Below are 144,179 nucleotides of genomic sequence, written 5' to 3' on the forward strand. Positions count from 1 at the left end.
TCTAAACACAAAACAGATAGAGAGGGAAATTTTGCCTCTATCCAGTACCACTTAGTGACATTATCCATCTGCTTGGAAAAGGGCTCCATATAGAGAATGCAGCAATGGAATGGATTAGCAAAAGAAGATGCTGTCCTAAAGATATATGAGTCTTGTACAAGCATCCTCATGTCAATATGTCCTGATTTTCTCTTCTACTGCAGAATGCATCTACCTCATGTCCCAAGCCTTTCCTGAATATTCCCAGGATCTTAAGAGACTTTGTGGGGAGCAAGCAGTAAGGTGAAAGTGCAGAATTCCCTTTGTAGAACAGTTATTAATGCAATGGATATAGCATTATGCGTGCAGACTTACCTTTATATTTCTATTTTTTAATTAGCAAGCTCCATATGTTATATTTAATCATCTTACCAATGGGTTTTATGTTGAAGTGTATATTCATTGTACTGAAATAATGAACACACACATACACACACATGCAATTTAGTCTCCAGATTCCTCCTCCTCTCTCATCTATTAAACAAATCACAGCTTTGCATTAATGTCATGACCCTTGCCTGAGGTTCTCGCATTATCTCAAGAGCTTCTTACAACTTAGATGGTCACTCATTGTAAGATGACCTTATGGCAAGTAATGTAGCTTATAATAACCAATCTCAAAGGAGACCAATGTGTGCAGCTCTCTGCATTTTCTACTAAATATCCTTTGAAGTCTGTCTTTCCAAAATGCAAAGATTCTCTTTTTTTTCAGGGTGAAATGCAATGTTTGAAACAAATAATGCTTTAATGCCTTATTTAGTGGAAGGTAGAGGAAAGATAAATGTCAACTATTTCTATTCAAAGGAGAAATCTGTGAAATGAAACAGACACTGTGTGAACCCTGAATAGCAGTTGTTTTTTGTTTCTATTTGGTAGAGAAAAGATGCTAAGTGATAACACAGTTATAGGGTTTCTTTGGCTTTTTTTTAAGCAACAATTATTTTAAAGAATTATTCCTTTTTTAAACAGTTTACTTATTTATTTATTTGATCATCCATTTGTTGTATTTATTTCCTAGTCTTTTCTCTAGGAGCTCCAAGTGACATACATGAGAATGTCCCCTAATTTTGCCCTTTACAACAACAGGCCTCTGACTGAGCTCTGCGGTTGAATGGATACTTGAACCAGAGGTTTTCTGGTCCAAGTTGTAACCTTAACCATGATGCTACCTTAGGTTTTTTTTAAAGATGCCAGTAGTGGGAATCAAGAGCACATTGCTCAATAAATGTATATTTTAAGCGCTGTGGTTGAAATTCATTGTGTGTCCTTCACAAACGCCACAAATATAGGAATCCCACAAATGGTCTGGTACAATCTTTACTTTTTCCTTTTTGTCCACTGATTTAACATTGTGTTGAATAAACAAAGTTTCAGATCTTCATAATAAGACTTTTCCTTTACAATGCTTCACACAGAAGAGACCAAAGACTCTGGGGTAGAGATATATCAGCACTTGATGAAATAACCCACACCTGGTTCCCTGGTGAGAGAGACCTCTGAATCTAGGTGTCAACTTGAGGGAGAAAAAGTCCAAAAATGTCTGTTGGATTTGGGGGTGGTTTGGGATAGCAACACTTGATAAAGCTGTCTATCCATTAGGACAGTCAAGTGATTAATGCAGATCTGACTCAATTCATTGTGTAGTTTTGACTTAATCCAGTACGTCTGCAAAAAACCAAAAAAACAGTATAGCTTTAAAGCAGTACTGGCAAGGAAAAAGACTCTTTCTTCTTATATTATAGCAACTGCCTTCTGATAAGAAATAGTCCCTCCTTTGTGAAAGTGAAAGTGTCTTTAATTAAGACGGGACATGTTATCTTCTGGCAAACAGCAGTAATATTGAGTCCACAGCTTCTTAAATGGAATTAGACAAAGTATCATTTGCAAAAAAAAAAAAAAGTATCTTGACTGAGAACTAGAAGCAAGACAAAGTGTCATGGAGTTGCAAGTGAGATGGAAAGCTTTAAAATAAAAAGGAAGACTGCTGAACGAATGAACTCCATTGTTAGTGAAACCAGCTTACACGTGTGAGCGTGGGTGTTTCTGAAAGACTTCTTGCACTGGAAGTCTCACAGATAGGATAACACAAAATTACACAGGCACAGGAGAATAACAGATGAAAAGCATCTGTGATTGCAATTTTCTTCCATCATGCCCTCCAAACATTTAAGCAAGCCTCATAGAAAGCCTTCAAGGGCCACAAGTGACTTACAGAATACTCCATAAGATAGTCTTTTTTTCCTCTGCCATTTAATTACACTCAAAAATATATTATCATCCCCATTAGAGGAAAGGAATCCTGCATTCCCAATTTCAGTTTTGGTTCTGAGGTTTATTTATTTATTTTTTTCCTATGGCATGAAAACATACATCACAAGACCAAAGAAAAAATAATTAATAAATTAAAGACACGATTACTCCAATGTCTAAGTAATTGAATGATGCTTGTATAACAAAATATAATGATATGGCTATGCTAGGACAACGGATATAGCTACTTGTATTAGAATTCACATTGAATGCAAGAGAAAAATATCTGTGGAACATTTTAAAATGGCTGAAGCAAAGTTGGGAAAAATCACAAAACCACTCAAAACAGTGGAGGGGAATAACAGCAAAAACGCCGGGTCTACAGATGCGATGACATGCAGGGAAGAATGTTGGTATGATAGGACATCATTATGGGAGGGAATGTCAACAACAACAATAAAAAACCCTGTGTCAGGGACTTAAAACTACAGATGTCAACAAGAAAAAAAAAATGCCTCCAAATACTGTGAACAAAAACCAGATTAGAAATCTCCACTGCAAAGCAGCATTAAAATCCACACCGTTTTATTCAAACTAGTTCAACTTTCCTGTTGCAACCCATTGTGCTTGAGGAATGACAATACTGGATATAGCCAATGGATATATTGTTTTAAAAAAATTACAAACAGAACAATCCAAATAGAAAAAAATATTTACTATACAAATGACCAGCAGCACCATAGTCACAGGATAGAAATAAGGTAATTAATTCTCATACAGCAGAAAGCATGATGGCAAAAATCATAATCCTTCAGATGGTATCAGCAAAACGTTTTAATTTGTGTTATATTGTACCTTATGTTAGCTGAGAGTTATTAGATTGTGGTGGAGTATAAAATGATAGAAGATGGACGGACAGACAGACAGACAGACAGACAGACAGACAGACAGATAGATAGATAGATAGATAGATAGATAGATAGATAGATAGATAGATAGATAGATGCAAGTGAACAGGGAGTTCCTAAAGCCAAAGTTGCCACTGCTGAAAATGTGCATCTGATATATCCATTATGATATATATGGATATATATCACTGACAGATAATAGGGTTAAATTTAGAAGCTACTGATTCTTAAATCTGAATGAGAGTTTGCTAGGTTAACAAATATCAGATCTTTAACAAGATTTTCTTAAGATCTGATTTCAGGGCCATCTGACCTGTAATAAACTGAAACATGGACACATATAATTTAACTGTAATCAGTTACAGTTGTTGTTGGTGTTAATATTCTGATTTATTTACATTTGGGAAGATGACAGAAGAGAATTTATATTAATGTTGAAGCTTTACCTACAACAAAGATTTGTTTAGAAGCTATCTTGAAAAGTAAGAAGTAAGCAAATGCAGCCACCATGTTGAAATGGTTTAAATGGATATGATCCTTAGATTTTATGAACAAACTGACATTGCTTATTACTGAGCCAGAATAATAACAAGAAAGAACGGAGGTTCTAGAAATTAGAGGCTTTTTCTTATGCGATAGACTGACAAGAGATAACAAAACTGTTTACTCAGTTGCTGTATTTCCAATGTTGTAATGAAATCTTTATTTTGTAAATAAACAAGTATTTAATAGAAAGGAAAAACATAATTCCTTTGTTTTATTTTTATCTTGCTCTTCTTTCAGAAGAAATTCAGAGAGGTACACAGAAGCTGGACAATGATCTTAACCCGCTCTCCCCCTCCCAACTATTCAATAAAACAGTTAACAATAAAACTATTGGCCATTAAACCAGACAATAAAATCAATAGAAATTGAATAAAGAGCTATTGAACAATTAAAGGAAAAATCATTTGAAAGGCAGCCTGGTTCTGGTGAAGTTATGATGCCCAGACTTGGGGTGGGGTGGGTGGTGGGGATGCAGAAGAAACTGAATACAGCTGCTTTAGAAACAAATGCAGAGTGACTGCCAAGGGTGGGGATGGGATTAACATTACAGAATAGCCAAAGCACATGTCACTGAAGCTCAGGATCACAGTGCTAGCATTAAATGAACAGACATAATCCTTAGAACAAGGTCAGTGTTTGCTTTCTAATCACCAAAACACTGATACTGTTGAGTCTGCTTCAGCACTACTACTATTGTTAGTTCAGCTCTGGACTTCAAAGTCCCCTTTTTCTCAAAAGATACTCTTGCCTTCCTTTTAATTCCCTCCAGTTCACAAACCAAGGACCATTTCTAATCCCTACTTTGATCTGAATTTTAGAGATACCAGAACGCTGCTCCCAAAGGCAGCCTGTCACAGACCATGGGTAGAAAATGTTTCTTGAACTTGATGTGCAAGTGCATGTCCTGCCCTCTCATCATCAGAGGATAACTTTTGAAGTGGTTTTCTTTTGCAGTTACCATCCTCTTGATGCACTCAAGGATCAGATCTGGGCCTTCAGACAGAGGAAATGATCGTTTAACAGAGAGCAAAAGAGCTCATTCTGGCAAGGAGGGGTCAGCCTTACCAGGTAGGCCAGACCAAAACACAACCAGATGAGCTAATTCTACTTTATTGTAAGGCTACATTAACAGTATCCTGCAAGTCTGAAAGTTAAATCCTCCCCTCACACCGTCTCCTTTACACCCCAAGAAACGAGGGAGGGTCTGTTCTGAGCCTCTTGCCCCACCCACTATCTAGCTGCAGGCTATGCTGTCTCTTACCTGACTGTTCCCTTGGCAATGTCTCTTGGCCCAGTCTCCCAAGGTCATTCCCACATACCATGATAGCGGGGGCATTCACTAGAAGTTCTCTAAGATTTGTGGAGCTCAAGCAAGCAAAATTTTGTAAAATGGGAAGATTTGCTTTTTTAAAAAATATTGATATTAATTTTGAGTTCATGAATTAGGTCACTCAATTGGCAGAATATATATGCCAGCAACTGAGACAGTGTTGTGTGATACTTTAATGGTTCCTACTGTAACAGTTTGGGAGTAAGAGAGGGATGTGCATTTATTATGAAACAAATGCCTGAGTACATAATACATATGAAGAAGGATCTTCTTCATTTCCCACTCTTCACTTATTCTAGGAGGCAGGGACATTACCTTTACCTAGGAATAGCAGCATCTAGAGGCAGTGATGTCCTTTTCTCCCAGAATGCCTAATTTGGTGACACTGAAAGTGGAGGAATGGAGGTTATCATTTTGGGGGCAGCAGTTGCAATTCTCTCCCCAATGGCAGATTCTGGGATCACCCCAGAACAGATTGTGAGGAGGCAAAGGAGGCTAAGAATAGGAGGAAGTAATCACTCCACTGTGGTGTCACTGTGAAAACAGTTGTGTCCAAAGAGTTACCCAGTCAGATGGCACTGTGAAAGAGTAGTCTCAGCCTGCCCCTTGCCAAATTCATGAGGAAGAGGAGGAGGAGGAGGAGGAGGAGGAGGAGGAGGAGGAGGAGGAGAAGAAGAAGAAGAAGAAGAAGAAGAAGAAGAAGAAGAAGAAGAAGAAGAAGAAGAAGAAGAAGAAGCAGAAGAAGTAGTAGAAGAAGAAGAAGAAGAAGAAGAAGAAGAAGAAGAAGAAGAAGAAGAAGAAGAAGAAGTCCCAAAGCTCATAGCATATAAGTACCTCCATGCTCAGAAGGAGAAAAAGAACAGAGCAGTGAGCTATGGAAGGAAGATAGCTGTTTGAGGTGTGACTATGTGTAGGCAAGGCAGAAGCAGACAAGCTGTAATTAACAATTCAGCAGTCCAAAAGCCTCAAGTTCCAGGAAAAGCTGACCAATCTTTTATTAGTCAGAGTCCATTAAAAGTAGTGACAGCTGCCAGGGCCAGAAAATGGAGGAGCTGGAAGAAGGCCATGTAGAATCCATGAGGGGTAGGAACAAGGGGAAGAAGAGAGCCACAAAAGAAGTTCTTGATTCACACAGAACAGATTTCCCATAGAGGCCATTTAGAGGAGAGTGAAAGCTGAAAGGCAGGGATGACACTTTCTCAAAAGCGGGAGGCGAGGGGGCTGCTATTCTATTGTAAGTCACCAACCTTGGACCTAGACATTGAAGGAAGAAGCTGGAAGAAGCAAACCAAGTAACTTCCAGGAAAATGGAAGGAGAAAGGAGAGGCAGAGAAGGGATAGGAGGAGTTGTACAACAATGTAAAAGTCAAGAAAGCATTACCCAGAAATAAATAATCAAGGAGGAATGAGAAGGGGGTGGGGATTAAGGAATTGAGTTAGAATAAGATAGAAACAAACCCTTAGAATTAAAGAGGGACACAAATAATGATAGAATCAGGAAACTGCATGTGAACATCCAGTGTATCTTGTATACCTGTATATTTGACCAGTAAAGCTCTTTTGGAATAAATGTCTGATCTCCTGCCTAGCTGCCCTCATCCCTTGTAAAAAGGAATCTACAGCAGGTTCCTTATCCCTTTAATGTAAAACCAATTAAATTTCCCTTCTGGTTGTGGCACTAACCCAGGGAGGATATGATCTGTGGATCTCATCACAGTTTCTGATCTCGTTACTTTTAAATTTTATCTATTCTTCTTTTCAGACCATCCACTTGCTGACAAAATGAATATACATTATGCACAAGTTATGGAGCTTATATGGTGTGTTTATTTGTATAACTGTAATGCTTGAGGAAGGCTAATATGAATACAAAATGTGCCTTCTGAGATTGAAACAAATTAGATACCATGGACTCAAGACATAAACTGGTTACACTGCACTGGCCATACCGTGAATGCAAGGCAGCGTATAACAAAGGTGCCTTTTATTCTCATTTTACCCAGATTTCAACCTGATAGTTACTTCAGAGAAAGATGAGGATTTCAACTTCCCCATGCTCAGTTTTAAATCTTAGGGGGATGGGCAATTAATCTGCCAATTTCATTGGCAGAGTTTCTTGTTTTCCCAAACAATTTTTTTTTTTTTTTGGCTGTGCTATTTAGGTATTCCGCAGAAAAAACTTGCATGAATAGTTGGATGCTTGGTGATATATACATTTCATGCTAGATGCATTTCTATATGCCCTCTCCCCCAATGCACACTTTTCCCATGCTTTTCAAAGGAAAACATGTGCAAATGTGTACTTTTCTTTATTGTGGCCAATTTTTTGAACAGCAAACTACATCTACACCTTCTGAAGGTATAAGTCTTGGGAGAACAGAATCTTTATTGTGGTCAATGACCAGTCCATAATAAAAAAATGATATTATAAACAGATTGCATATATGTAGGGAAGTGTTAATCATAAAACTAACTATGCATGTTGAATAGGTGGCCATGACTTTTAGATATAGCATAGCAAAATTTGGCTGCACTTAATGGGACAGAACCACAGTTAGGATGACTGGGAAATTTATTTAAGTGTGGGGTTATCAACTGTAAACGTGTATCATCATAAAATGGGTAATATAATAAAATGTGACTTACAATTTCATTAGCCCTTCCACTGCACGGACAAAACCTTAACCAAATTGGAATGTCCTTGTATCTTCCTTTAAAAAGTATTTTAAGGGTATTCTTATATGTCCCAGTTTCTCCTACTTGGCCAGATTAAAAGCAATAAATTGGACTAAGAATTCCGATGGATCCTCATCCATCCTTAGTTTTAATTGATGAGCCAACTATTCTGCCTTTTAACCATTATTTAGTAAAACATTGTAGCTTCTATTGCACAATAATCCTGTACTCATGACTGAGAGATATAGTATTTATTGATATAAATCTTTTCTGCTTGTGGTTTAGGACAGGAATTTGCAACCTTCTTAGGCTGAGGACTATCCCTGACCAATGAGGGATGTGCTAAGGGTGTATATTCCCAAAAAATAGCTGGAGCCAGAATTTTTTTTTAAAAAAAATATGATTCTCCATATGATAATTTTGCAATGACTTCCCACTTCTCTCATATGAAAAAAATTAAAGTTCTATACCAAATTCTTGAGGTACCGTGGTAGTTATAATTAAGGTTTGCGGGTTTATAAGCCCCTGGAGCCTCTGGCTATGTAACTCTGCCTTAAACACAAGGGACTGAGTCTGTCTTTTAGTCAATTCCTTGCATTAAAGAATTTGTGTTCATCTATATCTCAATCTTTTGCTAACTTTAGCTGACTAGCTCAGGGCAGCTATTTCCCAAACATTATGAAACCTTTCCCTCTTTCCAAGTAGAAATTAAAAATTAGACTAAATTGTATCTTCTCACACATCCATCTCATATGATCCTACCAAAGTTAATTTTGCAAATAAAATTCATTTGTGCAAGCATGTCCAGGTGGCATAATTTATTTTCTGTGGCAGAAGTTAGGTTACTGATTTGTGCTCTTTTTAATTTAGCATTTTAGAGCCCAGGAATTTAGTCTTCATTTCCTAAACAAATGGGAACCAGTGAAAAAAAAAAGAAAATGTAGGCTGCATTACATTTTGAAGCCAGCATGAATTAGTGGAAAACACACTGAAATACAGTTCACAGTTTTATAGTTTACAGTACTTAATCTAATTTTCTTTTCCCCATTATACTCTTTGGAGAAAGCATATATTTTTATACCTCTGCTTCCAAACCGGTGCATTTCCATTTCTAATGCCACGTTTAAATGCAGAAGCATATCAATAATTGGAGGACATTACCTTCTAGTCTGGCACTGCCTAAAATGCCTCCAAGTCAGTTATCATAATGTACAGATGTATTTCCTCAACTGCATTTTTTTTCATTAAAAAAAGAACCGAGTGCAATAGTACAAAGGTATAACAAAATAAAGAATGAATGAGGATAGATGAGGAAATAGCCATGAAGAAGAAAAACAGGAGACTTACTTGGTCTCAGTTATGCAACTGATGTTTACCTTTTCAATGTATGCATCATTTTGCATGGGGAAAACAGTAATTAAAATATAATGAATCACTGTTCAGGAATCGTAAACACAATAACTTCTCCAATTTGATACCCTCCAGATGCATTAGGGCTGTTAGTTGGAGAAGATCACCAAATTGGGGCATGCCAGGCAAGAAAGTGAGCTTTACACAAATGACAACTGTAGACAGAAGCATACTGCCCTAGAGAGCTGATTAGATGAGCCTAAAAGCATAGAAATTGATTGCTACAGTGTTGAATCCTCCTAATGTTAAGAATTTGGATGTAAAACTAAATGAGTGGACTTGTTAAGCCAGTGTAGCTTAACTTAATCTACGCTGGACTTACCACAAAAGGATGAAGATAAATAACACATTCTTGCGGACCATTCTCAGCAATTAAGAAGAAAATGGGGATACGTGTAGAAGGATAGTTGAGTGGGTGGAACCAAGAGAATGATTTGATTGGGTGAGTGGGACCTAGCATTCCAGGTTTTTGGACTCACCACCCTTTCTGTACAAAATATAGTAAAGTTGTATGTCCATACAAAAACAAAATTATGTATTTTTCATACTGCAGGCTATGTAATTAGATGATGCTTAATATTTGTACATTTGGAAAACTCTAAAAGCAGAACTAAATGTAACAAAAAGATAACCTCAACATTTTCCTCTTCTTTCTGCATGTGTCTCTCTGTGTCATTTCATGTTACTTACCTCACATCCTTATCCTCTGGTAGACCTACCTATGATTCAAAACTGGGATGGCAAAATGCAGGTGATATATCAGAATGTTCATCTGCATTGGATAAAGTCATTGGATATATATTAAAGGAAAATGAGCTGTTTTGGATGCATTTGATCTTCCTCTGAAATGAAATGGTTGTATTAGTCCTGAAGCTTTAGGTCTGTTTTGGAGTATTTGTGAAAGCTCCAAGATACAATTTCTAAGCATTCCTAATTTCAGTTACGTGAAGGCATGTGCTGAAGCAATGCCAAGCAAGGGCAAGATAGGCTGCACCTTTATAAACATTTTACGTTCAACAAGAATCCTACTGCTCCAAGACTCCCTGCCCTAGCCATTATATGGATACAATTTCTCCCCTTTTGATCATCACACTAAGGGACACTTTTGGAGCAGACCTCTATTTGCATAGACAGGAGATCATGCACTTCAGCTCTATTCCTCACCACTGAACAAGTCCACCCACTTTGCCTTCCACCAACCACAAGAAGGCTCCCAGCAGCCATTCTGTTGTGTGCTCTGCCATGTCTATATCTGTGGGAAATCCTGGGTAATTCAGGATTCTCTTTCAGGGGAAGAAGTTCAATGTACATAGTGTACTGTCATCTATATGTGACCATTGGGGGCTTGACTGTCAGAGGTGTGAGAAATCAAGAGCTATTGTAATGGTATGTGGGAAAGACCTTAGGAGACTGGGCCAAGAGACGCTGCCAAGGGAATGGTCAGATAAGAGACAGCATAGCCTGCAACTTGATAGGCAAGAGGTTCAGAAGGGACCCTCCCTAGTTTTCTGGGCTATAAAGGAGATGGGAAAGAATTGTACTTTCAGACTTGCAAAATTCTGTCAATGTAGCTTTACAAAAAACTAGAATTAGCTCATCTGGTTGTGATTCCTATCTCATTTATCCCACAAGAATGACAGCTATCCCACACAGCTCTGCAGTCTCCTCATGAATGTTACTATGCATTGAGATTAATTTTGGAGACTTAATGTCCTCAGAAAGTTATGGAGGGAGAACTTGAAATATATCCCATTTTTCAGTGGTACCACCCAAATTCTTTTGATTTTTTTGCAGTTCTTCCATATCTACAATGTTTATTTTCCTTTTGTCCTTTCAGAACATTTTCACTACTTTTCTTTGGTAATTTTTTCCTTTGGCATTTTTAAGCAACAGATTATTGTTCCTCTCCAAGCTTAGAGCTCAGGAAGGCACACTGAATTATGCTGTCAGTAAAACTGTAAATTATTACAAAAGATATAACCTCTTCTTCTCTAGTTATCAGCCCAATGGATACCCTTATAACTCTTGGGTTCTTTAATACTTTCATGTACGTTATTGTCAGGCTGATTGGCAGCAACAAAGATATAACAACAAAACAAAGATAAATCACAAGAAACAGAAATGAAAGGAGATAATGCAAATACAATGGGGAATATGAAGGGTCAGGGACTAAGAATAGATGTGATAAATATGATCAATTGAATATCAATGAGTCTCAAATAATATTTCATTGTTGCTTACACTTACATAGTTACACCTGAATGAAGTAATTTACTTACCACTGAAGGTCATTTTCTCCTGAAAGATGTGATAAAATGCTCTGATTACAGGAAATTTCTATGCAGGGACAGGAAGCCAATCCCTGTAGAAATTAAAGAATGTGGAGGCATCAGCAATTCCATGTCTAAGGAGCTGCAAGAAAGCTGTCTGAACAGAAAGAGCTCCCTGGGGATGGGCATCACTCCAGATCACTAACTCCCTTATCCTCCTCCTCCTCCTCCTCCTCCTTCTCCCCCTCCTCCATGTTTTCCCACTGGTGCAGGGTCCACTTTTCAGATCAGCTAATGCCATTTCATGCAATTGAACCCAGCAATCGGGTCCAACTGGGAGATCTTCATGTCCATGTCAATTGTGTCCTGCCACCTTTGCTTTGGTTTTCTATGCAGGCATTTGCCATATGTATTAAAGTGGTAGGCAATGCAGATGATGTATGGGGTGCTGCTTGTAGGATGTGGCCATGCCACTGTAGGTGTTTTTCCTGCATTTTTTCAGTGCTATCTGCTGCCAGACTATATTGTTGCTGACCTGGTTGAGAAGGGAGACGCCTAATGACCAATAGAGCATACACATCTCCATGGCTTTTAGAGGGCTTTCAGCACTTTTGGTGGTTGGCCAGCACTCAGCACCATACAGTGCTACTGGGCAAATCTTCATTCTATTCACTTTCCATTTTAAGTGAATTGGCATGTGCCTATCACAGAGCACTCCAGTAATCTCCTTCACCCCAGCCATGTTGCATTCACCCTCGCACACACTTCCCCATTAACACCACCATTACTTTGCAGATGAGATCCTAAGTAATGGAAGGAGTTTGTCTTCACTATATCTTCATCACTGACCTGGATGGTAGAGGTGCTCAGGCTGGTTTTTAGATACTCACTTCTTGATATTGAGGCACAAACCAAAGTGGCTAAGATGGTTCTTCCATGTCTGGATACAGCACTGCAGTTCTTCCCAGGTGGTAGCTTGCAAGCAGGACATCATCAGCATAGAGCAAGGCCCAGGGGACACTGTGATGCAGATCTCACATGATGGTAACCATGATGAGAATGAACAGCAATGGCGATAATGCTGAGCCTTGTTGCATGCCAACTTTCACAGGAAAGCTGTCACAAAGGCCAACAACGCATCTCACTTGGCACCTGGTGTTAATGTAGAGCATCTGGATCCATTTTATGAGTAGCTCAGGTCTACCATATCTGAGGAATATTGTCGAGATGGTCTGGATGGATAAGGCATGGTGGTCCAAAATTGCCTATACCTGCCACCAATGCATAAACTGGATTTACTTCTTTGTTTATGGCACTAGGAGCCTTTCCTCACTTGCATCTAAATGTGGGCCAGACATGCCTCAACATCATTTTCCTACAATGTGCTCATGATCTGATCCCACCCTATATTTGAAGTAGCGTTAAGACATGTACATGTTAAAATGGCAAGTCCCTCCCCCAACCTTTATTTCAAAATGGTTTTGCCATGAATACAATCTGATTGTATTCAGATTGTACTTTGCTGACCATTCTGTCAGTGGCACAGTCACTAAAGTAATCTTTGATGTTATGTTCAGTCTGGCATCTCTATGCGACTTTAGTCTATTGTGGACATAGTCCCTTCCCTCCAGACCCTGGGCAGTGTCCTCCAGAGCTCTTCTACTCTAGGCAGCAGGATAGTTTGGTACTTTCAAATCAGGGTCTTTCCTTGTACCTGCCAGATCTTTTTCCTCATCCCCAGTTCAAAGACTTATATTGGTCTGAACCATAGTTGACCCATGGTAGTGGTGGGGGACAGGCTACACAATGAAGTGAAAAGGAGAGAGTCAGTCCTCCCTGTTGCTTCATGGCACAACTCTCCCTGTGCCTGCCAGTATTGTTTGGCCCATTTTTGAGCACAGAGTTAGCAAGCACTAAATCCATGTCCAAAAGGAATTAACTATCAGTGAAAATCAGCTAAGTGTGAGGTTCCCAGTCAATGCACATGTGCATGCACTTGTTTAAAACCAGAACAAGTTTTGATAGAAGGTAAATCTGCTGATGTCATCTGTCAAAAGTTACTTCTTCCTCAACCCCAGCCCACATTAAGGAAAGTGATTGGTGGATGTTTTCCTGCTGTTTGGGGATGTTTTGCAGGGAGACGTGGGGAAAAAAGCTAGTGGAATTCACTATTCCTTATCCTTAAGGTGCTGTGTACACTGTAAGTGAGGACAGTACCATTTGCCACCACCATTTTCCATCTGTTGCTTCTGATAAAAAGTGATTAGCTTCCAGCATGTGAAATGCAACATCTCCAGTTGCAAGCATGAGTGCACAAAACAAGAGAAAAGCCATCTTAAGAGAAGCTGATTTAAGGGAAGGAAAGATGTTTGCCCTGTCTATCTCCCCCCCCCCCCCCGATTTGGTGAACAAAACTGTCTTCAAAACGAAACTCAGATTTCAGGAATTATGCAAGAGTAAACAATTTAATCCTTCTCATTAGAAATATGATGAGTAATTCCCCCACATCTTATTTCCAATGACACAGATTTATTTAATGAAGCTGTAAATTGTTTTCATTGTCTTATCTGATATATAGATTAAAATTTATAAAAATAAATCATATATTTATTTCTTGTCCAACCCTAACCTCAATGAAATCAATGAAATATTTATTTTATTCACTGAGGAGGCGGGTTGCAAAGATTCATTCTTAGGGGCTGTGTGGCCGTGTTCTGGAAGTTTTGTTTCCTAACGTTTTGCCAGCACCTGTGACCTGCATCTTCAGAGTGCAGGAGCACAGACAGGAGCAGAATCTGTTTTTTTTAGGCAGGGTTTTTTCTTCTATTGAATTGCTAACAAGGGGCTGCTGGGGGTGATTAGCAAGTTCACCAGCAGCCCCTTGTTAGCAATTCAATAGAAGAAAAAACCCTGCCTAATCCCCAGGAAGATACACACAGATTTTGACACCAAAACAAGCAGCCACTCAGTAACCCAAGCCCCCCCCACCCCCCAAGTCCCCCCTTCCCCCCCCCTCAGATCTCTATAAATACCCACAAAAGGGCCACATCACCCTGGGCACAGAGAGAACTGCTCCTGTCTGTGCTCCTGCACTCTGAAGATGCCGGTCACAGGTGCTGGCGAAACGTTAGGAAACAAAACTTCCAGAACACGGCCACACAGCCCGGAAGACCCACACCAGCCATCGTATGCCGGCTGTGAAAGCCTTCGACAATACATTCATTCTTAGCATTTTAGGGCATTGTGGAATTGCAAAGTTTGAAAAATCCTGCTGTAAGTCAACTCTTGAAAGGGAGGTAATAAATGGAAGATGATAGATGATATAGATGAGAGAGAGAGAGAGAGAGAGAGAGAGATGGCACAGTTTTCTTCAGCACACATTGCTACACAAGGTTATTCCAGGTATGGTCTGAGCTAATGTAGATAATTTCAGATGACTCAACCAAATGATCGCAACCAAAAACTACAGGAGAACTCCAGAAAGTCTTTTTGTCTCTCAGAGACAGTATTCTAAGGCTTGTTGTATTTTGTAAGGATGAATAGTTTATCTCAATCATGCCAGCAACTGTATATTTCATGAATTGAAACAAAAGCATGAGGGTGAATGAAGGTTAACATTAATTTTCCTGAGCTCTTGCTTTCTTGCCTCAATGGCTGTTTGAAATGTACTATATGAAGCTAGTTTGTACATTTATATAGCTATTAGCTCCCAGAAGAGAGAAAGAAGGAAGGAAGGGAGAGGAACTAGAGGCTGTGAGTGGAAAATTGCCTGGGAAGAATGGACAAAAGAAAGAAATGTCATAGAGCTAGTCCTGGGACTCATCTAAGTCAGCTAAACAATCAAAAATTGAGGATCTCCTATTCTGCAGAGAAACTGTAAGTAGATCAGTTCCTGTTTCTACTTCAAATAGATATGAGGCACTTGAATGGGATCTCCAAACAGAAGTGGAAAAACAACCATTATCTGAGTGCTCAAGTTAGAGGATCTAATGGAAAACCTGGTTTTGCCGTCAAGCCTGGGGCCCTGATAGTATGGGTGAGCTCATTCCTTGGTCATGGTTGTGTTAAATGAGTGTTCTCGGCTGCTATGTTATTTTATGTTATTTTATGTTATTTTATGTAATTTCTGTTGTTTTTAATTTTTTTTTAATTCTGTTTTTAACTGTTAGCCACCCAGGGTCATCCATATGAGATGGGCAGCCATGTAAATCAAATAAATAAGTAAGTAAGTAAGTCTAATTGAGATATCTAATTTCCCCTCAGTTTCCCTTCATACCTTTTCAGCTCTCCCTGCTAGTTCACCTGTTATTCCCAAAGAAGACATGAACACATAGAGACGGGACTGGAAGAGGCTATTTCATTGGGATGGCTCAACTGAATTCATGGCTAAAGAATGCCCTCTAACAGCACAAACTGTAGTATCACTGTTTGAGTAAGTAAGTCCTTTCTAAGTAAGAACTAGGACTTATTGAGAAGTGATTCTGAATTATTTGCAAAAAAAACTCTGTGCTTTAATTGAAGCCCAAGTGATTGGGAAAAGTGATTCCCATTCTTTGGAAAGAGGGCTGAACAATTTCAAGCTAATAAAACCATGGAAGTTGATAGCGGTGTTCAGTCTGAACACTCTTCCCCTGCTATGGAGATAAACAGTGGCATTTCTGTTCATCATAAAGCTTCCTCGGTTATAAAATAAGTTACCCCATCAAATGTTACTTATTCTCTGCAAATAATTCAGGTGCCTCAAACAAACCTTACCTTGTTATTTTTCAGATCATCCCTGAGTCTTCCACGATGGACTAGAGAATGATTTGCTCAGTTCTGTCCCTCCCAGACCATGTAATGTTCCAAATAATATGCCTGTTGCAAACAGTTCTTCCTCATGTTTGTCATTGATAGAACAAGGTCTTGGGAGTCAGCCCAATATGTAGAGCAAGGCCAGCATTATGCTGTTGAAGCCATCCTTCTCAGTGCCAGTGGCATGTGGCCCAAGGTTGTTCTACGTTTACAGATGGACTTGGTCTCCTTAGATGCTAGAACGTGGTATTGTTTTCTTAACTTCTGCTTAAAACTAATTTTCTTTTCTATGGGTTTGGTCCCCTTGGTGCTTCAAGAGCATTTTAAGTCAATCTGGCTAAAAAGAAAGCTGTTAACAAGCTCTACTCCCTATGACTCTCATTAGGGAGCCTTCACCTACTAGGCTTGGAAAGTGCCAGAAGTTTCCTAAAGCAGCATATCTGGGATGTTGATTTTCAAATGAAGCAAAGCCTGGTCTCTTACTTTACAACTCATGGGATTTTTTTCAAATCTGTATGTGCCAGCTTCCTACCTTTCTTCTATTACTGTTTTGAAGCTTCAGGGGACCTTTACTCTGGCCAGGCTGGATTCATTGCCCCCTGCTCTTTTTGGAATGTTACAAAAGCATCCTCTTTATCCCAACATATAAGTCCTGGTGAGGATGGCTCAGAAGACTCTTTGAGCCATATGCTTCTTTTCTGCTCTCTTTATTTTTATTTATTTATATATCACATTTATATCAACTCTGGGTAACGTACAACAATTAAATAAAATAACAAATAGATCAAACAATCATTATAAAAGATAAAAAAGTGATTATTAACATATGACATCAAAAGTTTAAAAATATTAAATTTTAAAATATACAAACCCCACAGAGAAAGCAGATAAATTACAGTAGAGCCATCTAAGAATGCCTCCGGTTCCCAAAGACCCCCAGTATCTCACGGTTGCTTGACCTTGTTGGCGCCTCTGCTGAGATAACAGTAGCACCTGGCTTGGCTTCCTCCCCCTTCTCTCCTGACTTTGATGGCAAGAACAAGCAAGCGGGCCTCCAATTAACAATTATAACATTTAACCCTATCAACTATGCCTCACTAGTCTACATTCAATTAAGCTTTGATTTCTAGCTTGCGCAGATCCTGACACCCAGGCCTGATGACACAACCAGGTCTTGAGGGACTTCCTAAATGACAGCAGGGAAGTGTCAGAGTCTGCACACTCAATCCCAAAATTCAGTAAATCCTCTGGAGACGAAAAGTTCCATCAGAGATTTCTTTATTCAGGAGAAGCATACAGCATCATAGTTTGTTGAGTCTGATTCAACATAGCAAAGCCTTGTCTTTTTAAGCCCAACTTCCCCCCCTTCTAGGTTTCTATTCCCGCTTGCAGCTCTTCGTGCCTTGCTCCGGTTCTCACACCTCCTGGCCTTGGATGTCTGGTTCAAGATAGAGATAACGGCACCCGGCCTCCTCTTTCCCCCCCTTTTTATGGCAGGTCAAGCAAACGGTTAGAATAACATTCCCAACATTTCACTATTGATCTATGGTTAGCAATAAAAGCAAAAGTATGGTTAGTAATAAAAGCAAAGTAAAATAATTGAAGTTTCTGGTTTGCGTAGATCCTGACATGCCGCCCTCCAACAGAACGAATGTTCCTACATTCGGAAGAAAATCTGAAAAAGAAGATAGAAATATTACAATGATCATTAACATGGTTACTTAGGCTTGTCAGGGTATTTTGAGTGAAAACAAGCAAGTAGTTTAGGGGCTTTAACATTAATACTGTCTACCCATTCGTGATGGGTTTTGGGAAAATGTTTCCATTGAATCAAGTACTGGAGTTTGCCTTTATGTTTTCTAGAGTCCAAAATGTCTTTTACTTTGAAGTGACTTTGTCCTTCAATCATGATGGGTGTTGGTGGAGTTGTTTCGGGATGCCAAGTTTCAGATTGCTTGAATGTTTTTAGTAAATTTGCATGGAAAACAGGATGAATGTTTCTATAATGTTTTGGCAATGATAATTTAAATGCCACAGGGTTTATAACTTTCTCAATTGGGAAAGGTCCCACATATTTTGGAGCAAGTTTTTTAGATGGTTGGGAAGATTTTAAATTCTTTGTAGAAAGCCAGACTAGGTCGCCTACCTTCCAAGGGGGGTTTGCAGTGCGTTTTCTATCGGCGAATTTTTTATGCTGGCTTTTTGCTTTTTTTAGAGATTTCCCAATTAATGGCCACAGATTTGTAATGTTATTTATCCATTGGTCTGTTGAGAGTTCAGGGAGGTTTTTAAGTGGTAATTCTGGGAAAGGCGGGAAGTCCTGGCCAGAGGCTATTTTGTATGGTGTAAATCCAGTGCTTTGATGCACTGTGTTGTTATAAGCTACTTCAGCGAAAGGAAGGAGTTCAGACCAATCATCCTGCTGATGATTAGTGAAGCATCTTAAATATTGTTCCAATAAAGAGTTAATTTTCTCCGTAGATCCGTCCGTCTTCGGATGAAAACTGGAACTCAAAGCTTGAGTAGATCCAAGTAATGTAAGAAATTCCCTCCAAAATTTGGAGGTGAACTGTGGGCCGCGATCTGAAATCACCCGCTTGGGGGCGCCATGGAGGCAGTAGACATGTGCAATGAACAGTTTAGCTAATTTTTTAGCATTTGGAATTGATGAACATGGAACAAAATGTGCTTGTTTAGAAAACAGATCCACGACAACCCAAATCACTGTGTTGTGATTACTTAGAGGTAAATCCACAATAAAGTCCATAGAAACTTCCTCCCAAGGTTTTTTTGGAGATGCCACAGATTGAAGAAGGCCGAGAGGTTTCCCCCCTCTTTTCTTTGACATTGCACATACAGGACAGGTAGAAACATAGTCGGAAATGTCCTTTCTCATGATTGGCCACCAAAATTGTCTGCGCAAGAGGTGTAAGGTTTTTATAAATCCAAAATGCCCCGAGGTTTTATCATCATGTCCCCTTTCTAGGATTTGTTTACGAAATGAAAGTGGAACATAAAGCTTGTCTCCCATCCACCAAGCTTGGTCTTCATGGGTTAGAGTATTTTTATTATTCTGGAACCATTCATCAGAATCTAAAGCAGCATTTATCTTTTGGAGCAGTTCGTTGGTAGGTTTTTGTTTTTGAAGTTTTGCTTGAGATCTGGTTAGGGCCACTGAGCCAGGTTCTGTTTGAGGTGGTGCTTTAAGGATTACCGGGGCAACCACCTGTTCCCTTTGGCTGTTATGCTGAGGCAACCTTGACAATGCATCAGCTAAAAATTTTTTTCCTCCCGGTATGAATTTTAAAGTGAAGTTAAAGCGACTGAAGAATTGGGCCCAGCGTACTTGTTTAGGAGATAACTTCCTTGGAGTTGTGAGAGATTCCAAATTCTTGTGGTCTGTCCACACCTCAAAAGGCTGGGCTCCCCCCTCAAGGAGATGCCTCCAGGTCATAAGGGCCCAGCGTACTGCAAAAGTCTCCTTTTCCCAAACAAGCCACCTTCTTTCTGTCTCAGTAAATTTGCGAGAAATATAAGCACAGGGTTTGAGTACACCCTCTTCATCTTTTTGAAGCAAAACAACGTCCGAGGCATCGGCCTGTATCACAAATGGCTTGTCAGGGTCTGGGTGTTTCAAAATGGGCTCTGCTGTAAATAAAGCTTTCAGAGCCTCAAATGCTTTTTGGCACTCCTCTGTCCATGTTACCGGGGCCCCGGGTTTTTGAGCTTTCGCTACGACTTTGCCTTTTGTTTTTAGTAAATCTGTTAATGGCAAAGCCACTTGTGCAAAGTTTGGAATGAATTGGCGATAAAAATTAGCAAAGCCCAAAAAACTTTGTAATTGCCTCTGAGTTTTAGGTGGTTGGTGGGGCTATCAGCGATTCCTCTAGCCCTTCTTCTTCACCCTCCCCTTCTATGCCCGGGCTTTGGTACAGACCTGAACGATGGACGAGTTCGCTCATCCTCATCAGCTCCCTCTTGATCAAGGTGTTTTCCGATTGCAGGATCTGCACGCAATCTTCTAGGGTCCCCCTCCGGGTGGATTCGGTTCTCCCTGTCGTCAGGGCCCAGCGCTTATCAGGGGCCATGTCTAGGAATGACATCTCCCCAGTCAGCTCTTCCATGCTCCACAACTTAGTTTTGCGCCGGTCAGGTTTCCGTGGCGGCGGGAGAGTCGGGTAGGCGCTGGTCAGGGATTCCTCCCCCTCGGATCCACCTACGGCCCCGGCCACGGGGCATTCCTCCTCCATTTCCACAGCCGCGGTCGGCTTTTCGAGGGATTTCTCCATGGTGGTAGGTTCCCCGGTAAATCCCTCGTAAAGTGGAGTGAGACTCAACAAAATGTCAGAGTCTGCACACTCAATCCCAAAATTCAGTAAATCCTCTGGAGACGAAAAGTTCCATCAGAGATTTCTTTATTCAGGAGAAGCATACAGCATCATAGTTTGTTGAGTCTGATTCAACATAGCAAAGCCTTGTCTTTTTAAGCCCAACTTCCCCCCCTTCTAGGTTTCTATTCCCGCTTGCAGCTCTTCGTGCCTTGCTCCGGTTCTCACACCTCCTGGCCTTGGATGTCTGGTTCAAGATAGAGATAACGGCACCTGGCCTCCTCTTTCCCCCCCTTTTTATGGCAGGTCAAGCAAACGGTTAGAATAACATTCCCAACATTTCACTATTGATCTATGGTTAGCAATAAAAGCAAAAGTATGGTTAGTAATAAAAGCAAAGTAAAATAATTGAAGTTTCTGGTTTGTATAGATCCTGACAGGAAGAGGCGAGCCTCACTTCAGGAGGGAGAATGTTCCACAAGGAAGGAGCCAAGGCAGAGAAGGGCTACCTCCTAGGACCCACCAAATGCAAGTCCCTGGACAATGGAACACATAGTCTACCTTCCCTGCAAGATCTAATGGGACAGGCTGATGTGACTGGTGACAGGCAGTCCTCAGATAATCCAGCCCCATACCATGAAGGGCTTTAAATGTCAAAACCAGCACCCTGAATTGGACTCAGAAGCAAACTGGCAACAAATGCAGCTCGCAAAGCAGAGGTGTAATATGTGCTCTTCTAGGAGCACATATAACTGCCCACAGTGCTGCATTCTGTAGCAGATGAAGCTTCTGGATAGTCTTCAAGGGCAGCCCCATGTAGAGTGCATTACAGTTGTCCAATCTAGAGGTGACTAGGACATGCGTGACTGTGAGCAGAGCTTCACAATCCAGAAAGGGGTGTAATTGGCACACAACACAAAGCTGTACAAAGGCCCTCCTAGCCACGACTGCCACCTGCTCTTTGAGCAGGAGCTGTGAGCCTAGGAGGTCCCCCAAATTGTGCACTGGGTCTGTCCAGGGCAGTGCCGCCCCATCCAGCACCAAAGTTGGCATAGTTCCAGAACCAGTAGGACCCCGAACCCAAAGCCACTCAGTCTTGCCAGGGTTCAGTGGAAGCCTGTTGTTCCTCATCCAGACCCTCACAGCCTCCAGGCACCAGGATAAGGCATGAACAGCATCACTTAATTTGCCAGGGGCAGAGATGTATAGTTGGGTATCATCAGCATACTGATAATACCTCACCCCATGGCGACAGATGAGCTCACCCAGTGGTCTCATGTAGATATTAAATAAGAGAGGGGAGAGCATCGAACCCTGTGGCACCCCACATTGTAGGGGCCAAGGGTGGGACCTCTCCTCCCCAATCATTTCCTTTACAAGGAAATCCCAGAAGATTTTCATCCGTGGCATCCTGATGAGCTTCCCAGGGGACAGCATGAGATTTCTCTGTCTTATATGCACAAAGATGGAAAGATTCAGCATTATCCACCATGGAAGAATGGTTGGTGAAATTGACAGAACTTGCTGAGATGGACAAATTGACTTCTTTCATTAGAGAAAGGTCATTACTGAAATTCATCAATGACTGGAAACCCCCTTATGGACTTTTTGCATAAGAAAGAAAATGATTTTATGTCTTATGGTTTTGATGATTAGAAATTAGGTTATAAAAAGAAGGGCATTATGATGTAATTTTAGAAAGAGAGGTTTGATTAGAATTGTATGTATAACTGCCAAAAGGAAGAGCAGAAGCCACTTCTTTTTTTATATATACATATACGTATACACATTTTTTCTCATGTTTTCTGCTCTTTTATTTTCTTTTTTCTGTCTCGTTTTCTGTCTCTCCTTTCCTTTCCTTTCCTTTCCTTTCCTTTCCTTTCCTTTCCTTTCCTTTCCTTTCCTTTCCTTTCCTTTCCTTTCCTTTCCTTTCCTTTCCTTTCCTTTCCTTTCCTTTTCACATTTACTTTACTATTTTTAAAATGTATTTCTTATTATGTCTATAAAATCTATAAAAAAATATGGCCAGGTTTCAGATATATCCTCTAGGACTGCTCAGTTTTGTGCCTCTGTATGTCATACATCTTTTGTTGTGACTGAAAATTTGAAGTAATTTATACTTTCTGCTTTTCTTCTATATATACATCCATTTGTATACTTATAGTACATATACTTGTTTTATTCTATTTGACTTCTGGCCTTATGGCCATAATAATGAGATTGATTGAGGCTTTTTATTTTAAGGGTATTGCTTAAGTCAGTAAGATCAGAACACATATATTATATAAAATAAACCCTAGTATTTATTTTAATCAAATCTGATTTGAAATGAATTAGTCTCAGTAACTAAAGCCAAACCCAGCTGAGCTCATATACTGCAAAAATAAATTGCATTGTTATATAAAAATTAGCTTGAAATTCATTCTGTCTTTCAGGAATTTAAGCCACATTTTGTCCCAAACACCTGTGAATGCGTAATCCAAATCAAGACTACAGGCTCCAATAATTTAACAGAGCTGTGAATTTTCAACAAATGCCATTAACCTTGATGGGGCTGACATAATGTTTCAGAACTGCCACTATTAATTGGAGGGACTCCACTCCGTAGTTCAATGTATGTGCTAAGTATTACAATCAGAACAGCAACAATAAGAAACCTCTGTTTATTTAAGTAAATGTAAACCTGGATCAATGCAATAGTTGGAACATGAAACTTGTAGATGTATACAACTACTTTCTCACATCCATGATTACTTTAGATTCAGTTCAGTTTTCCTGAAGATCAGACATCCTTCACAAAATCATATGGTCTGCAAAGGAGAAGGGTCAGCAGTAAGTCCTAATTTCCATTTCCAGCAACTTCAGTTAAAAAGCATCTTGTTTAGAAAGCTCCAACTCCCTCTTCACATTTTATGCAGAACTACAGCTAGACCTAGTAGATGATAGTCTAGATCAGTGTTTCTCAAATTTGACAACTTTAAGATGTGTGGATTTCAACTCCCAGAATTCCCCAGCCAGGATACTGAGAAACACTGTTCTAGATAGATGTAATTGCAACACTAGTGGTTTTATAGTAAGAGCAAAAAAAAAAAAAAAAGCTTCTTTTTGGTTCTCACATCCCTCATCAGAGTTAGGTTCCAAAGAATGAGATCTTTGACCTACACCAAGGAACTTTAATACTCTTGTCCAAAACCTCTGTCTATTTAGGAGTGAGTTCTACTGAGGTCAGTTAAACACATACGGTATACAACTTCAGTGATTTTGTGTTAGGACAGCAGGATCCTCTTCCCCTTTCCCAGGATATTCTTCAAGAATGGGCACCCTGAAGTTTCAAGTCCCATATATAGTAGTCGCAGAGCCCCTTTTCTTCCTCAACCCACCATTTTTATTTTTATTTTATTTTTCTGCCCATTTTAGATGGAAAATCAGATAAAATGAGAGCATTAGCTTCTGGCAGACTTAATATAACTGTAGAAATTAGCATCCTCAATGAAAATTCAATCCTTGGGTCTCATTATATCATTGTAGTTCTTGGTTGATGAAACCAACAATAACAGCAACAACAAATTTGCAGGGCAGACAATTCTTCTTGAAAGCCATATTTTGTCTAGAAAAAAGCCACTAGACAGGAGACCTATTCAACGATATTTTAAAATCAGCTGGAAATCATACAAAGAGCCTTGAATACCCAGTTATAAGGCAACTCAATAATGTGTGAAACTGGGGAAGAAAAATTTACTGCCAGAACACATTTTCAAAGGTTTGCTTGTTAGAAAAGTCTTTGGAGAAGGTAGTCAAACATACAAGCCAGTTTTCACTTCCTATAAATACCTATTGCAGTCAACCATTTTGTTACCTATAGACTCAGTCACCCATATAATCATTTTCGGACATTACAAAATCCACAGAAGTTAAAATTTATGGCAGGGATTATTCTCCTTTTCTTTTCAGGGGCTAAATTATCCATATTTATGGAATGATGATAAATCTGCCACCTCGGCTATAGTGATTGTTACTGAATACATTGATGCATTATTATTATTGCATCATATGAGGTGCAGTAAGGTCTCACAATTTCCGTTTCACACTATACACTTACAAATTATCCTTTTGCTTGGTGCCAAACTATAATCTTATACTCCAGTGCTCTCACCTGCTGAGAAGCAAAGCTTCCTGGAAGTATATTCAAAATACCTTAAGGGCTTAAACAAAGTAGCAGCAACTAGTTTCTCAGTAGTAACAACCATGTTCTCAGTAGTAGGCTTTAGTAGTTATAGTAGTTTAGTAGTATAAACCCCCAAAACTCCATGGTTTATACAGCATTTTTTAAAATTAGAGGATTATTTTCAATATCTTGATTCAGATAACACACTTGTTACTAAAAGTATCAATCTAAACAATTTGCTGAAGATGAAAGATTTCTCAGCTATAGGCCAAGCATCTTAAAATATCCTGATGGCTGCAAAGAAACTATAATTTCCGGGGGGGGGGGGGGCGGGAGTTGATTTGCAGCAATGAAGTCGTAGTGGTGGGTAAGGGTATTAGCGGCATCACAAATCCATTTTGCCCATGGCAACATCGATATTTTCAAAGAAAGAATGGGATAAATTGTCTTGTGGAATGTCCCAGGTTCAACTCTTGACCCCTATATTTAAAAAGATAGAAGAAAGAATGGCTAGATGTCTGTAAATGACCACAGGGCTGTGTAAGAGAAGGCAGTCTGAACTAGATGAGTGAATCCATAACCTCACTTGGCAAAAGCAGCCTCATATGTCCAAAATAAGTTTTTGTAAAAACAAAACATGCCTACCAAACATTCTGTTACAGATTCAGCTGAGCTAGTTAACACAATTTTGAAAAACAGCAATGACTGCTTGCCAAACAAAATGGACCCCATAACTAAGTCAGAAAGGAAATATGTTCCGGCTGAGGATATTGAGCATCTTAAGGAAAGAGTGAATAGTCTTGAATCTGGATTTATATGCCCAAAATGCTATTATACTGCAAACAGCTATATATACACCTCCTTTAGCTGCAGATTCTTTGCTGATTCACAGCCACAGATGTACAATAGGCATGAGTGCAGGCACTGGCAATACTGTAAGTGAGAAATCTATGAGCATAAATGCAGTTTCACTGCATACGTTTAAATGAAATTCTTCTCTGCACATTCACAGACACACACAAACACAAATATGCAATCATATCACATATACCCCATCCCGACTCCCACACACAGGTTATCAGTTAGGTCAAAGACACATCTTATATTAAATACATGGGTGCCAGGAAAAATGATACCAAGAGGTTGAATTATTCCTCCCAAATTCATAATGTTTGGTGTTTCCTTGTGTATGGTCCACGTTGGTTGCACTTGGCAGGGGATGAAGGACATGGAAGCACACACAGAGCTATGGCATTCTGTTACAAGAAATCTGTTGCAGTGAATGGGAAGACATTTTATTCCACAAGTTTTAAACACAACAGAGTTAAATGAAAACTCAAATTTGATCTATCAGTCAAATCTGACCTGTCATTCTAGGAGGGTTGGCAGCAATGGGCTGGGGTACAGATGGGAAAGAGATAAGGAACCTGACATTTCTGGAGTTTCTCTAGTCCTCGGAGCATTTTTTCAAGAGCATGTGTTTACCTAAGACCCAAAGACTATCACTGAGAAGGGCAAGATGGGAGTGAAACTCGCAGAGACAAAGGCAGGGTTCCAGACCGTGGTTGATTCATGTGCGTGGGACTTCCCAAAATCATTTAGACACTGACCCAAAGCCAATGGGAGGGACAGTATTCTCCTAAATCCACCTAAAATGAAAGAACTACTCCACTAAGAGCTGGATCAAAGAGAAATGCATGCTGGACTGTTTCTGCTCTGGGGCAATATGACATTTAAAAAGACAACCATCTGTGTGAATTGCACGAACTCCTAAGTCATCAGGCCAGTAATAAAGCCAAATCAAGCATCATCCAAGTTTATTGAGGATGCTGTCCCAGGTGGGACTGTGTGGCCAGCTGCTGATACCTAGGAGAGACACAGGAAGATACATTTCAGGGAGCATGAGGTGCTACTCAAGGAGAATTCATTGGTACAAGCTATAAGAGATTTCTGGATGCAGAACGAGTTGACATACTGTATATTGCAAATCAAAGTTTTATGTCAAATATTCCATACTGCATCTGAATATTCCAAATATGGAATAACTTTAAATGATGTTCATATTTCAGCTCTAGAACATTAAATTGAATGCTAATTATATTTTTCCGATAACTCTTGTATATAATTAGGGTAGAGAAAAAGGGACCCTTACATTGATTATCTTCTACATCTGATAAAGCCCCTCCTCTATTTTGTCCACTATTGCTTTTAAGAAAGTTGCTCTAATTTCTGGAGAGTGTCACAGTGCCAATTAGTGTCCCCTTAGTGTCTTTCATACTCTGGGATGTGATCCAGAAAAACATTCTGTTTTATGAGATTTACTTGGCTGGCCTGGTAAAAGAGCTGGAAGGAAAGATAACAAGAATGCAAACATTTTGCTAGTATAAAGAAATGTTGGGGCCTGCCTGCTGAGAAAATATTTGAGATTAATATAAAACTCTCACGCCTGGACAATATTCATAAATAACAGAATGGAGCCAGAAAACTGGAAGAGGCTTAAATGTGGTTTATCACATTTGGAAAGAAGGTGCGCTGAGGAACCTACTGAGATCTGTTGCTTTTTCCTCCTGAATATCTTTCCTTAATCATCATAATAAAATGAAGCTTTTTTATGTTCATTTGAAATATCATGCTTGATTCCAGTGATTCATAACACATTTAGCAAGGCCAATGCTAAATGGCTTGCTGAATTCCTGTGGGCAAATAGCTGTCACAAATCTGAAATCTGAAATTTCTATTCCTTATGGCCCCAAATTCAGTTACCTTCCAGTTACTGTAGAAATTTTAGATGGTCAACCATAGCAAGGCTTAAATCAGGAGGGGTAGATGACATCATAGAACTATATAGGAGGGCCAATGGAAAGATAATATGGTGATACATAGAACATAGATAACAAACACATCGGCCAAGAAAAGGAATGGTTGAGATTAATATACTTTATTTCACATGGTTAAAGTTTCATGTTGTCTTTAAAAATTAGGCTGAATAATTTCTCATGTTTAAATATGTTTTTGTTGTTTCCTTGTTCCTCTTTTTTCCTTTGTGGCTTTCCCCTTTTTCCTTCTTTTCTCCCTATCCATTTTGATTTATTTTGATATATTAAAGCAAAAAAGAAAGAAAAAGATGAATAAGCATATATTTAAGGGACATTAACTCACCATAAGATCCAAAGGACAGGATTGGTTGCAATAATTAATTCATGAAATGATGGCTAAGTTTCAAAATTTGGCTTTTGTTACTGTGGTACTAATATTAAAAATGATTTTAAAAAAAGTATTTATTTTATTTCAGTCCTAGACCAGCATAAAACTAATAACATCACTCTAAAATAGAAGTAAAAATAGAGAATCAGGTTGATAGAATAAAGTAAAGTAGAAATAAAATTGTTAATGTAAAATTACAAAGTACAGGGTTTAAAACCTGGGAGAGACTTATAAAATTACAATCCATTTTACAATCAATACTCTGAATGCTGTAGATAACTAAAACAGATAACTGTAAAAGGACAGAAGAAGTACTAGGAGTCGTAAAACGCGAGGAGAATGTAAAGCTATGCTATTATGACAGTTATGATCCAACCTACTACAAAAAAGAAATAGCAAAATAAAACATAGAATGGTATGTGCATATTTAAAAGAAAAAAAAAATGAAGTTAGCTCTTGATGATTCTGACCAAAATCTGTCCAGTCCAGCATCACATTTTATGCTGTGGCCTCTAGCCAGGTGGCAGCCGAGCCTAAAGAAAGCCAACACACTCAGTGATAAAAAAAAATCAGTAGCCTAATCCTCAATATATTTGCCAGTTTCTCTTAAGCAATCTCCTAATTGGTAGTCATTACCATTAAGGCTGCACAAAGCTTTGAAAAGGTGATGATGAAAAGAGACCTGATTGAAATCTGCCCGAGTCGAATCTTTGAACTGACTTGAGACTTTAGACTGAATTGGAAGCCTTCAAATCACCACATCGTTTTGGAGAGAATTATATCAGTGATTTGATGGAATTCAATTGAATGTCTACCTTTGCAGGTAGCAAGCAGCATTGCAGTGTTCCTCCGATATATAGACAAAGCTGATGAGAGGCTGAGTCATGTCATGGGCTGTCTGAATGCTGACATGAGCCATCGGCCCATAAGTTTTATCACTTCCATAAATCGTGTCAGTCGGGGCCCGTAAGGAGTGTTGCTCTGCTATTTATGTCACTTTCTTCTGAATCTGTTTAGGAATGAGAGAAGGAGATTGAAAAAGACCCTCTCATTTACTCTGTTGCTCTTTTTTGATCTGGTTTGTCCTTGTGTGATCCTCTACCTTTGTCCAAATAAGTAGCCTTTCATTCATATCTTCCTCAGCTTTCACTCTTTTGGTTTGATGAGATCTTGTGAGTGCCCTCTTCAGCTAGGGGCTTCCCTCATGAAAACATTCTAGGTCCAAATGGAAAGCTTTTTTTGTCTGAGGGAGCCATTGGCTGCAGTAGAGTAGCTACTTTAGCAAGGGTATCAAGAGATAGTGGAGCCATTCTTCAGAAAGAGAACATACAGGCGGGCTGCCCTCTGTGTATATGAGAGTTATACCTCCAGTCAGCAACGATGGGGTGTGGTGTTCATCTCAATGCCATGGAATAGATTTCACCACTTTATAAATCTGTGTGTGACCTTGTGAGATAATAATAAAAAAGTGGAATTTATGTCATGATATCACAGCACACGTTTCATCATTTTGGTGTTGTTTCAGATGACATTTGTAATATTTATTGATGAGGTGGTCATGGATGTGTATGAATGCCCTGCCTTTCATTGTCCAATTATCTGCAGCCATTTTAAATCTCCTTACTTCAGTTAAATCCCAAGGGAAAATATCATGAGAGGACTCTTCACCCTGGGCTGTTTCAGACTGGGAAGTATGAGTACTCAGGGAGATGTGCAACAAAAGAACAGAAATGCCAGCAGTTACGCGACCTCCAAAAATAAAGCAAGCTGAAAAGCAAGCAGTCATTTTGGGAATGGTAAGACTATCCCAACCCCATTCTACAGCATTTGATTTTAAGATCAAATTATAAATATGCCCATGGGCCAAGAAGGTTGGAGATGACTAATATGAATCTTTAGATGCGTAGAATTCTGGTGTCTCTCAATGAATGCTTCTACTAATGTACAATCTTCTAATCTGCAGGTTAGAAGCAGTTTCTGCTTTTTAATGTTGAATGTTCCAAAGCATATCTGAGCTGCTACATATCATTCAGCCCACAATGATGATGCAGGAACATGTGTGACAGCTTTTAAGAGAGCCCTAAAGACTAATTCTACAAAAGGCTAGCTCACTGAAGCAGTCAAATCGAAATTTATTGCTGTCATACTAGACTACTTCTCAGTCTACCAGCACCAAGACACCTAGGGAGCTGTATCTGAAAAGACAGTTCCATATGAGAGTTTCATTAGGGTTTAGATTCCTCAGTAGAATTGGAAAAAGGGCAAAATAAATGGCAAAAGGAAGATGAAAAACATGCAAAGCGACTTTTTCAGATGGCAAATGTTTAGGTAAAAATCTGTAGGTAAGAAGAGAGGAACTTCTCTCATTGCAAAAACTTTGAAAACTCACAAAGAATAATATTAAGAATTAATCCGTGACTAAATGTTCACATATATATTTTCTTGATGTAAGTATCAGTGCATTTAACTGTACCTAACAATTAAGCCAGTGTTTCTTAACCTTGGCAACTTTAAGATGGGTGGATTTCAACTCCCAGAATTCCCCAGCCAGCATGGGCTGTTAAAGTAGCCAAGATTAAGAAACACTGGATTCAGACTTAGTATTAAATCTGTTGTGCTGCATTTTGGTTGCATTTAATTTATTTAGTTCTTAAATGCATTTTTATGGCAGTACAATCAAAAGGACTCTTGGCAGCTTACATAGCACAGAAAACAATTTCAAACATCCATGGTAAAAAGATAAACATCCAATAAACTACACAAGAAAGGTCCCTTTGCTTATTTTTTAGAAGCAAGGAAGCTGTGTTGCTCCATGAAGCACCTAGCAGGGAGTGGTTTTTCATCAAAGGAAAGTACTCTGTAAATATTTCTATGGCTGTACTATAAAGCATCAGATATACTGTTGTTGTATATAAGCTGATTAGTTCACATCCAGTGCCAGTACTACTCCAAGGTAATTGATAATCCTGTAAAGGAATTTAGAGATGACCTTGGGGAAGGTATGAGCCATTTAGGGAGAAAGAAGGAACACACCATTAGGGAGAGACTTGGACAAGAGATGACACAATCTGGAGATAGAAGGAAGTGCAGGAAACTCAAAATAACCCCAGTCTGATTTTGTTTAGTATAAGATGAAATGGAGAGAAATTTAGATGGGCTTTCAAGATACTGTTAACATACCTTACAATAATAAAGTAGAGAAAGCCAGTTTGGTGTAGTACTTAAGGCATCAGGCTAGAAACCGGGAAACCATGAGTTCTAGTCCTGCCTGAGGCACAAATCTAGCTGGATGACTTTGGGCCAGTCACTCTCTCTCAGTACTAGGAAGGTGGCAAGGGCAAACCACTTGGAAATCTTGCCAAGAAAACGACAAGGACTTGTCCAAGCAGTTGATGGGAGTCAAGACTGACTCGAAGGCACCAAAACAAACAAACAAACAAATATTGAAGCAGCAGTCCCTGAATCCCTGCAGAGTCTGTTTCTTGACCTGGCCTACCTCAAAAAGCTGACCAATACATTGATTAATACATTAGAACCATAATCTCATTGTTCCAATTCATGTCTTCCATATATCTTGGCTAAAACTCTTAGAGAGGGAGAAGATGCTTCATTTGCTATATTCTGTGCAAGTATTGTCCTTACCCTTTAACTTGTTCGCACCTAGTAAGAAACATCAGAGTTCCTTTCTCCAGTGTAGAATCAGATTTGACATTTATTTAATCATTCTAATTTTAATTTCTTCAAAGGTCTCTGGTTATTCTAACTTGTTTAAGAGGACAACAAAAAGGTTGACACTAATTAGATCATACAGGGAAAAAAATCAAACAGATGGGCAAATCTAAAAGTCCTAGCCCTGAAAGATAATAGTGTGGGTACCAGGTGAGTAAAGGGGTGATTAGAATTTTGATTTTGGAAAGTTACAAATGAACTAAGGGCCCAGATGGATTTGAAATAAGATTTTGGAATTAATTGTAAGAATCCTTCCTATGGGAAAATGCTTTTGAATTCACTTTAAAAAAACATGATGGGATGAGACTTTGAAGATTGGACACTAGAGAGAACAGAAGGAACTAAATATTACAATTAAAGGAAAAGAACATTTAAATTTGACTTACTAATACAGTATGAAGCAAAATATTTCAACATTGGACATATTGAAGGATATTTATGAACAGTGAACCCAGAAGTTAATTTTAAGAGTGTCTGCCTCCATAGATAGACTGTGTTTCAAGAACATTATGAAAGAGGAACAAGTTTTACCTGACAAGATTGAGACTGATCCATTTTTAAAGTGAATTTAAAAAATGTCAGACTGCAAGAATGATATGGAAAAAGAGGCTACACCGGACATATAAACAAAACTGGCTGATGTTTTCATAATTAAAAGGGATATACAAATAACAAACCAAGAGAGTGATCTGAATAATTATCCTATATTGGATTTACAAAACAGTTTTGAAAGCTTTGAAGAATTTTGTGAGAAGGGACCAAGAAAAAATGAGAAGAAATCAAGTTCTAGGACATTATTTGAAGGGACTAAAGATTAAAATTGTTAAAAGTAAAAGGAAGGAATCCAAGGTTGGTTGGTTTGATCAAGGTTAAAATAGATATGTTATTATCTCTGGTAACCTTTAATGGACTTTTGCTGATATCAGGACTGAAATGATGAGGCTTTAAGGATTTGCTTATAGATAAGAGATGGGATATGGGAAGAAGAGATCATTTGTTGTATTTTGAGAGAAGATGATAATTTACTAAAATTGTTTATACTTGTGATGAAGGGGGAAGTCATTTATATTTTTCTTTTCTTTTTCTTTATATATTCTTATTGTTTCTACTTTTTCTATTTCTATCCTGCACTTTCTATTTTTCTTTTTATTCTTTTCTTTTTTTAGTTTGTATTAGTTTTTATCTTTTTAATTGTAACTTTTCATAAAATTACTATTAAAAAAACCCAAACTATCTTCACCTTAAAATGCCATAGAATCTCTCTAATGCAGCCTGAATCAATTCAGAATATAACTAAATCTGATGCACATAAAATGCTCATCATTAAACCTTTTCTAGCCTTTTCTCAATATTATACAAAATGAGCTACATAGCATACCCCCATCTGCAAAATTACATATAACTTTACTTACTTAACTCCTCAAATAAGTGCTTAATCCCTTCCAAATGACTGCACTTTAGAGTTTTCTTCAGTGAGTACATTCTCTTTAATCCAAACCATCGTAAACATGGACATTTTGCAAGAGACCTCAAAGGGGCTGCTATGCATAAGAAATAGACAAGTTTTATGTGTTTGTTCTAGCAACTTTGCTTGAATGCCCATTTATTTAATCTCTGTCATTTGTCATAAGTGCCCTGCCACAGTGAATGATATCATCTGTTCTGACTGATCCCAGCTGAGAAGAAACACAAAACTAGAATAACTCCAAAATGTTTATATATCTTATAAATTAACAGCAAAAAAAAAGAAAAGAAAAAAAGCCAAATACCTAATCTACTGTAACAATTTCAAAAGCCAGCTCTATTGGTTGTTAAGAAAAGACAGATTAGATAGAAATAGACTTTGCTTTAAATTCAGGCGCTTCATACAATTAATACTACAGAAATCTATATACAAACATCACAGGCTATTGTGGGGCTAGAATAGAAAGGGCAATGGAGGTCCAAGAAGGGTAGCATAAAGTGCCCCATGGGGTGCCCTTAAAGCACATTATTAGAGCTGAAAAGAAATTTCTCAGAAGATACTTTCCAGTGGAAATCTGCTTTCTCTTTTTTTTCACATTCTAGAGAAAGAACATCATCTTTCAGAATTTTCTCTGAGTATTCCCCAGAAGGTGTGGGTGGTAGTTCCCATTCTCCCATCTCACCCTGAATGCTTTACACTAATGCTAGATTCAGGATTCTGTAGACAGAGATGCTGTAGAGATGAGATGCTGCACCAGTCTAAGTCGCATGGAAGGTCATTGGCAACATGAGCACCACCTAGTTGTCCAGGGTTGAGGAGATAGACTTGTAGCTCTTCTGGCTTGAGATGACATAGCTTCTGGTTCTTCTGCATGCTCATTTGTTGAACTACTTCAGGAATTTCTTTGCAAACAGCTGGTTGAAGCAAGGACCCCCCCCCCCCCATGGGTTCTCTCTCCTTGCTCCTTGATGCTATGTAGCAAAGAAGAAAAGTGACAATGGGTGATCTGAATGAGGATCACAGGTCTTCTTGCAAAGCAGCCAATGCCTCACAAGGCACTGTTGCATTCAGCTGGCCCCTAAAATGGATTGTGTTTTAAAGCCATAGCGATAACATTTACTCCAAACAATTTGATGTCCTTAAAATGTATATTAAATGATAGATCCTTGGAGCTGGAAGGGCACAAATCCAATTAAGGCATAACAATCAAACACTTGTAAACATGTAATGTCCTTTGGGGTGGCAGGGAGACCTTTCCATTTCTATTATGGTAGGACCCAGGTTCTTTGGTAGAAGTTGGGGAATATAGAGGTTGAAAACCAAAAGAGTCAGAAGTCTGCTCATATAACAATGTGGTTATTGTGACAGGAGAGAGAGAGAGAGAGAGAGAGAGAGAGGCATCAAAGAACAGAAGAAGCATTAGTTCTGTTACTCCTAAAGATGAGCCTTACTTCCTAGAAACTGTTGAAGAATTCCTTCTTCCTACAGGGGAATTCCTTTGTCCACAAATAAATAGCTCTGGGAAGATAAATGTTTGACATCCTGTACTCTGGTGGCCATTGTCACCAGAGTACAGCAATAACTGCTATTGATTACATCTCCAGGAGTTTAACAAGGACGTAATGTACCTCCATACTTTTGGAAGGCAGAATCTTCCAACCGTTTGTGGTAGCATGGAGTCCTTGTTGCTCTCTGCGCTTGGTTGTTTGCTTGTGGATGTTTCACTGCCCAACTAAGTAACATCATCAGTGTGAGTGAGTGTGGGGTTGCTCCCTGCCTATATACAGTGGGTTGCCCTGCCAGTGATGGAGGGGGTGTGGTTTCTCCTTGGTAGTTCCTTGATTAGGGTATTGTTTTCTGCCTGATTGTTTGGTGTTAATCCCTACTGATGGCTGATTTGTCTGAATGCCAAGCTTCCAGGAATTCTAGGAATTCCCTAGCATTTTTGGATTTGGCTTGGTCTAAGATTTGGTAGTGATGGAAATTTTCATCATCATCATCATCATCATCTCTCATGGGAGAACTTTCAGATCAGTTCATGGTATTAATTACAATGCAATTTAATCACATTGTTACACTTGTACTTCCCCATTTGTGTCCCAATTTCCATTCAGTGAATAAAGAGAAGAGGAAAGACATTTTGCCTAACATTTTTCAGGGCCTCAGCATTAGTATTTTCTAAATATTGGAATGCGGCTGACACTCTAAGGAAAATTCTCAGAAGATTTCAGAAAATAAATTTCCAGAGAATTTCAGCCCTGCTATAGCGTAATGCCTTTAGGATCTCTTTGTCAGTATGACTACATCTTCTAAGCCACGTTCCTGGTGTGTGAGGGAGAGGTTCCATCAGGAGGAAGAAAGCAAGGGAAGCTAATGTTGCGTTGCACTGAAGGGGCTATAAACCAATGACATTTAAAAGTCATATGCATAAATTGTTGAAACGTGATATTCACAGTAAACCATTAATAGTGCATGAAGCAGGTGTTCCTAACGCATTCTCCAGGATGGAGTAGAGACATGAGTCCCCTAAAAAGAAACTTTTAATCAGCTGTTATCCAAAGGAGTCTGTTGATTATGTACAAGAGAAAATCCATGTATCCCAGAATTTGTGATGTAGTTTGCAACTCAAAATATACATTAAATTGCAAATAGTAAGAGAATGCCTTCTCTGGTGGAAAAAAAATGCTTGCAAACACTGTTTGGACACAGCTGGAAAGGTATGTGTACAAAACTGTATAGACCAGGAGACAGGAGTGTGAAAACAGCACAGATAGTCATATTTTTTTTCCTTGCCATATAGAAAGTAGTAAAGAAATTGTAGTCTGTTGAGAAAGTCAGAGGCAATAGAACTGCTTGTTCTATGACAGTTAAATACAAGTAGATGAAAGCTATCTCAATTAATTGTTACAGTGATGGACTGGAATTCAGGAAACTAAATGGAACCATTGGAATATGGTTTATTCTCAGGCCATACAATAGGGCAGAAATGAGATTACTATATCCCTTTGGCAAATTTACCCAGAATTGCTGTTTGAACCATTATTGAAAACTAATCTCCTTATCTGCTTGCTCCATTTTTCTCTGTGAGAAAACTGGAGTTTAAACTCATTGAAACCAAACTGATTGGGGAAATATACATCACAGCACAAACCGTGTCAAAGCTTCTTCAGCAAGTGGTGCCATTACATTCCCCTGTGTCTATTTTCAAACTTTTCAAATCCTCCATGGCTGAATGAAGGAGCCAGCAGTGGGAGAATATTATTAGAAATTGGAATTCAACAATTGCTTATCTCAGCTCTACAGATTTTTAATCTGTACAGATTGGTCTGAATCTTTTTGGTTTATATGTTTTGACCAGTTTTCTAATGTTTTTAAAGTCAGAATGGACCTCCTCTCTGGTATTTTCTCAAGGTGAAAACATGTATAGAATTTGAATGTCTGTCTCACTAAGCCCATTGTCTTTTAAAGATGAATTTCTCAGTGGAAAGGAATTAGACTCCAGAAAAGTCGGAGTTGTGTTATAATACTTGGCAATGGTTACTGAAACAGTTAGCTGACATGAACAAACCCTTTTAAGCCTTTAGAGAAACTGAACAATAAGACATATTTCCTCATTTGCAAGGTGTAGGGTGTTACACAATGTTTTATTTTATTTATTTCCATTTAGAGATTTAAAACCTGCCATTTGACAAGTTCCCAGGGTAGCTTACTACTGACTTAAAAAAGAAAGAAAAACTTTTTTTTAAAAGAAACTCTTTTCCTAAATATAAAACCCTTTGTCCAAAATAAAAGGAATATCAAAGCAAATAAAGGTAATTCACAAATCTAAAATAGAGTTGGAAAGGAAAGGAAAGGAAAGGAAAGGAAAGGAAAGGAAAGGAAAGGAAAGGAAAGGAAAGGAAAGGAAAGGAAAGGAAAGGAAAGGAAAGGAAAGGAAAGGAAAGGAAAGGAAAGTATAAGGAGGTCATCCTGAATTCATTCTGTATCATGGTTCCAGAGTAAAAGATGCTTGTACATATCTTAGTTTCGCCAATTGTTTCAAGAGAGGCAACAAATTCATATGCATATCTCTTTGTTTCCATAAGATTGTTGTCTCTGCTGAAAAAAGTTCTATACATGCCTCTTCAAACATTACTATTCAGTGCATGGAGAACTTCTAAAAAATAGAGGTGTGTTCCAGTCATAAGATTAGACTTGGAACATGATTGAATGATTTGACCTATTCACCTCTAAGCAGTTTTGGAAGCTGCTCAATCCAATTGTGCAGAAAATCCAAATTTTAGTTTGGAAATTCAAAGCTTTTGGCTCTTCCACTGGTTATCTTTGACATCAACAAGTGACTATAAAACGTTCTCTCTGTTTTTGGTTTGACTGTAGATGAAATTTGTATACAGAGTAGCTCCTTGATGAGGAATGAGGCCTAAGTGCAAAGAGTTTGCACTATTAATTAATTAATTAAAAGTGGGTGCAAAATGCAGAATTAGATATTTGCAGATAGGTTTGCCTCTTTAGAGAGAGAAAGCATGCTGAGTTTCAGTTTAATATGTTCCCAAATGTAATCATGTATATTTATGCAACCGAAACAAGCACTGACAATTTGCCTGTGTGCAGCTAAGCCATATCTGCTTATACACTGCAGTGTGCGTCTATATTGTTGACATGTTTTGACCATCTTTTGAGAAGTTGTTATTTTGATGACACTGGAATATGAACCAGGAAGTATATAAAAAGAAAAGAATTAGAATACTTGGTCCTGAATAATTTTAAAGCACATGTACACAGACCCACTCAAATTCACCCTTCTGTGCTCAGATGCAACTCCTGTAGTGTCATTGTTTATATGAACAATTCCTGTATAGTAGAAAATTACACTTGAACTCTGCTATACTGTAATCCTATTTTATCTCTATGCAATAAAGATTGCTAGAGGGAGAATGATAACTATTATCAGTCTGATGACAATAGATGTGCCTAGAAGCTGCAGTTTGGATCATGACCCTATTGTGTAAGAACACCAAGAAGGAATAAATCCACTAAATAGAGTGAGTTCCACCAAATATGTTTTAAAGGAATGCATAGTAAACAGCAAAATAAATGTGAGAGTTTCTTTGACAACTATACAGATTCAGCTTATGAAGGGTATATGAGAAAATATGCAGTACAACAAATATTTGGGGGAGGTAGTTTAAACTACACCAGCAAGGATTCTACCTAGCATCCTTAAAGCTCTTGGATACGGAGATTCATTTTGCCATGAATGGATCAGACTATTTGGAGGTAACATTTAGACACTGGCAGGGGAAACAAGGAAGACAAGTGACAACATTGCAATGCAAGTACAAAATGTTGTGGTGTTACGACATTCATTTCCTTATTTTTGGCATCATTGTCATTAGGAACAGAAGCTTATCACAGAAGACTAATGTAAATTCATAACAGTAGCCTCAATAACTCATATGTTTCAATAGCATGAATGGGGTAATTTCCAATTCACTCAGACCACTCATTTCTTTCACCTCCTGTCCCTGCCCTCCCTGGCCATTCCACACACACTCCCATTGCACTCCCTCCAAACTGACTGCAATGAAGCAGTACAAGAAACTTACTTAAAATACACTAAGTGCAGTTCTCCTATGGCTACTTCCTCACCTACCAAATCAATTTCTCATTCCATTGTTGTGTGCCTCATTGCTTTCCCCCACTACAAATGTTTTACAATAGCAGTTTGAGATTGCATGCAGTATGTTCTCCTTTGATCTATGACTCTCATTCAATGATTGCTTATTTATTTATTAAATTTATACCCAGCCTTTCCATAAAAATGACACTCAGCAGTAAGAGCTAATTAAATAATAATCATAGATGGTCAGTAAAATAAACAATGTGGCAGTTAGAACTTTATCCCCACCAAAACTCCATTATAAGTACCCATAAATGATAAAATACAGGGAGGGAGGGAGGGAGGGAGGGAGGGAGGGAGGGCTTCTGGCCTTGAAAAGTAATTAATACTTTACAAATTTAGGTATTTATTTATGAATCATATTTATATGGCTGCCCATCTCACAGAATGTGACTCTGGGTAGTGTACAAAAAAACTATAAAATAACAGTATTAAAACAGAATGCCACTAAAACATTGATGTTATTATTTAAAAAGGCTAAGCGAGAGCGTTAGATATTATGAACAGTGGAGCCACCTCAAGAGATCACCATTCCCTTGACCCCCAGGCTGGTTGACACACCTATGTTTGGCGGGATTTCTGGAAGAATGGGAGGGAAGGGACCAATCTCACCTCAGAAAGGATGACATTTCACAGACTGGGTATCACGGCAGAAAAGGCCCATCTCCTGGGTCCTACCAGATGTAACTCCTTAGTAGACAGGGCCCATAGCATACCTCTTATGCCAAAGCTGATAAGACAGACAGATGTAATTGAGAAGAGGTAGTCGCTCAAATACATAATTCTTGCCTTCTTTTAGAGACAGCTAACAATACTTTACTAACAAACCTTTTAAGCTAATTCTACTGTCTCAATGTTTGCAAATTTTCAGTAGGGATAGGGGAGATGAAAGTACTTCAATTATGTCAGGTCAGGTGACCTCCAATTCTCCATTTTGAGAGAGATATACATCGATCCTCTCAATTATACCTAATTCAAGCATTCACTCCATATGTGATTAGAAACATGTGGAGAGCCCTTTATTGTCTGCTGCATTCCCATCAACTGGCTCCATCGTCCACCCCACTCACATAAGCTCATTGCATGTGTAGCTGTGTTCTGATTAGGTGGAGAACCAGCACATGCTAGAAGTTAAAAGACCAGAGTAAGAATAATCTATTTATATTCCCTGTCAGAGACAGATTTTTGATTTGCAAATTTCTGGTGTGTGTGATGTATGTATGTAGGTATACAAGAATGGACCCGGCATGGACAGATTGTTGTTTAACTTACTTTAAATTGTTTTTGAGATATCTGAAACAGGTTGTCTCTCTTTTTAACATTTAAAAGGTTTTGTACAATTATTATAGCAACAAGCACTTTTAAAAATCCTTGTATTTATTTCGGCACTTCCTGGAATTGCTATGCGATTAAGTAGTATTGTGAGATCACTTAGCTATTCCAGGAAGTACTGGGGTAGAAGTTTATACAATGAGCCTGGTAATACAGGCCTGGGTCCGTCCCCCCCACTGGGTTAAGAAAAAGATAAACGAGACCACTTAACCAACTTGTAAAGCTTGGACAGTATAGTGGTATTGCAGAAGATAATCGTAACGATGAATAGATTTAAGTTGTGTGCCCCAATTTTCCTTGTGTTTTCCTATATAAAATGGCTTCTCTTCTGTTCCTTCTGCACAGAATGGCCAGTTGAAGCCTTAGCTTTCCAAAAAGTACACAAACTCTATAAGCTTCCCCCTTTTACCACTTAATTGGTCATGCAGTTTAGCTCAAGAGCGTTATCTCCTTTCTTTAGAGATGCTTTGCCAATCACTCCAGTTTGGATTGCTTAGACATTTCACTAAATAATAATAATAATAATAATAATAATAATAATAATAATAATAATAATAATAGAAATGTAATGAGCAGGTTGGATTATTCTTTCATATTTGGTGGCAATGCTGTAAAGCTCAACAATTTTGGAAAATGATTCACACTAGAATAAAGCAAACCTTAAAAGGTGAATTCCTGCTTCAACCTATGATACTCCTATTAAACTTTACCAAACCACACATCTGTTCAAAGTATATTAAACTAGCTTTATTTATAAAATTGCTGCAATGATATTTTATGTTTCATATTGGAAAGGTCATCTGATCCTTTTAATGGAAGAATAACTAACCAAGTAGTTGGGGTATGCTTTGATGTCTAAAATAACTTTTATCTTAAAAGTAAATCTGACACAGTTTTCAGTTCAAACTGGAAACCATTCTTAGACCGTAACTAATACATAGATTGGCACCATAACCAAAATTTGGGCTTATCTATGCATAACATTTTTATGAGATACTTAAATCAGAATAGATTCTTAGTGATATGGACTAAATGTATTGCAAGTTTAATTGTATTTGATGATTTATATTGTGTTAAGCATGGTCCTTGATGTTCATTTTTAGCTTGAATTTAGCAGTGATTCTTAAACTTTTAATATGATATGATATGAACAATTACAACCAGTTCAGTGTAGCGTTAAAGATATTGGACTAGAAATTGGGAGACCTTGAGTTCTAGTCCTGCCTTGGCCACAAAGCCAGCTGAGTGACTGTGGGCCAGTCACTCCTTCTTAGCCCTAGAAAGGAGGCAGTAGGAAACCATTCCAAAAAAAAAATGCCAAGAAAACTACAGGGACTTGTTCATGTAACTGTCAGGGATCAAGACTCACTTGAAGGCAATATGTGTTTTTACCTGTGTGTGTGTATAAAACTACTGACAATCAATTAATGATATATTAGAAAGCCATAATTTCCATGAAATTTTAAAATTCCTGATTTATTCATTTGTGTTATATTTTTATTTTTTTCCACATTCCCTTTATACTTGCTCATTTTTTTTTTTTAAGTATCCACTAATAAGAAAACAAAACCGAAAAAAAAAAAAAAACTTTGCCAAGAGAAGGCACCTGACAGAGAAGACAGGATGGTTGAGCTGGTACTAACTCATACAAACTTTTGGTAACTACTGGGGAAGAAGTAGAAACACCACATATTCCTTAAACTCGTGGAGAAGGAAGGATAGATAGTTGTATGCCAAGGAGGTTTCTTAGCTGAAATAACATTATTCAAATGTTTGGATTTCATCCAAGATACCAATAAGATATACCAGCAGAATCATCCCCAAATGTTGTATTAATTTACGCCCCTTATATTTTGTAAACAGAACCAGTTTGGTGTAGTGGTTAAGAAAACTGGCTAGAAACCAGGGGACTGTGAGTTCTAGTCCCGCCTTAGGCACAAAGCCAGCTGGGTGACCTTGGGCCAGTCACTCTCTTTCAGCCCTGGGAAGGACACAATGGCAAGCCACTTCCAAAAGACCTTGCCAGAAAAACTACAGGGACTTGTCCAGGCAGTTCTCCTCTGATGAATGTTACTGTGTCTTGTTTTATTGCTTTCCTGTGGATATTTTCTCTCTGTATTATGTTTTGCAGTTGAACTTATTCTGCTACCCTTTCAGCTTTTATCTCATTTGTGTGTATTAATTACTTCTGATTCCATGAACCTCCTACACACACGTAGAGCAACAATAAATACAACATCAGATTTCTTTTCTGGGGCAGCTGGAAAGTCAACCAAACTTGTTCTGTTTTGGATCCATCCTTCTACGGGTCTGCTGGAAGCAACAATTCTAAGTTGTCTCTCACTAGGATTCATCTTAACCCCAACCTGCTGTGGAATTCTTTCTTCCAACACATAAAGGATAATAGAGCCGATGCATTTTAAGTGCAGTCTTAAGTCACTCTAAAACTCTGAGGTTTCCCTTCCACTGTCTCTGGTGATTCACAGTTCCCGGTTTATTCGGGCTGTAGTTATTCTCTGTGTATTTGTGTACTTCTGCCTGGCTACATGTTTACCTGGGCCACATTTGGAAACTCACAGCCAGGCTGAGCAGAGACACATGCCTCTCTAATTGCTAAGGCAGCAGGTAAACAGTGCCAAAGTGGCAAAGGCAGTGCATTCAAATACAGACAGTATGCCTGCATCTAATAAGCACAGCGGGGGAACAATTGGATTTGAAAGGGAAATTAAATGGGTTGACCCGAGTGCAGAGGCATTTATTGTTCAGCTCGAAATTTTCCGTGCCACAATTATGGCAATGCTTTCTTGTAAACCACCAGTATGAAGGCACACTAGAATTGTGATTGAGCATCAATTAAAGCAGGGAAGTCACAGTAGGAAATACAAACATTTTTTAGAAAGTCAAACTCAATCAACTTGTACCTTCAAGCTGTTAAATTTTGTTTGCTTTTAATCACTTGTTTTTTTCTCCTAGCATGATGCTGGTTTGAAATCTAACTTATCAATCCTAATGCTTGGTGAGAGCACAAAGCAGACAAATTATACGAAGATCACAAAGGCAGATAAATTAATCTAGTCTTGTGTGACCCCAGATAAAATAACCACCCGATAAGAATATTGTTTTTACTATTAGTGGAATTCAGATAGATAGACAGGCAGACAGGCAGCTCTTTAACCTACTTTCTGACTAACTCCATCTAACAGATTCAAAGCAAGTATTAGATACATTTGGCATTAAAATATATTCTATATATATTTTAAAATTTCCTGGAAGTGTTTAGAGAAAAAAGCAAAAGCTTCAAAAAAGAGATGAATTTTGTGGCCACCCCTGCTAATCTCATTTCCAAGGAAGAGCAAAATTCAGTGATAACTTACTTTTGCACATAATCATTCACCCATTCCCATTACAAATAATTCACAGGAAAATCCACACTGATTTGCACTCAGTTTAGCTGTCATAGCTGATACACAACATGGATGCATCTTTCTCTAATATGTGCATAATTGCAATGTTGTATGCAAATTCTGAACTGAAAAATATTATGAAACAAATGCTAATGAGCTTCTGGTTGTTTTTGCTGGATGGATACTGTTTGGATACATATCATATCTCAGGAAAAGAAATCCATGGCAGGGTTCTTTGATATACCTACTTCTCACTTAGTGTGTATTAACATCTGTGGTGGTCCTCAAAATCAGTATAGTAGTAACAGCAATCATACTAGTAAAGGTTTTATCACAATCATAACAATATATCCTCTTTATAATGAGGCAGACTTCTGGAGAACAAACAATACAGTAGCTTCAAGTGACAAAGCTATCACAAGACTGTTATCAGCATCAGCTTCTTTAAGCAGCTGAAAGGGCCCCAACCAGTAGGTAGGTGGCACTAAGCACCACGATCCCTGTATCCCCACCATGTCAATTACTTGTGATAAATTAGAACTGAGTGGATAATATGTGGTTTTGAATCTCTTTCTTTACTACCCCATGGAAACTCCTTCAGTCACAATTGCTGAAAACTGATGTTGAGGCAGGAAACATAGAAACCTTTCAGGGTAAATCTTAAAATGGACTGGGAGGGAGGGAACTTCCCCCAAATCCAGAAAACTGAAAAGTTCCACCTCATCTGTTTACATCAACCCTCTCACTGTCACCAGAAGGTAGGTTCTGGGGAAGCGAACTCATTAATGTAAAAGGAAACACAGCAAAGGGTATTTTTTACTACTTACTTCAAGCCATATGAGCAACTTGATCTTGTGTAATTGGAGTTGATATGGAAAAGTAAAAGAGAGAGAGAGAGAAAGAGGGACAGAGAAGGGGGAAGAGAGATCAGGCAAGCCAGGAGGGCATGGAATTAATTCTTTTCAGCATTTCCTTGTCCATACCCTAGTTTCCAAACTATCAGGCTGATGCTGTTGATTTCCATTGCCGCTAAATGCTCCATGAAGCCACTGGATGAAGGAGAGGTGGGATATGTCCAAACACAAGCATTTATATAAACCTATAAACAAATAAGCACACACACACACACACACACACACACTTAGAAAAATGGTATAATAGATCTATGTACATAATAGTAGGAATATTTGGGGCATTGAAGCCATTGAATGAAAAGGATATGTTTCCTGTCTTTAATGTGATTGTCACAGATTTGCCCTGTAAGCTTCCCAGGACATCAACCCATATCTCAAAACAGAATGCAGATCGTTCAGATCAAAACCAAACCAAAACAAATGGTCCCAGTGATGAGCCCATGTATGTGAATGCAGGACAAAAGGGTGTCACAGGTAATTATAAAGATGCATCGGGTCCTTGGTTACTTTTGACAAAGCCGTTTCAGTGATTTATGGCAGGTGCTTGTTTATAAACCTATTTCTGCTGAGACACGGCCTTGCTCATTCATCATGCTGCCCGTTTCTCATTATTAGATCAACGTCACTTAAACCAAACTGAAACACAGAACTTTGCAACCTGAACACACCCGTGAATGGCTTCTATCTTATGCCTGTTTACTTATTGATTTGTTTGTTTTGCTTGACCTGGGGAAGCAAGGCTTTGTTTGACCCTAGTACAGTGCCCCCATCAATAATTCAACAAGCACAAAGCAAAGGAGTCAGTATGTTGGAGGTCACCTACCAGCAGACAACACTGACTTCAACATTGATTTCTGTTTATTGTCAATGTCTTGTCGTTTTGCTCCTAGAGTTGTAGTGGGTCCCTGATGGCATTACCAGATAGTTCTTTTTCAATTCACAGGCTAAAATCCAATCTATGATTCCTTACCTCGCCCACTATTTGGGGAAAAAGAGACTGCACTGTGACAAATTATAATAAGACCTTGTTTTATAAAATAAAGATTTAGATTGACATTCTCATTCTGGTTCTAAAAGCTATTGTATCTTTATGTTCTCTTTCAGTGCCCATGTTGTCTTCTTGTTATCTGAGCAGTGGTGTTGGGGAATCAGCCAGAATCTAAATTTTAATTTATTATTATATTCTTCATCTCAGGGAAGAGGGAATTTATGGTCTTCCAGATGTTACTAAATTACAACTCCCTGCAGTCCATCCAGTCTGGTCAACAGTGAGGGATGCTTGGAATTGCAGTTCTATGACATCTGGAAGCCCAGAAATTCTCAATCCCTGCTTTAGAGACTCCTGATACAGAGTGATAATAGCTAGTAGATGAGTAGACCAGGGAGTCTGAGGTTCGAATCCCTTCACATTCTTGACATGTACTATTTCTTCTCTTTGCCAACCATGCAGGGATTTTGAGAAGAGCTGTGAAGTACTGCAGTGAGTAAAGAGTTATGATCTGAAGAAAAAGCAGACATTTGCTTCCCTGAAACAGTCTGGAAACAAAAATGTCTTTTTGATAGTTGTTCCAATGAAGTGGCTCCTTGTAGTTAGAGGTTATAGGAGGTATATTTTATACTAAAAATAGCTCATTATTTTAGTTAGATTAAAAAGTGTGCTTTCTAACTGGAAGCCAGAGAATACTCCAACTCTCTTATACAATGAGGATAAATTAAAATGGAGAAGTACTATTTCACAAGAGAGCAAGGTAAAACTACAGTTACTTTCTAGATAATTCTTCCATGATGTATTTGATGCACTTCTGGTAAAGTAGTCCTACACATCTTGAACACAAATATTTATTGTGGTATTGAACCCCACTGACTTCTATGATCAGTACTAAAGAAAGTTATGGTAAAACAAACAGTGTTATTAGCAATATGGGGATTAAATGAGGGAAAACCAGACTATAATCTCAACCAAATTCTGAAATGCTCAAGCACTGTTAGTCAAATCATTATTCCTCAGTGGATCCTGCCTTATAAGATTGGAAGGATATTTCATGGCACTTCAAATCTCTTGAAAATGTCAGTATGTGCTGTGTGCATGGCAGTATCCGTATACCTGAAATCAAATCCAAATTGGTATACAGCTCTATATGCTGCGCACTATATGAGATATTTAAGACCTTCTTTTTCACACACACAGATGTGATCACTCTACTACATCAGCCTGGTTTGGCCTTTGACTTACTAAACTGAAGACTAACCAGCCATGTTGTAGTTAGGTAACAAAAGAAATGTATGGAGTCTTCTCTTTAAGGTGTGGTGCGGAAAGGCATCTTTGCCTCATTCATGGACCCCACAACAGAGGAATCAAGACACTTGGTAGCATTCTCTATCTGAAGAGCTACCAGAAGACAAATCTGCTCCACGGGCTATTCAACTGGATAGCTGGATCAGCATCAAGGGGTGGACAGAGGGGACGTAGGTTACCACCTCCATGCAGTGTTCCCATTGAAGAATGCAAGGAAAAACAAATTGGAATGAATTCTCATCCCTTTGCTTCATATTCCTCATCTAAAAGCACAAGACGTTTTCTGTTTCATAGATCTTAATTGTTACTGTGCATCACATGCATAATTAACTTACATTTGCAAGACAGCATGCAATTAAGTCAATGTTTTTTCACAGATTCTTTAAGAGTATCGGAAAACTTTCTGCATTTTCAAAAATACAGGGAACTAGGAGTACGCAGCTAGCCCTTGCACTGTTCATAAAAAATAAATATATATATAATTTATTTTTTATTTTTTAAAATAAAAATCAAATAAAAAAGACCCTTGAATTCATGGATTGAAGACCATCAGTCGGCATAAGGGCAAAGCTACGTCTAAAACTGCCAGTTTTTCCATTGCTTACAACTGTTTCTGTTTTAGGCCAGTTGGTTAATCTGGGCAGAAGCTTCAGCTACCAAGCACCGATGAGAAATGTAGGTTACAATCCTATGAACAGATTCCTCAGAGGAACTTCATTTCAGTACATCAGGATTTACTTTACTGTAAAGATGCACACTGTTAGATGCTCATCCAAGTTGGATACATCAGGACTCTTCCTTTCTAAAAGGGCAAAACTCCCACTAGTTACATGTTTGACAAGGGAAAAATACTTGAGGGGTAAAATTAGCTGAAAATCAAAATAACTGGATATCTTCTTCTTTTTTTTTTTTAAAGTGTTTCTGCCCATAGTCGCTGCACTTTCCCTCAGTCTGGTGCCCTTCTGGTGTGTTGGATTTCAACTCCTAAAGCCACGGTGGCTGGGATTTCTGGGAATTAGTTAATATATCTGGAGGGGATCCACTTGGAGAAGGAGGATTTGAGAAAAGTCCTTCCCAACATGTTTGAAGTGCAGTTCCCCATTCAACCAGGGATATTTATGTAGAAATCTGCTTTGAAATATGTGCAATATTTACATTATATTATATTTTGACATTATCTAATCTCAATATACCAATATATTAGTATATTACTAATATATTAATATATTTTGAGTCTTGTCTTTCCTCTAAGGAGATGAAAGCAGCATATGTAATCCTTCCTTTCTTTTCATTTGTATTTTAAAAATTGGTGTGCAGCACTTCAAAACAGTTGCTTCCCCAAGATCATTTACTGCAGATTAAATTCACACGCACACACACATAAACTTACACACTCATACACACACACACACACACACACATATATATATATAAACAGTGAATCAAACAGTCTGAATGGATTAAATTAACAAGTCGTGCATCAACAAGATTTAGAATTTGAGCAGATTAATAGATTAAAAGGCTTGGGAAACTTAAAAGAAGAGGTGTTTGGTGCTGGAGAGATAATACAGTTGGAGCTAGGCTGGTTTCACTGCAAAAGGCATTCAGAGCCAGAAGACTATTAATAAGAAAATCCATTTTGGGACAGTTCCTCACCACACCATAAGAGTTGGAGGCATCTAGAACAAGGAGGTTCTTAGGGAACACACAGAAATATACAAGGCAAAGCATTCCTACAGATACTGTGCTCTTGAGTAAGAAGGAGTTTATTGGTTAATACCAACACTTTGGAATGAGATATGAAGTTGTTATTTCTTCCCCTCATTACTTTCTCACAATATTCCTTTGAAATAGGGTAGGCCTGATCCAAACTCATTCAGTGAGCTATACATCTGGGGCAATGAGCATACTGGCTGTTCCATACTAGACTTCAATTCAGCTTTGTGGCTTAGTATGTTGTCAAACCTGCCATTTGGGATTTATGAAGACAGGGGTAACCATGGGGGGAAGGGTTGATTAAAAAACTGCAGCCGTAACTGAGCAATCAAGTTCTTCCCCTTTTTTATGCATGTCATGGCCACTGTCTTTACATTTCTGAGCCCCCTTGCTAATGCCAAGGTTTCCGTGATATCTTACTGGGTTACTAGTCCCAGTTTCTATAAACTCCAATGATAGTCTGTTATTTTTGGATAATATGACAAGCTATGAAGCTAAGTCAGACATAATGGGTAAGGAAGTTAAAGTGGAGGTACATGCTTTTAACCAATAATTTAACTTAGCGTGTTGTGTGAACTCCTATTAATTTCAATGCTCCAATTGAGTAATATTCTGAAAATCTCCATTAAAAAAACTAACACCAAATTTCCAACAGTTTGGTTATCATTAATTCCTCTATACTTTACAATCAGCACTTGCATTTTAAACATTAACTAAATCATTCTAACACTACCTATGATTTTTTTTCCCTATAAAATAAATATTTTGCACAAGCTATGCTATTTCATTTTATTAGTGTTTAAAATATTTTATTGCATGTTTCATTTGCCAAGCTTTTGCTTTATATATTGCCTTGCTAAAAAGGCAAAAAACAATATATGACTCTCTCCCTGCCCCCCTGCCCAAGTTCCTCTAATAAAAATGTGGAAGGAGAGGAGAAGGCCATACTGTTTCTATGTGGGAATTTTATTTCTTCCAAAAAACCAATGAATATGCATAACTTATTCATTTGAAAAATAAATTAAGTGAATTGTCTAAGTAATATGATCAAATATACCCAAAGACATTGATTTTGCTAGGATGTGCAAATAATATATAACTCTCCATAACACCACGAGTCCCATTTGGAGCTCTGTCTTAAGTAAAGATATACTGTTTATTTCAATGGACAGTGGCCTTGTACATAGAAAACAGTCTGCACTGCAGTGCTCCATCCCCCACTGATATAAAACAGTCAGAGTTATTGATGGGGGACAGAGTTTCTGCACTTGCAGCATAACTGAATTAGAACAACTAGATATATTTTTGCTGGTGTTAAGTGCACAGTCTCAAGTTATAATAAAGATAAAAACTAAAAGCACAGGCACAAGCTCAAATCCAGACTTAATCATACAGTCTTTAGAATATACTCAATGACTGGATTTATGTGTTGTGCTAATCCACATTTTTAATTTTCTATTTTTAATTTTTTTTTATTTGAATGTATTCATTGCCCAACTCCAATGGACAGTGGTGTGTCGAATCAGCCATAACCATCTTGGGCTGTAACCAAGGTTCACAACCATCTTGGGCTGTAACCAAATCACAGTGACTAGGTTTAACCATTACATTAAGCCAAAGAAACCAAGAAGAATAACAGAACACATTACACTTAGCACAGTTGCCCCATAATAAGATCTTTTATGATAATAATTATAAATTAAAGAATAATGAAGTCATAATTACATTTAGCTCAGAATAATAAACTCATGTTTTATATATTTGGAGGTAACTCCCAGATGGACTTTCATTCTGGTAAGTATCTACAGCAGAGTTTTTCAAACTCTATTCTGCTGAAGAATGGGGTCCCGTGAGAGGCTAAGGGGGTAAAAATTACTTGACTACAACCAATTTGTCTGTCACTAGAATTTGCTTCTTGATCAGGGATTTCAAGAGGTATCTATATTATCTGTATCTGTTTCTATATCTGTTTCTATATCTGTATATCTATATCTATCACACACTAACCAGTTCCATGGCCTGAACCCCCTGCTCTGTAATATGTTATTGTTGCTCTTCATCTTCCTATATTTGTCAGTTGTCTGGATCCTATCATTTGAATGTGAATTCAAAGTGTTACTAGCACATACCCCACGGCCTCCATTTAAGAAATCTATATTCTCCATACATGCCATGGAGGGGGCAAAAATGTCAGGGCAAGTGACAAAATGTGTATTGTGACATCATGACAAACCTCCATGCCTTACATATGAGTATGCTACTTTACAACACAAGCACGAAAAGGCAGAATTTGCATCATTCACTTACAACATCACAGCACATGTTTCATTTTATTGGGGTCATCATGGTTAGGAGTAGATGCTTGTGGATAATTTGAGCAGCTGAAAGAGTAGATTGTCAAGGGAGTGGATTTTTATTTATGTTACTAACGGATGTGTATATGCAAATTTGTGTGTGCTTTTCTGAATGTTGCGAACCATTAAATTATATCTATGTAAGAAATAAAAAGGAATAATTTTAGTGGTAGATATTTAATTTATATTTTCTTTATGCTAGACATTCTCTGGAGCACAACTCAAATGCCACTGTGATCCTTAGACTGAGCAAAGTTATAAATCCCCAATCTTTAAAATTGCAGTCTTAATCATATTTGGACCATGATAAAAACAAACAAACACAATTGCTAAAGATGGTTTTATTCAGTTTGCCTGAATATATAGGAAGATCTAGCTCGAAACTACACTTAGCTTGATGGTATCTCTTTCCTTTTACATACTCTAGGAACATCAAACTGATGTTGGTCAACATCAACATCAGATCCCCTTGAACAGTGATCAGTACCATCAGATTCCAGGAGTTAGAAGCTTTTATTTTAAAACTCTCACAATACCCTGGAGTGATGTTATGTGGGACCTACCTGGGATTTTAAACTTAGGGAATGTCAGGAAATGTGTAGTTCTGTATTGATAGTGGTGATCCCTGCTTGGTTCTCATTAGGGAAATGCTACTCCTACAGTTTAGCAGAGCATTGCTGGAGGAGCATTATACTCCAAGGCATTTCAAGATGGAGCTTACTTTACTAGCAGTGATAGTTTTCTGTGAGGGAGAAAATGCTGAGGATAACAAACCACAATTCATAAGATATCTGGGGCAGCCACCTACAGGTTTGCCTGGATGATGTGCTTAACTGGACCATGTAGGGTGTTAGCATGCTGTGTGACTGTGTAACTGACTTGGACAATTAAGCAATTGTGCAAAACAGAAACTCCATCTCTGTTTTAGTTGTTAGCATATGCACATACCCCATGGACACATACACATGGCCAGACAAGAGGGATGAAGAGGGACTGAGAAGTGTTGATCTTGATCAAGCCCCTGCAATTTTTAATTTTTGTTTGTTTGTTTGTTTTGCTTTGGCTGAAAAGCTGGAAAAAAAATGGGGACAGTTAACCTTCAGCCTTCTTTGTGGTGACTGGGAGGAATTTGGGTGCTCTGCAGTTAGCTGAGTTACTAGAGATCATGCAGTGGTAGCGCATGTAGGTGAAGTAGTTAAACACAGGAGCAATTAACTGGGTCAGCAGCATCTCATAAAGTGTTATAGCACTTTTACCAGTTATACATTATGATGTAGACTTGACTAATATGCAATCTGTGTTAGGGGCAGGAAAAACATAGAGTCTTGTAGCCCTTAAGAAGTGCTATAAGAAATATAACAGCGTTTGTGGAGTATAATCCACTTCATCAAATTCAAAAAGTGTCAATCTGAGAAAAATTACAGGTCATCTACAAGATATACACAGATTATATGTAACCAAACATGGGTAGGAGAAATAAAAAGACAGGATAGAGAGACATGAAATGAAGTGACTTTGATATGTATGACACTAAACGTTCTGATTAGTACATACATTGTGAGAAGAATTATTTTTCTGTGCTTAACCCATGGGTAATACTACTGAACCCTTTTGTGAGTTCCCACCCAGCTGTTTTATGATTTCTGACCATATTAACTGTTATGTCTTTATTTGATTCTCAAAATCTTCCAGAGTTGCATAAAACATTTGGCAATTCTCCTGCCATTATCATCTACGAGGAAAATTGGATGACTTTGCCAATAGCTGCATGAAAGATAAATGTGTTGCCATCAGGAGGGCTGCAGATTGATGGTGTTCAGCAGAAGGTTGTGGTGAGTGATCACTGATTTCTGGCATGATGGAGTCTAGACCAAGCATCTTTTATCTGTTACTCAAAATATACAAACCAGGTAACCTGCTGTTTCTGGAATCAGCACTCTTACAGAGTGCACGGTCTCATGGACCTCATTCTTATATCAAACACTATTAAGAAAATTCCTGTTGTCATACTGACATACCGTCTCACACAGAGAAAACATTATGTTAACCGCCATGAACACTGAGATCCTTTACACCAGGACCAAGCATTCTATGGTGCACGGGCCACAGATATACTGGGTTTTTTTGGTCCCCAGATTCCCTAAGATCACGGAAATCTGGGAGCATAAACCAGACAACAGCATTGGACTTTTTCCCTGTTTGTCAGCAAAGAAAGGTATGCTAAGGATCCAATAGGCTTAAAGTATTTATTTTAGCTTAAACCCACCCAAAACAATTTAAAAGGGTTGAACGTTCTGGTCTGGCCTTTTAAAGTGTCATCATCACTTCATTGCTATGTTCCCTACAGCCCTTAGTTGAGAAAGTATTGATTAAAAAGTGTGTCCTCCTACCGTGAAAATAGCTGTCATCCCTAGTTTTATTTCAGCATTTTTCCTCGACCCTCCCTTGATATACAAGCCATCAGGAATATAATCCCTAATGCTGCTATAGCATATCTAGCCATACTTATGTGATATGTACATTCACCAAGACCTGTTAGAAACTATGCTTATTATCCAGGGAAGTGCAAAACGAAGTTGAAATATATGCTATTTATTTATTTATTTATTTATTTATTTATTTATTTATTTATTCATTTATTTATTCATTCATTCATTCATTCATTCATTCATTCATTCATTCATTCAATTTGTAAGGCCAGCCATCTCCCAAAAGTGACCCTGGGTAGTGTACAAGGGTTAAACCACAACAGCAGTAGTTAACAAAACCAAACACCCAAGGCCATAAACACAATCAAATTCATAAGAATAACATAATCACATTAACCAGCAGAATTCGCCTAACCTCATGCCCAAATGCCTGGGGGAATGTATCCATATGTATATGGATGGAGAAATGTACAGAATTTTGTCTTCAGTTACATATTATGTGTCCATTCTCCACAAGGGATAGTGACTATACACATTAAACTTTAGCCATTCAGCATTCATTGCTTGTATGAATATGTATGCACAGGCTGATGAAAAACATAAAATGTGTGATTAAAAAAAAAGGGGGGGGGTTTTCTAATCTTCCTTCTAGAATGTATCCAGGTTGTAGAACAATAACAGGGAAATTTATGCTTACACGATTTTACTATTTGTAATCCAGGTTCCTGTCAGGTGTTTAAATTGGTTCTTTAAATATATAACTTTTGCTGTTCCTTAACTGTGACAGCAGGATATCTAACTATGTTTGCCCTGTATATAAGGAAAGAAACAATATGTTGCTGGGGTAGGAAAGGGAAACATTTTGATGGGCCATTAATTATCATGGTTTGGTTCAGATATCTTGCTAAAAGGATTCTGGTTCTCTGTTTGCCGTAAAACCTGCAAGCTGTATTCAGTGGTCAATGTGGATGGGCAGAAAAATGGGGAAGAAAGAGGCCAAAGATGGAGACTATTAAATTCCAGATTTTCATTTCCTCCTCCTTCAGTGGGCAAGTGTGATGGAGAAATTGTTCTGTTAGTTTCAGAACTCTTGTCTGGGAAGTTGTAGGGTTCTATCATGGCACCTTTACATGGTGTGGAAATATATTTGAAAAGAAATGGCTTTCCATCCTCAGTCATTCTTGCCTTGTGAATATGATTGTATTGAGGGAATATAAACACATTGTGGAATCAAGTCTATATACTGTGCACAATTATGTGAACCAAGAGTTGTTGTCCTTCTGCAACAACTCAAATGAGTAACAGCACTGTTCTCCTTGGCCTTCTATTTCTTACATCTTGTGAGTTTGTGGTAATACTTTATTATTGTCACAATTTATTAATTACATCCAACTTATTCCACTTCCTACTTCCATTTCTATGCTCTTAGCTTTCAGGGCTCCCCCCCCCCCCCCAGTTTGACTGGAGAGCTGCTGATTTCTTCTTTATTTGTCTTCTGAAGTCACACTTGTCTCTTATACTGCTCTCATCAAGTGAAAGGAAGCAAAAAATACTACTCCTCTGAGTATTTTGAATCGGAGACTTCCCAGGCTCCAACAACCTGTCATTATTCTCTAAGTATCTCCAGAGCCTCAACAGTCGAGCTCTTAAAGGTGGCAGACAACTGGAGAACAAACTTCTGTTTTCATTCTTTGCACTGCCCTGCCCAAATCAGAGAGTAAAGAAAGGGAGGGAGGGAAAACTTACTGATGCTATTTGCTCCTGGTGGAGGAGTTGGGGAAGGCGTGAGGGAAGTGACAGAAGAATGGGGAGATTTGGGGAAAAGTTGGAGAAGAAGGAAAATGCAGGTGGGTTAGAGTAACGGAACAAAATGAAAAGGGGAAACCCAAAACGAAAGAGAAAAAAATGAGGAGACATTGAGGTGGGAACACTGTGGAGGGCAACGAAAGAACATGTGAAAAAAAGAAATCAGAGTACATGTGTGCCTTTTATGTGTGTGTTAGAGTTTGTGCTGGTAAGGTAATCAAGCTACAGCTAGAAAAGTGACTGGGATATGAGGAGATGTGTGGAGGTATGAACAGTTTGATCCTGAATAAGAGAATAACTGGGTTCAAAAGCAAAGCTTGTGTTTTGGGGTTCATCTCGCCACTTCTGCCCTGTAGTCAATCTCTTGGACAAGTTATTTTTCTTTTAGTCTTACCAATTCTTATTAATAGGTGTTTTGTTATGGACCATGCCTGTCATAGCAACCATTTTATAAATTGATAGTTTCTTATATGGGCCCTTTTGTTATTAAAGCCATAACACTTTCCCCAAGCTCCATATATGACCTTTAAATTACAAATTTATGAGACTCTCCAGACTCTAATCCATTGTGTTATACTTACACCTGTATTGTTGGATCTAAGCACACCATGGTTTCAGGTGTGATGCTAAGTGCAATTTTTTGAACTAAGGGCATTAAAGCATTTAACTACATGGGGTAATAATGGAGTTTCCCCTGCATGTTTTTTCCCCTCAAGTGTGCCCCAAATCTGCTCAAGTGGCTGATGCAGCCACCTGGAACAGGTAGGGGAAGGAAGACACTGATTCACCAGTATCAATTCTGCTGGCAAACTGACCTAGTTGGATACAACCCAGCATTACTTTTCAAGAATACACATGACAGAAATAGGTGATCCTGTCCCTCTGCTGCAAATTCAATTCACTTCTTACCTTATATTTATTTTTAATGCTTATAAAGTTTTCATTATATGAAAAAAAGAGAAGAGGTGTGGGGGAATCACCTCACATCTATATTACTCCAATATGCTCTGCATGAGCTACTCTTGAAAAGTGTTCAGAAACCATGGTTAATAGAAAGTGTGACACTCACCCTGTTGTCTGGTATGCATTTTATAGATTGAATAAGGCATGTTTTGAAGGTGCTACAAAGCTCTAAACGGCTGGGGGACATGTATCTAAAAACATTTTCTCACCCATGAACTTGCTTGAATTAAACATCTGAAACCCTATGACATCACCGATATCTACAGAGGTGAAATTGGTAAGTACTTGATACAGAAGCTGTGGTTGCATACCATTGGTGTAACATCCTATGCCCACTTGTGTCAGAGCCCTCATTATTGGCCTTTTGAGGGTTTATAGACATTACATGAGAGACAGAAACACAGTGCTTTATCCTTTGCAACTTCCCCAGATAGTCTCTGGCTCCCCAATTAATTCAATGAACTCTTACCTGATTTTGGAGTGAAAAAGTTGACACCTGACGAGGTTTAATAGCAAGAATACTGAAATCCCATGAGATTGGTCGTCATATGAGACCGCCATTTATAAAATGATTTTTAAAGTTTATTTTTGGCACCCACAGTATCACAGGATGACACCTGGCACCTGAATACTTGCTGACCTCTGGACCACACTTTTAATAATAAAAGTCATGTTTGACTATATTGGTGTGCATGTAAATGAAAATATTGCATTTTATTCTATGTATGCTTTACATTTCCGTAAGCAGTCACTGATTGTACAGGTTGTTGAAACTGTATCACATTTATAGAATAAAATAGATCACATTAGAAACTATAGCAGCATTCCTACACAATAAATGCATGAGGAAAGAATGTTCTCTATGATTATATTATTTTGTAATCATTCTTCAGTATGATGCATTTATTGTTCCTTCAGGGCCAAAAAAGAATGTGTTTGATTTTTCTATTTGTTGTGACTATGTGCTTGCTTCATAAAATATAATATTAGAGATCTTGGACCAATACCCAGTATACAAAGAGCAGACTAAGTTTATTGTGTACAGTTCAGTATTCTCTGATTTCAGTATTATACAGTAGTTATGAATTCACTGTATTTCTAATAAGAAGAAAGGAAGCCAGATCAACCACTCTTAATTAAATCTTCTCATAAAACAAGAAAGACTAGCTTGCTTCACAGTACTAGATGAGAATTTAACAATAGAACTGCTAATTTTCCATGATTTATAAGTCCTCTGTGATGTGTAAGTTCTGTTCCAAGAATTCAAAGCAGGGTTTATCTGGATCCATGGATGGATGAACTATTTATTCTGTCCAATTTTATATGAATTTATTGTATTTACATCTCTCAAATTTATAGGAGAAACAGAACTCATTTACACGAAAGACACAAAAATGCTTTATGTTAAGGAAAAATGCTTGGGAACTTCTGTATGTTTATAAAGACTTCACCAAAATGTGAAGATGAAGACAAATGCCCTGAAATTTTATATAACTTTTAATGCAAATGTTATGCAATGCTTTGGAAACTCATTAAATTGAGAACATAGATGAAATCAGATATGGCATTTTTGGAAAAGATGATGATGAGCATTTCATAATAGAATCTGGTTACATCCAAAAGGTTTTTGGCATATTTTTCATCTATTCAAGGGCGAGGACAGTTTTAGAAGGCCTTCTGCCTCTATGTTTCATCTTCACCATCAACAGATTTCAACGCTTCAGTTCTGAGATATCCTTCCATGAATTTGGATACTGCTGCAGCTTCTTTCCAATCTTTTACATCACAGTTCTGTTTGGTTAATATTCTTAGTGGGACTATATAGGAAACATGGTGAGATCAGAATGCAAGATAACAATGGCATTCTTTCATCGATAGAACTACTTACATGAAAAAGCTCCTCTAAACTTCCATACTCTTCAGGCTGAATTCTCAGCTATTCTACAATTGTCAGCTTTCACATGAAGATTTCTCAGGCTTTATAAGATCATTCTGAAACATTACTTTTTTGGGGGGAGGGGGCAGGTTTGAACTGAGTCTGTCATAATGTTCCTTCTGCCCAAAAGGAATAATACATCACTGTTCACAATGTATTCCCATGAAAAGAATAGCAAGGCAAGTAGAGGACGCCACTGAAATGTTCATTTTCTTTTGACTGCTTGAAGGCATTTAGGGGCTATTCAAAAAGGTGAAATATGTTTCTAATAAAGAGTATAATTTTGTTGTTTTTAAAATAAATTAGTAAATACAGTTTAGTAATGGTAATTCCACTACTTTGCTTGGAGATCAGAATCCCAGAAGGGAAAACTTCTACAGGCTGCCTTTGCCATATTCATTTATTTATTTTATGGCACATTTAGTTGCTTTCCATTATTAAAAAGTATTTCAAAGTGGGATTAAAATGCATAATACACACAATAAAACCATCTAACATTTCCATTTAAAAAGGAGTAGGCAATAGGATAGTAATAAGAACAGCAACAGAAATTCAGCCAAAGAGCTGGGAAAAGAAATATATTTCCAGCTATCACTTGGAGTCCCACCAGCCACATCTGAATAGGTAGAATTGCACAACTAGGGTGTCACCACTGATGAGGTCATATCATGACTTGTTGCCCTGTGAGTCATATTCTCAGATAGGACCAAGAAAATGGCCTTTTCTGATTGATTTAAACCACAAAGTTGGCTAGTACTGGAGGAGGAGCTGTTTTAAATGTTTGGGTCCTACGTAACTTAGGAACAGAAAGAAACTTTTTGGTGGTTGAGGACTTTAAATGGTTTTGATTAAATTTTTGGTGTCCAAGGAATGTATGGAAGGGACGTCAGTTAATATGATGCCCCACATTTCTAGTAACTACCTCCTTCTTTCATATTCCAAAGTATAACAGTGGCTAATTTGTAATAAATCCTGGGGAGGTCTGACCTAAGGCTTTTATGGGATACCTATGTCCTTGGGGCCTCACATTATGCATCTCTGATCTAAATAATTAATTTCCACCAAAAGCTTTTGTACTTGAGGGACTACCACCCTCTCTATCATCTAAGAACTTCTGGTGCATCATAAGGAGCTGCCTTAGGTTGGGCCTAACTATTTATCCATCTAGTCAAGTATTGTTTATGCTCACTGGCAATAAGTCTCCAGAAGAGTCTTTCACAGCACCCAGTACCTGATTGTTTAATGGACATCCTAGGAACTGAAGCAAAGATTAACCCCTGAGTTATAGGGTCTTCCTGACAAACTTCTGCTCCAGCATTTGGTGAGCAACAATGGGCAGTTCAGAACTTTGTGCCAGTCTGCAAGGTAGCCTGTCCAAAATCACATTGATTCTGGAGTATGAACTGGGAAAAAATGGAGCTCTGCCCTCCTGTATAATCTCTTAATTGTACCTATAACTTTGTTATGAATATTTGCAGCAATGTTATACCTTGTTTAGGGGATGAAGCACACCAAATTATTGCAGGTGTTTCTAAATTTCAGTCTTTTGACTGTAGCAAATTTTTATCAGACTAGTTTGTGTTCTCACATTTCTACTAATTAGTTGCCAGGGAAATTTGACTAAGCCCCATTTTCCCCATACTTGATCTCTTTGGTGACATTGACTAATACACTCATTTCCATTTTTCTGGCATACATGTATACACTCACACACACACAGACACATACACACATTATTAGCAGGATGAAAATGTGGAATGCTGCTTGTAAGGACACAGGAATGGAAGAAGACAGAGCCATAATTTTCAGTTTCACACACACACAAATACAGGCTGCTTAATAAACAATTTGCAAGAAGATTAAATAAATGAAGGAAAAGGACTATGTAAACATTAATTTAATTGAAAATTATGTCTTTAAACAAAATTATAGATTAGAATATCTCTATATTACACATATAAAACATTATGTATTATATCAATATGACATAAATATATTATTACAACTTATAGTATATTATTATAATTAAATATGTAAGTATAAACATAGCTCATTTGCTTATTTTTTAGCACACTGAAAACTATTTTCCTCTTTTCTTTGTCTTTGCCTTTTCTTGTCATTATCAGAAGGACAAATTTTTATTGTAAATAGAATAAGCAAACCAGGTTAATTTAAGTTTAAGGAATAAGGTAATAAAGCAGCAACAACTGGTAATGTGCTAATATAAGGTTGACTTGTTCCCAGTAGTTGAGATCTCTTTCTTCATCTGTGTAGATTGGACTGCACCCAATATTGTCTGAGTGGACTTTCTCTCTCCAGATGAGGCTCTTCTTTGCTTTCCTCCCCTTCTACTTCCCTCTTAATTTCTAAATGTACTCTTAAGGACTTCAATTCTTCTAGAACAGATATTTGGATTACAAAGGGAAATTGTTCTATTGGTGGCCATTATTGCAGTGACAGGTAGATTCAGATTGTATTGATTCCATTTTCCTTGGATCCGGTATTCCTTTTGTTTATTTTTATTGGGGAAGTGCAAATGTTAATTCCTTGTGGTAGAGTGCCTGAGTGTGCAATAAGGTATGGTGTTCTTGTGAATAATGAAATAAAGCAAACCTATATTAGGGTTACCCTGTATACATAAATATCATTAAGTTCACTATAGGTAAGTCTCAGATAGGCATAGAATACTCAGGTAGGCAGAGAACCATAGTTTAAGTTTATATGTATAATCCATAATGTTCTTATGATCTTCTCTGTGTCTTTTGTGCCTGTGAGCCTCCTTGAATCCAAATGTCCTAGCCAATCTCCTTTAAGAAAGAATGGTGTGAAGGACTCTCTCTACTAATCTAAAAGGGACAGTTACTTAGGTAAGGGTACATGGGAACTTCATGGCTGAGCATGAAGACTGATAACCTGTGGCCTATGAGATAATTAGGACCAAAATTCCTCTCATGCCAGTTAGGTTGGATAATTTTGAAGGAAAATGGGAATTATTATCTAAAACATTTGCCTACTACATACTATATTCTACTCCAGGTGGTGTGGAAACATAACAAGATGTAAAATGTTAAATGGTACCAATGTAGAATTTGCTGCTGGGGCAGGCGGGTGGGTGGGGGGGGCAGCCGTTTTAGAACAGAGATTTCCTTAGGTTTAGATAGGTCTAGGATTAGATTCCCTCCTGATCTGCTGTAATCCCAAATTATATAAATTCACAGCTGCTGAATATGATTAAAACAAAAAGCCTGCAGGTTAAATGCAAAGAACTTTGTATCTCATTCCGCCATTACAGAAAGGAATATATGTTATCATGAGAGTTATGGTGAACTATGAAAGTCAATATGGAAAAGGGATTAAGTGGAGAAGTAAAATGTTGGGCTTTTCATGCCATAGACAGAATATTTTATCTCTCTCTGTGCCTTTTTTTGTCGTTTGTTTGTTTTTGTCTGGCGGAACAATTCTTATAAACATTTTTAATATCCTTTTCATTTTCAGACAGTGAATTTTCCAAACAGCTCTACTAGCAATTGAAAGTAAGTAAAACAGAAAAGATATCCCTTCTGTATTCTTCTGAATATAGCAGAATTATTTAACGAAGCTATTCGGTCTCAGCAAGATACTGCTGCCCCAGATCTCAGTTCTTCAGTCAGCTTCTCTGAAAACAGTCTTTCAGACTGGTTTTAAACCATCTAATATCACTGAAAGACTTCCATTTATTTTACTGTATGTTGGTCTGCAAGTTTTCTTACTGAAGATCCTGGGAATATTGTCCAATGCCAAAAAAATATAATATGGAAACACAAACAGAAACTGCCAAATAGAAATGACATAGTCGACGTATATCCTTTATACGACAGGCGAGGTTTGGGATCTGCTTCTTATTTGTGCTGTTCCTTTTAAACATTTTTACCACACTGGAAGTGGGGCCGAAGTATTTAATCACACTGCATCTCATAGCCACACAAGACAAGCAGGAAAGGTGTGAACTTGTTGTACCCTTTTATAGCTCTTCTTCATAAAAGAAAAAAGTGCCTTTATGATGTACAGTTCTATAGAGCAGGCTCTGGTAATAAACTTGAAGAGGAAACAAGCTAACCATTTTTTTATTGATTGATTACATTTTTCACTTGCCCTGTCCTTAGAAGCTCAGAGCAAACAATGTTCAAAACAAAATATAAACATGAAAAGACAGAATTATCTTGAAAGAGCGCATCATTTCGACCTACTTTTTATATTCTCCACCTGCAAACTAAAAAAACGAAAACAGAATTATCTTAAAAGAGCATATCATTTCCACCTGCTCTTCGATATTCATGCATTGGTCTACACAAACAAAGTTTGGGGGTTGGTTCCTCCAGTTGGGCTCTCTTGAGATTTTTAGAGCAGCTTTTCTCCATCTGGTATCCTACAGATGTTTTGGAGTGGAACTATCATTGGCTTCAGCCGGTACAGTTGAGTATAATGAGAATTGCAAAGCAAAGGATTTGGAGGGCATCACATTGTAGAAGGCTGTTCTCGATGAGCTTTGAGGAATGTCATTCAGAATGTTTCTCTTCCTTTTTGACAAAGTAACTTCTGGGAAACACATATACAACACACATGCGTACTTATGTGTGGGAGGAAATTTCTGAGACTGAGTTGATGAAAAGGAAAGCTGACCATTGCAGAGGACTTTTGAGTTTATAATTTTTCTGTGGACTCTTTTTTTGGATGTGGGGGGGAGTCATCTTACATTCAGGGCCATTTTCCTTTTGAATCTATATAGTCATTGTGGAATCCAGTTGATATTTACCAAAACATTTACTGCTGATATTCTGCTTTTTTTTGGCAGGAAAAGTTAGAAGAACAGTGACGATGGGCAGTTTTCAACTTGGGAATAAAGGTGTGACAAATAATTTCTTTAAACATGATTTTCAGGGATCCAATTTCATTTTCAGTGGGCTGAGATAATTTCTTCCTTTCCTCAATGACAGCTTGGTTGCTTTCTTTCTCTTTCCTGAGTGATTACACTCCCTTAAGGGTCGCTCTATGGATAATGTCATAACACTATTTAATGAATCAAATTTGACTAGATAATGACATCACTTTGGACAACTGAGAGTGAGAGGAAATGAGTAATGCTGGAAAAAAAAATCTAAGCTATTCTGATATTCAGCTTTAGCCTAGTTCTTTGTGGGATAACTTAAGTAAGGCCTCATGACACACGAGGCTCCTGGGTAAAATCATAGGCGGTCAAAATAATGTTTTTTCTCTCCCCTTTTGAGAACTCTCTTTGACAGCATAATGAAATTCCTGTGGGACCATTTATTCTTCACACTTTGAGGGCTTCTTGTCTCCTGGTGCACTACTGGAAATACATTTTATACAAGTATGAGTTTTATACCTTTTACTGTTCATAACACCTGTGTTTTGCTATAATAGCTGCTCTTTTCTTTTCTTTTTTTCCTTTTTTTGATAAATTAATGTCATTTGTTAAGTAATTATTCTTCAAAGCTGCTTTTAAAATTAATAAAATGATTTTACACTTACAGTTACTCATAATTTCTTTGGCTTTTTTCTGTTTCTAAAGAGCCCTTTCCAACTGGCTTGATTAATCTGAAAAAGCTTTAATGCATGTGGCTCCAAAGGCGTTTACCCTCCATACCCCTATTAAGAGGAGAAGTAGATCAGAGAAAGTACTCATGCAGTTCATATCCTGTGACAGACAGCTGATCGGGGCTTGTGAGTAGAATCCTTATTTCTGCAATGGTTAGGCCTGTCTTCAGAACAGAAGCGGGGAAGAAGAATTGCTTTTAACAGTAATCCAACTCTAAACCCTATAGGGACTGTGGCCGTTGATGTACCAGAAAGTTAATTCCTAGTAACACACTGTTTTTAGTTTAGTTACTACATCAGTAGCCTTACCTGAACCTCACTGGTACTGCCCTGAAATATGTCTATAAAAGGATTTTTTTTTTTTTTCCAGAGATGCTGACCGTATTTTTGCTGGGTTTGTGAGTGTGGATGTCTTCAATCTCAAGATATATGAAGAAGTTTAGATGGTATTGCAAAGGAGCTCTCAAAGATATGTGTTTCTATAACATCTAGACATATATATTGTAGTTAGCATATGACAATGTCTTGTGAATGTTTCCAGAAAATATAATTGCAGGGTTTGGATTTTTCAATCTCTTAATTACAGCTGCTGAAGAAAATAACAACTAAAATATCTTTGACAGTACTTATGGATGATTTAACATGAAAGTCTTCTGAATTAATTTCAGCCAGTAGTAGGGATGGACAAATCTATAAATGAAATTTTAACCAAGCTTCTCATCTTTTCCATCCAGAAATTCATTCATTCCATTTCTGCATCAATTTGTGATTAAAAGAAAAAAAATCCTCTGCTTGAGAATTTGTACCCATTTTGTTTCATATTTCTTATATGCATTATGCATAAACATATTTTATAAATAATAATAATAATATTAATAATTCATTAAACATGTATGCCACCAACTCTCAACAACTTAGACTGGCTCACAACAAACAAAGAAATTACAATAAAATCAATAAAAAATAAAAAATAAAAATAAAATAAATTTATTTTTATTTCTCTCATAAAGTATCATTTTGTATATGATGTTCACTAACATTTACATCTCTGTATGTACATAACTCTAACATATGTGCTTATGAACAACTTTTTGATACGAAACCTTACTAAATGAGCATTTTATTTTATTTATTATTTTATTTCAGGCTATTGTTTTTCCCAACCCAACTCAAAAAAATCTGGTGGATTACATGCTACAATTTTAAGCAACAATAGAAATAGATATATATACACACACATATACGCATACACACACACACACACATGCATACACACACACACACATACCCCATAGGAGCAATAAATCAACCCTAAATCAACATTAATACTAAGTCAACAAATCAATAATCAATCAGTTACTGAAAGACCCAATAGCCATAATTTTGTATATTGCACTGAAATTATTTCCATGAAATCTTTGTGAATGAAATATATATTAGATTAGTTCAGACTGAATGTTTTCTAATTCTTCTAGACTGAAAGAGCAGCAGAGTTTGGCAAGGGAGCTCACCTGACTAAAGGGAAGAAGTAAAAGAGAGAGAAAGAACCAAGGAGAAGGGGAGACTGCTAACCATTAGTGGGTTATGACTGACGATTGATTGTTTCCTGAAGGGCTATTTTGTAGAAGATGGGGACAGATGTGTTCAAAGTTGTTTTAGAAGACAGGAACAATGAGATTAAATTACGAGGATGCAGATTTTGGTTGGGCATCAAGAAAGCATTCATAATAGGAAGAGCTGTTCAACAATGGAACAGGGCTCCTTAAGAGTTGGTAAAATCTTCTCTGTGGAAAGGAGTTTAACCAGGGACTTTAACCAGAGCCTTTAACCCATCTGTCAGGGATGCATCAGTAGTGGGTTCCTGCACCAAGCAATGGGCTGGAGTCAACAAGTTTCCTTTCAATCTATAATTCTATGTTTCCCTGAGTAGATTTGATTAAAGAGTGCCTCCTTCATACATATAACTCCCATAATCTCTGACCACTGGCCATATTGATGAGTTCACAAGAATTCAGATTCTCCATCTCTAAACTTGGAAGTGTTTATAGTTTTGAGATGTAGCAAATGCCCAATTCTCTCTAGCTAGATTTAGCAAACAAATGGATTATCAATTGAACCAACCCAGAGTTCTCACTCAAGTCACAAATGACCAGGCTCAAATTATGCTACTTTGGACAGATTATGTGAGGCCCCAGTGCTGGGAAAGATGGAAGGAAAAAGAAGAAGAGGATGACTAGCAGCAAGGTGGATGGACTCAGTTACAGTGGCAAATATTGCACAGTTGGAAGACCTGAAGGACCAGATTAGGGACAGTTCGTCATGGATAAAATCTATCTATGTGGTTGCTAGGAGCTGAAAACATCTTGGTGGCACATAATCAATCAATCAATCAATCAATCAATCAATCAATCAATCAGTTTTAGCATATAGCAAAAGCCAAGATATTGACACAACCTCTTGCCAACTCATTTGCTTCACTTTGTAATTTACCCTACTGTGTATCTTTTCTGTATTGCCATTGTTCATGGGAGCACAACTTGTTTTTGAGGCTAAAGGCCATAATTGTTCTTTGAATGCTGGAAGCTGCACCTGAAAAAAAGTTGGTGGGTCAAGGTTGATCAGTAGGTGGGGCCAGGCAAAAGCAAATTTTAATTTAATTTGACATCAAATTAATACAATGTGATTACTTCCCATGCACTTAATTATTTTCTGCCTAATTACAAAGTGCAGTTTGATGGCAAATTTTGGAAAGTGTTTACATGCACCCCTGGGGCCTCAAAGCATACCTCCACTGGTCAAAACCCTAGAGATGGGCAGCATGAGAGGTGATCACGCCATTTTCTTTATAGTGCTGGTGCAAAAGCCAACAGCCCTGAACAATGCAGTCTTAAAGCTCCCTGCATTTGAATCATTTTGTGTAGTGGACTGAGCAGGTAAAAACTAGAATTGCTTTACCGCTGCTAATATTGCATAGAATAAAGGAAATTACTGGTCCGTAACCCACTCATCTGCATTAGTGAGGTTGTCTCTGGAAACAATCAAAATAAAATCAGACAGCTTTTCTTTTTGCTCAAGCTGGTACAGAGCTCTGTAATTGCACTGTTTGAATGGTTTGGTTTCAATTAAATTGTAAAAAAATATAGCATTAAGTAATCTGCCATTTACTGTCCTTGAGTGAATACAGCTTACGCAATCTGGACTAACACCCCATTAGTGGTCTTCTTTGTACAGAGCCTCAGTGATTAAATCATTGTATGTATTATTAGGCAATATCCGGTGAGCATTCTCATCATGACTATTAGAAACCTTGATGGGATTTTAAACAATTAGAAGCATCAACAGATTTTATGGATAGTTAAGATTTCTAAAGCCAGAAATGGTTTTCAAATAGGTTAAAAATGCTTGTAATGTCACTATATTTTCCCCCTAATGTTCCACTTCCTCCTTGGTTCATTAGCACTGATACCAATTACACCCACTTTGAGTCATTAGATTTCAGTTTCCACAGCCTTGTCTTCCCACCACTGCCCATTAATCTAAGCTTATACAATCTTCCCAGCCTACAGCTTCCTTCTATCTCCTTCCCCCGCAGGGAAAATCCTTTTCAATAACCACTTTTCAAGTTGACATGTGAAACTGTTCATCGTTGTGGAAAATCTCCTCTTGTTACTGCGGATTCGGTTTTCAAAAATGGTGGAGGCAGTTTCAAAGAACTGTGAGATTCCTCACCAATATCTGTTTTAAAATATCTTCCTATCCCTACCGCAGACAAGGAGAGGAGGGAGAGGAGGAAAAAAATCCCCTCCCACCTCCCCCACTCCAGATATGCTGAGATTACAACTCCAAGAATCCATACCTATTACAACAATGCTGGCCAGGGAAATCGAGAAATGTCATTTCAGCACAGCTGAATCATGACATATTAGTGAAGGTTATCTCAGAATACTGGACTGGTCTGCGTTGACATACATTTAGGACAATGCTAGCTTTCGATTTGGATTTGGGTTCCATGATGCCACAGGCAGCACATCCTTCAGGGAGAAGATAAAGCATGCAGATGTTATTGAATTCTTTACATGCTGCAAGAGCAAAGAGAAAAGTTAACAACATCAGGGCATGGCCATGGAACTGTAGTGTCCAAAGATCCTGCCCACTGATCCAAGCCTTAGGATTAGAGAAATTGTAGCCTTCCAAATGTTGCAATCTAGGTCTCATCAGGACTGATCAGCATAACTAATGATTATGGATTATGGGAGCTCTCATTCATTTACATTCATTAGTCTACACCACATGATGCTGTGGTTATATAATCCATGGTTCTTAAAGACTCCCTTTTTGTGAGATGGGTGGTATCTAAATTTGAAATATAAATAAATAAATAAATAATCAATCAATCAGTCAATCAATCAACCAATCAATCTATGGTTTCCTGGTGCATTTTGTTTTATTGTTCCTTGAAGACTTTGGGATATGTCATAGTGAAAACCCAGATGATGGCTGGCCTAGAATAGCACCTAGTAAGTGGTCCTTGAAGTGATATGACGGGTAGCTTTGGTCTGTGAGTTTTTTTCTCCCACTCAGTTTGTAGAGATCGAGACTATGTCGTGGCCAACCCGTATAGAGTGTGCCATGGAATCAGCTTGCAAATTCTGAACAGTGACATAGTACAGTTCTGTGGATGTAGTATTGCTTCAGGTTACAGGTGGGGAAGCTATTTGTAAATGCAATTGCTCTCCTATTTACAAGATTCTCAAAGAGCAATCAACACATTGGTAATCATGTTTTTCTTCATCCTCCTGAACTTCACATGGAACAGAAAAATCATGTACTGTCTAACATCGGTGACATTGCCCTGGCGCCAAGTGCCACACTGTCTGCTGATTGAAATGGGCTTATCCCTATCGTCTCATCTTAAAGCGGATATTGAGAAGGTGCCCAGTTGCTCCATACTGCCAAGGTAGCTAGATGGCAAAGTGACAAGCTTCCCTTGCATAATCCATGCTGCCAATTGAATTAGCACCCCTTTCACTATAAAAATGCACTGCTGGGATAGTCTCTGCTGAACTCCCTCTCTAGATGCATTAAACCTGCCAACTATACCACATTAATACATTTTAAATCAATCTGAATCACTTTGTAAGCACCCTACATAGATAGCTACAACACGGAGGACAAAAGGAAAAAAGGTGCTATGATTTGCATGCCAAATATACTAACTGTGCTCAGCATGTCATCTGGCAACTGGGGAGAATGGGTTAGGTGAGTGTGGCTTTAAGAAATGCTTTAAGAGGCACAATATGAATGTTGGGAGCAAATGGTGGATTCAGTCACATAAGAACATTGTTAATAAAATGGCTGCTCTGGTGGGCATTGCTAGTCACAAAACTTCGTTTTTCAGAAGGCAAATCAACCCTCCAGAAGCTTTCTACTATCTTAAGGACACTTTTGTGGGGCCTTCAGGCATCTTTGTAAGTACATATTAATATTAAAACTGGTGCTCTATTTAGCTTACATTATAAGTCTTTTTTAAAGGCCAGGAGGTTGAGGAAGCCTGGTCTGAGTTTTGTCCACCTCTGCCTCCTGTTAGCTGTTGGTGGCTTCTAACTGCAAGACAGGCCTTCATCTACTGTACATTTCCTAACAGGCTAGTATATCATTCCAAAAGATCAAAGAATATAGCACTGCACATGCAATTATGTAATTGTTATTGAAATGATATAATAATATTGGAGGAGAAATTGTTTCAGCCTGGAACAGAGGGCTTTGGCTGAAATTGGAGCAATTAATTTCAAAGCTTTTCATTCAGGACTGATAATCTCTGTTCCTGTGTTCAGCTAATTTGCGATCCATCTCACTGGTAGACTACCAAAGAAAGGTAGATTTAATGCTGGCAAATAGTAATTTGTTGCCAAGTGACAGAATGAGCTTCCCTCGTTTTTATAGATACTCTTCACTCTCCTTTACAGTCCTTAGCACTGTGAAAGTCTTAATAAAGTAAGTAGTCTCAGTAAATTGAATAAATGCTAAAAGAAAAGAAAGGTATGTCACTTTGGAGGTTCATCAGTTTAGACTTCAAGCAGTTTAGCACATGCAGTAGTCAGTGGCAGGAGTCAAGAATAATATTCCAGAGGGAAAAGCCAGTTTCAATTAATATCAAAAAATATTCTGTTGGGTGACATGAATGGGTGGTAGGGAAAAGGAAAAGAGAATAAACAAGAGTAAAAAGTAAAATGACTGCAGGAACAGAGATGATCAGTCCTGAATGAAAAGCTTTAGATGACAGTAATCTTCCAACAGAAGGAGCAGAAAAGGGAGATGCATGGAAGCTGCTTGGAAGAGAGTAAAAATAATTATAGTAACGAGTGCCACAGAAGTGTGGAGATACATTAATGGAAGTATTAAAAATGATGCTTGATTGAATGATGAAGTGAAAGAGACTGTGAATGTGAATTTGGATGGATGGATGGATGGATGGATGGATGGATGGATGGATGGATGGATGGAGATAGATAGATAGATAGATAGATAGATAGATAGATAGATAGATAGATAGATAGATAGATGATCATTGCCAAGGTATTAGAATAAGAGTAAAAAATAAAAGTTGTGGAATAATTTGGGATGAAACCAAAATGAAGGAATGCTGAAAGTATTTTAGATATTACTATAGAAATGGTGGTAAAATGCAGAAGCATGGAGCTAAAAAGATACTAAAACTGTTGGTACCAAAGGGAGGGGGAATGATGAAAAGAAAGACATAAATGCTGTGAGAGTGTTGAAAAACAGTCAGGCTGCAGAAGCAGATGGTATAATTGGAGAAAACTCAAAATATCAATGTGGTTTGCTTAGGAACTGTACAACTTATTTAACATTAACATGTGTGAAAACTGCATCTGTGCTTAACAATGGGAAGAATGATGTTATTGTTCCCCTATTGAAAGAGAAAAAATGTTAAACGCAATGTTGGCTGAGAACCCAAACGATCTGCAGTGAATGTTAGATGGTATGATAGTTTAGAAAACATGGATCTGACCATTAATTCTGTTTGATAGGGAGAAATGGAGTGAATGACTGCAAGCTATCAATAAATGGTGACAAACTAGAGCAACTTATATAGACTACTTCCTAAATTTGGGAAGATGAAGAAAATATAAGAGGTACAAATACTGACAGAAATGTAATGGGCAGTATGCAATCTGTTATTTTTTATTCTTACTCATTTATTTATTTATGCAATTTCTATAGCCGTGCATCTCAATCCAAGTGACTCTGGGTGGTGGTTATAAAGAAGCAAAATTTGTCACTTGGGTATATAGAAACTGGGTATGTTAGGAGAAACATAAAGGTTCAGTGTAGTGAGAATGGAATACTTAAGAAGTACTGTATGTGTGGCAAAATAATGAAGTGATAGGGATAAGGTGAATGGATGCTAAATGAGTCAGTACTGAATACAAAAGGGAGAGATCAGGGTGAAAGAAGTACATGGAGATGGTTTGGTTACATAGGCCAAAATAAAAATCAGCTTTGCAATTACACACATACACATTATATTCTGTGAAAGTAATTGAACCCTCGTTCCCTGGCTGTTTACATGTTCCTCTCAGATGTCTCTTGGTGACATTTGGATGGCATTTTTCAGTTTCTGTTAAGTTTAGAGGGGGAAGAGGACACTATCACTAGGGTAGGTGTATTCTGTTATACAATTCCCCATCACGCTGATGTCTGCCTTGTAGCCTACATTTGCCAGGATAAAAAAATTCAATAGGAGAATTTCCTTCATGATGCTTCCCCATGGGATTGAATGAAATGTGGGAAGCCAGGGAGACTGCAGATCACTGGATAGATGATTATACAAGGAAAGACTACATACACGCCACCCATGAAAATCTCTCCTGTGGAATAATTTCTAAATCAAATTATTTTTCCTCAAATTGAGTGGAAACTACTAGAAAAATATACAGATGTAATTTTGGACTGGGACTAATTTATAGGGATCTGCACATCTTAAGACCCCCACTTCACAATGAGATGATAGGACGTCTTCATTCCTACCCCTCTGTTCATCTGCTGTACTCTGGAACAACAACATAATAAGAAAGAAAGAATAATGCATACACTTGGAGCTCCAAAATCTAGGAAGAAGTTCAGTGGAAGAAAACTTTGGAATCATCCTAGCACCCTGTAATGTGGGGACTGTTAATTGTTTCTCATTAACAAAATGACTTGCCTATCATTTTTGCACTACAATATTAAACCTTTCATTTGTATCATAAAGCTTGTGGTAATGTCTTTCCATCATCTTGTTTCAATGACAAAAATGAACTACAAGAGGAAATACATTTTCTGTGTCTTGGGAAGGGAAAATGAGAAGCTTTACTGTTCCATTAGAATGGCAGATACATTAGTATATTTAGAGGGGAACGATCCAAGGGCATTTCTTATAAGGCAATTCTAAATAACTAGCCATTTCATCTCCCTTTCTAAAGCTAGTTTAAAATGCACCTGAGGTTAATCCTGGTACTCTGACAGTTTCCAGATCTATTTGGTCATCAGAATGCTGACCACATTTACAGGTTTGCAGGTCTACAGAGCTCACAGAGAATTGCCAACTACTTCGAGTGACAGTTGAGGAGGAGGAGGAGACTGTGAGCCAATATTGTTAGTCAGTAACTGAATGTCTCGTCAAGATCCCTCAGATCCATACCTTCTCTGCTAGCATTTCCCTGTTTCTGTGCATATCAAGACTCCCAATGCTGATACCAGCAACTCTGAATTTGGACCCCTTCTCTTAACCATGCCAGCATGCTGCTACGATGGAATCCCAAGACATGAGAAATGGGGCAAACCCAGTGAGATAATAGACCATGCCTTTGACTATACATGGCTTATGTATAAAGCCATTTCTAAAGAAGAATCCACTACCTTGAAACAACATTTCCCTAGCCAGTGAGACAATACCACGGGAACAAGGATGTATTACACTTCATTACAATTGCAACATCATGTGATGAGCAGGGAGCTCATCTCACTTAAGTACTGGAATAACACTGTTTTACAGATCATACCCTTGGCAGAAAGAATGAAAACTAACATAGTCTAATGTTCTAGCTGTAAATTTAACCAAGCCTGCAAATTTGACCTCAACATATTGCCATATTTGTCACTTGCACATTCATGTGTGTTTGGTGCAAAAATACAGGTTAGAAGTGAATATTGAAACTTTGTTAAAAGTGACATTTAAAGTACATTATGGGATGCAATCTGCCCAGAGGAAATACTGAGGCAGTTTAAGAAAAGACTATTATGCTTTAAAAAGAGTTCTTTTTCAGTCGATGGAGTAATTCCTGTGAATTGGTCAATTCAGATTGGGTCAAACTTTTTATTTGCATGAGGGAAAGTCCTCATTGCAGCCTCTTTCATTCAATTGTTTTCCTCTTGATTTTTCAGTTTCTTAATGGGGTTAAATTAGTTTTCAGTTAGTTTTCCAACGAACAAAACAGTTTCAGGTGAAACAAGCCCTCACACCAATCCCACAGGATTTATTTAAGCTACCTGAATGAAGATGCACTTGATTTAGTCAAAATCAAACAATGAAAGACTCCATCTGCTTCTTATATTGGCCCCACGTATCTTCTTCCAACCCATCAATTGTTAATTAAAACTATACTAACAAATGGAAACAGACTGAGCATGTTTGTGAAAAGGAATTTAAAAAGGATGTGAATTGACCTAACGGGTGATATGGGAAGCAATAATGTACAGTGTAATCAACATGTAAAATGTGTATATCTAGGCTTAAAACAAAACAACAAACCACAACTGCATTAAAATGAGTGGGTGAGTTAGGCTCTCCAAAGTCTGCTGGCATATTTTTGGAGGTTGACGCCTGTGTGTGTCTACTTTAGAGCAGGGATCTGACCTGAGCAATGACTAGTGTAGCAGGCTTGATAGTTATAATAGGAGATACAGCTTACTTACAGGAAATAATTACAGGGCAAGCACAGTGTGGGACCTAGCTGGAGAAGAGTGAAAAGTGTGTGTGTGCTGTGTGCATGTGTGGCTGGTAGAAGGTAGAAGGAAGTGACCTCGGATTAGCCATCTCTAATGAAGAGCAAGGAGAGTGATAGATAAAGAGGAGATACAGAGTAAACCCTTAACTCTCTATCTATACTGTTTTGTCAGTAGGTCATGAGATGTTGAAGAGACAGTGCCATTAGATTTGGACCCCCAACATACACAACTCCCAGAATCTCTCCCCATTAGCAGTGTTGGCTAAAGTAAGTGGGAGCTGTAGTTTAGCAGGACCTGGAGGGCCACAGTTCCCCATCCCTGTCTTAAAATAGCAAGGCAATGTATCAAATTTCCGGGAAAGCAAAACAGTCCATACCAATGTCCTATACATTTGGATATGATCTGGCTTTGTTTTGGAAATGCATTCATCATCCACACCCTGTCCCCCAAATAATATTCTGAAGAAAGTCTTGTCTAGACTCTTTGACTTATTGCTGATCTGACTAATTAGAGGAAATGCTGGAATACTAAACAAATGAAATATGGACATTTACTGTCTGAGTTTCAGTACTGAAATGGTGAATAAAAAATGAGTTTGAAACGGGAGAGCTCACATGCCTACTGAAATTGAACTCAGTCATGGCAGAGCCTTTTTCTACCCTGGCATACCTCTTCTGCTCAAACCTGTGGAAGCTACATGCCAGAAATCATTTTTAAAATGCAGTATGATGCTTATGTTGTGACACCTCTGCACTGTAAGGCCTCAGACCATTCTGCCTTAGTGGAACCATTATAAAACTGGCCTGGGAAGCTGGTTCCTTTTTTTTTTTTTTAATAATAACTTTATTAAACATTACAATTAAAAAGATTTTTAAAAAGTGTCCAGGAAAAAAAATCCCATGCAAAAGAGTGAGATTCCAATGAGCATATTTATCTCAATATCCATAATCTGCACAAGTACTTGGGGAATATTTTTATGGTGTGGAAAAAAAATCTAGACTATTCCATGCAATTTGAAGAGTATATTCAAAGCAACTCAAAGTTTGAAGGTATGGAGAAAAACCACTTTTATTGGAATGTTGGGAACAATGTTGGTCATAAGTCTTAAAGCAGTAAACATCATACAGTTTTGAAATTACCACACTTGCCTGAAGTGGAAAATTGTCTGGCCCACTTCTCTGCCTGGGTTACCAGCACTTCACTGCTTCTAGGCACCAGAGAGAAAAGAAGCTTCATAAACCTCACTGGAAGTTTTCCAATGGGGGCTGGAGAGTGGCCTGCAAGAGATGGTTTAAGTGTTTCCTACAGGGAGTAGGGGGTTGGACTAGATGGCCTAAAAAGATCCATCCAACTTGAAATATGAAATCCTAACAGAGGACAGTATGAACTTCCTGAAAAAAAATATGAATTACTTGTATATGTGTGTGCGCGCATGCATAATAGTACCAGAATACAATCCAGTCTGAGAGAAATGAGTGGGTATAATGATAATGGTTTACCTAGCATGAAAGAAGCCCAGAAGTACAGTATATGGAAAATATTCTAAGATACAGAAGTTCTTTCATGGTCATTTCTTCTGTGCTTTTAATTGGAATAAAACATCTTCAAACACACAAGCCAGAAAGAGCGTGCAAATGCAAACCTAGCAAAACTGTCAAATTTCCAGAAAGAGCACCATGGAGAAAGGAGAATTTAACAAGGAGATTTGCCCTTGGGGAATGATTAGGAGCCATTAAAATAATGCATCACTTGAAATATTTGAAGGAGAGCAGTGACTGAATTACAAAGGAGGGGGGAAAAAACCCTAAATAAATAGAGTAATGGGGGGGAAATCCACTAAAGCAAACACTCCTCATCTCCTCAAGTTGCCCTTTCCAGGGCAGGACTTGGAATCATCCCAGTAGGTTTGATGGCATTCCCATAACATAAAATACAATCAAGAAATAAATTGGAGCTTGCCATGAAGTATCTTCTGCATGCATGTGTGCCTAGCTGGTGCCTCAGCAGCCTATATGTCAATCTGCTCCAAAAGTGGCAAGAGAGGGAAAATTAGTCTGTCAACTTTGACAGGCATCAGCTACAGTTTTCATGCACAGTGGGGGAAGGAAAAGCAAGAAAATGACAGGAAACGCAACTTGCTCTGCACATGCATAATATGTTCCCCCCCCCTCCCTAATTAAAACTTGCCTCCCATTAGTCTAAAGTGAGCTCTTCACATATGTAGCTGTAAACTGACCTTCCTTTCTTAGAGCAGCAGCATACAATATTTACTAATAAAATAGATTTCTTTTCCCACCTTGAGATTAACGTAAGATTTCATTTGATTACACCATTATGCCATAAATAATTACACGTAGTTAGCGCCGCCTGAATATTTATGGGCATTCTCACCTCACCTTACTACCAACACACAGATAAATACACAAATGAAGCACAGACAGGGGATTAGCAAGCAAATAGATGCAATGCAGGGTTGATCGAGCATACTAAGCAGCAGTGCGATGCACTGTCACCCTTGTCTGGCCAATTTCATCTCAACTGGGAGTATCAGGTTACTTTTAAAAATCTTTTTGGGAATCATAGCAAACTGCACTATACCCATCGAAGCAGCAGGAGCTGTCTGAAATTTAGCTTTCCATTTCCTAGTCTCAAGATTTGCTTGAGGTCAGGCTCAAGGAAAAAAGCTTGAAAATAGAACAAACTAGGTCACAATGAAGTTTTCATAAAAGGAAGGGTGCTCCTATGCTGAGAAGCCTACATAGGAAGCGTTGGTGTTTCACATGGCTCTTTCCAGACCATTTTACAAACCCATGAAGGTTCAGTGTGGTTAAGTCCAGTCCCACTTTTGCCCTCCAGATGTTCCTTGGAAACTGCTGGGCCCAGAGAAGGGAGGAAATGAGGAGAAGCATTGCTACAGCAGCATTTTTCACTCCTTCAGCTTTCTCTCTGGCCTTGATTAATCTCACAATGTCATCTATTTTGGCTGCCAAGTTCATTTGTTTCTAACTCTGCTTGGTTTATTGGAAACCCTAGCAAAGCTCTTATTTTCCTTCTGGTCTCTGCATTTCTCCAGAACCTGTAGGAAGTCCATTATCCATCAATGGGATCTCTTGTCTCATTCTGCTTCTTGGCTCCAGGACCAAAGTTAAGTCTGTAGGAATGGCTCTGCTTCATCTCAGTGAGGTGATTTGTGCCAAGGAGCTCATGCTACTTATCTTATCAAAGTGAAGCAATGATACAATTTGCCTTGTTCAGATGGTTTAAACGGCTTCAAGATCCCCTCCAGCACTTCCCCCAGCAGGTGGAAGAGGCTTCTGCTCAGAATATACAGTACCCCTTTTGGACCCTCACATATGTCATAAAGTACCACATTGAGGCAAAGTGTACTCATGCTTTTCCTATCTCTGCTAATTTATGGTTAGATTCAGGGATGACACAGATCCCAAGCAGCATGCACACACATCAATATCAGTGGGAAAGTGCTATTCTTGCAAAACTGTGTTGTCTTTATTACAAAAGAAAGACTACCTATTGCTTTCCTGTTTACACTCAGATTTTTCTATTGTATCCATGCTATCTCTATAGGCTATTTTAATTTTCTAAACTTTATTCTATTTTCCTAATTTATCTCTGTTTCAGTATTGATCTTCCAGGGTGGGGTGGGGCTTTGAGTCAGTGTTGACTCCTGGTGATTGCCTGGACAAGTCCCTGCAGTTTTGTTGACAAGGTTTTTCATAAGTGGTTTGCCCTTGCCTTCTTCATCCCACAGCTGAGAGAGAGAGTGACTGGCCCAAGGTCACCCAGCTGGCTTTGTGCCTAAAGTGGGACTAGAACTCATCGTTCCCCATTTTCTGGCCTTTAACCACTACAGCAAAGTGGCTCTCAATCTTCCTATAGCTTTCTTTAAGTAACCAACTGTCTTTATTTTTATGCTTGGTTGGTCTCTACTGTCATCTGATTCAGTTGGACTTGACCATCCTGGTATCAGGAACAACTGCTGTTGTTGCTTGACAACATCATTAGTAGACCTCTTCTAATGTCAGCAGTGATCACATCTGGCTTAGGGTCTGTAGTAATAGACTTTAGCATTGGCTCTTCTCACTTTGCCTATTTAGGACACTTGGTGGATCTGACCCTTTCATACTTGTGCTCTCTTTGGTCCTCTCTGGCTTAACCCTTTCTGGTATGCTCTGGTTTGAGTTTTTATTTCGTACCTCTGGTCATTGCTGCTGCCGAGCTTTTTGGCCCTGATGCTTCTCTCCTAGTCTCTTAGGATCCAAATATTTTGCTTCCTCCTTATCTTCTGTCTTTCTCCTGCTATGCTCCTTCAAGCTCTGCTGCCCCCTCCCACCCCCCGGGACAGCTACACTATAAGGATAAGTCAGTCACTGTAATTCTGACTACTGATAAGAAAACATCAAACTTTACAAGTGTGCAATGTTCAGTATGGCATCCCATCAATGCTAATGATAAGGAATCCCTCCCAAGTGGGGGAGCAAAACATTTAGAAAGTTTTTATTTTTAAGTTGGAGTAGGACATTTTCTGTATGGGTTCCACATAAATATTTATTGCAGTACAACACTGGAAGATATACTGCTCAAAATAGCTATGATTAATATCCTTTAAAGAGACTACCACCTCTGTTGTGTTTATTCTATTCTGCCAGAAAATGAAGCAACGGTAGGCATCTTGATGTGTCTCCATTATAGCCTATGGACAAATCTTTTGTTGGTTTGTTTTTGTTTTGTTTTAACAAATATAAAAATTCTATCTATCTATCTATCTATCTATCTATCTATCTGTCTGTCTGTCTGTCTGTCTGTCTGTCTGTCTGTCCGTCCGTCCGTCCGTCCGTCCATCCATCCATCCATCCATCCATCCATCCATCCATCCATCCATCCATCCATCTATCTATCTATCTATCTATCTATCTATCTATCTATCTATCTATCTATCTATCTATCTATCTATCTACCTATCTATCTTTGCACAGAAATGCTACTAACCCTTTTGCATTTGATAGCTGTGAGTCTGATACAACTATCGATTCTTGTATCTCTAACGCCCTTCCCTCTTCTCACGTACTGTATATATTGTTAGCTGAACACAGTATGGGGCAGAACGTATATTGAAAGAAGCATCACACCTGGACTAGATACCATATAGACTGCAAATATTGGGTAATGATGATCTAGAGTGTGGTAAATTTCTCTTACTTATTTGAAGTACTTTGACACTGTACATAATGTGGATTTATCCTAGTGCCTCATTTAATTTTAGAAAGCGAGGCCAGAAAGGCAACTGGAATTACAGGCACCCTACCCTAGCTGAAAAATATTTGTTCCCTCATTGGCCAACATATCCACACCTCTTATTTATCACTGCATCACTGGCATCATCAAGATCATTGTTTCCAACTTTCATGCCTGCATTCTTGAAAGATCTCTTCTCAAACTTGTTTCTGTATAATTCAGACGATGCTTGTGAAATGCAGAGCCAGATGTCAGATGAACGCTGCTGTCAAAAAAAGAAAAGAAAGAAAAAGAAAAAAAGCGTAGCATTCTTTTTTAAAAGTAAAATGTAAAACTGCTCAGCAAGATCCATTGCAATTTCTGCAAGCAGGCTGCTCTTTCCACCAAAGAGAAAATTGTCATATTGCCCCTGGGCTGTTTTCCAAGACCAGATGGATTCTGCCTTGAGGGAATGGAAGAACCTGCCACTAGAGAACTTGGCCCCTCCCTCCTGGCTGCTTGAAAGGCCAGGTCAGATGCTTCTCTTTTCCCCAAACAGTTCTCGCTCTGTCATCACCCATTTCCATACTGGCACTCAGAAATCCAGATGGGCGGTCTGGGAAGACAGAGGCTTTTACTACCCGGTACTTTCAACTTACTGTGTTGTGTCAGGATTGCATCCTCCACAATGAGTCAAGCTCTTTTGCTTCCCCCATGTTGACAGGGATGGATACCTGAAAGACAGCAAGAAGTCTTACCCAGTAATTCCAGCAAGCAGGACCCAGAAGCCCCACAAATGTGTCCCCACTGCCCAGCAAACTAGGTATCCACTCGGATATGCTTCAGCCTGAAAGAGGTCATTGCACAGTGCTCATTAATGTGAAATTGGAGTAGGATAGATCTGTATTTGGGGGGAAAAAAAGAATTCACAGTAATGAGATAGAAGGATCCTCCAATAAACAAGGATAAAAGAAACCTAAATGAAGTAAACAATGAGGTAATGGCTGCTATTTTGTGAATAGGAAACTCCATGTATTAACAAACTTTCCTTAGATGATTGTTTATTACCATTATTTTTACTCTTTCTTCTAAATCAACAACACTGTCAAGATGACTTACACTCATATGTGTGGTGGCTGGGAGGGTGTATACATGCACACACACATACATCCACCCACCCACCTACAACAACAGCAACACACACACACAGAATCTTTCCCACAGGATAGTTGATAGTCATGGCTCTGTCCAGGAGTGCTGGAGAAAAATACAGATAACCTGGTTTTGGGGATAGTCATCCCATGCATTCCTGTCTCTTGTTTTATGGAGTCTAGATGATTAAAATTCACATGTTGTGATGCCAAGATCAATAATTACACAAGGCAGCAATGGTTCTTATATACTGTACAATAGTGATAATCTTGATTTTAATCTCCTTACCAACCCACAGCTACAGGTAGCTATAGCTTCTGGATACATTTCTAAGGAAGCTTAAGACCAAGGATATTAACTAGATCCAGAGGGTAATTGCTCATAGAGTGAAAGCTAACGTTGTATGAAATGGGCACCTTTGTCTCTACATGCCACTTGTGGTCTAAAGGCAATGCATCTTACCACAGTGAGATCCTTCAAACCAGGGAAACACTGTATTGCACCTCAATGCTGCACAAAAGTGTGCAGAAGCCACTTTGATGAGCAGGTGAAATTGTGTGGGCATTCTGCTTTACTAGATAGACACAGAGTACCACAATGCTTCACAGAACAACCCTGAAGGATGCTTGGGTCAAAATAGGGTTTTTACGTATGTTTTATTAGTAGTTGCTTATTTTCTACTTTGCTTTTTGTATCTTTATTCTTGTGTGATTTCTGTTTAAATAATCTGTCAAAGCTTATGCAATAAAAATGTTGAAAACATTTAAAAAGGCTTTCTGTTATCACAACCACTTCTTGCAACCCCCCAATGATGACATATTTGGGATTTCTCAAAAGAAGCTTTCCCTAGTGCTAGCTGAAGAAGTCTGCAATATGAAGTCTTTATTATTTATTCTTTTTTGCATACATAGGATTTGACCAAAACCTGTTCAGGCATTTAATTCTTATTTCCAAGACTGGAACCAATTTTTCCCTCTTTTTTTAAAATACCCTTTCCTTCAGAAAAAACTTTTCTATTAAGGCAACTGTTCATTTATTTTTCCCTGCTGCATGAAAAGTGTATTTATTTTTGATTTAACCCAAGACTGTTCATCAAAATCCAATCTCTTTTACTGGGGAACTTGTGGGAAACTTGTGACTCTCCACATTTTGCAGAACTACAGCCCCCAGCATCCCCAACTCATGACAAGAGAAGCAAGAGCTCACAGGCACCCCAAGTCACCCTTTCTCTCTCTCTCTCTCTCTCTCTCTCTCTCTCTCTCTCTCTATATATATATATATATATATATATATTCACACACACACACACCATATATTATCTTTAATCACAATGTATGTTTAGCAAAAACAGCACATCTCTTGTAGGATAGTGGCTGGATAGCGTAGCAGTTAGAACACCGCCTTTGATCCAGGAGACCGGGGTTCAAATCCCGGCTGGTACCTACCTTACCAGTAGGGGTCCTTAGGCAAAGACCCCCTAACGCTTCACCTGCCCACCTCAAAATATGAGAGTGACACGAACTAAGATAAGAGAGTCATGCCGGCTCGGACGTCGCCCGGATTAACAAGGTCCGCGTCAGATGTTGGGGAACCAGGACAATCTGATGTTAAGTGGGCTACTGGAACAAACCATACATGGACGAGACAAGAGAACTTGGAATTGATGGAATGCTACTACAACAGCAGACCTAATGAGAGGGGATATATGAAACGTATGAGGGAGCTATGGATTGACGGAAGGCCTACACCCACTCTAACTGAGAAACAACTAGTTACCCAGCGCTTCAACATAGTGAAGCAGAAGCTGCTCTCACAACTTGAGATAGACCAACTCCACATTCCAACCCGGACTCAAGCAGACCTAGAAGAACAAGCAGATGTTCAGCCAACACCTGAAACTGAAATGTCACTGCCACCCCTTCCATTACAGAGCACAGCAGCTGATATGAGGCATAAGATCATGGGTAAACTAGCTACAGTCAACCCTCAAGTCTGATTACCAAGGCTCAGTGGAAAAGTACCATCAGACAGTATGCTAGAAGATGCCAACAGAGCCCTCCAGACAATCCCTACTTCCACCATAACTGAAACCAATGAATTGGTATATGCTACAGCCCCTGTAATCCTGGAAATGCTTGGCTACACAATCAAGAAGAACAGCAATACATACCCACCCTGGAAAATGAGATTGGAGGCTAAGATCAAGGCAACTCGGAGAGAAGTCAGTCAGCTGATGGAACTACAGAAGCATGTGGAGTTTAGGGATAAGACTCGGCTACTGAAAAAATATATCGGCCTGACCCCATCTGAAGCCCTAGAGACTGCTAAACAAAGGCTCACAGCACTGGCTGCCAGGCTAAGGAGATACACTAGAGAAGCATAAATGCCCTCTTCTCCAAAGAACCTTCCAAGGTGTACTCCCAACTGCAGTGCAACCACACAGTAACAGCTGAGCCACCAGCAGCGGAAACTGAACAGTACTGGAAGAACATATGGGAGAAAGAGAAGACACATAACACCAGTGCAAAGTGGCTGCAGGACCTGAAAGCAGACCACAGCAATCTCCCAGGACAAGAACCAGTCACCTTCACAGTAGCAGACATCCAACAGCGGGTCAAGAACATGAAAAGCTGGACAGCACCTGGATATGATCCACACCTACTGGCTAAAGAAACTAACAGCAGTGCATGAACGCCTAGCAGCACAGATGAACCAACTCCTAGCAGCAGGCTCCCACCCAGACTGGCTAACACAAGGAAGGACAGTGCTGATCATGAAAGACCCTCACAAAGGAACAGCACCATCCAACTACCGGCCAATAACCTGCCTCCCCACAACATGGAAAGTTCTATCAGGCATCCTAGCTGCCAAGCTACAAGGCCATATGGGTCAGTACATGAGCATAGCTCAGAAGGGCATTGGGAACAACACCAGAGGCTCAAAACACCAGATACTCATAGATAGGGCAGTCGCCCGAGACTAAAGGGCAGTCGCCCGCAGACCAATCTGAGCACAGCCTGGATTGACTACAGGAAAGCCTACGACTCAATGCCACACACATGGATCTGTGAATGCCTGGCACTATACAAAGTCAACAGGACACTAAGGACCTTCCTCAAGAACTCAATGGGACTGTGGAAGACAACATTGGAAGTGAACTTAAGACAGCTTGCACAAGTGGCCATCAAGTGCGGCATATACCAAGGTGATGCACTGTCCCCACTGCTGTTCTGCATAGGCTTAAACCCCCTCAGCCAGATAATCGCAAGATCTGGATATGGGTACAAGTTCAAGAGTGGAATCACCATCAGCCACCTCCTCTACATGGATGACATCAAGCTGTATGCTAAGAGTGAACAAGACATTGACTCACTGATCCACCTGACACGGATCTACAGCGAGGACATTGGGATGTCATTCGGACTGGAGAAGTATGGCAGGATGATAGTAAAGAGAGGGAAGGCAGTTAAGACCGATGGAGTGGAACTACCAGTGGGCCACATAACAGACATAGAGACCAGCTATAAATACCTTGGTGTCCCACAGTCACACGGGAACCATGAGGAGGAGGCAAGGAAGACAGCAACATCCAAGTACCACCAAAGGATAAGACAGGTCCTGAAGAGCCAGCTCAATGGGAAGAACAAGATCCATGCCATCAACATGTATGCCCTGCCAGTCATCAGATACCCTGCCGGTATAGTGAGCTGGCCAAAGGAAGACATGGAGGCTGCCGATGTGAAGACCTGGAAGCTCCTCACAATGTACGGAGGTTTCCACCCCAAGTCCAACACCCAGAGATTGTACACCAGCTGCAAAGAGGGCAGGTGGGGTCTGATGAGTGTCAAAGCCACTGTCCTGGATGAAACCCGGAGTATCCAGGAGTACATCAGTAAGATGGCACCCAAAGATGAGCTGCTGAGAGAATGCCTCAGGCAACAGCAGACAAGGCAGGAGGTTCAAGCAGAGGAAGTGCCATGGCAAGACAAACCCCTGCATGGGATGTACCATCGACAGATAGCTGAGGTGGCTGACATTGGGAAATCTTATCAGTGGCCGGAAAGGGCCGGACTAAAAGACAGCACTGAGGCACTGATCATACCAGCACAAGAACAGGCACTAAGCACCAGATCCGTAGAAGCAGGGTCTACCACACTAGACAGAACCCAAGGTTCAGATTGTGCAAAGAGGCCTCCGAGACAGTCCAACACATAGTGGCAGGGTGTAAGATGCAGGCAGGAACAGCATACACTGAACGGCACAACCAAGTAGCTGGCATTGTGTACAGGAACATCTGCACAGCATATGGGCTAGATCCCCCCAAGTCCAGATGGGAGTTTCCACAGAAGGTTGTGGAGAATAACAGGGCTAAGATCCTGTGGGACTTCCAGATCCAGACGGACAGGCAGGTACTGGCCAATCAGCCAGACATCGTGGTAGTAGACAAAGACCAGAAGACAGCGGTAGTGATAGATGTAGCAGTGCCAAGTGACAGCAACATCAGGAAGAAGGAGCATGAGAAGCTGGAGAAGTACCAGGGCCTGAAGGAGGAAATAGAGAGGATGTGGAAAGTAAAGGCCAAAGTGGTCCCAGTGGTGGTAGGACCACTTGGGGCCGTGACTCCTAAGCTGGGAGAATGGCTCCAACAGATCCCAGGAACAACATCAGAGCTCTCTGTGCAGAAGAGTGCAGTGCTAGGAACAGCTAAGATACGGCACAGAACCCTCAAATTCCCAGGCCTCTGGTAGAGGACCCGAGATTGAGGAAGACACGTACCACCCGTAGGGGTGAAAGGGGAATTTTTTATTCACACACACACACCATATATTATCTTTAATCACAATGTATGTTTAGCAAAAACAGCACATCTCTTGTAGGAGACAAATGTTTCTATCTCATTGTCATATTTCATTCACTTCTGTATCTGGATGACTCAAGGATATGGCGAAAGATTTAAGGCACTTTTTCCTATTCATGCTTGATAGAAAAACAGCTTAAAAAGTTTCCAAGGATAGTCTCAAGGGTAGGAAGCTAAAGGCAAATAAATAAATAAATAAACATGACAGGGGGAAATATTGTGATTTTTGAATACTTAATGTTGCCATTATTGTTTCACTATTCTCCTATCAATATTTTAGAAGAGAGGGGAAAGGAAAATTATAGCAGAGTGTTGCCCTTGGAGGCAGAAAAACTAAAGGTCAGGCTATTCAGCCAAATTGTTTTATGAGGAATAACAGCTCAAAGGCCTATGGACAGGCCAAAGGGACAGTCAAGTGTATCTTGAATCTGCATCAGTCCATTTTCATCAGCTTTGTGAACTGAGAGAGGCAATGAATTAGTTTTGACGTCGATTTCTCACTCCCCCCTCTCCACACACACACTTTTTATCTTCACAAAAATGTCATTAGAAAATGAGGGGGCCCAAAATCACCCATTAAACTTTGTGGCCATAGAGGGTCCCCTGACTCTAGTCCAATGGTCCATAGACTGGTTGTCCCTCCTGAGGAACATCATAGAGATTCATCTACTTGCCCTAATCCATATAGCAGGTTGGATATGTATCCATTGGCCACAGGGACAAAATCCCTAAATCCTCCCCCTTAACTCTGAACTGCTGAACCCCTTCATTCTTAGTCAAACTGAAATGAATCCAAGATCTACATAGAAAGTAAACATTGCAAACACATAGCTAATGTAGGGACTTTTGCCTTGCTAACAAGTAGTTTCATGGCTAAAACTTACCTGTTGCTATGATAAAATAAGAGGGTGATATGGGAAACCCTGAACCCTGGGGCTCTTCTGGTTTTGTCTGATCGGACCAGTCTTGAGGTTTACCCCTACTAAGCAGGAGCTATCATATATACTTCTTATGGCTTGAAGAAAAAGAGATGTACCTTTGTTAATGTATGTTTGCAAAATGTCTGTCTCTAGAAGCTGCCTTGAACTGAGCCAAAGCTTTAGTCTAGCAAGCTCAATATTTTCTAAGCAGATTTGCAGGATCTGTCCAGCATTTCAGACAGGAGCACTTGCTAGTCGTATCAGAAACTGAGCATCAGAATTTCTCCACACAATGTGTAGCTATGACTGAGCTACAGCCCTTCCCCATTTTAATGCCAATAACTCCTTGCTTTCTCCAGTGAGCAATATCTGTTCTCTCATTCTCTTGTGCATCTGGAGAAAATTAATGGCCTGTGGGTGGTCATCAGTTCCTTTGCCAAAAATCTGTTGAATGCAAGTAATGGATGATGTCTCATCCATATCTCTTATCCCCTACCCAAATGGCAATTAGGCCCATTTCCTCACTGGAAGCTGTAATCCTTTATTTATTTGGCACTAAAATGATTAGCTCTTTTAAAGAATTGCAAGATGGTTTAATCAATACAAATGCTGTTTATATCGTCCCAATAATGATCCATTATCTCTTCTAATCAGATTCTGGAGTGCCCTCAGAGTATGAAGGCATTTTAGGAAAAATAAATAAATAAATAAAATAAGCATCATATCTTCCATAATGGGGGCACTGAAAGGCTGAAGAGTTCTCTCTCTCTCTCTCTCTCTCTCTCTCTCTCTTTCTTAGTAGTAATATTGACCACATTATCTTGCTGTTCTGGAAAATGACAGCAGGAGGATGGGGGTGGGGGTGGGGAGGAGGATTACAGGAGTGTATATGGGAGAGGTTTCTCTGAAATTACAGTTTAAAGCCAAAAAACACAATACCTGTTCAATATACAGCTAAACATTTGTAAAAAAAAATATTAAGAAAAAGAAGCAGTGACTTTTTCGAAGAATCCTGTAGTGCTCACAGCAGATATGGAAGCCATTTGCTCAGTCAGACCGTGTCAGGGTAGCGTAGCAGAGGAACGTTCCACCTTTCCACACAGGGAAGTGGCATGAAAGTGAAGGTGAGGGATGCTGAAGCCAATACTGGGCACTGTCAGTTTCTTTTCAGAAACCAGTTGGACTTCCTTGGGAGAGAATTGTACAGTAAGAAGGCTATCTCACGTCTTGGTGCCCTCTGAGGCTGAGAAATGAAAACCTGATCATCAGAACTCGCAGTCTGCTGACATCAGCATGGCAAATCAACACCGGTTCTCTGGCTTGATGTAACTTCCTTTGAAGTCCATGATCCTTTTTTTCTCTGCGGTTGCTTTGACCGTTGATGATTTCATCTACTTCGGCGGCCATCCTTGTCACCCACTAAGCTAATCATAGCCACTCGTGTGGATTATGGTGTCCTCATAAGTACTTGACCCCTTGCTACTTTCAGAATGTGAAACAAACAACAAAACACAGACCATCTTTTAAAGGGTCTGTGCATTTCATTGGTTAAGTTCTATTTGAATTAATACATTTTCTATGGCTCTGTGTGACATAGGACATATTAAAAATTGGATTTGTTATGACGCCGAGATTAAGTTACAGAATCTGTGGTTTTATTTGAGCTGAAACCCACGGTGTGATATCATATTAGTGAAAATATTGTGTAAAAATGTATGACAACAAGGCCCATTGCTCGCAGAAATAGAAATTTGCACACCAAACTATTTATATATTTTAAAATACATATGATTTTTTCTGTGTACTTTTTTTTTAAAGCTGCAACTTGACAACAACATGGGATGAAATGGGTTTTGGAAAACTGGAAAAGACTGGAAAAGGCAGCATTTGAGAGACACTAAGCCTTCCCAATTCCTTCCAGACCTGCAGCCTGGTAAACTGCAGGTAGTGTGAAAACATTCTGTTTCTGCTACCAGACTGCTAACCTTTGGATCAGATGGGCTGTATTTTATTTTGTGAGTTGCCTGTTGCATAGTGAGTGTCAAGTCCACAATGTCCAAAACCCAATTCAGAAGCATTCTCACGCAACCAGGCTTGGTTCAGAAAAATACTTCTTTATTATGTGGTACATGTACCTTGCAAACAGAACATTGCTAAAACTAAAGCCTTGGGTAAACTTCCCTCTATTTATCCCCCCTCCCCTTATTGCCTGGTCTCTTTCCTTCCTCCCCCTCCTACCTGAGCTCCTTCCTGGCTCTTTGGGGCCCAGCTGCCTTGCTGGCAATCAGGCCAGTCTAAATTGCCCATATATGGTTAAGCACCATCCCAGCACCCTTTACTACTCCTATTACAACCTTTAACTGCAACCCCCCCCCGCTTAGTTACAATTGGCAGAAACAAATCAATCCAATTCCCATCGAATGCAATACAATGTAAAACAACAACAGTTGGGTGATGCAGGTTCTGACAGTGAGGCAGGACAGAGAGAAGACCAAAACCTTTTCTCTGTGCATCAACTGATTAATAAACATAGCCCTAAAAGATGAGTCACTGGTTCCAATCATGCCTATTCTCACTTTTCCCAACAAATTTTATGAACTCCCAGCCTTCAAGAGATGAAGCAGATGATGCTCTTTCACAGTAGAATATTTACGTCTGGTATTGGGACATACATATCTTGTATACATTGTTGTTGTTTAGTCGTTAAGTCGTGTCCGACTCTTCGTGACCCCATGAACCATATTGCGCCAGGCCTTCCTGTCCTTCACTGCCTCCCTGAGTTTGCTCAGTTTCATGCTCATTGCTTCAGTGATGCTATCTAACCATCTCATCCTCTGCCGTCCTCTTCTCCTTTTGCCTTCAATCTTTCCCAGCATCAGGGTCTTCTCCAAAAAGATCTCTCTTCGCATTAGGTGGCCAAAATATCTGAGCTTGAGCTTCATTAGGTATAGATTAAACATTGATTTCCATTATGTTGAGAAGATAAGACAAGCATTAAATACATGTCTGAAAAGTTTATGGCAACCTCTCCTTATGCTGGCTTGCAAATAATCAGCATTTGTCAAGAGCTAGTGATGGCATGGTGTAACTTGTATGTCAGCTTATTATAAGAACCCCAGGCTCAAAAGATTTCCCAATACTACTTCTCATCTCAGTGAATCTTATGACACATATTGCTTCCCTGTTTCCTATCAATTTGATCCTGTGTGGTAAATAGAAAATTTTGCTGTCTGAATTTGACTCCACTTAGAGGATGGATAAATGTGCTAATATTTGGCTTCAGTTGCTTTTACCTATAATTTGGTCCTCTTTCTGCATTAATTGGCATATTATCTCCCAAAATTCATCTCCAGTTGTTTTTTAAAGATGCATTCTGATAGACAATGGGAAGAAAAAAATAAACTTTGACCTAGTGAAAATAAATAAATAAATAAATAAATAAATAAATAAATACAAATGATGTTAAGATTAATCTGTCAAAACTGATTGTGGCAGCTGTCCGAAAAACATGAAATATAAGGAAGTGATTATCGTGCTTTTCTCCAAAAGGGGCAGATCTGGTTAAGACAAGCTACCTTGAGATTGGGTTGGATCTTTGTTTTCAGTGATAGATCAGTATGGATCTGTTTGGCTTTACCTGGAGGTTCTACCAGCCATGAAGAAATGTCTCTGATGAACACAGTACTTGTCATGTATTCCAGAGACTTTCCAACACTTCACTGCTGTCCAGTGTGGCAGGGGTCAGAGGAAGAAATCATCCAGTATGGTTCCGTACTTCAGAGATGGGTGAAATTCACAGTCTTCAGGCTGAGGGCAGCCCTGTGCAACTTCAAAAGTTTTACTGGGTGGAAAAGGCAGCCTGCTATTCTTTTGTAAAGGTTAAGAAGAACGGCTAAAAGTGGCTAACTTTCTGTTGCTAACAGCAGCTGGAGCACAGGGATTTCCTTTTCTGGGAAGAGATAACCTAGTTCAGCCACTGAAAAGACTGCAAATGGAGGCCTCATGTAGTCATCCTGAAGGTTTGGATATTGAGGAGTCAGACTCTTAGGGATCCTGCAGGTTCTCATTTGACCAGGTTTCTTCCTAGCAAAAGACATTAGGCAAATAAAAGCAAAACTGTGTGAATGAAGATCATACCTTTGGACAACATCAACAACAGGATGGTCAGATTCATAAGATTTTTGTTTACCTTAGGTTTACCACAGCCTAGCCAATCTGGTGATATGCTTGGTTTACACTTCCTGGAATTTCCAGCCACTATGTATCAATGTAGAGATTAAAAATCTATTTTCAAGGACACAATAGTTAGATTTAAATTATTTATTATGATTATTTATTGAGAAATAATAATATTATTATTTATTGAGAAATAATATTTATTGAGAAATAGGGTTACTATATACACCTGTGCAGTCTTGTATCCTCCTCTTGCCTTACCTTATCTTATATAAAATATAAAAACCAAAAAGAAAACAAATATATACCACATTTAAATCAATAGCCCTGGGGATCTATGAATAGGTTGGCTCATCAATCATTTGTAGAAATTATTATTCTATTGACAAAGATTTGTAATGGCTTGGGGAATCACAGATAATTAGGAGGTCTGGATAATTAGGGATGCAGATTAGGGAATACTAGATCAAATGTGGAAGATAGTGTCATCAGATCATTTGTTCCAGAAAACAAAAGCCGTAAAATATATAAATGGTCTTCAAGGTATTCTAATTCTAACAGATTTATTCAGCAGTAAGCCTCATTGATTTTAATGGATTTACATCTTCCTTGATATGGAAATTTGGGGTCACATCATTCAGTTGCTCACTGAAAGTGATATAAAACAAACTTAAGCTTATGCTATATGTAAAGGTAGTCATTTTTTAAATAATTTGTGCATATTGGAGCAAAAATGTTACCAAGTGAATCCATGGAAAATAAAGATATCTGCAAAAATCTTGTTAATACAGTGGTATAGCCCTTAACTGCTTATGTCTCTCTCTCTCTCTGTGTATTGGGCCTCAAGCACTAACTCATGTTAATATCTTAATATCACTTGCTTTGTGCAGTTTCTTTCGGTAATACAGAAGGAAGAAGGAAAAATAAAGTCTGAATTGTACCTAAATTGGAGGTGAATTTGCAGATTGGTGGAGCCGGAGATTGCCATAGGCCACAAAATTTGTATTGCCATTTAGGAGTGACCTGTACCCTACAGTTAATACAGGATTGCCTTTAACCGGTCTGGTTTGCGCTTGGCTGTTGTTTCCTTTTCTGTTTGACAAATAGCAGGCATTGCAAGTGTCAGCCCTTCAGGATGGATCAGGTAGAAAATCATGCTGCATGTGGAGTGAGAGATATGGTCTTTTTGCTACAATTCTTTAATGGTACATCTGTACACAGAACACACCAGAGTTGCCATTGACCGGGGGGAAATGCTCTTACTGGTGTTTATAGAAACTTCTTTTCCTGGACATACAACAGTTTTGATGGTGTCTCTCCATCCACATTTCACATCATGTGTTTTAATTCCAGGGGAAAGAGACTATCAGAACCTGAGATGGATGCAACTATCAGGTTAAATTTCTCTATTTTTCTCTCTATTTTTCTAATTTATTTCATTTGATCCTGCTTCTACCTCATTGTGATATATCTGTCTGTACGTGCTTGTGTGTGATATACAAACATACAGAACACCTCTTGGGCATGATATCAGCATGTCTCTTTATATAGTCTTTTCCTAGTACACATATTTTTGCAAGCGATTTTCAGGGACTCTTCAGGGACTTTCAGACTTGCAAGATTGATATCAGCCTTAATAGGTAGACCAGACAGGAAACACAACCAGATAAGCTAATTCTACTTTATTGTAAAGTTACATGAACAGAATCTTGCAAATCTGAAAGTACAATTCTTCTGCCGTCTCCTTTACAGCCCAAGAAACTCTTTCTCTGCTCATTAGCCAGCTGCAGGCTATGCCCTCTCTTATCTGACCATTCCCTGGGCAGCATCTCTTTGCCCTGTCTTTCCCACATACCATTACACCCTGGGAGGTTGATTGAGGTACTGGTTTTTTAGTTTTATGGTCTCTGTAGTTTTATTGTTGTTGTGAGCCACCCAGAGTTGTTTCAAGATGGGCACCATACAAATTTTTAAAATAAAATAAATAATATAAAGCATTTAGCTTTCACTAGTCTGCAAAAATTTAGTATGCATATTCAGTTGACAAATCTCTATTGGAAAATATAGAGCCAAAGAAATCTCTTCCCCTTCCTTAGTCACAAATATTATTCTTGAAATGGGAGACAAGGCACCGTTGTGGTCATGCAGACCCAGAGAAAATTGTGGCGTGATGGATCTACAAATCATGATGTTACTTGATGAACTTGGAATAACTTTGACCGCTATTTAAAGTAACTTAGGGGTATAAAAGCAGACTTCATTTGGTCTTCTTCCCATCCACAACAATACTGCAGAATAAAGGAACTGCCACTCAGAAAAAAAGACCAGACCAGTTTCTTTCCTTAACCATGTAGGTTTTTTTTTTTAAAAAAAAACATTACATCAGATAACAATCTACTTTCCATTAAATCCTCACCAGCAAGCTTTATATCTAGGGTGTTATTAAAAGGCACTCTGAATTTTATGCTTCACACTCAAACAGTCAAAAGCCTGAATAATGTAATACTGTTGGGGGTGGGGAGGAGAAAAACTGTATAAAGAATAAACATTAATTCCAGATTAAAATCAGCGGGCTCTGGGCAAACTGTTTTGCAACACAAGAGAAAGAGAGAATGAGAAAACCTTTGTTCTCTAGTTTACAAAAATGAGAAAGTTTTCTAATACTTTTGCTGTTTGCCCAAAACTTGGGTTATAGAAATAATATAGAAATTAAAAATCAAGCTTTGGAAAACGGTGAATTTCCTTCTCCTGTAGTAGCTAATGGATCTCTTTCAGTTCTTCATGATGATGATGGTGCAGCTATCCTTCCCACAATGCAATGGGGCAGGAGGCAGAGCGTTCAAGCCCTCACATCTTGTGGTAGAGAAGGAAGATTCTCTACCACAAGCACCAGTTTTCCCCAAAAGGCTAGTCAGTCACATTCACCCTGGAAAATAAACAACATCACTGTAGACCAAACCAAGCCCTGTAAATATTTGGGAATTATATTTCAATCCTCTGAGGCCTAGAGCAAACTGTGAAAATCTGTCATTGATCAGGCCTATAAGTCTTTTCATGGAACCCCTCATTTTGCAGGTAGCAAATGCAGTAATGATGTACTCACTGCCATGGACATCTGTAAAACCAAAATAATTAGCCTTTTGCTTTATGGTTCTCAGATGTGCTCTTAGAGTCAGATCCATGGAAGCCGACCCATCTAAGATTTTAAGATCTATAGCCTCTCCAACTTTTTGTTGCCATTTGAATCAGGACTTGTGTCTTTAGAAGTCCAAATGACACCTTGTTATCTTAGATTTGTGGCAAAACTATGTTTCTTTCTCTCTTTCTTTTGGCTTCTGCAGTTCTTCTGGACAGCTTCCAATCATCTTGGAAAAAAAGGCATTGAATTAGGTCTTTGACACTGTGGCCTTTCAGTCCAATGTTTGGTTTCATTAGGGTCCAAGGGAGCAATTGTGAAATTGGAGCAATGTGTCCTCAAGACCCATCTTCATAGTGAGTGGAGCACAGTCTCCCCTATTTGGGGGGTAGTCTGTGTGGAAGACCATTCGTTTCAGCTAACTAAGTGAACATCTCACATGTGCTGCACTGGTGAGCTTTCTCCCTGATGAGATTTAATACTGTGCCATCTAGGCTTCAAAGAAGGGAGATATAACAACATCTGAACAAAAGATCAAATATACCCCTGCCACTTAGGGGATATTGAATCTATCACTCATGTTTGATTGTGCTGCCCATTTTATACAGCTTGGTGCTCAGATTTAATAACCCCCTTGCTACTAAACTGTTCTGGCTGCTCAGATGAGGAGAAAACTGGATTCCTTTTGGCTAAATTATCTTCCGAAATTTCTTGTAAGGTAGCCAACTTTTCTACAATTACCATTGCTAATGTTTAGATACTATAATAACAGAATATTAATTAATGACATAGATTTATACTTTCCACACCATTGATAGGATTAATTAGCCTTTTAACTTTCATGTTTCCTTCTCTTGTTTTTAATCTCTGCATTGTTTCATTGGTATGCGTATTCTTCCTTGATGACTGGTTTTTTGCCTTTGTCCACAACATCTGACAAGCTAGTAGTGGTTAAAGCATCAGGCTAGAAACTGGGAGAGCATGAATTCGAGTCCTGTCTTAGGCACAAAGCCAGCAGGATGACCTTGGGCCAGACACCCTCTCTCAGCTCTAGGAAAGAGGCAATGGCAAATCACTTCTGAAATCTTGCCAAGAAAACTGCAGGGCCTAGTCCAGGCAGTCACTAGGAGTCAACACAAATTTGAAGGCACAAATCTCTCTCTTCTTTTTTTCTTTCCAGAACATCTATAAATGTTTCTTTCAGAACCCATCAAACAGGAATAATTACAATAGCCACTGGGACTACAGTTTTATCTTTACCTTGATTCTTATGGCAGTCAGATTTTAGTCTTATTTGCATGAAATGACGGAGGACAGAAATAACTAAGAAATAGTCAAGGCTAAAGTCTGAATGGCTAAACTCGTTATATGTATGTATATCTCTCAGATGCGCCCCACTTCTGCCTTCCTTTAGAAAAGTGGTTAGGGCCTGTTTCTTTCCCCATGTATTTGGGTCCAGTTGAATGGGGTCCCCTTTTGGTTTTTAACAGTCCTGTTAGGTTTGTCATTTGATATACTGGGGTATTTTTTAATAATGTAAGGTTATGTTTTTGCTCGTGTTTACTTCTGTTGTACATTGCCCAGAGTCAAATTGATTGAGCTGGGCAGCCTTATAAATATGCAAAATAAATAATAAATATCTGCATTTTATTTTGAAAACATTTATTTTAAGGTACAAGTATAATGTAAATACCTTACAGTTAATCTTATTATATATATTTTAAAAATCCCAACAGTCCTATAGTTATTAGTGAATTCCTATATTAAATGGGAATTGGACTAGAGCACCTACAAACCCTTTGATACTACAGGTAGTCCTCGACTTACAACCATTTATTTAGAGACCATTCAAAGTTACGATGGCACTGAAAAATGTGACTTACAACCAGTAATAACTGGACCACTTAATGACAAATTTTCCAGTCCCTATTGTGGTCGTAAGTCAAGGACTACTTGTATAACGTTGTTCTGAAATATTTAAAGATCATATGAAGGACTGCATGAAATTCATATTTTGAAGAAAAATGCAAGGAGTACAATTCAGTCACTGCTGAATTTTAAATGTAAGCGTGACTGAAAGGATAATGGTCATACAGGGACAACAATCACTTTATTTATTAGTGATTACAATTATTAAAATAGTTGTCCTGGATCTGCCTGTTATTTTGTGAGTTGGGAGGGGAAGCTTGTATACCATTTAGAAGAGAATAATAACAATAATGATAACAACAATAATCTGGAGAAAATCACAAAATATAAAGACCTGCAAATAGAAGTAGAATAACGATGGCAAAAGAAAGCAAAGCCAATAGCTATAAGCACCTTAGGTGCAATCCCAAAATATCTGGAGCACCACTTGAAGACCATCAGCATTGACAAAAACACCATCAGTCAATTGCAAAAAGCAGCTTTACTTGGAACAACTTATACCCTGCAATGATACCTTGAACACCATCAAACAACAACATCTATCTATCCCAGTTTCTTGGGAAGGACTTGATAAGATGGTTAAAAATGCCAAATCCAGTCTAAACATCTGGCTGATTGTGCAACCAACAACAACAATGATGACAACAAAAATGCCACATTTGTTCTCTTTGGAGACTGAGCTTTGAAATCTAAAGGATTTCTTCTGTCAGTGTTTTTCTTTTTGAATAACAATACTTCCTCTCTCTTAATCAGTTCTGACACTTTAAGTGTTTTCAAGACATTCTACTCAATGTTTTCCCTTTTCAATTTCCTTCTGTTTAGCTTGTTATTTCTATATCCTTTAGAGGTTAACTCGTTAATATTTGTCTGTTCTGAGAGTATATAGCTTTTCCAATTGTCTACTAGAGATCTTTTTCCTATCTCTCTGGTATTTAGCAAATTTTGTCTCTGGTGGCAGAATATCTGAGTTTTTCATGCCAAAAATAGAAAAGATTTGTAGTAGACCACAGATACCTTCAACTTGCCCAATGAAAGACTCCAAAATAATAATTAATAAATACCCCAAATTGCTAATTAATTACCTGGTCCTAGCTCTCTCAAGATCTTTTTTTACACTTGAAGTTACTTCGGTGATAATGCTTACCTATGTAACTTGATTACTCAAATAGTTTCCATCAAATTAATTCATATATATGAATGGTTATTAGGGTGGTTTGCATTACCTTTCCTAGGCACCCATGAAAAAGAGATCACAAAGGGTAGAAGGCACAAGGGATAGAAGGCACTGCCAATTTTGATTTTGTAATCACCACAACAAAAATGTGTATTGTGAACCTAAGGAGAACCCAGAAAACATACATATTTACCTGTGTGCAGCCTCTTGGACATACTTTCATAGCCTAGATGTTGGACTGTGAATAACAACAACTTCAAGAACTTCTAACTACACCTCTGGATCTGACCCTGCTTTCTGTTAATACAGGACCTAGGTAAATCTACTTCATAAATCAGTGTTGCAATATTCCATGAAGGGGCAATAATTGAACATTTAAAGCAATTTAAGGCATTGAGGCACATTATTACTTATCATTCTCCTCTGGAATCTGAGTACCAGTGAAGGAGAAGGGAGGATTCTGGAGAAGAGCTCTTCCATGTCAGCTTTCCTGCTTTATGAACAAATCCCTTTGCACATCTTCATAGATGTCTCAAGGGCAAGAGGACAGAGAGGTTCTCAAAGTGACAATTCTCTGGAGGAGGGGGAACCATTTATCTTAATCAGGCCTAATCAGGAAATGCAAGACAAGCTAAACCGATTCCACTTTACAATGTCCTTTTTGAAGTGGTTCATCAGGAGAAGTAATTTAATTTTGAAGGATCAGGAGCTGGGCTAGATAGAGTAAGTGTGTCCTGAAGTATTTATTAAAATCAAGTTCTTCTTTAAAAAGTTATTTAAGTAAACCACAATGTGTTGTTTCTTTTCTTTCTTGCTAACCTGCGAATCACACACATTTAAAAGTTCAATAGTCTTATATCATTGAGTCTTACTTCTAAGCAAGATTTTGTATAGTGTATATTCTGCCACATGCATACGCACACACAAATATGTATCAAGGGGTGGCAGGATGGGGACAAACAAACAGGATGTGACACACTTGCCAAGTTGTCTAGTTTCTCTCATTTTACATCATTGATTATCTATAATTTATTACATTACTCTGTGAAGCCTGCAGGCAGACAATAGATGAGCTTTTGGAGTTCAGTGACAGAGCTTCTGTTTTATATACAGAAGGTCCTAGTTGAGACCCAGGAACTCCCAACAGGGGTAGAAGAAACCTGCTTGAGTCCTATGCTGCCAAATACTGAGCTAAATGATCCAGGGGTCTAATGTGGCATACTGTATTCTTCCTTCCCACTGTGCTTCTCAGCACTACTTTGCCCTCATGACTGAATACTGTAGCATCAAGGAGCTATTTTACTTGTTTTCTCTGCCACATAGAAAGCTTTCATGCTTCATTGTTCTCATCCGTTGAACTTCGCGGTGGTAGAAGAACCTTTCCAATTTACTGTAGAGCAGAGGTGAGCACTCTGTAGCCCATGTGAAATTTACCAGCACCATATTTGCAACTCCCTTAGCACCCTCAGAGTGGGCAGGATTGAAATGTTTGCATTTTGAGGATGGATGGGTGGGGATTTTAAGAAAAAGATGGATGTTTTAGGCCTCAGCAATCTTTAAGACTCCCATTTCTCTCCTTAAATTGTTGCCGCTTCAAACATGGGGAAAAAAAAACATGCTGAAAATTCTGACCCCATCCTCTCCAGCAATATCATGGCTGCACAAGTCTTGTCCTCTCACAGGCCAAAAGGACAACAACAATAGCAATAGCAATTGCCATAAAAAGATTTCCCGTGCTTGTTGTAGGGTTGGATGGGATCCTAGTGGCAAAAACAATCCTTAAGCATTCAGCTCTTATACCTGTTAAAGCTTTAAAGGTAATGACCAGCACTTTAAATTGCAGGTGGAAAATGAACTATGCAACTGGTGTAAATGGTACAGAATCAGACTGCATTTCGCTTTCCCTAAAATGTTTAAAAGTAACGTTCTATCTGACTACCATGTTACCACTTATCCCTCTCAGTTTAAGAGAAAGAAGATGCAAAGGAGAATTGCACTCTGTCTTAGAAGATATGGGGTAGCACACAAGGCAAGGGGTCAGGAGATAGATGAGACATATACTAGGATGAGGCCCAGAAGCTCTGCAAGTGCATAAAGAAGAAGAACCACTCTAGCACTTGAAGTTCCCATCCATTGCCCCATTACTTGAAATATGTCAGAGGAAGGTAACCCTTGGCTCCTTGCCTTGTTTTACTTATTTCTCCATAATGACACTTCACCAGTCCCCTGGTCTACTGCTCAAATGCTAGTAGCCATGTTATTTCTTAGCTTTGGTGTTATTGATTTTACCATACTATAAGGTTGGGATTTGAAAGACCACATGCTTCATCTAGCTTTAGTGATGTTCAGAGTTTGCAATTACAATAACCACACTAGCCTCTTCAGGTGATGCTGAACCTGAACGTGGTGTGTTCAGGTGTGAACATGGTAGATATGAGTAAGAAGTTCCTGTTTCCAATTTTGTCACAAAAACTAACCATGTATCCATCATTCACAGCTTCCTCTATCAAACAGGACTTCAGCAGGAGATCTATGTTCACACCGGCTTCCACACGGTTAATCCCAGCATCTAATAAAGCAGCTTACTTGGTTATACAAAGTTTTTTTTTTTAGTCACATTCAAGTGAGCTCAGATCAAAGGCCATTACCCATTTCCCTGCTCAGTATGAAAGATTGAAAATATTAGCAAGGCTAGAAGGGAAGCAAGCATTCCTGGTCCTACTATGTTAATGTGTCGTTTTTGTAAAGCCTGAACTAGGCTTAAATGCTGCTCACTTCTGCAGATGTCTTAGCTACACAGAAATAATATCTGTTAACTTGTATTTCTTTTTTTTTCTTTTTTTTCCTACCTCCTCCAGACAAACTCCTCATTTTTCTCCACTTACTAAAACTGCTGGAAAGAAGCATTTTAGAAACTTGTTCGGCACAAGGTGTAGCTGAGAAGCCATAAATATGCGGGCTCCTAATGGTTCTGGGTGAGGGAAATATGCTCTGCAAACATATTTAGGAATACCACTGGGATCAGAAAAGCAGTCAGGTACAAACTGTTACTCTTTTAAAAATAGATTTAATGAGAATGTTCCTAAAATCCAGTGCAGCGCAGGGTCCTGTTTTGTCCTCTGCTCTTACAGATGTTCTTCTTGAAGCAAAGATGCTATAACTGTAGAAAAAGAAAATGATGCCACTCACTTTTTAGAACAGAAAAGAAAATAGAACAAGCAGTTAGGTGCACTAAAACATTACTCAGCAGCACCACGGTTGACTTGTGCTGATGTGCAAACAGGACAATGTACAATATTTATATATCTTGCTATTTTGACATAAACACATTCTCCCTAGTTAAAAACAAACAAACAAACAAAAAACACAAATTGCACTGATAAGCTACGAAACTAAAACATGAGGTGAAATATCTGAATATTTACTCTCATAATAGTAGCCTCCTTTCTCCATGGGGTCAGTGACATTTGGTAGAAAGTGGGCTCATCAAAACTCAGCAACATAATTTACCTAGATGAAGCAAGGTGCTTATATTGCTGTAAAGATTTCCAGGTGACAAACAAATATCTATGGCATTTAAAATAGTTAAGGTACAATCCTGTGCTTGGCTAGATGGTGACACCTAGTTGGACTTCACTGATTCTAAGTTAATCAGGGTTCAACCTGATTATTAAGTATGCCTGTATAGATGCATGCATTTCAGGTGCTCTTGTGCCATTTGAATCCACCACATAGAAGCAATTTTCAAAGGAAAAAAATATAATAAAATCATCAGGTATAACCAACATTGAAATATATCACATATTTAAGCAATATCATGACAAATCACAATAATCACAGGCATAATAATAATGCCATCATTCATCCTTCTGCTCACTCCTCAGTCCTAAATACTCTTTCAAGAACCCTTGGAGCTTGCCAAGAAAATCTCAAAGGCTGTAATAAGAAATTATGTCAGGAGGAAAAATTGTTGTAGGAGAACAGATTCCCTCCCCTCTTCTACCCTCTCCGGTATGAGCCAAGCAGGATTTATAAAGCAATGCTTGCTTTGCCATGAACAAGCCCCCTGCCCCTGAACCTACATAAGGTTCTTTATTAACAGAATTTCCTACATTGAATTTCTTGTTCCACTGAAAGTGGCCTGGTTTGCTGGAATTCCATGTGCCTGGTCCACTACACCTCCCTTCAAAACCAGTATGCCCCAGAGAAAGCTGTTCAGGAGGTGAGCACATTCCAAGGCATCTCCAGTTGAATGGTTAGGAAAGATCTCCTGTGAAACCTGGACAGCCAGTGGTAGTCTCCAGAATGGGGCTGGATGGACAAATAATCTGGCCTGATAGAAGGCAGTTTCCCATCTTCCAGCACAGTCTCTGAGCAGAAGAAGGAAAAGCATATCATCTATGGTGTATACCCTAAACATGACCAGAAAATTTTTCCTTGCTCCCTTGGAAGTAGAAGTCTCTGAGATTACAGTGAAACTCACCTCAGGTTACTATGAATTCTGCTGTATACAAGAAGATAAACTGTATTTATTGATACTGCTCCAATGTTGCTTAACATTATCTTTACTATGCCTCTTTTATAGCCAGAATTGAGAAGACAGCAACAGACAGCAAATGCCGCCTCTGCCAAGAAGCTGAAGAAACAGTGGACCACCTAGTCAGCTGCTGCAAGAAGATTGCACAGACTGACTACAAACAATGGCATGGCAATGTAGCAACAATGGTGCATTGGAATATCTTCAAGAAATACTATTTGCCTGCAAGCAAAAACTGGTGGGACCACAAAACAAAGTAATAGAAAATGAAGAAGCTGAAGTGCTCTGGGACTTTAGAATTCAAACAGACAAGCACCTGCCACACAACACCCCAGACATAACAAGTGTTCATAAGAAAGACAAACAAGTCTGGATAGTGGACATTGCAATACCTGGAGACAGCAGAATAGAAGAGAAAGAACTGGAGAAAATCACAAAATATAATGACCTGCAAATAGAACAACTATGGCAAAAAGAAAGCAAAGATAGTACCAATAGTTATAGGTGCCTTAGATGCCATCCCAAAACATCTGGAGCACCACTTGAAGTCCATCAGTATTGACAAAATCACCATCAGTCAATTGCAAAAGGCAGCTTTACTTGGAACAGCTTATTTCCTGCAATGATATCTCTAACGCCATCAAACAACACCTGCCTATCCCAGGTCCTTGGGAAGGACTTGATAGGTGGATAAAAATGCCAAATCCAGTCTAAACATCTGGCTACTGTGCGACCAACCATAACAACAACAACAACAACACAGATCTTTCTGAGTTCATTGGCAACGAGCATAGCATGTCCCCAGGCTAAGCTGGCACAGGTTGGGTCAGCGTTTGGCTGGGCAACTGCACGTGAATGCTATGTGCTATAGATTCCCTACAAATACTGCAAATATTAAAACAACAATAACAACCCTGCAGATACTCCAGTTCAAACAACTCAATAGGTGGATAATAATACCAAATCCAGTCTAAACATCTGGCTGACATAGCAATAACAACATTTTTATCAGCATATATTTTTGGATCAGCTGTAAGACACAGACACCAAGCTCAATTTGTTTGCCTCCAATTATTCTAACTGCGGGTCCAAATATACTATGGTCTCCCTGTGTCATCCAGTAGCAATCATGTTACCAAGCCAGCTTTTCCTCTGAAGCTATTAAACCTCTCTCATAAATCTGCGCTTGAAAAATCTATATGAAGCCAGGAAAGATCAACGACTATTTAAAGACTTAAACTAGAAAGGAAGTGTACATAGGACCTCAGGGACAGAGTTATATGGTGAACAGAGTATGGGGCATGTCTCAGTTTGAATCTTTGCTCAGCTGTGAAGCACTTCTTGGGATACAAAGCAACTCAGTCTTTCTCCTCTACTGTCCTGGAAGAACTATAGGATTGCATTTAATTTACATGGCAGCAGATTCCAGATTCAATACCCACTATTCTAGGTAAAAAAGGGAACTACACCACTGGAAACTCTAGGGAGCTGTGATCAGTATGTGAAAATACAGACAATTTTGCCTGGGCTTAACATATTAAAATTGAAGTTCTAGTAATAGATCTATTTTTTGGAAAGCAATTTCCCCATACAAACATACACACGCCTCACTATTGACGTATTTTTGTGCACAATTTTCTTTAATGTTCATGTCAATTGGAGAAGTTAATTGCAAAATCCAGAGATATGTGAATTTCCAAAGATAGCTGAACGCTGGTTCGAATATTGGTTTCTAAGAGTGAAATTAAATACATCTGCATTAAAATACGATCCCTACTCCCCCCAAATTCTCCTCTACTATGTGTTTTGTGTGTCTGTGTGTATATATATTTAAAAGTAGGTAAGGTGATAATGAAGAATCAGATTATACTGCAATTGCACAGATTCTTGTTGGCAGTGCTACAGTATGACAAGATCTTAACATCAGAAATGCCCAGCTTAAAATGATCAAAGCATCTTAACCATAACAGGCTAACTGTTGTTAAGGAATGCACAATGTATTGATTATATAGGATGAGCAGAAAGATAGAATTTCATGAACATATGAAAATAAATTATCAAACCAAGCTTACTCTCAGAGGCACAAGCTATTATTGTCATCACTGGATTCAAAAGTATGTTCTATCCAGTTAAACCCTTCTATATACCATTAATTAATAATACAGAAATATCGTTTAACTCCATTACTAAAATCAATAGACATAACATGTTTACATTTGGCAGGACCATACCTATTTTGTGACCCAACTAAGCAATATCCTACCATACCTATTCTACAGTATATACAAATGTGACTAATAAATAAACAGACAAACAAACAAACAAACAAATAAATAAATAAATATCCAAGATTCAGTGAGAGGTCTGAGTCTGGGAATAAAACTAAGATCTCCAATTAAGTCTATAGCTGTATATATTCCACATATGTTCAAAATAAATATGTCTGCTGACATAAGGAAGAGGGAAATGGAGTAGGGAAATTTATATTGTGCATGAACCAGGAAAGACTTTGTTGAAAAAAATGACTGGTAGTCTGAATGTAGATCCTGACCTTTTGTTTTTTGAGAATTACAAAGCCAATAGCCCCTGGCATTAAGCCAAGATTGCACAGCCATGGCAGGAAAAGCTAGATCAAAGCCTGGAGGGTGGAATGGTTCGTGGATCCCTTTGGGAAAATTGCTGCTGTATTCTGATGGGTGGGAAGATAAATGCAGGCAAACTCAAAATAGTCTGCAGAATAGCTGACATAGCCTAATGAATAATGGGCAACAATAACTTGCCAGAAGTTTTGCTAGATTTTGCTAGGTTTCAGACAACACTACTAGTTTCTCTCTTTCTCTCTCTTTCTGTCTCTTTTTTAGGAGGAAGAAATTGTATGAATTAGGACTTCACACAACTGGAAAATGGCTCTGATTCAGATGTTCTTTCATGTGCATAATGGAAAAGAATAGTGCCAACTTCCTCCTTCACAATACAAGAAGATATAACTATGGCAAGTGCATGCCTATGGCACTATTGATTTCTCATAAAGTTAGCTATCCAAAATCACGTATACTTTAACAGGCAGTTGAGATTCTAAGGTAGATTCAACAAAACTGGACTATGCGGATCAATGGATAGATTAAGTATTAGAGAGCTTCCTATATTTGTGGGTTTTTAAATTTATTTATACAATGTATGTGGTTGTACATCTCCCAAAAGTGACTCTGTGTGGTGTACAAGAGTTAAAAACAACAGTTCAACAATGACCATAATGCCTGAGGTCACAAACCCAAACCTAACTCATAAAAAGACAACATTAACCATCAGAGCTCACCTGATCATTTGTAAAGAGTATAGGGTATGATCTTGACCGAGAGAAGGAAAATCCATTACCAAGGAAACAAACAGATGAATGTGGCTTAAGCCCACACAGAGAGAGAAATTTGCAAAAATATCTCAGTTAGGCACCCCCCTAATTCTCAAGGGGAAGCACAGTCAGACTTGCAAGATTATATAAAGCTCTGGCACTTTGCTAAGCAGCCATGAGCAAAAGCAGAACCACAGCTTACATACCTTTGGCCTACTACATTCCAAATACTTGATCTAGTCTACCTTGTAGGGCAGTCAGCATCTGGCCCAGACATCTGGAGGAACAGCTAGGTCTTTAATGTCTAACATGCTAACAGGGTGGGGCCATGAAGGGATGTTGTTATATAAAATATATGGACACCTAGGAATAGTACACACCTCCCTTTATATGAACTCTCAGACTAGAGAGGTACAGCAGTTATTTTATCATGCTCTCATGTTGGTAGTTTCACGCCTCTACCCCGGGGGATTGGGGAGGACTATTTCAGTATATATGCCTGTGGTTGTTACACTTGATTTGATCACCAGGAAGCAGTGTGTGACCAGTTGCATCCTTATTGCAAGACAGTCTGTGTGCTTATTTGTCCACCTATCTCCCTTCCTACCAACCTAGACTACCAAGGCCATTATAGCTCATAGAGCTAAGGGTATTATTTGAAGCACAATGGCCTATTATCAGCTCTTCAAGATAGACCAGATTAGGAAGCCAGAGTTATGAATGCTAATGCTACTTTTGTTATATGGTTACAGTAATAGAATCTAGCAAGTCTGATTGCCCCTTTTTCATCATGAGAACAAGGGAGGGTCATGTCTAAGATGCTTTCTCAAATTACATTTCTGCCCCAGACTCAGATTTCATTTATCTGACCATTGCTTTGGTTGTGGCTCTTCCTCCTGTCCCTCAAGGTTATTCCTATTTTCCATTACATCTATGTCTATAATTCCAGGTAGAGGCGTTTGACCAAAATAAGATCTCTGCTAACTATAATGGCTATGCGTGCCTTCTCAGTGCAGGATCTGATAACACAAGTTAGACAGATGGCTACCTAGTCTCTGTTGGGAGAACTCCAGGGAAAGGAAACATACCATTTCTGAGTCAGCCTATTCCAATGGTTGACAGAACTGTCAGGAAATGCCTCCTAATATCTAATCTGAAGCTCCTTTGCTGTAATTCAGCCCACTGATTCTGGTCTTGCCCTACTCTTCCATCCCCTGAGGATGCAGAACAAGCAACAGCAAGAGGGCAGATGTCACTTTAGCTCTTGTCCTGAATGGTGACATTCTGAGTGTAGTAAGGTCAGGACTGGGCTCAGCACTAGCCACGCTGTTTTCTGATTTTGTAAGAAATAGTTCAGTTTCCCAAATTAAATTCCAGGTAAAACCAAGATGGGCTGCAGGTTGGAAAGATGTCAATTTATCACTAATTTAACAAGAGCAAACAAGCCATTCTTGCCAGAATTTTATTTTATTTTATTTTATTTTATTTTATTTTATTTTATTTTATTTTATTTTATTTTATTTTATTTTATTTTATTTCATTTCATTTCATTTCATTTCATTTCATTTCATTTCATTTCATTATTTTATTTTACTGTGCTACACTTTGCTTCACTTTGCTTGTCTTTTGACAACTGTTAACAACTATTTGCTTTTGTGTCTGATCTCTTCCTTTACCTCCATTTCTCTTTGATTGTTTTTTTTTAACTTTGAAGAGAAACATCTGAAAAATCAAAGTACTATCCTACAGCATTTGACAACTCACTTGTGAGTCCCCAGAAATAATACATTACAGAATAGCTTCCTAACTTCCTCAGCCATCTATACAATCACAGAGAAACTTGTTATTTAAACAGTTAAATACAGGGTAATGGAGTGAGACCAAAAAAAAAAAAAAAATTCCTCCACCATTTTTTCAATTGCCACTTCAAGAACTCATTGCAGCAGTTATCTATATTACTGAAACACTATGGTTACTGGTGAGATATGCCCTACAATTTTAAGAAGCATTTTACTGGAGCTTTATTGGAAACTGTTCTGAATGCATCATTGGTTTATGGCTGGGGTGGCTTGCAGTGAGAATGCAAAAGTTGACTTCAGATAATTGGCTGATTTTGTTTTGTTTATCCCAAATGGGAAATTCAGCCCCAGCAACTGTTTCTTGGCACTTACTGTCCCTTTAGGATTGCTAAGTTTCTGAATCAGTTTCCTTTTCTCAGAATCTCTTTATCAGTGAAGTTCTTAAGGAATTTTAGATTCTGGACCTATGGTGTTACAGGGAAGGAGATGTTCTTTAGACTGTAATGTCTATTACTTTACCAATTTAAAAATGCAGTGACCCTCCCCCCCCCCAATTATCCTCATTCTACTTAAGGTATATCCATGTAACTTTGGCTCAAAGATGCCTCACTAACCATTGTTTAAGGCCGTGTCCTCATGATGCAGCTTTCTTTCATCCCCAGCTCATGACTGAGGCCCCTTAACTTTGATGTTTTCTGATCCAGTGTGAAAGTCATGTTTTCCATCTTTTCCTGACATAAGCCTCATTAATTAATTAATTAATTAATTAATTCATTCATTCATTCATTCATTCATTCATTCATTCATTCATTCATTCATTTTATAGGGCTACATGACTTTGGGTGGCTAACAATACTTAACCAGATAAAACAATATCACAAAAACATAACTAACATATATAGCAGATGGCGGGGGAGGGGGAACCCAAACCAACAACAAGTAACATAGCCATGATACAGCCTCCACCACACATCCAAGGCCCGAGACTTAATGACAAAAGCAGGTCTTCAAGGCCTTATGGAAAGCTAGGAGGGTTGGGGCAAGTCTAATCTCTTGGGGAATGATGTTCCAAAAGGCAAGCCCCACATGGGAGAGGCTCTCTTCCTGGATCCCGCCAGATGACACTCCCTAACAGATGAGACCCAGAGCATGCCTCTCCTGCTGGTGTAATAGGCAGTAGGAATAACCTTGAACAATAGGAAGAAGAGCCTCAACCAAGGCAATGGTCAGATAAATGCAGTCTGAGTCTGGGACAAAAATGCAATTTGAGAAAGTGTCTGAGTTAGTCTTCCCTAATTCTCATACACACACACACACAGAGAGAGACAGAGACAGAGACAGAGACAGAGACAGAGACAGAGACAGAGACAGAGACAGAGACAGAGACAGAGAGAGAGATAGAATTTTTCAAGGTAGTAAAATATACAAAAGAAACAAGAACAAAGATAGAGAATAAGAGATAGAGAAACAAGAAAGAAATTAAAGAAAAAAAGAAGGGAAAAAAATACAATTGTGCCTTCTGCCCTTCTTTCTATTGAGTAATTATCATCCTAAACTTTTCCCCAACCTCTTTGTCTCCTTTTTAATCCCCAAATCCTGAAATCATTGATTTGGGGTTTTTTCTTCTTCTTCTTTCAGCAAAAAGTCCATATAAGGTTTCCAGTCTTTTAAAAAAAATCTTTATCATTTTTTTTCTCTGACCAAACTGGTCAGCTTCACCATTTCTGCAAGTTCAACTAATTTTATAATTCAGTCTTCCACTGTAGGCATTTCATTGCTTTTCCAACTTTTTCCATACAATAATCGTGCTGCAGACCTTTCCTAATTCCCTAATTCTCATGAAGATAAAGAGAGGGAGGATCATGTCTGAGATGCTTTCCCAAATTACATTTCTGCCCTGAATTCAGATTTCATTTATCTTCCTGTTGCCTTGGTTGTGGCTCTCCCTCCTGTTCCTCAAAGTTATTCCTACTTCCCATTGCAGCTGGATTTAACAGGACGGGTAGGTACAGCTGGGGAGAGATGGTCCCGCAATTAGCCCGGGCTTGCTGTATGTACGCTGTATAATGCTTTGGCAGTGACCATGGTGATGGAGAAGCAACGGCTGGGATCAGGTTAGCTCCTATTTGGCTGCTTTCAGCAGGTGGGGTAGTGGGAATAGTGCAAGTTCCTTGAACCACCCTACTGAGCAATCCATCTACTGGAGCCTTTTTTCTACACAGGTTGACACCTCTTCAGCCTGTACCACTCTGCAGAGTGACCTGCCTGCCATCTCATGCCCAGCACATGGATCAACTGTAGTGCCTAATCTGCAAGGGTGGGGTAACTGGGCCTTGCCTCTCTCACTTTACTCCTATGGATCAGGTGCAATAGGAGACATGCATGGTGGGTGAACTTTACCAGGAATCCCCCTTGTGCCTAATCCATGGGGATGAGGTGACAGAGACTGCCCAATAAAGCTCAGTGACGGCAGCCTCCTCTCCCCATCCCTTTGGATCAGGCACTCTGAGTGGGATACATCATTACAACTTTTACAACTTTCCACCAACTTCCTTGTCTTTGGGCTCCTCCTCAGCCTTCCCTAACCCAGTATCTTCCAGATGTTTGGAGGCTACATTTCTCAAAATTCCTAATTGGTACAGGAATTTTGAGTGAGAATCCTAGGAATTGCAGTCCCAAGAAATGTGGTGAGCATCAGATAATGGAAATCTGTCTAGGGTATGTTGAGAACAGATGCAAGTTTATCATCATGTCTAGCCTGGCCCTTAATCACTCATGAACCATTTGGAACATTTTTTGTCAATCTGTATTTATTAATTAGACAAGTGCCTAGCGCTGTTTTTAGATGACAAAGAACTTGTGAGGACAAATTGCTATTATATTTGTGTGTGTGTGTGTGTGGTGTTAATATGAAACTAAGTTTTTACTGGCACTATCATGAAGCAGAGTTTGTCCCCCACAGAACATTTCTTCTCCCCCACCCCCCTTTATTCTTTCCACACATTAATGAAATCTCAAGGAAAGGAATTCCTCCTATTGGGGTTTTTCAGATGGAGAAATGTGGACAGCCAGAATAGCTTCAGAGTAGCAGAAAGTTGGGTAACAGAAGGCAACAAAGTTGGGTAACAGAAGGCAACAGAAGGTAACAGTAACAATAACATTAAAGTAAGCTAAAAAAAAAAAAAAAGACCCACAAGAGATATTTGAAAGCAATTCTCTAGTATCCTGTAAATAGCTGAAGCCTTTTTATAGGGAAAAAGACTTCTGAGAACCTTCACAGCAAAGCAAATCATCTGTCTAAGGCAGTGTTTCTCAACCTTGGTAACTTTCAGATGGGTGGACTTCAATTCCCAGAATTCCCCAGCCAGCATGGCTGGCTGGGGAATTCTGGGAGTTGAAGTCCACCCATCTGAAAGTTGCCAAGGTTGAGAAACACTGGTCTAAGGCATCTGATGTTGGGTGTCATGAAAGGACAGAAAATTGCTGCTTAACTTTTCAGGACAGTATTTTTGCTACCAGATGATGGGGAGCGGGTGCTTAAGGGCCTAAGATAGCTATATACATGTGGCTAGTTCTGGTTACTTCACACCCTTGCTTGAGTTGGAGTGGTGGGGAAAGTCATGGCTTCTGTGGCTATTCTGCCTTAGGTTACAAAATGTCTTGATCTAGACCTGGGGCAGAGACTAGTCTGGTAACATTATTCAGTTAACATGCCAGCCAAGAAAGTTCCCAACATTCTCAACCTTCAAATGAATGTTTATTAGCTATTTATTTGTAAAATGTAGATATCTCCCTGCAGCCTGATTTTGTTATTAAGATATTCTTCAGTTGGATGTGAGTGCTTAAGTTTTCAAAAGGTTGAGGCAGAAAACCATAAATCAGAATCCTATTTCTGAGGAAAAGGCGATGAATGAGCCCTTCCGGCTGGTTGAAGAATCCAGCTGGAAGCTGCATGCTTCTACTTGTCCCCAAATAATTAATGCTTTCAAATAAAATATGTTTCAGAATTTAAAAAGGTATGCAGGGACACAGATTACTTCTGAGTTCGCTCTCTAGAAGTTCACCTTGTCTGGAACAAGCCACCTTTTATGAGGCTACATCCTTTGCATCATATAATGACTTCAGTGGTATCTTGTAGATGTAGATGTAGATATCTCCCTGCAGGCTGATTTTGTTATTAAGATATTCTTCAGTTGGATGTGAGTGCTTAAGTTTTCAAAAGGTTGAGGCAGAAAACCATAAATCAGAATCCTATTTCTGAGGAAAAGGCGATGAATGAGGGTACAAAATGGAGTTTTGTCCCTGAGAATCATCTTGTAGGAACATTCAGATAGGTAGGATAGTAACCACTGCAGAACAATGTCTCTAGTCTCTAGCATGTACAGCTTGCCTTTCCTAGAACTATGAATCTCTGCAGTGGGCTGGGGATGAGACAGCCTATTGGAATATGTCTTCTTTAGTTACATGAGTTTTAGTGCATGACATGATCCAATCAATGCCTGCCAAAGGAAAAATGCTTGATTGGGTTCCCTCCTTTACCAAACTAAGTTCCCACCAAACATGAATGGTCTTTCATATCAATCAGAAAAAAGTCCAAGTGAGACTGAAGGGGAGGCAGCCACATGCTATACCCCATCACCCCTATCCTAGATCAGTGTAATGATTCTTGATATTATGCACAACTTTGCTAGTGCAAGATCAAGTGTGCTAATCATTGAGAGATCCAATCACATTAGCATTACATAGGGGCACTGACCGATGCTATAAGAATCTGTCCTCTTGTCCTGTGAGGTTACTCTCTACCCTGATGGCTGAGAAAAATAAAAGTTTTAAGAACAATTTTCATAGTATTAATCTCTGTTACCAAAATTATGTTAGAGCTTATGGGCCATTGAGATTGAACCTCTGTGATTTTTAAATAAAAGTTCAAATAGAGGGTTGTAAACATTCATCTGTTTGAGTTTGTTTTTTAACTTATCAGATTTTTAAACCACTATCAACCTGTGATCTTCAGGAGTTTATAGAAACAGAACCATCAGCAATACAACAGTATAAACAAAAATAATGTTATAAAGTTATAAAATGATGTTAAATAATGTAACAAATGTTATTGTTAATCTAAATTAAAACAGTATTCCAATAATAGTTAACACTTTGATGGTGCTATGTTAATTAATTAATTAATTAATTAATTATCATCTAAAAGAACTCCATTTTATTAACCAACTTCCAGAAGGCCAGTAGGGTTGGGCCAAACCAAACCTCTTATGGAAAACTTCCACAAAACAGAGACTGCAATGGAGAAGCATCTTCTCCTAACATTACCCACTCTACTTTCATGGAAGCAGGGGCTGTCATCTACTGTATTTCTCCCATATAATTCATATCAAATGGGTCAGTTATGGTTGAAGGTGATGGTCCAGAAGCATGGGACCAAACACTTTAATCTACCTCCAGAAAGTTCCTGGGAGCCGATGCAGACCCCAATACATGGCTGTAGTATGTTCATGGCATCTAGGATCCGCATTTTGGACAAACTATAGTTTCTGACTTGTCTTTAAAGGCAGTCCCATGTGGAACACATTGCAGGAGCACAACCAGGTGGTGCTGAGAGTGTGAGTTATGATTGCTTGTTCATGTAAAACAGTACATCTTTAGATGAATGCTAAATATATTTTACACAAATAAATTCATATGTTTATTCATTCAGTTTTGATGCCACCCAACTCTGGGTGCCTCACAAAGAAAGAACATAAAAAAAACACAGAAATAGGAATAAAATAAAAATTAGTCTAAAAAAATTACAAGATAATCACAAGAAGGCATCCAGATTACAACCAATACATATACAAAATGTAACAGCACCTCAAACAGCACCTCAAACCTCCACCCATCCTATCCCAAGACCTGTGAGAACACCCAGGTTTTGAAGGCCTTCTGTAAAATCAAAATATCCAGATCTCAGGGGTGACCTTATTCCAGATGGCAGGCACTGCTACAGAGAAGTCACCCTTCCTGGGTCCTGAAAGATGACACTGTTTAATTGAGGAGACTCAGAGTGTGTCCACTCTGTTGGGTCAAACTGGCTGGACAGGAATCACAGGAGATAGGTGCTTTCTCAAACAACTAGGTTCCATGCCATGTACGGCTTTATAGGTGATAACCAGCACCTTGAATCACACACAGAAGCACACTGGCAATCAGTGCAGCTCATGAAGCAGAAGGGCATGCCATGGGAAGCCCATCACTGCTCACACTGCTGCATTCTGGACCAACTGAAACTTCAAAATATTCTTCGATTGGAGCCCCACATAGAGCACATTGTAATAGTCAGGTTGTGACATGACAAGGGCATGTGTGACTGCCTGGAGGATAGCCCAATCCATGAAGGCATGCAACTGGTGCACCAGATGGAGCTATGCAAAGGTCTTCTTGGCCACAGTTGCCACCTGCTCCTTGAGCAGGAGCTGTAAGTCCAAGTGCAGCCCCATGTTGTACACCACACCCGAACAGAGAGATGGACAATACCCAGGCATAGGCAGTCCCAATAGCCATAGCCATAAATATAACAGCCTCAGATATAATTGGGTATCATCAATATCCTGATGATTTGTCATTTGGATTGAGATGGGTGGCTATAGAAATTGCATAAGATAGATAGATAGATAGATAGATAGATAGATAGATAGATAGATAGATAGACAGACAGACAGACAGACAGACAGACAGACAGACAGACAGGAACCCAAACTAATGGATGAGCTCACCCAGTGGTTTCATGTAGATGTTGAACAGGACGGGAAAGAGCATCAGGTCCAGTGGCATACTACAAAGGAGAGATCTAGGGAGAGACCTCTCCCCCACCTCACCAACACCAACTGGAACTGGCCACATAAGAAAAAAGAGAACCCCTGTAATATGGTGTCCCCAGTTCCCAAGCCCCAAAGCTGGTCCAGAAGAATAGCATAGCCAATAGTATCAAAAACTGCTGAGTGATCAAGGAGCACAAGAAAGGATGTACCACACCATCCTGGCTCTGCCACAGGTCATCAACAAGCACAACCAATATTTTTTTCAATGTTTTGTTTATTGTTAGGCAATATATAAAACTATCTTCTTTGACTGATAGTACATCAAATGTATTGATCACAGTATTAAACATTGCAGTAATGAAGTTCAGTACATGCTGTACTGGATGGCATGATTTTCTATGGTATGATAAAGTTAAGGTTAATGTACATTTTAAGAATCATTATATTAGAAGTGCCAAATTAAGAATATGGAACAGATATAAACCCAGACTGTGCCTGAAAATGCCTTTATGGGTCTCAGCACAAGAGGCATTTTATAGGAAAGGAACAGTAGGTAAAGAAAAATGGTTAACTTATCGAGAGTTGTTAGAACAGGAACATGGAGCATATAAGATGAAATAAAGAGAGCAACTGGCTACAGAGAGATTTAGTTTTCAATGGTTTTCATATGCACAGTTAAGGGAAAGATTTAAGGTGGATAATAGGACATTTGGAATTGAGCAGCAGAAGACAGAAGTTGAAGTTGAACTATGTACAAATGATGGACCTGTAATTGCTAAAATGTATAAACTTCTACTGAAATTTGAAATGGAAGAACAAGTGAAAGAATGCATGATAAAATGGGCTAAGATTTTGGACACAATATACTGATGGAACAGTGGGAAAATATCTGGTTAAAAGCACTGACATTTACATTATGATATAATCTAAAAGAGATTTTTTTATATAAAATGATGTACCATTAGTATATGACTCCAGAAAAATTATCTAGAATGTATAATGGTTCTTCAAATTTATATTGGAAATGGACAACATGAAGGGTTATTTTCTCATGCCTGGTGGACTTGTAAAAAAGCCAGAAACTTCTGGGTTCAAATACATATAATGTTACAAAGAATTTTAAAGATCAACATTCAGCTGAAACCAGAACTTCTCTTGCTGGGATTAATGGACAGTCAATTAGAAAAGAGCCATGGAAGCTTATTGTTATATATGATTACTGCTGTAAGACTATTATATGCAAACGATGGAAAGAGTCTGAAATACCCACAATGGAGGATTGGTTGGTGAAGATGACAGAACTAGCAGAGATGGCAAAATTAACTTGTTTGATTAGAGAAAGCTTAAGTATTACATTTATCAATGACTGGAAACCTTATGCACTTATGGACTTTTTGCTGAAAAGAGGAAAATTAATTTGTGATTTATGGGTTTGAAGATTAGAAAAGGTAGCTTATGGAAAGATGGAAATTATGATGTAACCTTAGAGAGAGAGAGTAAAATATAAATGCATTTATAACCGCTGTCAAAAAGACTGGAAGCTGCTTCTTTATAATCTTTTCTTTTTTTTCCTTTCTTTTTTCTATTTCTTTTTCTGTTTTCTTTCTTACTTATTCACTATTCTTTCTTATTTTCTTTGTTTCTTTTCTAATATTTGTACTGTTTTTAACTTGTTAAAAATTCTTCAATAAAAATTATATTAAAAAAAACTATATATGCGTTACTATGCAATGTTGATAGTGTTTTCATATTCAGGGGAATTCTGGAAGCCATAGGCTAAAACATCTGGAGAGTACCAGATTTGGAGAAGTTATAGCAGAGGAAAATAGTATCACAGTATCACAGACCCTATCAATCCATTTATATAGCTGCCCAGAGTCGCTTTGTGTGAGATAGGTGGCTATATAAATGTGTATAAATAAATTAAATAAATAAATAAACATACAAGAATGTGTAATGAGGACAATAGTGATACTGTGTGAATCAAAGATTAAGATTTTTCTGTCCAATAACTTCTTGGAAGAAATGAAAATAGGTGCATTAATTTGTAAAGCCCTAAACATTTAGAGACAAAGTTATCTGAGAAAGAACACCTTTTTCCAAATAGATCCTTCTAACAATATTTCTCATTAGAGCTGTTCCAGGTGGTACTTTGTCCTATAGATGACACCTAATACGAAGGTCCTCTCTTTCTCTGTCTCTTAGCATTCTGAGTGTATGTTACTACACTGTATGTATGTGGTTTCTGGATTGTGGCAATATATGTTAGCTTGTAAAGTAGTCTGTATATTAAGCAGCCTAGCTGATATACAATCACACAAGCATGTTTGGAACAAAAATGGGTTTCAGGCGCATTTGTGGCATTCTGGTCAAAATGTGCCCAAACCGATATGAATTATCTTTATAATTAGTAAGCGATGCTGCATGTGGCAGGGGTACAACTAAGAGTGGGATCCTAGCCTGCACCTTCTCTTTCTTACTAAAAAGCATTAGATGACGGCTTTAATTTACCAAAGCTATAATAGGCAATGGAAGCTAATATCTATGGGCCCATCTGGTGCCAATTACAGCATATGGAAGATTGCAACTTGTAATGTCAGAGGAATAAATGGTGAAGAATATGAATTAAAAAGTGAAATGAAAGAAAGAAAAATGGATATGTTGTATTTTTGTAAAACCAGAGAAAAGAAAAAGATATAATAAATCCAAATTAAAGTGGTCTGATTTTGTGGAGTAGTCTGGATTATTACAGGGAGAGAAGGATTTAGGTTTAATTATAAATGAATGGGCTAAAATGTATGTCAGAAGATATGAACTGGTGTCACGTAGGCTGTTATGTATGTGTAATGGTATGTGGGAAAGACCCTGGGAGACCAAGCGAAGAGATGATACCTAGGCAATGGCCAGATAAGAGAAGGCATAACCCGCAGCTGCATAATGGGTTGAGGTAGAGGCTCAAAAGGGATCCTCCCTAAGTCCTCAGGCTGTAAAGGAGACAGCGGGAGATTTGTACTTTCAGACTTGCAAGATTCTGTTTATGTAGCCTTACAATAAAGTAGAACTAGCTCATCTGATTGTGTTTCCTGTCTGAGAAGGCTGACAGTATGCATGTGCAATTAGGAATCCATAGTTAGTGACAGCTGCATGCTATGTTCCAGTGAATAGTTATATGGAAGGACCAGAGATGAGTCCTGGGAAAAATTGTGCAACAATCTGAATGAATGTGATCCAAGGGGAGGGGCAGGGAGAGATTCTACTAGGTGAAATAAATGGATGAGTGGGAAGAAGATAAGAGAATACAAAGAAGTGACTGGGTTCTTCAGAGACTGAAGAATGAACAAACATTTTGACTGTTTGGTGACACTGAAAGAATTAATAACTGTGACAAGGAGGTTCTGAATGTGGGACATTACCATTTTTGGGTAGTGTCAAGAATGCCTCTTGGGAAAAGATGGTTATACAAGGAAAGGGAAAAAACCCCAATAGAATGAAGATAAAGTGAATGTAAAGGAAAAGGATAAGGAAGCAGGTTGGAACCAAGTGAAAAGAATTACATTACAGAGTGCCCCACAAGTGTGAGGAGTTATGTTAATAGGAAGTATGAAAAAGGGATGCTTGATGGGATAATACTAGAGGAAAAGACTAAAAAATGAGAAAAAAATGCATATAACAGTATATTTTGTTTCAAACATGGATCAAAACATTCTGTCCCATAAGTTATGCTGAACTACTTCAGACGGGGCAATATTTTTTTCAGGAAAATAATAATAATAATAATAATAATAATAATAATAATAATAATAATAGGAGGAGGAGCAGGAGCAGGAGCAGGAGCAGGAGCAGGAGCAGGAGCAGGAGCAGGAGCAGGAGCAGGAGCAGGAGCAGGAGCAGGAGGAGAAAAGCACAAAATATAAAGATCTTCAAATAGAAGTAGAACAACTATGGCAAAAGAAAGCAAAGATAGTACCAATAGTTATAGGTGCCTTAGGTGCAATCCCAAAACATCTGGAGCACCACTTGAAGAGAAACTTTGCTATTGTTCCTTGAAAGTATGAGAAAGCATGCCCTTCAGGAATTCTGAGAAAATACACTTAGCTGGCGTTCTGAGAGGGAGAGCTGTTCAGTCAGGCATCCTGCTGAGTTGCGGTTTCCGCTTGTTTAGCATTGCTGATTGAAATGGCAATCTCCTTGGGAAAAGGATCCTTTCTTATTTAATCAAGGGGGCCTCCGGTAAAAGGTCAGTCTGAAAAGAGTATACACCTGAAAAGGCTGGTGCTTCCTGCAGGCTGGTGCTTCCCATTGTATTTTAATTTTTGTGCTGAGCTCATTCTAATTGTAATTTTTTAACTTTTTACCCTGGCTACAGTGGGAAGACTGAAGGAAGAAGACAGTATGGTGGAGGGAAGATGTCCTTCTCACAGAAAGCAAAGATAGTACCAATAGTAATAGGCACTTTGGGTGAAATTCCAAAACATCTGGAGCACCACTTGCAGACCATCGGCATTGACAAAATCACCACCAGTCAATTGCAAAAGGCAGCTTTACTTGGAACAGCTTATATCCTGCAACGATACCTTTAACACCATCAAACAACAAGATCTGCCTATCTCAGGTCCTTGGGAAGGACTCGATAGGTAAATAAAAATGCCAAATCCAGTCTAAACATCTGGCTGACTGTGAACAACAATAATGATATAATCTATTAAATTTATATGATGTCCAACTCCCAGTGACTCTGGATGGTTATTCCCAGTGTCTTTGGACAGCATATACCAGTTTAGATTATATGTACAAAGCAAAGTCTGAATGGAACCAAAAGTGATTGTATATGGAAGTTGGGTAGTGCTGCTATGCATTGTAATCACTCTCCCCTCATCTACTCAGCAGTTCCTTCCCCACATAGCTTACCCCTCTGCTGGACCCCTACCTCTTTCTTCCCTTCTCTCCTTCCTCTCGGCTGCCACTACTGCTGCCCATGTTGCCACATGGTATCCTTGCCCATCCCTGGCCTTCCTGGAGACTTCCCTTTCCTCCTTCTGGTGAGCTCCCACTGTTGCTGCTGCTGATGTCCCAGCAGTAGATCAAGTTTCTTAAATTAATGTCTTAATGCTTTCAGATTTTTCAGAAGTATCATCAATAGAATGGCATCTGCAATCCAAACAATATGACATTTTCCATTATTAAGGAGGAAAGTATAAAATTACTTAATGGTAAAACTACATAATGAAAACCTGAACGCCACGTTACACAGAAAACGTGCCAATCACCATGCATATCTACACGCTTCCAACTTCTACCCAGAATACACCATCAAATCTATCTCCTATAGCCAGGCTCTGCACTACAAGTGCATTTGTTCTGACCCACTTGACAGAGATTCTCAACTGATGGAATTAAACCAGGCATTCAGGAGATTGAACTACCACCCAACAAGATCAATAGACAAATCAATAGAGCCAGGTTGATTCCCACAGAGAACCTATTAAAAGATAGACCACAAAAACAGAACAAACTCCACTGGTTGTCACCTACAGCTCACAGTTCAAACCACTCAAATGCATTATTAACAAGCTACAATGGACAATGACACTGCACGTTCTTGGGCAGTGGATGACAGGTCCATACTTGGTTACAGACAACCACCCAACCTGAAGCAGATTTTAATGAGCAACAAGAAACAGGATAATGATGTTAATATGCAACAAACTCAGATGTCTACTTTGCCCCCATCTCTATACCACAGCACCATCACAGACCCCAACAGGTACAGAGACAAGATTAGAGGTGCCTTCACATACTCTTCCTCTAATGTGATATATACCATGATTTACCAGTAATAGATTCTATGTAGAACGAACTGCACAATTATTGTGCAAAATAATTAAAGGGCACAAGTTTGACATCATGACTCAAAACAAAGGCAAAGTAATATCAAAGTATTTCTACCTCCCAGGATGCTCTATTGCAGACCTCAAAGTGACCATCTTGGAAAAACAAGACCATATCGGCAACACTGAATAAGAAATCATGGAATTTACATACATCAACAGGTTTCAGGCAATTTTAAAATATCTCAGCAAGCACAATGTTTTTTTTTAAGACATTACAATTGTTAATTGGTATTGTACTTGTAATCTGTCTCACATGCAAGCTGCATCTGCATATCCAATCTCTCTTCCCTTCTTCCCCCCTACTCCAATTTAAATCCTACATGCAACTGATGAAGTAAGCTACCGAACACAAAAACGTATGCCTTTTATTAAAATGGTTAGTTGAAAAGGGTGCTAACAGATTCCTTCTGATTTTAAGGGGGAGAGAGTTGGAGTGCATTTTTTTGAGTGCACAACATGGGGTAGTTGAATGCCAACATTGTCCACGAGGGGGAGGGAAGAGGGGAGCAAACGACCAAATGTGTGTGATGAAATCATCATGCAGATGTCACAATGTACTGTACATCCTTGCTTCTGATCTCAGGACACACATTTGTAATGGCAGGGTTTGCACAATGTCCCCACACATATGTCATCATTTTGGCATCACTGTGCTTTCCTGCAGTTGCCAGTTCTCTTTGTATTTCTCAAGGTGACATACACTGAGATATTCTATTTCCTCAACACTGGGTGAGGTAAGACTGGACTAAGAAATGGTGAATTTCCCAGGATACAAACCAGGGAATAATTGGTCAAGTCTGGAGTGGAACTTATGCCTCATTGCACAGGCATCCAAGGGCAGAGGTGTGGGGAACAAGTGACAAAACATTTGTCATGATGCAAGCCTGTGACTTATGAAGTTTCACCCAACATTGGGACACAAGTGGAGCTTGCCTCATGATATCACAACACTTGTTGTGTTCTTTATTTCTTTTCCCTGGGGTTAGTAGCAATGCCTAAGCCTACCTAGCCCAAATCCAGCCCTCTGGCTTTGTCCCAGTTTGAGATGTCATCCGGGTCTTCCACAAGTAATAGTAAAAGTTCCACATATCCTTTTTAAGACAAATCATTTTCTGGAAAGCTGCTTAAATGCTCCTAAGATCATAAATAGTATCGTTTTCCTAGTAAGTGACATTTTCTTTCAGGGACCACTAATCACCTAACTTGTAGGCTATACAGCAGCCAAGGCTTCAACTAATTTTTGTTAGTATAACAGCCTGGATTATATTCAACTCTGTTAACATGCAGATGATATAACTGACTTCTCTTCTATTGTTCCTTTGCCAAAGGACCTTTGCTTCATACTATAACATAAACATCTGGAATTCATAGTCCCCCATCCTCCCGAAATGGAGGACTGACAAACAAATCTCCTCCTTCTCCTCCTTCTGAGAATTGGTATCACGACCTCAAACCACTTTCTTCACCTCCAATTTGCATGTCTGAAGGCTCTCCACCTAACTAGATAGACTAATTAAGACATATTTCGCAAATCACCTACATTCCTCACTCTTTCACCTCAACTGTCCTGATGAAGAATTCCTGAAGGCCAAAAGCCTGCAGCTACTTTGTGAAACCAATGAAGGTGCTGCTTTTACAGATGTTGAGTTAGGTTACCCCGTTGCATGCATATTCAGTGCTGTTACAGGAAGGAAGGAAGGAAGGAAGGAAGGAAGGAAGGAAGGAAGGAAGGAAGGAAGGAAGGAAGGAAGGAAGGAAGGAAGGAAGGAAGGAAGGAAGGAAGGAAGGAAGGAAGGAAGGAAGGGAGGGAGGGAGGGAGGGAGGGAGGGAGGGAGGGAGGGAGGGAGGGAGGCAAGGCAAGGCAAGGCAAGGCAAGGCAAGGCAAGGCAAGGCAAGGCAAGGCAAAAACAACACCCCAGAAAACCATTTTTTCTCACAGCAAGTTGGTTTCTTTTATTTCTTCCATATTAAAAATAAAATGTCATAAATTCTTGTTTTTCCAACCAGATAGTAAACATAATGCAAATATAACATGCAAGATACAGTCATTGGTATTTTTCAGTGCAGAAATAATGGTTCACCTGTCTGTAGGCACATTTCGGCAGGCATTGATGCTTTTCTTAAATGAACATTTCATTATGCCCTTTTTGTTTGGGGAAAGTCCAACATCTATAGTTAGGCATAGAGCAAGAACACTTGCCTTAATCTTCTTGGCATAAATGGGGTAGTCTGTCATCTCTAGGGAGTGCATGATTCCTCACATCCTTCCAAAATGTTTTCTGTTTGATAAAGCTTGCTTAGCTCCAATTTTGTCATCTAGCACTGAGACCAAGGATGTGTTAGCCTCTTGGGGAATAATTTTTAGAACTTAGAAAAGTTACTGTTTGATTTTGTTTTAAATGCTGGGAGTCATTTATCCAATAATCAATCTCTTTCTCTCTCTCCCCCCCCCCCTCTCTCTAGAGAGATATGAAAGCATCCAAAACATCTGGAGAAGCAGATGTAAGATATTCAGATTAACAGGAGTCCTATTTACATGAAGTTTCATAAGGTTTGCCTGTGTTTAAGATGTAGTTTATCAGGGGAGTAGGAGTAGGTTATCAAGATTGGTTGCGAGAAGCTTTGCTGTGTGAAATCCAAGATTAGGATCTCAAGAAGTTATAAAAAGTTCATAGCAGCTGCAGATCACCCCATAGACTAGATCAGAAATATGTCACTGGGCTATTCAGTTTCTCCCAGTGATACTACTGAACTTTTTGTGGAAAAAATATATAAATAATATCAATATGTTTGGTCCTACAACATAATTTGTAGGGGCCCAATATAATTATGAAACTTCCCTCCAACACATGCATTCCACAATCCCCTCCAAAACATACATCCTCATAATATGTAATTGTAACCAACATGGAATTTACTCATACGTATTTTGGATCTGTAGCTCCTACCTATACTATGGAGTTTCACTATCTATGGGATCTATATCCCTACTTTCAGATATCTACCACTCTGTGCAGAAGAAACTTCTTGAGCAAACTTCTCCCACTGATTTTGCTAGCTTTCCTATCCCCATTCTTAACAGACCATGGCACTTTATTAAAAATACATATTTCTGATTCTCAGTTTACAAACCTTACTCTAAGTATACAAGACAGTCTTTCTATTTTATAACCAAATGTGATATTTATGTAAAGTAAGTCATGTTGTACAATAATCTACAGTCAAAACTTTGTAGCAGGCATGGCTACAAATCTCTCACTCTTTCAAGTCTACATTTCCAGGCAGACACCAAGGTTAGATAATAGTTTTCTTGCAAAGAAATAGGAAGTTCTGCATCCATACAGCATGGAGAAAAACTGCCCTTTCTCATGTCTTTTCAAGTTAACCCAGTTTTGCCTGCTGTTTTCAGCTTAATGCTCTCTACCATCTGTCTCTTGTTTACAAAATGGCTCTCTCTGGCATGATAATCAGGGGCTCTCAACTCACCAGCTTAAACCTTTGCACTATTTCTAGTGACTTTTTAAACATGTTCTAGTTGTTGGGAAAATAGTTTGCCATTACATTCTTTTGGGAATTTTTTTTTTCATCTTCCCAGTTTAGTTCCCAGCCCTTGCACTTTTTCGTGGTCTCCCATCCAAGTGGTGATCAAGTACAGCCCTCCTTAGCTTTCTGAGATCAGGCAAAGTCATATTTAAATGCACCTTGAAAACCCATTATCAACTTTATGGTCTTTCTTAGATGTTATTATCTCCATGGCTGGTTTTGAAAGAAGTTGGGGCAGGGATGCCTTTATTTTGGTGTGATTTTATTGAATAGGTAAAAATGCAAGCTCCTCCCCTTTCGTACGGGCATGTGGCATCATAACTGTCAGGTCATCATTTGCCCCACTCCTCCAATGGGTTCTCCCAAGAGCTGAGCAGTTGGTGGGATGAGGATTTTCACTTTTCCTACTTTTACCTTAAATGGAAATCCCCTGGATTTAAATGCAAGTTTAAAGATCAGTACAGTTTTCTTTTCTTTTTTTTTTAGGAGGGGGGAAGCTCTTGCATGTGTTGCTAAAGACTCAAAGAAGGGCTATATAGCATAATTGAGTTTTTGCTTTATCCCTTCCTTGAGCCTTTATCCACAAATGTAAAATAATTTCCAAAGAATTTTTTCACAACCTTACTAAAAATAATAAAGATGGGATTAAAAAATATTTTAAAAAATCTAGAAATTTGTAATTCTTGGGATGGAAACCCTGAAGCTGTCTTGTAGCCACATTTGACCTAAACCAACCATGATATCCTCACATTCCAATCTCACTCTATGCTCTTGTATATGACTGTGCTATGGGGGTTATAGCATGCAACCTGAAATTATTGGGAATTTTTTTATCCCTATATCTCCCTGGGGACTGCTTGGTTCTGAACCCTTTATGTAGCAAAGTAGAATAATGTGTTTATTTTAGTCTCTCAAAAGGTCAGTAAAGCTGAACACAGTAAATTACACTGCTAAAAATGCATTGTCTGTCAGCACAACACACTTTCACAGCTGGTTTCCTCACTGTTTGTTAGGTTTGTATTTATTCAATCAATGAATTGCACTGATGAGTGGACAGCCTTGCTTTGTTATGGGGAGAACCATCAAGGAATGAAGGGCAACAGAGTTTCTGGTGATTTTGCCTTCTCTTCCAGCCCCATAAAAATGTACCTGAAATGGTACAGAAATGTTTCTAAATGGGTCATAACACTGACCCATTTTGGCCTTGCTAAAAAAAGATGGCTATCACGATAAGAAGACATTGTGCCAAAATCACTGCCAGTGGAGGCGGACCTCTTAATGACTACCAAACAGTCAGGGGCACATAGGCAAAGTGTAGTAATAATTTTATGTTATTTGCTGAGGAGGACTATTCCACAGGTGCCTCAGCATATTTCATTTGGGGCCAGAGCCCTGGTGCCCTGGCCACAGAAACATCAGTCTTAGTCAGTAACTGTTATGATAAAAAAATGAGCACCCCCAGACAGGGAAACACCATGAGACAAAAATACAGAAATCAAAAGGTTTGTGTTTGCTGTCATGCAAATTTCATCATTTGCCCCTTATTGCTTTTTCTGCAGGCATGTACACATAAGAGCACCTCAGTACCATTAATTGTGGTATTCGGTTTCAATGTATTGAATATGGGGATTTATCTGTCCCCTTTCATGCCCACCTCAGTTCAGCTCACCTTAAGCAGATCAAATTGCAACAGGAAAGGCAGCTAAGTATGGAGAATGAAGCTCTCCAGTTACCAAATTCTGCGTTTCCTTTTTCAGCGGTTCTCATTCCATTGACTGAATGAGATTTTGCTTGTGAAGCTGCTTTTCAGGCAGAAGAGAATCTCGGAGACATTCTTATGGATGGATTGTGGCATTCGTGTTCTTCTTTAGTTAAAAGGCAATCAAGGGGTGTGAATGAATGTCCTGCCTTTTGTTGAACTGCATTGTCTCTGGCAGGCCTTTATTTCCATGGCTTCCCATTCTCCCATCAAATCTCAAGGGAACACTTTATGGGAAAACAAACAAGCAAACTTCTATTTGTTCCCCAAAATAATACTGTAATCATCACTACTGAGGGGGAATTGGGTATCATCTGAGGAACTCTCAAAGAACTTCTGCTGTCTCTAGAAGAACATTGTCCACAGATTTGGTGGAGAACTTTGAAAGTCCATTTGCGGGCAGCTCTTTTGAACATTGTTGCTGTGATACTGAGATAAAAAAGTGGCTGCTTTGGAGAGAGTTTACTTGAATATACACTGGCATTCTAACAAACTCACAGAATATTGAGGAATGGATATTTAAAATCCCTGATTTTTAAGTGTACTTAACAAAACAAATAAAATCTGGCCACAATATGAATGTATGCAGAGCTAAGGGAAAACTGCACAGCTGTGCAAATCGATGTAAAGAAGCAGTTTAATACTTATTATTATTGTTATTATTATTGCCTTTGAGTCAGTTTTTGACTCCCAGAGACTGCCTGGACCAGTCCCTGCAGTTTTCTTGGCAAGATTTCAGAAGTGCTTTGCCCTTGCCTTTTTCTTCTTAGGGCTGAGAGAGGGGGACTGGCCCAAGGTCACCCAGCTGGTGTTGTGCCTAAGGCAGGACTAGAGCTCACGGTCCCCAGTTTCTAGCCTGGTGCCTTAGCCACTATACCACACTGGCTCTCTTAATATTCATAAGCCCTCTATATTGAAAAGGCAAGTCCTAAAAATGCTGATGAAGAAAGAATGTTTATCATTCATTTCTTAAGATGGCCCATGTTGCTATTATGATATGGGGGAAAAATGGCTGCCAGATGACAGCTTTTGAAGGTTTGAAGCTCTTCTCAGCAGGACCAGTAAAGGGGCCTGGATTCCCTTCCCTCTTTCTCACCATAGCATGTTGTTGATAACTTTCAAAGTTTTGAATCCCTTTTTGTTTCCACATTCCCCCTCCCCCATACTGCTAACTTCTGACCATTCTTGATCTTTTGTGCAGCAATTTTTCTGGGTCACAACATGGAGAGGTAATTATAATATAGCTTTTTCAACAAAACGGTTTCTCAGGTGCTTCTGAAATTGGCCATATTAATTCAACTTACCAAGGAATGTTTCACTCAAGGAGGTCTCCAGGCTGCGCTGAAATGTATGAGGATATGGAATGTAAATACAGTTTCAGAGCTTGCAGGAGGTCTGTTTGACAACATAAAGTGAATTAAATCCAAACATTTAAATATTAAGTGCTGTGAGCAGTGAAAATGTATTAGAAACTTTTAATTTATTTATAGAGGCTAATGCTCATTTTAAAAAACTCATTTTGGAAAGGAAAAGTCTTACAGTGCCTGTTGAGTGATCAATGATGAGAAATGCTGACTGCCAGTCCATGCAAAGGAGCAGGAAGAGAACCAAATTAGTTTATTTGCAGTACTGCGGATAGTTTAGCATGGATGCGTGCCTTGAATGCCTGGTGTGGAAAAAAATAGTCATATTTGGATTTGTTTGCCCTATAAAAATTACAATAGGCCAATGAGACAACTAAAGAGCTGTGGCTATAAAATTGAATACGACTATAGCTGAATGGGGCGAGAAATTGTCATCTTCTTTGTCCCAAATCCTAGATACAGACAGATGCCAAAAATGGCATTGTCCAAAAATAGTGTTAACCTATAGGTATGTTCAGTATGACATTAATCTGTATTTCACACATAAAAATCTGCATGACAAGTAGGTGCTTTTAAAAGAAAATAAATACATAATCATCCTGAAAGCACATTTGAGAGTTTCTCTGCCAGTGGATCCATGGCAAATCCTTAGTCAGAAGCAGGATGAAGGTGAGCTGAAAGATTCCTTTAAGGTTCACCCTTACCTGAAAAATGAAACACAACAAAACAGAACAGTGTTGGGATGGGTAAGAGTTAAACTTATAGCAGAAATAAGAAAATTTATTTGTAGGACTGCTCTCTCTGCCTCTGTGGATGTGACAGAGAGCGGGTCCAGTTCCCATAATCCTGTCCTGCCCAAATCAATGACTCCCTTTTCTCAATAGAGACCCTTAATCTTTCCCTTGCCGAAAAAGAATGAAGCTGGCTCAGGGCTGCAGAGATCCAGCAAAGATAAGGGAAGGGTCAACACTGTAAATTAGCAGAACTACAAATGTTTTATGTAAATTGGAAACAGGCACCTAATCCCATAGCACTTTACCACTCGTTAGCATGGATGCAACAGCTACTTCCAGTGGGGCAGCTTTGGAAAAACATGTTTTTTCTTCACAGTAAAATGGCTCTTCTTACACCAACAAACTTACTCAGTTTTCCCTACATGGTCTGAAGATCCTGATAGCAAATCAGAGCCCTAGAATTCCCTGTTCTTCAGTTCACATTTCTTATAAAAGCTTCTATGGTTCGCTGTTCCTCTTCTTATGTAACTTGGAACTCAATGGTTATGGTCTCAATAAAGATGGGTGATCTTCCTCCTCAAAGCTGTGCTCCATTTATCGTCATTCCATGACACTGACTTTTAAAAATGTATTGGCAATGGAGGAGTCTTTCTTTCTTTCTTTCTTTCTTTCTTTCTTTCTTTCTTTCTTTCTTTCTTTCTTTCTTTCTTTCTTTCTTTCTTTCTTTCTTTCTTTCGTCCCTTCCCTTCCCTTCCCTTCCCTTCCCTTCCCTTCCCTTCCCTTCCCTTCCCTTCCCTTCCCTTCCCTTCCCTTCCCTTCCCTTCCCTTTCTTTGAAGTTTGGTATACATACAACAGAGCTAAACATTTTGAAGAGCAGAGTCCATTGGAGTTGGGCAGAAAGTAAATTCAAATAAATAATACTAATAATTCTTCAGACCTTCCTGGAATGACCATGTGACCATGCAATATTACTATACTGGTTAGAGAACTAAGAGAAAGTCTCAGATATGAGAGAAGTACCAGTTAAACGAAGACTTTTCTAGTAACCACCTCTCCATAAATATATCCAAAGTATAGAGTGGAAAATGAACCCAGACTAAGATTCACAAGCCTCCGGGTTCTGCTACCTGATTTCCACAAGCCATATTGAATTTGGATTATCGCAAATGCTATACAAGGGACAGCATATGAGATTTCCACAGAGGTTGCTGAGCTCTCTACTGGAAATATACTACACCTGTTCTTAAGAAGTTATCCTGGCTTCTAATTTAAGCCAAGATAAGATGGTTATGACAGCATATAAAATGTGACATGGCTTATGTTCTGGATATTGGATTGATTACCTTTTCCTTAGATATCATGTGGTTATCAAAATCCAATGGAGATGCCCCTTGATAAGTGCCACATTTTCAAGAATTTGCTACGCATCTACTAGTCTCTTGACACAGTCATCCTGTCTGTGGAATCCTTTTGCTTTTCATTCACCATTGGTGACCAGCCTCACAAGTTCATTTTGCTTACTCAAGATTTTAACCAATCCTTTGCTGCTGTGTCTCTTGTTCTTATGGGCCTGGTTTTAACATCTTATAGTTTTCTGGAGGAACAAAGGTTGCAATGACAACTTTGCATTCCAACTGATCAGTGAGAAGTGGGGTGGAGGTGAGAGAACAAACCGGAAAATCAGGGAGAAGGGTGCAAAAACAAAGCAAGAAAGGACAGAGGAGAAGAGATCAATCTATGGAGGAAAAAATGGAGAATGGACCACTTGGGAGTGCGTGTTTTGGCCCTTCAACCATAGCAACATCACTAAAAACTTTGGACAGGGACAAGAGCTAAATACATGTAGCTACTGAACATACTCAGTAGGAGGAAAAAGGGGGTTGTACAGCCATTGGTGTCCCACTTGGGATTGCCAAGATGTTTCAAATAGCTTTGAAAGGAAAAGGAAAGTGAAGAGCATTTTAAGCTCTTCCAATTTCTCTCCTAAATATTTGGTTGCCTTTATTAAAATCAATGCAATGGACTCTATAAAAACGTACTTTTCCAGACACTTGGCAGCTGTTAAAATAAAAATCCATCTTGGCCACAAAATATTTTGATTTTTTTTTCTTTTTTAGCATTGAAGTGACAAGCAATCAGTTTTGTCAAGTTGTCAAAACGCTTCTGCATCTATTTGACACACTCACAATTTCCAATACTGTTTGCCACAAGCAGCTTAACTGTGAGATTATGTCACAGCAAGTGGTAATTAACTGCTCCGTAAAGATAGAACAGCAATCTTTCAGCTCAGAAGCAAATGCAGGGCATTTGTAATTCCCAGAATGATGGAAGGATCCTTTCCTTTGCCATAGATAACAATGTTGCTAGAAACATTTCCTCAGAGGTTATGAAAGCTATGAAGTCAAGCCTTCTATCTGAGCAAGGAAGATTTGCTTGCATCACACATTTCCCAATTTTTGAGCAGATACAAGCAGCTTTTGTGAATTGCTCGTTCTAAAATCCAAATAAGGATAACATGCTCAGTGCCTACAAAGCTGTACCAGTTTTAGTCCTTGTTATTGTGCTCCTAATTTATCTAATTTACTTGCCTCATTTTTTTAACTTCTTGAAGTGTCTTCAAGTACATGGATTTCAATTGTTTTACTTATCTTTGATTCACATAAACCAGTGGGACGCCATCTGTTTTGGGCTGAGGTTTTCATTCGGCCTTTGCCAGGAGCTGAGCTCCAAATGCAGGCCAAGACAGTAAAAAGATATGGGTGGAATCAAGTGAACAATGTTTTAATTTAAATATAACCACAATTAAAATTAATGAAATCAAAATAATTACTCTTCATGTATTTATTTATTTTTCCCCTTGTTTCCTTTCAAAATTACAATTCAGCAAGACATTTTAGAGGGCTGTTTGGAGGACTGCTCCAGTCCTCTGGAGTTTGACTGTGCTCAGACACAGATATATGTTTCTTCTTCTGGGTCCAGGGCTGTACTAATCTTGGAGAGACATGCTGGAGCCACACTCTAAAAGCAAGGGATGGATGTCTGCCCCCAGACCTTAATTTCTTTATATTTCCATTGATTAAAATGAAATAGTCCACATGATTAGATTCCACTCAGGGCTTTCATAACTTTCTCCTTTTGTCAAAGTCAAAATTACACAACAACAATTACATGGGCCTGCCTTTAAAAAACATCAAGGAGTTTCACTTGGTACAGAATGCAGCAGCCCAGATGCTCACCAGCTGTTATCGTTGGGAGCACATGGCACCTGTGAGCCCTGCGTTGGATTGCCTATTAGCTTCCAGGTATAATTTAAGTGCTGGTGTTAACCTGCACCTTTGCCCTAAGGATCCAAGTTATGCATTTCTGAAAGTAGACCGAACTCTATGGAAAAGTATTTTTATGAATCTAGTTAATTATGGGAGCATCACTGGAGAGGCATCTCTACAGAAATAGAAGGCTGCTTATAAAACCCCTGAACTGAAAGAATCTGCTCTTGGAAAATGCTAAACAGACATGTAATTATGGGAACATGACATGCTATTTCTATGTTTGTCTCAGAATCTGCCACTACACCCAACAACCTTGGAGATACAAGTAACAGAGTACCAGTCTTCTGTTTTTTTGGTGGTTTTTTTGCCATTGAAGTTGATAGTTACCCACATGAAATGTGCCTGGTCTCTGCTCTGCTACTCTGCCACATACAAATCATTCTGTAGCCACCCTTTATAAATTCAGTAGCCACCCTATTTAATTCATTGTGCTGTGAGTAATGGAAGAAGAAGCCTGGTGATGATTGATCTGTATGTTTTCAAAGCAAGTGAAAGCAGAACTTTAGTCATTAATGCCTCGTCTGTCAAAATGCTTACTTTCAGTTGGAGATCTTCTGTATGAATCACAAGGGAAAACAACAAAAATGTTTAAAATGATGATGGTAGGTGATGTCAATGAGTTTACCTCCATAACAAAATGCTTAACCTACGTTTATCCTCCAATATGGGAATGGGAATCAATTTTGTTTTATTGATCAATAAATTAATAAAACAAGTTTTTAAAAGCCATTTCAGTCTGTTGCATTTTTTCTTCATTTTTTTTTTAAATTTAATGTGGTCTACAGATATGCTAGAGGTGAGTGGCTTATATTAGATATAGATGAATCAGTCTAATTCTGGCCTATTTCAACTCTGCATTTGCACAGCTATAATTCCAGATTATCAGATAACTGCATCATTCTGTATTTTTAAAACTTTTTTTTTTAAATCACTTCATATACATTTTTTCCTAATATATGCACTTTCCTATGTCTTGTTACTTAAAATACTTAGTTTTGAATGCAAATTTCCTTAACATATGCTTTTTTGTATACATGTTTGGGGATAAGACTTGTGTTGCAAAAAATCAGAGAAATGTAGAATCCAAAGGATAACTGGATTATGTTCTACATCTGGGATGTAGAAATCAGGGTAATCTTAAATTGCAGACCATTTTAGATTAGAAAATTCCCTAATCCCTAGAAATCTCAAATAAATTATTTTCAAATGATAGTTTCATTTCATAAATTTAAATGGGGTAGAACTCAAAAGGCCATCAATGAGTATAGTTGTTCAGTAGAATAGTAAGGCTTTCTTGACATTTAATAGACCAAATTCTAAACACACTGGATAAATCTGATTCCATTTAATTTATTTAACAGCATTCCAGATAGGCCAATATAGCTTGTACCCTGGAGGGCATAGCACATTATGGAAACATCATTATTTGAAACAGATTCCAATCAATTGTTTGTTTGTTTGTTTAAAGAGGGAAGACTTGTAGAACTTTTTGTTTAGATTCATTTTTCATTCTGCCATCTCTTTGGGAAAGAAATATGCAACTAAATAGGAAGTTGCCTTATAATGGATTAAAGAATCATTCCATCTTGTCCAGTATTATCCATTTCAATAGGTAGATCCTGTCTGGGCATTCAACTATTTGTCCTGTGGAATAATGAGAAATTTCTTCAAGTCCTGGTGATTGTATGAACACATCCATATTGGTTTCTTGGCAACAATATGATGTGGTATATCATTGCATTCTTCTGGATTTTTTTTTTAACTTCCCAGTCTAGCCTACAGTCCTAAATGATTTCCTGGTGGTCTACCATCCAATATCTTTATTTAATCCTTTGAAACTGGAGATACCTGGATCTGAATTTAGGATCCAGGGTAGTTGGTGAGGATAGCTCATAGGTGGAAAAGAGAGAGAAAGATCCAACTGAGCAGACTTCTGTGTAAGTTTTATGTGTATAAAATTCAGGGTACTCAAGAAATCCCCATTCAGTTTGAAATCAGACTGCCACTAAATTGCAGTACTATTGTGGCATAATCTGAAAATCAGCAGCTTAATTGTGATTACAGATTTCATTATAAATGAAATCTAACTGATGCAAATATATGATCAGATTGTTATGGTACTTGTGAGCACAGCTGGTTGCTCAGTTGTTGCTCACACCTTCTTAATGCTGTTGAGTTCTTGAAAATATTCGTGTGATTTACATTTATAGTGAACATTTCCACCTCCCCATCCCTTTTACCAGGATTATGCATGCAAGGATTCATGTATTTTCATTATTTTGCTTTTTCCTTTGGTCTTTGCTGAATCAAGTGAATTGCACAGCTCTGGACAAAGCATTATATTCTGATAGAGAGTAATTTCCATAATTTATACAGAAGAGGCATTTCCATTATTTTGTCTGTGTAATTGAAGTCACCCTGGAAGTGCAGATGGCACAAAAACTACCCACAAATAAAGTCATAGGTGGATCATAATAGACTACGAGCAATAACATGTACCTTTGTGACACCAATTTAAATAAAACAATTCATAGAAGAAAATGCTAATTTAAATATCCAGTGATGACTTACTTTCCCTGAAATGTGATCATACTTGTTGCAAACATGGGGCAATTGAGAGCCCATTATTTAATTGTAAATATCAGTGGGGATTCTCTTCTGAGTTGATTCTATTTGGAATGATAGAAATGTATCATGAAAAATAGACCATCTTTTCTATCTGGTGTGATAGAGTACTTTATGGCAAGCTGACTCTCCCTGGAATGCAAAACACTATGCTTTGGCAGCATTGCTGACACCCCAATGTTAGAAATTACATTAACCATGAATGGTCTCTTTAATCAGATGGATTCCCCCCCCCCCATATTGGGAAAAAAAATTCCCATCTTAAAAAAGGAGTGGACAGCAGTTGATGAGAAGACGGTCTGGCTATCATCTTGGAGTCAACTGTAGTCAATGTTGGGATGTTGCATAAGGCAACTTCCTCTCTTTCCAATGGAATACTAGATTAAGCCCAAAGGGAAATGACCCTGAATTTAAGACAAAGTTCAAATATTGCAAAAAAGATGGCACTCAACAGGCAAAGAGCCCATCCAAAGCAATAGCTGACCTTGGGCTAATCCTTGAGTCATTGCTACTACATAGCAGGGATTCTGCAGCCATTTGAGGCTCTTGCCCATTCCTTAGATTTCAACAGCTTCTTCAGCTCTTATCAAGACATGTGAATGAACAACATTCCCCCCACCCCCCAGATATGTTTTTGAGGGAAAGAAAGTCATCTTTCTATGAAGAAATTACAGAACCACTTCCTGATTATTTATAGAGCACTTTTTGGCATGTTCATTCTGCATCCTATTTTCAGTCCTCCCCCAAACCACAGCATACTAATGGGACCTGCAACAATAATGTCATATCAGATCTGAGATATTGTACATTGGCAAGGAATTGCTTCCTTCCTCCTACACACTCTTCTGTTCAGGGATGTGTTGAATCCTTTTCTCATTACAATCCCAGAGCTGTTTGACTACATTGATTGACTAGGAGGAGAAAAACCTTTGTTTGGAATGTTTGTTTCAATATTCTGTGGCTGTTAAGTTTATTTTCTCTATACTTCGCACAGATTTATTTGGTGTACCAGCTACAGCTTTTCCTGAATCAGGAAGTCCTTTTCATAGCCATTTGTGTGCTTGGACTACTGCAATACACTCTATATAGGGCTTGAAGATCACCTGGAAACTATAGCTGGCTGGAAGTAGTTATGGATATAACCTACTTCACTCATACAATACCACTGCTTTGCGAGTTGCACTGGTTACCCGCTTCCAGGTGCTGCTTGTCACCTATAAAATCCTCCATGGCTTAGAGTCTGGATACTTATGGGACCACCTCTATCCTGTTGTTTCTGTCCATTCAGTACAAATTGGCAGGTTTGGTTCACTCCAGGTCCCATGAGTAAAGCAATGTCATCTTGCAGATCTCAGACATGAGCCTCCTTTGTAGCCATACCTGCCCCTGGAACAGCATTCTCCTTGAAGTCTATATTGTGATGGAATGGAATTATGAAGGCCAAGGTCAGGGAGATAAACATTTTCTTAGCTCACCAGAACCATGCTGGAGGAACAAGAGGATGAGACAGGCACCTCCCTGAGGAATTCACACTGTTGTGGCTGGAGGACTTTGGGAACTGGGGTTTTAGTCTGGGAAGATTCTTGCTAGAGGTTGTAGCTAATAAACATAACTGGACTGAATTGGCATTGTCTCTTGGAGTACCTTGGGCTAGGCCTGACATCAATCTTCCCAACCTCTAGCAAGAATCTTCCCAGACTAAAACCCCAGTTCCCAAAGTCCTCCAGCCACAACAGTGTGAATTCCTCAGGGAGGTGCCTGTCTCATCCTCTTGTTCCTCCCAAGCGGTTCTGGTGAGCTAAGAAAATGTTTATCTCCCTGACCTTGGCCTTCATAATTCCATTCCATCACATATATGATCCCAACTCTATTGTGCTTTTGGAAAGCCTTGAAGATCTGGTTTTTTTCAGCAGTTCCTGGGTCAGGGTGGTTTGTGATCTAGTTGTCGAATCATCCTATTGTTTGTTATTATTTGCTCCTTTCTTTGTTACAAGTTTTAATCCTAATCATTTATATTTGTAAACCACCTAGAGTTGCAAATGCAATGCATTATGCATTTATAAGCCTCTAAGTTTGATTGTGCAAATGTTTTAAATTTACATTTTAAATTATTTTAGGGAGTCTGGAGGGGCCATCCAGGTTTCCCCTGAAGACATAACATTTAACAACCTATCTCACAGTTCCGGCTCTTACAATATGAAGTTTGGAAAGCAACCTGAGGAAGAGGTGGTTTTCAGCTGAGCACATAGATAATACTAACACTGAAAGTAAACTCTCAAAAAGTGGTATGGAGAGAGGGAGGAGGATAAATGCTTGAAGATGCAAAGTTCTCAATCATCAGCTTAATTGGTCTCATTACCAGAGAAAGGACTTTTGCAAAAGGAACACAACCTTTGTTTCAATGGCATTTGCTGAGGGACCTTGCTCCCTGATCCTGTGGATAGCTCATTTACTCTACAAAAGCCTCATTACAATCAGTCAGACTCTTCTGAAGTAAATGGACAGTTGGTTATGAATTCAGAATCCAAATTCCTTCTTTGGGTCTGGCTCTGTTTGGGGGCAGGGATTCTAGCAACACAACTGTAAGTTTATACCAGCTGTATTTCACAATATTGAAGACACACATCAGTTATTACTGAAGAAGTCTCTCTGTTCCTGCTGGGTGGCATTGGGTGGGAACAGACAAGGAAGCTCACATAAGGACAATGCTACGATACAATTGAGATGTAGGGTAGAGAGAGGCAAGCCAACACAAGGAATGCTTAGGCCATGTTAAACGCACTCAGGCAGCTGCTCTTCTAGTTTTTCTTTACTAAGCATGTACCCTCCAATCCAAAACAAGTAAGCATGAACTCTCCAATCCAAAACAAGACCATTAGGTTTTGGGAGTGAACTTTACACCTTTCTCTTCCATTCAACGTCTTGTAATGGTCATCTCATATGGTTGCTTTGTTGATTTTTTGTAAAGGAAAGGGTCTGGGTTGGCATTTCCCTCCCTACTTGCAGTGGTTGACACCCAAACTGGAATCTGTCCAGCATGTGTCCTGACCCTAACCTTAACCCCAACCTAACATGGTTTTGATTATTCTCAATGTGCAGAGTGAGATAAGAACAGAGGTGAGCATCTTCAGGACATCCAGAGCCCATTTAAGTCACATCGCAAGAAGCAGATGCTCAGATCAGTCCACATCCATTTCATATGAGTATTGCAGGAACTTGCATGGTATTCATGTTCATCAGATTACAGTACAAGGTGGAAGCTTTTAAAGTGCTCCAGAACTCCACAGCCATTATCTGAAAGATCCACCACTATTTCCATTACATTCTAGGTGTTTCCTTCACTCTATATTTATATTGGCCTTGTTGTATAAAACGACCTCTTTCTCCTGTGGTTTTATCCTACTTAAACTTTTTCGATGCTTCTTTCTAAATTTTGCTCACAATGTTCAGTTGGTGACACTTAAATTTACAGGAGAATAATTTTCTGTTGGTTGAGGAGCCTTATATTTTTTATAATATATTTTTGCCCTCCAAAGTCCACAGAGGTTTACCCCTGGACTTTCTGTTTTTAGGAGTGGGGAGTATTTTTGTCTGTTTGTTTTGAAGGGGGGTATTGGGTTCAAAGGCTTCAGAGAGGGGTTCAAGAAATGAATTTGTCTCCTTAACAATCACTTAGGAAAATTTAGTCTTAATGCTTGAGTGTTTTGAGAACTTTTATGGGTAAAAGAAGACCTGATGCCCAGCAAATTCCACAAAGATGCAGGAAGAATGAAATGAAACAATTTTGCCCCATCTATTCCAGGAGTAGACAGCCAATTTGATGTAGTGGTTAAGGCACCAGGCTAGAAACCAGGAGACCTTGAGTTCTAGACTTGCCTTAGGCACAAAGTCAGCTGGGTGACTTTCAGCCAGTCACTCTCTCAGGCCTAGGAAGGAAACAATGGCAAGCCACTTCTGAAATCTTGCCGAGAAAACTGCAGGGACACATCCAGGCAGTTGCCAGTAGTCAACATTGACTCGAAGGCATCAAACAACAACAACAACAACAACAACAACAACAACAACAACAACAACAACAACTCCAGAGGTACTCAGGAGCTCTGTAGATGTAAAAAGAATCAGTGCATCTTGTGTTGTCTGTTTGGGATTTTTAAAAATGTAATTTTCTTTAAAAAATGCTCATTTTCAAGGAAGTCCCCTCAAGTTATGCAAAACACTGTAAGCTTTCCTAGTGAAAAAATGACATAACTTTTGATGTCTTCTTCATTAGTGAAAATTTAGTCTTCTCACATCTTTTCCAGAATTCTTTCCCTCAACAACTATGCTGGCCAAAACATCTTGGAGTGGAGATTGCCAGGCTGAGAAAGGCTTTATGAAAGCATACTCCCACCACTTTCTCTTATGTATCATCTTGATAATTACTTAAAAAACCTGCAGATTTAAAATAATGTCTTGTGCAATTCCATTAATTTTGCTGTTCTGCTAGTCTGCATTTGTTTGTGATCCTTTTCTAAAGCCATCTACAGTGATTAAGCTCTCTGGGTCTAAGTATTGCTATTAGCTGGGGGCGGCGGGGAATCAGCTTTTTGTCAGAAATGATTTTGTACATACCTATCCTCCGTTTGAAAAGCTTGTTTTGCTAGAATAATTTGGCTAATAAATGCCAAACAAATAAAACCCCACAAATGAACAAGATGAGAAGTTTGTATCAAGTTTTGAAAGACCAGAAGTTCCAATGATTTTCCTTAGGGATCCAACATATTAGAAAAACGTTATGTTTAAAAAAAAAGGTAAAATTTCACCAAGGTTTACATAGGCCAAGATCTGAACTCAGGATATTTGAACAGCTGAGGATACAGCTTTAGATTTGGGATCTAAAGGCCCAGTCAAGGCTGAGAACATCATCATAACAAAGGTGGAAAATCTACAACATATTTTTATCAATATGAAAAACCAGATAGGCTAGGGTAGTGATCTCTAGAATCCTTTGCTACTGGAAGAGTTTACTGTAATAGTCAAAACTGGGCAAGTCACTTAATTTTACATCAAACAAACTTCAGAGGGAATTGAAAGAAAAACTATTAATGTCTAACTTCTCCATAGATACTGAGAGAGGCTAAAATGATGACAACAATGTTTAGCAACAAGGAGGAGATCTGCATGTTTCTACAGACCCCAGAGCAAAATTACTGTATATGGAGCTTAGAGGTGTAGGGGGACAACAGGAAGGAAGGAAGGAAGGAAGGAAGGAAGGAAGGAAGGAAGGAAGGAAGGAAGGAAGGAAGGAAGGAAGGAAGGAAGGAAGGAAGGAAGGAAGGACCGCACATTTCACACAGTACTGGCTAGCTCCCACTCTGTGGCCCACTCCCAATTTACATAGCCCTTTAGGGATACCTCTTCTGTTCATGTTATGCATGAATTAGCTTCTCCCTTTCATCCAGCAGAAGCCTGATTAAATTGAAAGGCTTCTCCCTTCTGGTCTATTAAAATCTGATTTTGGCAGCTAGGCAGAACTTCCTGTGAACAGTAGAGAGCAAGAGGATCAGAAGACAATATGGGAACAAATAGAGGAGCTAGGCGGATCGGTGGGTACTACAAGAGCGTCTAGTCCTTTTTAATGTTTCCTACACTCAACTATGCCCATTTCATCATAGATTGTGTCTATGATTTAAAACCATAGTCTACAATTTAAAATGAATAAGAAAATGTGCATTTCTTTTTGTAATCTGATTTCTCCAGGATGCAAAATTTGGGTGCAACTTGCTCCAATATGTACATTTTTATATATAACACACACATTTTTCTTCAACATTTTTAAATACATTCACCCAGGTGGGGGGGAATTGGACCTGTCTGCTTAAAAATATACACCCCAAACCTGACTTTTGTTATCAAGAAGAATGGCAGCAACAAGGTGGTGTACATATTTCTTTGTTCCACAAGACCTGAGCCCCATTGTTGCCTTGAGTTTTGAACAGACCTTCATATTAGCTGAATGGGAATAGCCTTATTTATACAAGCAAGCCATAGAGATCATGATCACACGATCAGCAAAAATCATGCGGGCCACTCCCATGAAATGCCTACTTGCCACTCACATGCTGCATTTCTCCGATGGTAAAACTGTGGCATATGGCAAGATCAGCAATCTCACAGCTTCCAAACACTTCAGGGACCATTGCAATTCTGCCATGTCTGTTCTGGAAATCATACCACTGACATTTTTTGAGAACATTTATTGGGGAGTTGGTCTGGTTTGGTTTGGTTTAAAGAAAAGAGTTGCATTCAGCCTGTCCATCTCTATTTTTCATCTTATTTCTATTTTAAAACTCTGAAAAATGGTGTCATCTGATTTGGAGTTTTGCTCCTAAATTTTGGCACCATAATCAGAGATGGGTAAGAAGTCTGGAAATCACATAAAAGAAGCAGGAGGCGTTATAGGCTACAAGTTACCTATCACTCGTGTAGAGGCATCATTTTTTTCCTGGATAAAGCAAGCAAGAGCCTTATAGAAATTAATCAATCACCTTGCTGAACAGAGGGGTTTACAACTGTAGCAGAGATAAGAATTGCTTGTGTCCCTTGCCTCACCAACGGGCCAAAGATCAATCTCCAAATATGAATGGTGGTCTGTAGCCTTACCTGACGTTTGATTTCAAACACCACATAACTTTTGACCATTTTTACAGTTTGCACTTAAGGCTTTGGGAAGCTCCTCTTGAGCTAGGGTATCTGTGATAGCTGCTAAATAAGCTTTACAATATGAGATTACCTGGGGAGAGGCTTTTCTGGTGCAGAAGCTTAAAAGGGCAGCACGTAGAACTATTGTTGCTTTCATTAAAAAATGTCACTGTCTTTTTTAATCCTGATATGAATATTGAAACCCTTTTGTTTCTTTAAAAATTCATATAATACTATCTTATTTCCCCTAAAGGGAGAACATTCTGAATTTAGACACCGCTACTTAAAATGGAAGAATAGGCAGGAAAAATAGACAAACATCCTGTGCAATGTCCAGATTTCCCACATCAGCCTATGATCACCAACTTTAGTTGAGACTATTCTAGGATATCTGCTCCCTTCCCATAAATGTATGTGTATTTGTGTGTAAATTTGTATCTCTGTATGCATATACCTTCCAGTAGCTGCATTCTAAAAAAAGTGAGGGCAAAAAAGAAATATTAATTCAGTTAATAACTACTGATTAATTGGGCCTTGCTTGCATATACCAACTATTCTCTCTTGCACGTAAAAACCATTCGCTTTCAGAAATATATAAGGACACAGAGATGCAAGCATGCATGCACTCCTCTCCATCCTTCCAGCAGAAACAACAACAAGAAGATGACAAAATCAGGATGCAGGCAGGGGAAGAGGGCAGCTGTGTTGGGAAAGGAAAGGATGACAGTGCTGTCAGCTCTGCTAGGTAGGTAGACCAGACAAAGAATCAACTCCACAGGAAGGCAAACACTATTTTTATTAAGAGTGGCTATAATAACAAATCAGATCAAAATTTATTATGGCCTTTAGGCCAGAGAACACTACAATAAAAATACATAACCCTATAATTATTAATAAAACTAAAAAGTAGATATAAAATACCATAAAATTACATAAAAATAAATTAAAATAGTAACAATAATACAGATAACAGTAGGAATCACTAAAATTTGTACTAACCTTCAGTCATAAGATGGCTAGAACAAATGGCACAAAATTGGAACCTGGAAAGATATGTCAAGGTAGTAATAGAAACTTGCAAGGTGGACTGTGCTGTTCCTGTCCTCCTCCTTATGCTTCAGTGAATCAGGGAAATGTCTGTCTGAGCCACTTCTGAATGTCACCTCATTGTTCTGGACTTGGAAAATACATCAGCCCTTTTTGCCTAGGTAATACTTCCTGCATATCTCAAGGTCATCTTCCTGACTCTCTACAAGTGTGGAAGAAAATGAAGGAAGGAAGATAAGAGTTAAGTGGGCTGGCAAAGGAAGGGGCAATGGGGAAGACCTCTTTAGGCATTATGGCAAGAGTTCAAGTTCAGCAAACAAGAATCCATCCCAAATATTTTTCAAATGCATCCTCACTTTTCAACAGGGAAGTCATTTTCAGCGATTTGCATTTCTATCCATTTGTATCTGTTTGTTTTCACCAGTGTCTTCTCCTTCTTCTCAAAGAATGTTAGATGATTTTACTCCCCAATGTAGAGGTCATTGTGTGGGGATAATTCTTATATGATATGTTTATAAATATGGCAATCATGATGGTGGTGGCAATAAAAAAAGAGAACGTGACAAGATGCCCTGTGTGGTATGCAAACCTAATTTTGTGTTTTGTTTCTCATCCCACCAGGCTACAACACTGGCTACAATAGGCTTTTGAAATAATTGCAAATGAGTGTTGTGGAGCATAAAGCCATTCTGAGCGCAGCCTTTCAAAAGTCCAAGTGCTGTTTTACACTAGGACTTATTTTAACTGAGACTCTTTTAATGAGGGCATGGTATATACAATATACCCACAAGGAGGGGGGGAAATGATGGCATAAGTTACTGTAGCCAAGAGCAGCTGTAACATTCAGCACATACATTACCAAACATACGACTTTGTTCAAGTAATTACACTGCCATTCAATAAAAATGAATAATTACTTCAGCAATAAATGTCATTTATATGCTTTTCTGTGTCGCACATCTAAATAAATTGGATTCATAAATTTGACTCCTTCGAATAATGCGCCCCCCCCTCCCCTACCTCTTCGGTTTTCATCAGAACCATTTTTAGAATCTAATATAGTTGACTGGCTGACACCTTAAGGGGATGCATTTTACAACCTGCACTCCCTGTTTGCCAGAATTAAAGGGCAGAGTTTCTAAATGATGTCACATAAATAAGCAAAACCACAAACACCTAACAATTCGGTCTTAATATTTAGGGCTGACTGTTAGGTCTATTGCAAACATAAAACTGGGCAATAATATCAATTTTGTTGAGAATCATTTTCAGATTTTTATTAAAAATTATGTTGTTTCTAGAACTGAGGAGAAAACAGGTATTTTCAAAGGTTGCTGTCCTCCATATTTGCTGCTGAATTCCTTTATGAAGTGCAGAGTCAGTCTTTCAATCATTCACAGTATGCATTTTCCAGACGATGGGAGCAGAAATTCCTCTTTACACTTGGAGCAAGATGGTGAAATTCTCCTGAATTTAATTTCTTAACAGAGGGGGGGTTTGTTTGCTTGTTTTTTTGTTTTTGATGCCTTTGAGTCAGTGTTCACTCCTAGCAATTGCCTGAACAAGTCCCTGCAGTTTTCTTGGCAAGGCTTTTTGGAAGTGGTGTGCCATTGCCTCCTTCCTAGGGCTGAGAGAGGGGGACTGGCCCAAGGTCACCCAGCTTTGTGCCTCAGGTGGGACTAGAAGTTACAGTCTCTCAGTTTCTAGCCTGGTGCCTTAACCATTGCATCAAACTGGCTCTCTTTAACAGAGATGTAGTGAATACTTATTTGACTTCAAGTCAGAACGTTCTATTACATTTCCTATTTACGTCTACAAATCTTAAGAGCAGGTTGCAAAATGGCTTCTCTCATGGGCTAGGCAACCCCCTCTTTCACCTCTACTGCCATTGTACTGAGTAACTGCAGCTCAGGACATTCCTGGTTTGTTTGTAAGTATCTCGTAGGAAGTAGGAAGAGTACCACGAAATTTAAACTATAGTAGAACAAAGCACTGTCTGGAGAATGGAGAACTCTTTTAAAATATACACACTGCCTTAACTCTCTGTGAGGAGTTATTACAGCATCTTTCTTTAATCAACTGAAGGCTTAAAGACGCTATGAGGGTCAGGCCATGTCTCAATTCTACCCTTACATGTTGTGTACCTAGCATTAAATAGTCCACAGCTATTCCTACAGTCTCTGACTCCTAAGTGACTGGGAAATTGCAGAATCTTGATAGAGTTAGAGGGCCATATCTTTAGTCTAAGAAGGCACAAAATGACTGCTAGTGGCTTCCCCTAAACTGGGGTAACTAGAGGTACACATATTTAGGACACTCTTTTAGGGCCTTGTAGCGCTCCTAAGAGAGCCAGTTTGGTGTAGTGGTGAAGGCACCAGTGTAGAAACCAGGAGACCATGAGTTCTAGTCCTGCCTAAGGCACAAAGCCAGCTGGGTGGCCTTGGGCCACTCATTCTCTCTCAGCCCTAGGAAGGAGGCAATGGCAAACCACTTCTGAAATCTTGCTGAGAAAACTGCAGGGACTTGTCCAGGCAGTTGCCAGGAGTTAAAAAAAACTGACTCAAAGGAACAACAACAACAAAAACCTCCTAAGCCTGGTGGTATGACAATATTCTATAGACATAGGCTTCTCATATTTCCAGTTAACTAAAATTTGGAGTAGCTCCAAGCCTGGTTTTATTTAGAATTCAAACTCTTTCAATACACAAGCTAAACTTATCAGTTCTCCATGAAAGATTCTCAGAGGTTTACATCCAAGGAAACGTAATGCTGAAGTGGTTATAAATCCAAATTCTACTTAAGACTAGCAAAACACAGAGAAGGGTTTCTCTCAATGGTTTCAGTGTGGGAATCTCTCTTAGCTCATTTTAAGAGATACATTATACATATATTACATTTTCTAGCAGCCTTTGCCACCTCAGTACTCTCCAAATGAATTGCAACTGTGATCTTTGGAATTCACAGTCAACATATCTGTTTGGCAAGTATGTGGGTTCTGATCCTCCTTTACGTCCAGTAGGTCCAAATTTGTTACACTCCATCCTGGCTTTATAAACGGCAACTCGTTATATGGATTATTACCAGCTCATCTCATCCAGTCTTAATTGCAAATACCAAAATTCTGACAGTATCCAAAGGAATAAATATGTGCAGAGCCAATACCTAGAAGACTGTACTTATAAAGAAGTTGTACTTATTGTGCAGCAACATTGTTCCAGCTGTTTTACATTCCCAGTTTGCCTCCTAAAGACTCTCAGCTGACCCTTATCAAACCAGGTTTCCTAGACTAGGTTGCTTTCAAGTCACCCTGTCTTAGTGAGCTGCTTCTTGGTATAGTCAGGTTTCAATCTCTTAATCTTCTGACCTTCTATCCACTGAGGACAGCATTCCTGAGGATGGGATAGAAGAGACTTCTGGTTTAGGTTAGCATTTGCTGGGCCATTGTGGTCTCCTCCTGTCTTCTCGTAGAAGGTATAGACATAATGAACTCTATTGGGATACATCCTCTTGATTCTGTCCATCATGTAAGGAAGGATCTCGTGACAGGGCCATGAAGGATTGAGTTTCTCATCCACCCTTAAGGAAAACAGGCTGCAGCTGTGATTCCTGACCATTTAGACCAGTTGGAAACATTTGACATTTTGAGAGCATTCTGTGGATATTCAAATAAAACAAAACTTGGATTTTGTGAGGAGGTTATCTGTTCACAAAATGGCTACCTTAGTAGTTGAATCATAAAACACCACTATATCAAAAGAAAAACTTGCCCACTTTCTCTATATGTGGGCAGCAAGTCTGAAGGGCTCCAAGGGAAGAGTTCACAGGCATACTGATGACCAAGGTGCTATACTGGAGATCTCAGGGTCAAAATAATATATTACTTCAGTTACGTATTTGAGTTGGAAGTTGCTCTGCTACAGAGAAGAGAGTTGTTTCTTCAAAACAGAAAGCGCCAAGTAAGATTTCCTGCTGTTCCTTGAAACTCAGTGGAGTTCATAATCCTCAAGTTAGTGTTGGACCATTTGGAAGATACAATGCAGAATCTACTTCAGGCTGCCTAACCAAGATAGAAAAGCTAATTTAATCCAAGAATGCAACAACATTTTATACCTCTGTGGGGGCCTCTCAAAATTTGCACACATGTTCAATTTTTGTTTGTTTTTTTCCCCTTCTTGGGGCATAAAAAGCGCTCAGGTACCTGTAAGACATCTATTATACAACTTGTTGGTTTGTATGCTGGATATTGATATATTCACTGTGTAAGCAGTATGTTTCCTTTTCTCACTTACGCAGTAGCCTCAGTAGTCACTGGGCTGTGTAGCTATTGTTCTCAAGTATTCATTGTTGCAAAGATGCTAAATCATTTTAAAGACTTTTATCATTCCCTTCTGAATGAGTTATGTTTCGTTTTTTCTTCTCAGGGTTCCAAATAGGCTTTAAAATGACTCTCTTCCTGCTTCCTATCTTTAAATGGTTCAGGTTTTCCCACTTCTTTTCTCCTTTCATACTGAAATAATGGAACTTTGATGATGCTAATGGGCTAATTCATAGTAATTTAGAGCGGTATGATGTATTCATTTT

General features: G+C 38.8%; 1 long non-coding RNA gene across 1 annotated transcript; it reads right to left on the bottom strand.

The window, feature by feature from the left end:
* Positions 1-17,484: 17,484 nt before the first annotated feature.
* LOC148216537 (uncharacterized) lies at positions 17,485-120,627 on the bottom strand. The gene is made up of 3 exons (XR_015795232.1): positions 120,597-120,627; positions 79,442-79,516; positions 17,485-17,898 (listed from the first exon to the last, which is right to left on the bottom strand). It is a non-coding gene; the product is annotated as an uncharacterized LOC148216537 (long non-coding RNA).
* Positions 120,628-144,179: the final 23,552 nt, after the last annotated feature.

The sequence above is a fragment of the Python bivittatus genome, unplaced genomic scaffold, assembly GCF_059951505.1.
Source record: "Python bivittatus isolate LINGU-HERP-01145 unplaced genomic scaffold, Pbiv_v1 ctg000200_np1212, whole genome shotgun sequence".
In the NCBI taxonomy this organism is placed as follows: Eukaryota; Metazoa; Chordata; class Lepidosauria; order Squamata; family Pythonidae; genus Python; species Python bivittatus.